Here is a 104,336-nt window from a genome sequence, read left to right on the forward strand (position 1 = left end):
ACTAGAAAAAAAACAAATCCAAATTATCATATCTGGTTTTGTTGGGACTGAACACTCTGTATTACACATCTGCGCTTAGTTGAGAAAATGAAGGTTATGTCATTAAAAATCAAATAAGAAGAAAAGTTATATTGGAACATATCTCTGGCTACCTCATCTGAACCTGGATCATTCCTACAGTTAGAGATGCATGAATAACAGGGATCATAAATTTATGTGATCAGTGATGGACTTCTATCAGTTTCCTTGATAATTTTCATTTAGCTACAAAGCTACAAAGGAACATTTCACTAAACTATAGGATTCCATATACAGCTGAGACTCAAATGCAGGTATCTTGTATAATCTTTTGGCAGGTCACTTAATCTCTCTTACTTTCCCCTCCCTCTGGAAGCAGTATTTAATTTCTCCTCATCTTTGTCTGCTTTGACTGTTGAGATGGTAGTCTACTTGGAATAGGGGCTTTTACACAGACAGTCAACTATTTACTTGTGACCTATGAAAGATACTGTTGTAGAAATAATATATATTTAAAATGCCACTCACCATATCAATGCAATGCAGAATGATTACTGGATTCTATTTAAGTTGCAGTTTTATGACACGAATAGCCCACTGCGTGCAATCATTTAGTATCTTACATTTGAAAAGAATTCTCTCTTCCTGCAAAGTTGGGTAACAGCATCAGGAACTGTAAAATATTACTTGGCTCATAAGATCTCACAAACTGCAAAGTATTGAATGGTTTGTGGGTTTTGGCAAGTGTTCCAGGACAGAAGTTCTTAAATACTGGTGATTCATGAAGCCTTATCCTATAGATCTGCAGGATAAAATATTTTGAGAATGCAACTACTACAGTGCGTTTTAGAGTGAAAAGGGGGGGAAAAAAAAGGTGGCCCAAAATAGGAACTTCCTTCCGAAGCAGAAATCTAGTCCTGTTTCAGTGGAAGTTTTTATCATGTCACCCCAGCGCTTCACAAACTTTAATGAATGAATCCTCTATGCTCTTGTGAGGAAGAAAATACTATCTTTTGTATTATAGAGGAAATCATAAAGACTGTAAAGCTGAAGTACTCCAGTACATTTAGTGATTTTTAAGGGTTTGAGTTTCTGACTGCTCAATTCTAGGTTTAGCTTCCAGGAATACTGCATTTTTTGCAGTTCCTCTTCATAAGGAGTTATCTTCTTAAGTATACCAAATACCTCATTCTTTTTTGCTGAACTAGAAATCCTGATTAAAAAAACTTACAAAAATAGAACTTTAATAACACTAGTATATTGAGAAGTAACTTACATAGTCCCTTCTACACCTGTCTGACCACAGATGAAGAAAGAGCCAACTAGTTAGTCTAATCTTGCTTGATTTTTGTAGACTAATAATCCTATTGTTCACTCACATTGTTCCTTCAGAGATGCACTCTCTCTCCAGGCTGCTGAGTTTGAGCTATAGAAGAAACAGGAACATTACCACACAGCATCCATTGTCAAGTCATAATATTTTACTCATATCTGTGGACATATTTCTCAGCTACCAGCATACCAAGGAAAAACATTAAATCTCTTTGATCTCAGAAGTGTGCCATTAAAAAATGGAAGCATTCAGTGATTAAGTTCTACATCCCCCACACTGAGAAGAGAATTAGAAGTGGCCCAGTCAAGCAGAAAACTTGTATTACTTTATGGAAAAAGTGCATTAGTTTGACTGTTACTCAGCCACAAAACTTAACAATAAGAAAATAATAATCATAAACCCAACACATATATATTGAGATGTCTATCAACATAGAACACTTTTATACATTGGGCTTTTAAAAAATTTAGTCTCAGAGTATTTTTCTCCTTTAATAACACAGGTAAGCTGCTTTGGGGAAAAAAATCCAAAACAGAACACGCTCTATCCATTAAAGAAAACAACTACTGACAATGAGACTGTCTCCGTGTGCTGGTCTTTGACAGGAATCAATCATTTTCTCCCTCTCTCACATTCCTTCAGTTACAGAAAGGGAGAAGGTGAGCACTTGCAGTCATAAACCCTGAGTCAGCGGAAGGAATGATACAGTGCAGTCTTATGGATCTGATGTGTTTGGTTTTCTGCCGTAGTGTTGCATGGGGGTACACCTTGGGGGAGACATGAAGACTGTATGTCTAAAGGGGTGAGTATCACGAATTTTGAGGCTCCTTTAGAACAAGGATATAATGGGGTTCATGATGTTTGAGAGCTTAAAATTAGACCTTTTTTTTTTTTTCTCAACAAGAACTTTTTCAGCAAGTCTGCTGAAAAATAGTCTGGCATTAAAGAACAAGGTTATAGCGAGCTTCTTTATAAAATAAAAAAGAATTAGGAATAGCAATTGTTTCACTGTTTCAGACTCTTAAGTAATCAATTCTTTATATAGCAGCTGCATGGTGACCACCTAATGCATCAGTCATACTTCCTGCACTGCTTGAGGCATCTTCTGTCCTTCTAAATACCTATGCTCAAAGCTAAATTTTATTCCTTTTCCTGATCAGGCCCTACCCTAGCCACATTCTTTTGCTCAGAGTTTCTTCCTCATAACAATTCTGTAAAACTGAAACAACTTAATATGGAAAACACCACCTGTGCTCGCAGAAGCTCTTGTTTGTCCAAGAATGAACACTGAGACACTCTTCCTTCAGATGAACAGTAAAGCTTCATGTCTGATAAGACCTGACCTCATTTCAGGCACTACCATGTGCTGTATTGCCTCTACTAGCTAGGAATTTGGAACAATACAGCAACCTCGAAAACAGTTCCAAAGGGTACTTGGGTGTCCTTAGAAGAGGTCTCCTAAGTTAACTGCAGTATTGTCTCTATGGGAATTTCTAGCAGATGGCCTGAAGGCAGGAATGACTCTTATCAGTAAGGATTAAAAACAGGATCCAGAAGGCCCTATCTGGATTCATTCCTGAGATGCAAAGATAGACAGCAATGCATGGTACAGATAACTATTGCCAGCTGGTTGTAAGCTGATGTAGTTTTGCCGCATTTGAGGTAGAAGGTAAGCTAAGGACTGGGAGCAGTCCTGGAAGATGACTCTTTCTAGTGGTTTTTTTGAAGTCCTGAGAAGAAACCACGTTTCATTTGCCTCATTACTGTAGTTAAAAACAAATTATGATCTGTCCTAAATAACTAGAACTGTTTGACAAGACTTGTTTGTTATTTGGTCAAACAAAAGAACTCTTGAATCTCTTGGACTTCACCGCGGTTTTATGTAACTGAAGATATATTCTATTTCCCAACTTGCGAAACGGAGTCCAAGAAATCAGAATAGACCTACTGAGAGAATGGTCTCCTGGTTTTCATAACCCACATGAAACAAAAGGCTCCTTCATGAAATAATTCTTCTCCTAAAAGCCTCCTATTTATGTTTATCACTTCCTTTTGAAGCCACCACTACTTCCCAGAAGCTGCTATATTTATAGCTAGACTATTCTCCGGCAGGGTCTGTAATTCTGGGCAGGCATCTGGATCCTCCCGCTGTTGCTGTGACAGCCTTTCAGAAGGCGACAACCCGCCCTCTGTCAACGCCGAGACCCGAGAGCGTTCGCAGAGCCGCAGCCCTCGGCAGGGGCAGGCCCTGGTGCGGCACGGCACCCACCCGGCCGCGCCGCCACGGCCCGCTGGCCGCAGGACACGGGCTGCTGCCGCCACCCCTATCCCTTCCTCCTTGGAAAAGGGAACGCTGCCCGAGCGCCTGCCGCGCTGCGCCGGCCGCGCTCCCCTGAGCGCCGCACCGAGGCCCCGCCAGGGCGCCCGGGGGAGGCGGGACGGTGCCCCCAGCCACAAGGCGCCCACCGCGGCGGGAGGCGCCACTTCCCCGTTACCGGGGAAGCGATCGACACGACCTCGGGGCCGTGCCGGGCGGCCGGGGAGGGGAGTCGGTGGCGCCCGGCCGCGGCAGCGCCGAGAAGAGCGGCCGGGGAAGGGCCCAGCGAGGGGAGGGGAGGGGAGGGGAGGGGAGGGGAGGGGCCGGGCCGGGCCGGGGCCGGGCCGGGCCCGTCTCGCCCCGCCCCGCCGGCGGGGCTACGGCAAGTGCGAGGAGATAAAATGCCTCGGCTGGGCGGGCGGTGCCGGCCCGCCTCCGCGCGCTCATTCAGAGCGGGTGACGTCAGGCGCGTCACGTGCGGCCGCGCGTCACGGCGCGCGCGGGGTCCCCTCCGCCAATCCGCGGGCACTGGTGCCGGCAGAGCGCGCCGCTTCGCGCGGCGTCGCTGGCCAATCCCTTCCGCCGGCGGAGGAGGGACTTCCGCCAGGAGCCGGAAGCGGGTCTCTCATGCGAGCGGGTGGTTGAGTCTCGGCTCGGAGACGTTTCGGGCCCCGGAGCCGCCGCCGCCGCCGCCGCCTCCTCCTCCTCCGCGCCCCCCCCTCCCCGCTGTGCTGCCGCCGCCTGCTCCTCCTCCCGGCCCTCGCCCCGCTCTCCGCTCTCCTCCTCCTGGCATCCGGCGGCGGCGAGGCCCCGGCGGCGGCGGCGGCGCAGCGAGAGGCTCCGGCGCTAGCGGAAAGCCCGGCAGGAGCGAGAGGCCCCGGCGCCAGCGGAGGCCCGCCCCGCGCCCGACCGTCTTCTCCCCGTCGAGGCCCGTCCCGAGGGCGGCGGCGGTTGCTGGTGACAGGTGAGTGCGAGGGGCCTCCCGGGGCCCGCGCTTTCCCGGCACCGGCGCCCGCTCGGGCCGCTCTCCCCACCCCCCGTCCCCCGGTGTGAGGGGGAATGGCGGAGCTGGACGGGGAGAGACACTCCCCCGTTCCGCCACCCGCCACCCCCCTCGCACCGGGGAGGCGGCCGGAGCCGCCATCTTCCCACCCGAGGCGGTTCCCCGGGGAGAGGTAGGAGGGAGGAGGAGGGATCCCGGCTCGGGGCCTTGATGGTGGCGGGGGGTAGGGCGAGTCGCCGGGCTGGGCCGCCGGGGCCGCTCCCGCACCGTGGCCTCCCTGAGCGGCGCTCTCTGCCCCGGCCCCGAACGGGCTTTGCGCCCCCCCCCCCCCCCCGCGCCGGTTTGGCGCTGCAGGAGATCTCCGTGGTCCGGAGGTGCGAGCGCCTTTGGAGACCGCGGGGAACGGGGCGGGTGGTGTGTGGGCTTGCCCAGGGCACTGGCTGGATAGCGCTGTCCGCCCTGGGCGGCCGGGGAGCTGCGACCCCCCTCTCCAGGAGCGCGGCTGGAGTAAGCGGTGGCGCAGGCCGTTCCAGCCCCTCGCCGATGGCCCCGGGCAGATGCAGGGCAGCGCTGACTTTGACGAGAGCTGTGTCCGGAATAGGTGAATGGATTCCGCAGGAGCCAGCGGGCCAGCTGTGCTCGCAGGTTATGAAGCACTACTTGGAAAAGCAGCCACCACACAAATGGTGTTTCGCACCGAGGATTCTGTTGTTGTTGGGCCTTCGCTAGCTGCTTCAGCCAAGTTGTTTTCACTCTCGGTTTCAGTTTGTGTAGATGCTCAAAATTACTACGTAGCTTTGTCCACAGTCTAAACAGATGTGCGCTTGCCAAACAATGTTGTACAAGATTCCTGTGTGGCAGATAAGTATAATTATTTTTATTCTGCAGGTAAGGGAATTGAGGAAAAGTGGTTAAGACTTGCCTGTGGCCACAGAGAGAGAGCTGGTTTCAAAACCACTGTTTAAACTTGAGTCACGGTTGGGGTGAAACCATGGGAATTCTGGCTTCCCAGCCTGTGTCTTGTCTCTGGCCTAGTTTTGTTGGTCTCCGTCTGAATCCTTAGTAAAATTGGAGTAGGAATCTTAAGTACTGCTTCAGGATCTCTATTGAAAGGCTTTAACCTTTCGTGTGGTTTATGTTTCATGTCAAGCTTATCAGGTTTTTACGGATTGGATACATTTTCAAAGGTCAAAGCATGTTGTGTTCTTTTTTTAAACTTGCTGGGATTTCACAACTCTAGGGTTTTGATTCTGATCTGGTAACTGTTTTTATCAGTTGAACTTTCACTTGCTTCCTGCTGACTTGTAAGCATTTCTTCAAGTTAATTCTTGAGATATGAAGCTGATCAGCTTAATCACTATTAGAACAACATTGATATTTACTAATTTTTTTATTACTGTTATTTTTTTATGGGAAGTGAAAGGGAGGAGAAAACCAGCATGAGGCCCGATAAAGCACATAGAGAAAACAGTATGTATTTTATATGTAATGTCCGGAGGAAATTTTACTCTTCTAGGTGTGTTGCCATTTATATGTGTATACCATGTATACGGAAGCTGAAATTTCTCTTATGTTTAATTGGTTTTACAATTCTGGGAAGAAAAAAAATCCTAATTGAAACTGAAATAAAAGGTTTGCGTAAATGAATTAATAGAAAACATTTGACCTTTTGGATGATCCTAAATAAGTGACTGTGTATTTTCATGGTATATAATCAGGTCCTTAAGTGCACACAATGTTCTGGGTTAGACTGAATTGTTTCCCTTGTAATTCTTTCTGTTTTTTCAAGTGTTTACACACAAGTGCCTCGAGGGAATAAAGGTGTCAGGGCAAGTGTGTTCTGCCTTGGTTGCTTTTTATGGCTTGCCCTAGTGCAAATAAACACATAGAAAGGTATGGATGACTGACATGTACATATATATTGTTTAGATATGTGGCTGGAACTTAAATCTGTTCAGTACAGAGCAAGATGGAAGATGTGGAACTGGAGGCAGCTGTGGGGGCTTTGGGATTTGGGTTTTTTTGTTTGAGACATGTGGTAACTATGTAGGCAATTTCTGGTTCTGTTTAGCCTGAAATGGAAAATAAATACAGTCAGGTTTGTCTAATCATGTTCTGTGGAGATCTGTTGCTGTGTCTCTTAAGTCTCATATCTGGCAGTGGCTTTGGCTTTAAATCAGTTGTGAGCTTAATTGGCATGGTAATATAAACTCTTTGTTAAATATTTATTACATTACCTCACAAAATGCACATGCTAGACACAGAAGAGGCATGTTTCTGGCCTTATTGCGTGACAAATCTAAAGTGACAGCTGAAAGGTAGCAAGAAAGGAATTATAAAGAACAAAGTAATTAGGTGTAGCTGTTTCATCAGTTTAATTTTTCTAAATTAGGTGGCTTTTTGGTCCTTCAGCGCCATTAATGTTTAATTCTGTGGTGCCTGTATATATTCATCAGACATTCCCATTCTCAAAAATTAATAGGTAAGGTACACAAATAAGCATGTAGAGCACTTGACTTATCTTTTCTCATGCCTGTGTTGGAAGGAGCAGGTTTTGTCAAGGGCATCGGCCTTATCGATCTTCTTGGAGAGCATTCTTGTTTTGGAGGTGTTCTGTGAAGGAAGGTGCAAAGGTGGCTGTAGAAGTAGCTAACAAATGCAGTTTCAAGAAAGCTATCACTGACACTGAGGAAAAGGCAAAAGAGACCAGATGAAGGAAGGAAAGAAACACAGTTTCAGGTCTGGAGAATATCAAGCTTTGGGAGTGTGGTTTTTTGTATGTGTATGCACACATGTGAGGAACTGTTATATGATGTAAGAAGTTGTTAAAAATGTGGTTTACATAGTGTTCTGTTCCTTTAAGCATTTACTAGCAAAATGACATTTTTAGACAAGTTTGTGTAACTCTTAGAAATAACTGTGGAAAATAATGTTTGACTGCATTTATTCTGGTATGTAATCAGTGATATTAAACTAACATGAGTATTGCAAGTTTCTTGTATTTGCATTCAAAATGGGCACACAGGTACCAGCAGGAAAGGAAGGATGTTACAAAACAGAACGTTTTAAGGAAGAAAATTAACCCCTCCCCCTACAGTTTTGAAAGAGGCAATAGTATGTGGAGAACTGTGTAGAAGATGAGAGTAAAAGCCACTCTTGTAGTAAAGGCCCTGGAAAGGTATTTGAGCAATGTGGGTTCCAAAGCAAGGCATACTAATGCTGAAACTAATACAATCGTTTTGGTCTGTACAAAACAACATCTAGACAGGTGGATTTCACCATGTAAGCCAGTCAGTTAGGAAGGGGGAAGCGATCTAAAACTTAAATTTGAAATAATGCTAGTTTTGTGTGATACCTCAAAAAAGAGAACATGTATGCATATATCCTGTTCCCCACTGAAATGGTAATGTGCTTTATCAAAGGTACCAATTGAAAATTTTGTAAATACAGTTATAAGCTAATGCTTTGGGGAAGTTCTGTGTTCTTTTCCTATGTATTAATTACTCTGTGCTAAACTCAAGACAAGCTAGTGTGTGGTAACAGTCAAACATGAAAATAGAATACCTCCGAAGCACTTTCTCTGAATATAAAACTCGATATTTCTCCTGGTCAATAAAAATAATTTGGTGCTGTAAATACTGCATAATTGAAGAAGACCCATTGCTATTTCAACAATCTGTTTCTTTCTCTTTAAGGATATGCTGTCTTTGACTGGCTCATGATAAAATATTTATTTAAAACCAGTAAGTCTGAGGAACTTGTTAGAAACAGGAGCCTAGAAGTTGATTTCTGTACCACTCATTCATTTAAATTAATCTAGCCAAGTTCCACAAAGTAGTGCAAGAGAAGCAAATTCTATTAATTGGGTCATAGCTGATATTTCTTTAGTTTTGGTCTTGTGCTGGAGCCAAAGACTTACAATTTTTTTATTGATCTTTCACATTTGTGTGTTCTGTGTGTGTTGCTGCTATGTACCCTTCCTAAAGGGGGGTGTCCCCCCTTCTATTAGGAAGCAGGTGCTACAGAGTAATACCTTCAGACAACAGAGGTACTTTGGAGTACTTAAATTAGGTGTGACTGTAATACAGCATAATTGTGCGATTAGGATAGCCATGACAGGGTTGGTTCTGTGATGTGTACTGCTGCAGGTATTTTGTGTCTGGGTATGTGTTTCAGGAACAGCAATTAACTCCAAAATTGGAAGTCTGGCAGGGGTTACTAATATGTGGCTTGCTACTTGGCCTAGAACATTGCAGGGAATTGGGGAAACGCTGTTTTGACGCCCTGATGAATCACCAATTTCTTTTGAGCCTTAATCTTTTCTAACGCTCGTTTACCATGGAGGGCTGGGCTATGCATATTCTGGATCCTGTCAGTCCAGCTCCTTAATGGGTAGTTGAATGATGTAATACAAAAGGAATCAGTCGTTCATAAGCTGAATGGATTGCCGCCTCTGCACTTCCAGCAGCTCTGTTGTTATTCGCATAAGGCTGTTGGCATGTAAGGAGCTGGTGTCCCCAAGAGTATATCCTACAGTAAAGGTTCATTCGGGATTGCTTTTATGGCCACCTAGAGTTCATGGATATCAAGTTCAGTGTACATGTATTTAAGGTGGTAGTAGTAGCTATATACGACTTCTAGTTTTGGGCTGTTGCACATATAGGTAGATGTCTGTAGGCATCTGTGTTTCTATCTGGCATGGTAGCTTACGATGAATTAGACCCAGAATGGCTTTATCTGAGGTACTCATTCCTGAAATGCCTGTATCACTTTCACTATTGAAAACAGCAAACACTGGCAACAGAGACTTTGGAAGTTACACCTTCAGATGCTATCAGGAGTTCACGTGGGACTTGTTCAGGAATATGCTGAGTTTTGAGTGTAGTTGTAGAACATACAGTTATTTTATCTTAAGCTTGTGCTGGGCATTTTGCACATCAAAATATTGTATCACTTAATTTTGCTTTTAGATTTCCTGTGTTTTCTTGCACAAGTATCAGACCAGTATTTTCCCTTCGCTTAGATTAATTCCCCCTCAACTTCATACTGGCCCTTACCTGCGAGCTTCTGGAAATAAGCAACAATGATGAAAATTAATACTTTATTGATGATATTCATAAGGTAGACTTCCATCTGTCTAGGTAATGGATTCACAAACTTACTTGAAAAAAGTATAGATTTCTGTTATTCTATTAAAAGTGTTTCTCCATATTTCTCAGCAGACCTATTCTTCTGTAAACTATTTTCAAATATTTTATAATCACAATATGTCAGTAATCTGACAGGAAATCTTGAGAAACAAAATATTAGTTAAATAGTAATTATGTCAAGGAAAATATATTTTAACTATCTGATAAATCTCATTTGTCAGAAACTTAATGAAATGCTTGAGAAGCTTTACAGTGAGGTCTCTTGGCAGCTTTATGGTTTTGGTCAGTGTTGGTATCCATAAGCATATTTTTACAGGTTGTGATGCTGTCACAGGTTGCCCCACAACAGAGTCTGACTCTGACTGTTGTTCAAACAAGGAACTGATGAATCAACAGGCCAATGTCCAAAGTAGCTTGCTTTTTTGTACCCTGGTGCTGAAGGTTTATGCTCAAATGTTTTGATGTATCCTACTGGTTTCTGATTCTTGTTCTAGGAATTTGAAAAATAGAGCAAAAGGGAAGAATGCATCAGGGCACGGTTGCTTTCAGTGCTGAGCTACCTGTATGTGCAGAATTGGCAGTCTTATCTCAAGAGTTTTGTTCCCATTCAATGTTGTTGCTGCCTGACGGATAGAGACAGAAAATGGTCAACATGTTGCTGTTTAAAAAAGCAAGGCAAACAATTTGGGCAAAATATCGTTGCCTACATTGGCATGTCTCCAAGATCTTGGATTTGTGTCCCTGTTCCTGTTTAAAGCTTGTTGTCTAATTCTTTAATAGATGTCTAAAAGATTCATATTATAAAGAAGAGGGGGATCCTTTTTTATGAACCTGTTGCAGCTTAGTTTATAATCCATTTTGTTATGATTATATTTTTTTGTTTATTAATTCACATTGTGTATTTGAACTGCCTGGATTCAAGGAATCAGTGGAATTTTTAGGAGGATCTGTGCCCAGTTATTTTGACTTGCAAGGAAGAATTTTTGTCCTTAAATCCAAGCTCAAATATTGGAAGAGTCCATCCTTTAACAGTGAGTCAAAACCTGAATTACCAGTAGTTTTGATTACAGTGATACTCTAAAAAGGTGGGGTGCTTTAACTGTGAACAAATGTGCACCCAGTAAGGTGATAGTCTTTCATACAGTGTTTTTACAGTAAGCAAGAGTTGCTTCTGATTTTGGTGAAGCCTGTAATGGAGGTTGGTGGCTTTTTTCAAAAGAGGAAGTAATACTAAAATGACTGAATTATTTGGGTTAAATTCTATTTTTGACAAAGAGGTTAATGAAATAATCATTGGCAAAAACATTAGTTTCCTTTTCTTATTACAAAACCTTAAAGTTAAATGATGCATATTTAAGTAATTTAATTTCACTTTAGATTTGGTCCTGAACAAGTTTCAAAACTTAAGTTGACATACTTTAGGTAAATGACTGTCTTTCAAGTCATCTGAAAAAAAACACCCAAACCCAGAAGCCTGAGGGGTAGTTCATCCTAGGCTTTGCAGAACAAATGTTTGTTAAAATACTCTTTGCGTAGTCGAGGATTATTGTATACATTCATGTTGGAAGAAAACTTGTGGTACCCTTTCATTTATCACTGTAATTATCAACATCTTATTTGCTTCCCTATATGCCTCTCACCTGGACTTTATGTAGATGTAGACCCTTTCCTCCCTTACTTCCCTTAGACCTGTTCTGACCAAAGATGTGTTCTAGGAGCACTGCAACAGCTGTCCCATCAGTCTGCATCAGATCTTTCTCAGAATTAGTTTTGCATGCATTTGAATTTGAGATCCTTGGTGTAAGATTTTTGCTTCCCTGAATTAGGTGTTTATTGTGTGGTCCAAGAGTGTAATGATAAAGAGATTAGCAAATCAGTTTTGAAGCTATGTGTGTGTCTTAAAGAATAATTCAAAGCACTAAAAATACTAAGTGTCCTGGAAGTTCCTAATACAGTTTTTAACCTTCTCTTGCTTAAGCACAGCACTGATTGCAGACTTGAAACGTGGAATCCAAATAGCAATATTCTAAGATAAGACCATTAAGACCTGTTAAAGAATGTCAGAATTCTAACCTCACCTTTGGAACTGCCCTAAATATTAACCTTATAGCTTCAAGGGATGCTTTTAGTCTTGTCTTTCATTATAAAATAATGCATCCTCTTCTGTCAACTCCTGAATTTTTCCGAAGAAGATAATGTCCATGAATTTCTACCCAGCAGGGCTAGATTAGTTATTTCCTTTACCTAGAGTCACAGGCAGCATCATGAGTGGGCATTGACCATTTTCTGGTTATCAGAGTAGTGAAGTGTGCAGAAAACTTAGCAATCGTATTGGTAAATCGGGAGGAGGAACACTCAGAAATCGAAACAAGGAAGTTCGTTGTTCCCAGCATTGCTAAACTGACACTCTTCATGCACTACATTTAACTTGTTCCCTCTGAGTGCTAAAGCTGATGGTACTTGGTCATCTGTCATATTTTTGAAGACCTAGTGTTTCTTTGAAGAATTAGGAAAGGCCAAATAGACCATCACTTGCTGCATCTTAGCTTTAAAAATTTGAAGTAGCTAGTAGAACATTGTAGCACTTCGCAGTTGTTTTGTGAAATAAACATAACTTGTAAAATGACAGGTCCATTTCCTGTGAGACTGGTATGCTGAGATGCTGGTGAGTCTGTTAGCCAGTCAAAGTTCGGTATCTATTCTAGTTTATACTCCAAGTCAGGAATGAGTTTCAGTCTTAAAATGACAACTGTTTCTCATGATGAAAGTACAACATTTTCTCTAAACTTTACAGCTCTGTGTAAGCTTTTAGCATACTTAATTGTTGCTTCCTTCAGCAGTGGAATAGGAAGATGGATCTTTCTGACTTCCCTTCAGTAGATACTTTAAAGACAAGGAAACCCACAAAAAACCTTGGTTAAGTGAGAGCAAGCCAGCTATGTGGGGAGGGAGGGGAAACAAGGAAAATACATTATTATGCAAGATATTATACTTGCATAATAATTCCTCATGTGTGCATGAGTTCAGAGAAGATATAACAGAATGAGACAGACTTAGTAACTGGAGTGCCAAAGTAAACTCACCTGCTGGGAATAAGATGTGTGTCAAAATGAAGAACTGTGTTTTACAGGAGAAAATATGTGAAGTTTTTCATGTGGCTTTTTCTGAGAGCCATGTTAATCATGCAGTGTCTTGATTGGCTATGGGAGGGAGTGGTATACTAAGATATGTGGAAATTTTTGAAAAGTTTCACTTTAAATCACAGTTTGTGAGTTTAAGTTACCATCTAGTGTTCTGAAAATGCCTATTTAAAAATAGTACCAAAATGAGCAGTATTTTGTAAAATCTGTAGTACAGGTATAAGCTCCTGCCCCATCCACTCCAGGGCAAGATTTAATTTTCTTTCCAATACAGCTTACTGCTTCTAGTTGATCATGTCAATGTTAGATTAATGGTTGGACTAGATGATCTTCAAGGTCATTTCCAACCTAGACGATTCTGTGTCTTGGTCTTCTGCTTTCTGGATGTGCAGAGGTGTGTGCAATTGTTAACTCATGGAACTTCAGTGCGGACAAGCAACATGGATGATGATAGTTGATGATAAATTAGAGGAGGCTTTGCATTTGATGGTGCTAAACTTCAGAAACAGATTTTTGTGATGCTTTCCTAATGTTAGCATTAAGTGAAAAAAATTAATTTCTGCATCAGTGAACAGTATTTGCCATTAAATATTGGTATTACGTTAGAAGCCTGGAATAGTCTCCCAGCTAATTTGTAAGCATAAATTTATTAAGTTTGAGAAGCTTTGGCTTTCCAAGAAAATTTAGCCTATCAAAGATCACACCAAAGCATCTCAAGTTAATATTTGTGTAGTAGATAAACAATTTTAGCGGTTAAAATTATGTATATTAGTAAAAAGACCAACCTTTTTATTTATTTGCATTACCTCCTCTTTGAGTTGTATTTACAGATCAGAATCCCGTTGCACTGGACACTGCAAGCGCAGACTGTTGCCTTGTAGCTTAGTTAAGGGTAACAGGTAAATGCAGGTCTATGGGAGCATTAGAAGAAATGAATGTGAGCAGTGGGTTAGTAAATATGATACCTGTGCCCTGAAAACCTCATCAGTTTTTAAAATATATTAATTTTTTTAAAATCTTGGGGAAGGAGGGAGCTTCCATCACATTCTACAGTTTTTGTTAACCCATGTTAGGCATAAACATTTTGGCATATGTAGTCTCTATTACATAGCTTGGAAGCAGAGGCAGGTGTGAGATGCTGTGCAGAGTCTGGGGTCTGGAACTCAAGGCTTGTCCTTCTGTAGGTACTTGAAGCATTGTTGCCCTGTGTTCAGGCTTCATTGGTTTTCTGTTTTTTATAATGCAGAAGAGCAATAGTTTGCATTGACCTGTTCTTTTCACACTTTGATTCAGTACAGGCATTCTGCTGGGATTTCTCTTGCGGGTATGTTACTGTCATCTTTTCTTTCTTTCCCTCCCTGCCCCCGCCTCTTTCTTTTGCAGTAGGAACTACCTGTGATGCTTTGTAGGCAAGAGTAATAGCAGCAGCAGTGTCATCATCTGGACTTGACAGCAAGTTTCACTCAGAACTGCAGTACTTGGTTTGCAATACTCAGCTGCTGGTGGTTTCCTAGAGAGCAGGAAGGAAGGATTAATGGCATCAGTTGTTTGACTTGGGTCTTCTCTCCTCTACTACTCTTCAGGTGGTCCCAGAAGTGTGTGCAAGCAACTACTGTGTAGTTCTCTGTTTAACTACTTGTAGAAAAGGGAATCGTTAAAATTTATTCCAATTCTGTTCTTGCTGGTGATGTTTTCTGTCCTGGAAAAAGAGATACCAGGGCTGGGAGGTAGGGAGGAGGTCAAATGCTCATGAACCGAACTGAGGGCAAGTGATGGAGTATTTTAGTGGAAAATCATCATACTTTGATGTACTTGCCTAATGTACTTGAGTGGCAAATTCTTGATCTCCTTCCTGAAAAAGATAAAAGACCTTTTTTCCTCTGGTGTGAGATCTTTTCTGCTTTTTGTAGGCCTTGGTAATGACTGTAGAATTTGTGATTCTATATTCAATGAGAAAACAGATTTTCAAGAGAGGATGGGGTTGTGGAGAATTATGGTCATAGATGCTTTATATTAAGGTGGCATCCCACCTTTTGTTTCAGAATTGTCATGGTTTAGCTGAGCTGCTAACAACTTTATGCCATTTGAGGGGTTGTTCAGACCATGTACAAATAGGGGAGTGAAAGGTTTATTTTAGTTAAGTCTGGTACTTTTTGAAATCATTATCTGATAAAAGAATATCTTATCTGACATGATAGTTATAATAGAAATTAAATATGCATCTTTATGGATAACCTTCAGGGTGTGTGCTGTTAGTCCATACAACTGAGGAAAACAAGCTTGTGGCTTTGTGATGGATGTGCTACATGAAGCAACCCCTGTTAATTAATGAGTTGGGTTTCTTAATGTTATGTGCTTCAGCCCGCAGTCAGAGTGCTGCTTCAGATTTGAAAACTGAGAACAAGCTGTAAGCAAACTGAAAACTGCTCATGACACAATCACACTTGTCTTCAAGGCACATGATACTCTTAAGGCACAAAAGTGGGTTATTCCTGTCTTGGTAGGCAGTCCTAGTATTCTTAAATGGTAAGATTTTTTTTAGGTTATATACTATTAAACATCTGGTGCATTGCATTACTGAGGAGGATATGATCCACAGGCTTATTGGTCCGTTTCTTGAGTGATGTTTGAATGCACATCAGCTAGTACCTGCCTGTAAAACTTATCATCTTGGTGTGCAAAAGGACTGTGGAAATTCTGTGTGAGAGCTTTCAATGTAGTGAAGAGATTTCCTTTTATTTTAAGCATATGTATTTAAAATACAATGCATAAAAGGCTACAGATAATCAGGATTATTTATTGGTAGGGGTCATCCTCTTATCTTCTGTGTACTGTCAAGATATTTCTTCCTGTTGTTTGAGATTAGGTGAGTGAATGAGGCTGTAACTTTACCCTCTTCCCATTTTTCTTGCTCTTGACTGAGTTTTTCATATACATCTGTATAGAGTCCTTATCATTTACCACTATCGGGTTTCTTTCATATTTTATCACCTTTGTTTAGTAACTTATTGCTTGGTATCTCTTGGACAACAGTCTGAATTTCTAGACTTGCGGAGTAATCAGTTCTGGTGTGCACTTCCATCGCAGAGGTTTTCGTGTGTGTGTGTTAGAAAGCTCAGTAAATGGAGTTGGAAATTGCTTGTGAAGCATAGCACAGAAATGTTTCATAAATCTTTAAATAAGGAAATGCAGCACTCCCTTTAAATAGCAAGGTTTACTGTTTCTCTTGAAATCTCAGCCATTCTTAGAGGAGAGACAGTGTTTGAAGAGATAATTAATAGAATTGCAGAACAGTTTTGGAGGCTGTCAACCCTATAAAGGACAGAAGGGTTTTTAAAAAACTTGTGAAGTAGGTTCAGCAGCAGCTCTAAACTGTTTTAGCTGGTGTTTTCTGTTGCAGAATGTTGAAAACATCCAGGGTTAAGGGTGCACTTCTGACAGTACATTTCTTGTTAAAATTTCGTTGCCATGTGGGTTTTAAAATGCCTTGCACCTGCGAAGTGTCCAGTTGCAGGTTTGTCCCCGGTGCTTATGTCCATGTTCCTCTCCAAGAACCAAAAAGTTGCATTATTCCGGGTGCTGCCTGGGGGGTGCCTGGGCACAAGCAATTTTCTTGGCAGGAAGGAAAACTGAAACAAATCAGATCGTACTTTTCTTGGGTGTTTTGAAATCTAACTTTCCAGCCACTGTGACACATACACTGGATGCATGTACATTTTGAAACCTTCATCTGGCAGACTGTTAAATGTCTGGGTCACACTAAGCTCCAGAGGTGGAATTTTCAGCTTTTCCCCCAACTGTTTAGCTAATTAGCAGTTAAACAATTTCAGAGCCTTGTGATGATTTTTAAAATAGTAGTGTATTCAAAATTTAACTTCTGTAGACACATGCCGTGACTAAATATTTATGTCATGTCAGCTTTTTAATTGCTGTTGTGTAATACAGAGTTTACAACCGACGTAGGCACAATGATGATTGCAGAGATCGCCACCAACAGATGTGCTTTTTGGGGTGGTTAGATTTTTTCATTCGCAGCTATTTCGTCCACTGTGGTAATGTAACCGCTTCACAGTATATTTTCTTTTAAATAATGCCATCCTTTGAATGATAGAGCGCTTGGCACATCTGCTCCGTAAAGAAACTGATTTCCTGCTTTGAAAGGAAAGATGGAAACCCCTGAGTTCTGTCACAGGCTTTCTGTATTGGAATGATACAGCTTTGTAGGGTTATTCATCTACAGAATGGTAACACGTGCCCCATGCAGCAGGATGATAGTTCAACTCTTACATGAGCAGCTGAAATCTTTCTTTGAAAGTCTTCTAAAACAGCCATCTGATTAAAATTGCAAGCTCTAGTTTGTATCACTACTCATAACACTAAGTACTCAGGGAAACTTGCAGTCTTACAGGATTAGGATTTGTCAGTTTTTCTTGATGATGCTCTATAAGCTTAACTATCCCGTATCTGAGTTAGCAGCTTTACCTGGGCTAAGAACATGATTAACTCTTGACATATTACGTATGCCTTGGGTATTCAAAACACTTGTGAAACTAATAAAAGAAGGTAAAGTTTCTTTAAACAGGAGTTAATGTATTAAATTAGTAATATACTTTTGGAAGAGGCATCTGTTATTTCTCATATCAACTATTTGATGTATTCAGCTGGTGCTAAAACTCTTTTCCTAGCTGAGGTCAGTGGTAGCTCTGATTACTTCTGCTGCGGTGTCTGATCCTCATGGATACAGAAGGGCATGAAAGATGGTGAGAAAGTATGTTATCTCTGGCAGTAGAAAGAGGGTTTCTGGCCTGCAACTGGAAGTTTGTTATGAGGCTTAAGTTAAGCAGTGCACCTCTGTTTTGAAAACATTTTAGGCTTTCTCATGTTACTGGAAGTGTATTTCTGTATTAGCCTTGTGAAAAGTTTATCTTAATCTGTGTTTAAAGTTTCTAAAATGTTTGCTAGGAAGAGTTCTGCACAAAGCCAAACTCAAATCTATTTTTGTTTGTGCTTGCTGGAAGAGCAATGAAAAGATCTTTTATTCTAGTGAGCTTTTTTGTTTTATGGTGTTGCTGTTTGCAGTATGAAAGTTAGTTGTCAGCACTTGCATTTGTAAATCTCTTTTTAAGGGCTGATTACTCTGGGCTGAAAGTTGGCAGGCAAGATCTCAGCCCTAGAGCATTGTTTGGGGTTTTGCATGTTTTTAAATAACAGATCTATCTGACTGGTTTGATTGAGAGAATGCATGCTGCTACTCATACTCTTGTAACTAGACAGCAAAAAAGACTGCGTAAAAGCACACTTTGAATATGAATTAGAAAAATTAGAGAACTACCAATGAAAGCAGGAAGATCAGAGGCTACACTTGAGGGAGGTTTGCAGGGGTTGATGGGGGCAGTAGTGGTTTTGTTGGCTATATAACAACTGAGTAGATGTCTCTTCCAAGCTGTTTGCAAGGTTGTGGTGTATGTGGATGCAGTGTGTGTATAAATATTTTCAGACAGTTGAACATTAACTCTGCCAGTACTATAAGATACCTTAACCTGAATTAAATGCAGTGTAAAGGTTAGCCTGATGTTGGCACCATAATAACACACATGTGTGGCTTTTGGCTGAGAGAGGTCTTAGCTCTGCTTGGTTTGACACCCAGACAAGCATGATCATGTGGTTGTGTGCACTTGTTGTGTATAGTCATCCTGTGGACCATTGCAGGTTTGTATCTGGCATCTTCTGAAATGATGGAATTCTTATAACAAGATGCATTTGCCAGTGAAGAACCATGTTATTCTTCAGAAGTCTTGTGCTCTTTTAACCCAAAACAAAATAACAAAACCCACAACTTTTTATTTGTGAAGGTGGTTGTGGATGTTGCAGAGGGAAACCAGTAGGCTGAAATACGTGCTCCCTGTGTTGCTCAGCCAGGTGGTCTCAGTCCTTCCTGGGAGTATTCTTGTAACTCTTCAGATCAGCCACTGCTGACAAGGACAGATCTGTACAAGTACGAGTAAAGAGTTAACCGCCCCCATCATCCTTGGTCTAATCAGAAAACAAGTGTATTAAGGTGCTCTTCCCCTTCCTGTTGCAATTACTAATTTAGCAGGTTGAGCAGTGTGTTACAGTTTTGGGGACAGTAAAGTCCTCGTGGTTGAATGTTGTGCAGTTTCTAAAGAAACATGTTTTTACCCGTGTTTTAAACTTCTGGGGGGTGTCTTGCCTGCTTACAGACAAAGTTCAAACTGCTTTTGATAAACTTCAGTAAAATCCATTCAGTTTCTCTTGGATTGGGTAGTTCTGGAAATATGTATTTGCATGTCTGAAGAGTAACTTTGCTGTTGTCATAATATATCTGAAGTTGTTGAACTTGACTAATTGCTCTGTGAGTGGCAACCCAGAAGAAAATACAAAGATCTACTATACACATTTACAGGGTTGAATCATGTATAATACTACAAAATCATAGTTGTATACTTCTAAATGAACTCCTAAATGTGGGCTGTTCTGTAGACTATGACTAGACATACTTTGTGGAAGACATGATTTTTTTGTGAATCTGCTTGCTATAGACTGGAAATATTATTTAAAAGCTTATTTAAGAGATTGTGTGCTTCTGAAGGTTTTTCTTGGGTCTTGTTTTAATAATTTGAATGAAAAAAAGATTGCAGTCTACTTGTGACAGCTCAATGTTCTGCTGTAAGTATTGTTACCTCTATCTCAAATGGGTCAGCCGACTTGTATTTTTCACTTGAATGTTTGTTGCAGCAGCATGTATTTATGCAGAGATAGGGTTTACCAATCAGCAATTCAGAGTATCTTTTAAAATGAAGGGCAAGTTAACTCTTCGATGGGATGATAATTTTTATTGCTGCATTAAAATGTCACATTTAACTTGCCAATTTGACTATTAAACTAGCATCAAAAGAGGATAACTGTCTTGCAAACTACCAATCCTGATCTATAGTTGCTAGTACTACAGGATATTGATTGTGGTTCCTGTAAATAAGCTTGTGTATGTAGATATGTATCAATACTAATGAAAAACATGCTAAAACACATCCTGTGAAGAGCCTTTAACGTTTTGTGGTTTTTATTGTTTCTCTCCCTGAAGTAACACTGCTTTTTTCACAAACACTGTATTCTCCAACATGATAGTCTTGGAAGCCTGCAGTCATACAAGTTTTATGCTTTAGGGGACTAGTAGGTGGCAACTCTGCGGCAGAAAAGTTGATAGCACTGACTTTCCAGAACAGCCCTGCACATGAAGTCACAGCAGATGGGATTTTGCAGCAGAGCACTTGATGTCCTGGGGACTTGTAGAAGTATGACATACTAAATGAAGAAAATGACAAAGGAAACTCCTGCATTTGGGGTCTTTCTGTAAGGCTTACCCATTTGCAGAAGGGCAAGAGCTGATCATTGTTAAAAGCATGGGACTTAGAAAGCAGGTTGAATATCCTCTTTAAACAGATTATAATGGTATCTCAATTGCTTTGAGAACCATTTTGATACTTAATGATCAAAATACAATTTAAATATATGGGTATATCTCTGTAACTAATAAGAATACGATTATTAGAGTAATCCAAGCAGAGTTACCTAGAGTTTCAATCTAGACCTAGCCTTTGATAAGCTTTTTGTGTAATCTCATCTAAAGGACTTCTGAAAAAGCAGTAGAATGATGTGCTGCTCTGCTGGTGGCTTGCCCAAGAAATTTGAAGTTGCAATGTCCACATTAGTTGTGTTACCTATCAGGTTGGCTAACAACTTGTCCACCCTCAGCCAAAATTAATGATTTAGGTGAATATTTTGTGCTTGATGGCCAATCAGCAAATGCTTTAAAGGACATGTGTGTGCTGGAACTTTACTCTTGCTTGTTAGACTCACATGATTTTATCTGTATTTCCTTCCAAATCCATAGATTTGCAAAGTACTGGTGCTAACACTATACACCAGAGGATGGAAGAGATTGCAGCATGACTGGGGACAGGCTGATCCTAGAAGGGAATGGGAATGTGTGAGATAAGCAGGCGACATAGGGATGCAAAGAAGTACCTCAGCATTGATACAGGGATCAAAATGCCGAGTAGATAGCATCATTGCTGACTGAAACACATTTGTCTTTCTGTAAAGTATACTTTACCTTGTGAATCTGAACTAATGTGTATGCTTAAGGTTAGTATGAACAGCAGTGGAGATTACATACAGCGAACGTGAACTGTGTAAGAAGTCTTGTGCTCTTTTAAGAAAAATATTAATCCAAATTTTTAAAAGGCTAAAACCAGTTTCTTTAAAGAATATTAGCAGAAGTGTTCTCCAAGAAGCTTAGACACCTTCTGCAGTGTTACTGTGCATACAGCTTCCCATGTGTGGGTTTGAGCAACACAGACTGTAGCTATTTAGTACTTGCTTTTAAAAAACTACTTTCATCTTGAGGATGATTTTTGGTTGTTTTATAAAATACAAACATCATGAATGAACTCAAGACTTTCTACCATGTGGACTCTGTGTATGTTCATGTGTGTATAACACTGTGAGGGGCAGTATAATTTTTTATTTCTTTTTTTTGGGTGTGGTGTTTGTCTGTCACTTCTCCCTTAAATAGTTTCTATTCCAAGATGAGAGGCAGGGTGTTAGGGGAAAAACTTCTGGAAATATAACAGTGATACAGTGCATGTGTTTCTTTCAAAAACATGTTTGTCATGCTGACTTTACATCGGTAGCATGAAGTGATAAGCAACTGTTCATCTAGCTGAGTATTTCGTCCTGTCAGGGATGTCAGTATATTTGTTTCTTCAACTGTGTGTGCAAAATATCTTCTGCATAATCCCACAGACACTTGAATCAGCTCATAGGTGAGTGTAGTAATTTTCCTTGACAGTTTTGGAATGTATTCAGTCAGTTGTATAAAAGGGTTTTTCTTATGTCCATTTCAAAATACAGTGTGGAGGAGATTCCATGGGAGGCCATAATGCCATAGTCTGAAAGAAACACTTTTTAACCAGTCTTTTGGAGTCAAGATACCCTAAAAGGAGCTTATGCTGCTGAAGAACAGATTCATACTGGTACTTTCCATGTGCTGCAAATCTTTACTTTCTTATTTGAAAAAGACTGTAGAGAATCTCACCCTGATGTTTTGGTGTCACCAGCTTGAAGGCAATAAATTTTGCACGTTGTTACAGATGGAATACTGGAATTTATGGGTGAATAACTCAAAAAGCATTATTACCATATTGTCAAAAAGCATAGTCCTTTTAGAAAAGAAAAATTTAAAAATGATGCTGACTTTTACATCCCATATTTACTTTGAGACTTCATGCTTTAAATGAGCTTGTCCTGGTTTTTTTTAAAGACCAGGTGTTTTTCAAAACAGCATTCAATAGTAGCCTCAAATTTCAAAGCAAAGACGCTGTCAGACTTTCAACTCTGCTCAGTTTTCTACTTGTCTAATCAAATAAAATAATATTTTAGGATGATGGCGCAGAACAACTTGTTGAGCATAACTAATCTAGCAGAACTGTTGTAACATGCTGCTTAAAATTTGCAGATTCAGTGACTGTCAGAGTAGTTGTAGAAGACAAGGTTTGGTTTGTGACTAAATGCTTCTTAATAAGTTAAGTCTACTAGGTGATAGGAAGAAGTCCAGTCCGAATAATTAAGGTGAGAATCAAGTGAAACTTTGCCAGTGGTGTTTCCCTGCCTGGTACAGTGGCAAGTGTTCATCTGCACTCCTGAGGCAACCAGCGACTGGGAGCTGAGTGTATCTCCAAGATCACTTTTTATCCTCGGCTTCTGCCATAACGTTTTCTCTGAACGGATAATCCTGACTGTGCTGTGGAATTTCTTTGGACCTTTGGTCTGAATCAGCATGGCATGTCTGGAATAGCTGTGGATTCTCAGGAGTTCTAACAACCACTTACAGAATCTTTTGTCTTCCTATTTCCGCAGCTTACAAAGGTGACCAGCAAAGTTCTCTCTGAGCAGCCAAAAAGCAGACAGCTCATGACTTCTGATCAGGACACTAAAGTTGTGGCTGAACCGCAGGTGCAGCAAGTACAAGAAGTTAAAGACGGTTCTCATCTAGTAAGTATTGTAATTATGTATTCCCCTGGTATGTGTTGCATGAAACGGGTTTTTTTATGATGTCTTAATCAAAATTGAATGTCACAACATTTTAGAAGACAGTCGGCTGATAGCATTGCAATATAAAATGCTAGAACAGATTTGTTGAAGGTGGCTAATTCTCCGTACCTAGTAGGAGCCTCAACTTAACTTCTCTTCAGTCGTACAGGGAATTTAAATAAACTGCAAGTTACAACAGTTTGTACTTGCTCATTTAAGGGTACAGGGCTTTTTTGGCTATTCAGGAATGGTGTTACCAATCTCAACTTAGGTTCTAGCTTACACATTAACATGTGATGAAAGTGCAGGAAAGGCACTTGGCATGTGTCTGTAATTAGAAAAAGCAGAAACCCATACAAATAGGAAATTGCATTCTGTAACAGGAATTTTGCTCAGTCAGTTCTGCCAAATGGCACGTGCTGCTGCTTCTGTGCTATTCTGCTGGATCCAGTAAGTTGCTTTATGGGATGCTTTTGGCAGATCACACAGCAGATAGTGCTGTGTGAATATGTTGCAGTAAATGTTACACACATCTTCAAAAGGATTGAATACTTGATTTGTGTGTAAGCTCTACTAATAACGTATTTTCATCTTTGATCGTTAACTGTATATTGGGAAGAATGTTTCCTCTTGGGACATCTTGAAGGGTTTGCTTTCAGTGTATGTTCTGCTGGGTACTTGGCCTGTGCTGTACTAAGCAGCAGATGCTTGCTGTTTCAACTTAACCTTGCAGCAAGCAGTAAGGAGCATTTTGAAAAATGCTCTAAACTTGTGCTTTTCTTTGCTAAGCAAGCTGGTGGGGTTTTTCTGTTGTTCCCCCCCCTCCCCCTTTTTTTTTTTATTCTGGGTTCTCTTCTGTTTTACCTCTCTCAGATGGTGAATTTTGTCTATTTGACAGTAGAGGAAAAAGTTGAACCTGCTTTTGTGCCATAGTTTTGAAAGTTGAACTTTTGTGATTCTTTTTTTTTCCTGTACTCAAGGCATTAATTCCAAGAGACCAGTGTGTAAGCTTGAGTAAGAGGCTCTTGCAAATTTGCTTCAAAAGCTTGGAACTGTCAGTACACTTTCAGCAGGTGCATTAGTATTAATTTGATTAGCCTTCACATTGATGGTAGTTCTTTTAATTTGATGTACTAGAATTTTTATAAAGCTATCTGAACTTGGATCTAATTTCTGTTCTTTCATACTTATTTGGAGAAAGGGAGTAACGGTTTCTTTCAGTTTCAGAAAATGTGTCTGCTTTTTTCCTTAGACACTAATGTCAATTTGGATATCTTGGAGTGTATCCATAGTGCTATAATGGTGCATTTCAAATAACTAATTCTTTTGAGATTAAAGCTTTTCCTTTGAATATTTTACTCCATAAACATGAGACCTGTAGCTTATTAAGCTTTTTTAAGTTATACCAGTATCATACTCCTATGTGCACAGCATCAGAAGGTTATTTTGTTGTATGAGAATCATTGCCAGTATACGCTGTTAAAAGTGTTTTTAGGATGGTCCCTTCCATAATGGCATTCTTGCATGAGTATATTTTGTCAGTGCTTCAGGACTTCACATGCAAGTTTTTGGCAACAAGGCTATAGTTCGAGGAAAACATCATGGAGTACAGGAAGACGTTGGCAAACTAAAATCATTAAGACACTTTCAACTTTCCAGAAATGTAATAGAATGAAGAAAAACTTCTGACTTGATTGCGTTTAGCCAGGACATGCTTCATGTTAACTGAAAATCACCTGCTGTTTCTTGTATGGTGTAGTTATTTTGAGATCAGAGGGCTAGACTGCATAAATGTATAGATTCACATCTGTGGTGATCCCTGCTTCAGTGTGTATTTGATATGGGGTCATACTGCCATGCTATTTATTGAGATTTCTATTGAGTCTTTTTTTATAGACTTAAAAGAAATCTGCTGAATTACACTACCTAGCTATTCTGGCTATGGTTTTATACTAGGATCTGGTGATACCTAGTCTGAGTGCTTTTGTGACAGTTCAGGAGGAAAGTTGTAGAATTTCTACTGGAAATTTTGATATGCCTCTGTAGACCCTGGGAAAATGACTCCCTATATGCTAGCCTTAATTCTGAAGTGATTATATAAAGTATTTTTGTTACACCTTTAAATATTATCAGTAAATAAAGTTTCCTAATTATGACTTTAGTCAGTCTGTTTTCTTTGGCAGGAACAAAACTTAACATGTGTTCTGCTATTAGTAATGTTGAACAGATAGTCAATAGTGACTGAATTAGTGGAAGTTTTGATGCGATGGAACCCTTCAGAAATCACTTTCCAGTGTTGTTTATTAATGATACAGAGGTCACTTGTTTGCTAACAGTTGTGGTAAGGGAGGCAAAGTAATTTCTTCTGCCTTGAAGTAGCTATAAAAGTATATGCTATTTAATGCCTCCTGTAGATTGATCACAAGCCTAGTATGGTTCACTTCCAACAACAGTTCCTCTTGAGTTTGGCTGATTTTAGTAGTATTAAACAGCAGAATTTCAGTAGTTTTGCATGCAAGTTGATTGAAGGAAGCTGGCAGCTTGAGGACCCTTGTAAATTTCTTGTTAATAGTAGCTTACTCTTACAAGTTGGAGGTAGATAATTTAGAGGATACTAGCATAATCTTAGCTTTGATAACTTTGGGAGTTAAATGTGCTGGTATTTCTGGCTTTTTTTAACCTAGAGGCAGGCTTTGTCACTTCAGGTGACAACTGTCATTGGATTTTTTTTGTATCCCGATTGACAATTATTCTTTCTGAGAAGGCACTTATCAGACTGGACCCAGGGAAGTCAGAGTTTAAGAAAGGTTTCACTACTTTTTGACTCACTTCTGTTTCCTTTTTGATCAATAACACTTTGCTGCTAGAAATATGAGGTTACTCTGAGGGAGCAGGCCAAGACCCAGATCCCATGGTGGAGGTAGTTTATATGACCTGTTGCTGCCAGACAAGACATAAGTAACATTTAGTGCTAAAGGTATGGTCTTTTTCCTTGTTCATTGGTCCTAAACTCTTCCCCTGCTGTGCCTGCATTTGAGTATGTGGCCTCTCAGAGCACCTTCTAAGGACCAAAAAATTTTCTTTCTTTGGCTGAATTGACCTGATCTAGAAATTTGAAATTAACTTCAGAAGAGATTTGTCTCATCAGGTGGCAACAGGTTCTGCACATGATGGTATATTCCAGTGGAGGATGTTACCATGGGGCCGTTTAAACTTAGTGTCTGATTGTGATATGAATGTTACCCATTCTCTCCCTAGTTGAATAGTTAGGTGAAATGAAAATGAAAAATAGGTGCTGTCATGGGCTTCTATTAATGGGAATTCAAACTGAAGTGGTGTGCTGGTTTTTGTCAATGCTTATAGGTACTGTAAATACAAGTTCAATCATATTCTTGGTTCTGAGCACAAGAAAAATAGCTAGCAAGTCAGAAAACTTAAGATGGGACTTAATTGTACTTCCTAAAATGCTTTTGCATAGGAGGTAATATGGAAGGATGTCTTGGGCTCAGAGCTGCTAGGTTAGGTTGTTCAAAAATCCTCTTGCAACCTATTCAAGAATAAGCCTCTAAAAAGAGTAAGGAAATTTGATTTACTAGTTTAATATAGGATCCTGTGTAACAGTTTAGTGGAAATTCAGTATAGCATATAATCCTCAGATCATTTGACAGTATTGCATACAGTATGTGCCAATTAAGAGTTAAGTAGCAGTTTGTATAACATGTAGGTGATATTTAATAATTCAAGAGGTCGTGAATGGCTTTAAAAGAAAGATGGGAGGATTAGACCTTAAGCTGAACATGTACAGTATCAGCATCATGAAGGATCAATACTGCAAAGCGTTCATTCTTTCTGTCACATTATTGTACATTTAGACCATTAGAGAAGTGCTGAATAGTTCTGCACCTCTAGATGACTTCTAATGCTAATGTTTGATTGCTTTAATGTGTAAAATGTGCATTTAAACTCTTAACAGTCCATTTAACCTTGATGTATTGGAGGGAAAGTTAAGCTTTCTGACCAGCTGTTTCTAAAAATCTGCAGTAGTGATGTGATGTCTGTTGTGATGCTGCTCTTTTTTCCCCGAACTGGTGGTGGGTATGACATCAGGTATGGCCTGAGAGTGCAGGATAATCACTGTTTCTTCAAGACTAGATATGGCTGCATGACTTCATTGTAGAAAAAGGATAAATGAAGTTGGGTATCAGAAGGTTGTAAGGACTGTTTTAACTTGTGCTATTGTAACTTTAAAGCTAGACTTTAAGGTCTTTAAGACTGTATATGAGAAGGAGTAGGTACGTGTAGAAATGGAAGTAGATGAGTAGGTGTGTTCCTGTTAATAAGCATGTTGACTTCTTGTCTTCTGTGTAGGTGTGTATGGGACATAGGACTAAAATACTTACTAAAAAATATAATTGTTCAGGTTATGAAAGTGCTGCTTCAGAGCAGTTTTGTTTCGTGGAGAGGGAAAACCTGCTTAGGCTTTGAGTAGATGAGAAATATACCAGAGCCAAGATATGTATGTATAAAGGAAAAAATCCAAAATAAACAAAAGCCACTCCCTCCAGCTGAGCTGGGCTCTGAAGTGGCAGAACACAAGTTCTGTTAAAATGCTTTTTGAGTCAGGTGGCAGTGTTTAGCTTAGCCAGAAGGTTTTTAAGACTTACTGAGTCTTAGAAGTTAAACAACCAACCTCAGGTGATGTAGCATAACATGTATGGCATTTTCTGCTTAAATTCTTCTTGCTGTCTTTTTTAATGGTGATCCCACAGTAAATAGTATTGAGAAATGTGGCTTAAAGGATGTACACTATAGGTGCTTAAAAATAGAAATTATCCCTGGAACTCTTAGATAAAACCAAAGGAACAAGTACAAAATGTGCCTTTGCACGTAGGGAGAAGGTTATGGGAAAACTGGAAGAAGTTTCTGCTTGCTTGAACTGCTTCACCCATTTTCTCCCCGTTAGTTGATAGCAGAAGTGCTTGTTAAGGGACTGGAAAAGTGGACTTTGCCCAGGTCCATCTCTTAAAGGCACTTCGTTCCTCTCTAGAAAGCACGTAGTTAGTAATGGTTAAATCACAGAGGGGAAAAAAATCTTGCTGTTTACCTGACAGGGGAGTTTTCTGAATAGTTGTAAACTTTGCAGCTATTACTGTGACTTTATACTGACATTAAAAACAGTTGAACTGTTTGCTCATGGCATTTCTTCAGAAAAAACTATTATAAGTAACTCCCTCTCCCTTTCCCTGTACTTGGTTCCAGGGAATACTAGAGAGTGGAGGGACTTGGCATAGTTTTAAGTCTGGATCCAAGCATGTTGAATAACTTTGTCTGACAGGAGAATTAAAAAAAATGCAGCAGATGGCAGCAATGATGCATCAGACTTCCTGTCCTTAAGAACAATCTATCTGCAGGCATTTTAAGGCTTCCTGTATTGGATAAGCTGGGGGGGGGGGGGGGGGGGCAGGGTACTCTTCTTCTTTTCTTACTTTGCAATTTCAAAGCAGACTTGCTGAGGAGGGGATGTATTCCGTAGCCAGTTCAGCAATCTTTTTTTATGGTCAGAGGATTAGTGGTGAATAGGAGGTTTCCCCTGAAAGTTAGCCAGTATGGTTCTTTCACGTATACAAATCTTAGTCTGCCTATGGCATTTAAATTTATATGGCATTTAAATATATGGTAACCTGTGTTTAAGAATCTAAAGCACATTATTTTTTTGTGATTCATTTGTCCTATGAGTAGAATACTTGCCTGGGGAGAAGAAGCTACATTGCCAGCTCTATTACAGCTTTGCACCTTTTTATGTTACACAGTATTTATAAAGAGAAGTAGGATAAGAAGTGACTCAAAATAAATATTCAAGTACCTTGGAAAAGCTTCAGAGAAGAGAATAGAAGCATTTCACACTATAAAAGATTCACCTCTAGTCTGTTTTATGCTGGTAAATGTGAACTCTACTACTGTTACTACAGGAGTGCTTCATAGTAACTGCGGGGCAGACTAAAGTGAAACATCTGAATTTCTAGAGCGCTTTGGCACTGCTCAGTACTACCTTGTACTTGCAAGTTATTATTGTAAGACTGCGAGCAGTTTGGGATACCAATGGCTTTTTTATATTCTCCCTGATTTTAATTTTCAGTGCAGCATCATTTTTTTCTCATTTTTCAGGTGACAACAGGAAACAGAAAAATGCTTGTGTCTTTTTTGGTTCATGACTAAACAGGTGTGAACTTAGTTTACCAACTAGATATGAATGCGTAAAATAGGAACTGATGCTTAATTTCTTTCTATGTTGATAGTAGTAGATTTTCTGTCAGAAGTAAAGTAAGTGAAGGAGACTGAAAGGAAAAAGTGACTGTGGGCTTCTCTGATAAAGATGAATTTTTTTTTTCTTGGAACTTTGGGAACAAAGCAGGAATCTTGCAGTGTGGCAGTGATGGGAACCATATAGAAAACATAGATAAGACTGAATCATGTCTTCTGCCTTACGCACACTTGCCATGACAGCAGCTGTAAAATAAGTCACAATGACAAGCATGCAAAAAAGATGTAATGATACTGGAATATTAGAGCATGGATCTCTTAAGCAGCTTTTACTCTACAAGTATAGTTTACAGTAGAAATTAAGTAACTCTCTTATTAGTTAGTTGAAAGACAACTGCCTTAGCCTTAGTACCCCTGTATACTGCTATATGAATACAGTGAAGGCAAGTTGCCAGTCTAACTTAAAACTCTAGTTCAAGTACTAGAGTTAAACTTGCCACAAGGTGCACAACCAATTGAAAAATAGCACTCAGTTCACTCCGCAGCTGAAAGAACATTTGAGATAGAGTTTAATAGTTTGTCTTGTCTGTCTTCTGTGTTTTCAGTATCTTCTATGTAATGGTGTAGAGTGGTGCTGTAGTGGTACATTCTGCAAGCTCTCTGAAGGAGGGGGTCCAAATTTGAAAGAATGGGTTATAGAGGAGGTCTGAGTGATGTATAGTTATGTAAAGGCAAGTAAGAACAACTCTGTTTAGAGCTGAGAAGTTGTAGGGTACTTTCAGCTTTTACTGGGCTTTTATTTCTGAAGAAACAGAACCACTTTCTTAGCAAGTAAGGGGACTTAACAGTAGTGGAAGTCTTCTAAGATGTATTTACATGTGTATAAACATGTTCTAGCTGTCATAAGATCAGAAAGAAAGAAAACTTATACTGGGGGCAGACTTTTGGAAGAACTAGCTTTTAGTCAAACTACCTTTTAAATCAGTCTGAGGGTTTTTGTAAAAGAATACAGAATTTTTTTTGGAGGTTAAGTATAATTAATCCTGCCACAGTACCATGGCTAGATGATCTTGAGGCCCCTTCCAGTGCTGTAAGTCACTGAGGGATTATGTATTCTTTTTTTATGCAGATAACAAATTAAAAAGGCTTGGAACAGAGTTAGCTTCTGATAATGTACAATGACTGTTTAATGGAATACATGAGGTCTTATCTATCTTTAGGCTGTTTCTCCTAAAGAAGTAATCTTGGTGTAGGTTCAGCTCTGGTGGAAAGGAGGAGGAGAAGAAAATGGTCCAAAATGTGTTTGATCTAGTAGCTTTCACTAGTTTAGTCTTCAAATCAGATTTAAATGTGTGAAGCCAGAATGCATTTATCCTTGTATGGAAAGCAGGAGATGTACTAAATATGAAGGCAAGCACTTCTTTGGCACACACGGAAATTGTGAAAGATGTCATTTAAATATTTTGATAATTTGGATGAAGGAAACTCTTCAGGAAATGAAACAATGGAAGTTCATAAGACTTGGTAATACTTGTAAACAGACTATAATCTCATTAGGAGAATTATTTGGCTTGAATATTACAGTGCATATGATGAAATCCTAAAACATTGCTCAGCAACTGGGATTTGGACTTTGAGTGGCAATGACATATGAACCCCTGCATGGTTTTAAAGTGTGCTATTTTTGGCAGCTGGGTGTTGGCTTGTCTCTCAGTAGCAGTAGAAAGTTAGTGCATGGAGGAAGGTGGTTTGCAATGAGAAGACTCCTCTGACACTACTTGTTAAACATGGGCTGCTGCTTCAGTAAAGAATTGAGTAACAGCACGAATGAGGAGAAAACTGGCTTGTTACAAAAATCTGTGGAAGAGGAAGCACAAGAGTCAAGGATAAGTAAAACTTTATATTCAATTTTAGGAACTGTGGAAAGTCAGGATCTGCATACAGTGGGAAGGACGGTTAATGGGGCAGCTGTGATAGTCGGCATTGAACGCGTTCATAGAGATGATTGCGCAGCGTCAAATTCTGAATCTGGGTTTTGGGATAAAAAAGCAAAATATCCATCATACAAAAGCATGGAGAATATTCCCTGTGAGAGCTCTAGGAGACCATATGACAGACCTTTTAGCTTCTTTAATTCCTTTAGTCACCTCCTGAATGTCCCTGGTGCATATGGAAATCTGCAGAAAAGTGAAGAAAAGAAAGATAGGGTTATTAAAGAAAGAGCACCTAAAAAATCTAATAGTAATGGTCAGCATATTAACAATATAGAAAATATTAATAATGAAAATGTAGCTGCAGAAGAACATTGCTTGTTTGATCATATTTCTACTTCACATGTACCAGATGTCGTAGGCAAAGGCTTACCGGGTGAAATTTCCTTAAATAGAAATTTTCTGGAGGATTGTGCAGTTATGTGTGACCATTCAAGGCAGAATGAAACAACAGTGAACCTTGAAGACAGCAAGAGTGACAGCCTACAAAAGGTTTCAAGTTCATATAGAGAGATGTCCCCAACATTTTACTATCTTGATGTAGACAACAGACAAAATACAAAAGATAGAGAATTTTACAGTATTTGTGTTGTAGATGCTGAAGATCTGAAAGGTGATGAAGAGGTGCCAGCTACTGTGCATGAAGAGACTGCAGCAGTCACAGATAACTCAGCTGTTACTGATGAAGGAATGTGCAGCATGGCACGACCTCTAGACACTGGGGAGGAATTTCCAATGCAGCAATCGGCACAAGTGGGAGCTAAGTTTAATTCACAGAAAGAACTGTTTGAGTATAAAAAAGAGGACAGGGCAAACATGCAGAAGAAAGAGACAAAGGAGTATTGTAGCACAGACATCCAATCTTCTTATGATAACTTGCTGGCTAACAGGTGTCAGGTGCATAGGTTAAACACTGACAATATGGTAACAGATGGCTTAAGAGTGAAAATATATGATGTTGTCCCTGAGAATAAACAAGTGGAGCTATATACCATAGGTAATGCTGTCAGTTGGAATGAATCACTTCACAGAGCTTATGATCATGTAAAATTTGCAGATGCTGCTGAAGAGGATCCATACAGCCCTAATTCAGAAAATGTAGAACACAGTGATAGTATTTCCAGTGCATTGTTAAACACTGGAGTATGTAATTCAGGAAAAATTGAGGGAAGTCATGATTCTGAGATTGTACCATTTGGTTTAAGTAGGCATCCTTCAAGTGTTATAACGGAAACAAATACTGAACAGGTGGCAGAGAAGGTGAGGGGTAACTTTAAATTATCAGTAGAGTTACACGAGATGGACAATGATTCTTTTTTGGTGAGTCAACATGTAGAAAAACTTGCTGAAGACTACTTCCGAAAGCCAGAAAGTGAAGTAAACTCAAATGTGGAAGAGAGAACATTTCAAAGAATGTGTGGTGAGAGCCGAAAGCTTGCATCTGACTCTAGTGAACATTACAGTGTTTTGGAAGAATTCTTGAAAGATAATGAGAAATGCACAGGTACAGTTTTGCATAGCGGTGAAGCTTTGAATATGACTGAAATAAAGGAAGACTTAGAAGAAAGTCCTGATTTCCCTACTCAAATTAAGGGTTGCACTACAAACAAGGCATCAACTGAAGGTGCAAACCATAGCGGCATGGAGGAGGATGTCTGTCTGAGTATCATTGAGCTAAAAGGTAGCATGCTTGAGCAAGCTGGTAGCTTGAGCAGAACTTGTTCATGGGTAAGTGATGGCACTTTGACAGCTCATGAACTACATAACACAAGTGCAGATGAAATGGTCCTAAAGGGAAACAGCCTAGAATCTCAGATTTCACAAGAGTCACCAGGGAATAAAGGTAAAGTAAGTAAATATTCAAAATCACATAACAAAAACAGTGTCTCTTCTGTGTCTCTGGAACACAAGGATATGAATAAAGTGGACGTGAACTGTAGACAGGATGAGCGACAGGATGTATGTTCCTTCCATGCAGTGAAAAATCAATGGAATGTGGGGACTGAGTCAGCCAAAATAGCTGGGGATGTAGTAGAATCTGTAAAACAGACAAAATTTGAAGTTCACTTAAATGAGACAATTGATAACAAGGCAGAAAATGTAGAACAGAATTTGGGTGCTAACATTGATAGTGATAAAAACATCTTAAATTGCAATAAAGGCTTGACTCACGATCAGAATACTTACTGTAACTCCACTGTACCTGTAGCTTTGGACAGCTGTATATACAAGCATGTAAAATTGATAGATGACACTAAAAATCTGGAAGATGCCAGTAATCTCTTCCATAAAGCCCCTAATGGTTTACCTTCATTGTGTCAAAATTCATATTCTCATGTGCATGATAAACCAGTGGAAGAGTTTGAGTTATGTCACTGTGCCAGTCCAGAGCCAGAGGTCAGGAACACCCACATTTCTGTTAGGCCTTATCCTGAAGTAGGATCTGAAACTCATGAAAAAAGTGTGTGTGATGTAAATGAATGTGAAGTAAAACAGTGTGTCAGCATCCACTCAGGGGAGAACCTCATTGGTTTTAATATGTCAACTGGGAATCTAGAAGCTTTTACCATGGGGAATTTAAAGCAGTTAGAAGTCAAAACTACTGAACTGAAAAACATCAGTTATATATTAAATACTCAAACGAAAGACTTGACCACAAGTTGGGAACATATGCAGTCAGATCACAAGATTTTCTCAAACAAAGAGCTTGGAGTTTTTGTTGACCCAAAGCAGGTAGACAAATATGCTGCTACTCCTTCCTACGAAATACACAGTGCCACATCTAGTACCGCAGGATTTCAGCAAAGCAGTGAGCAGTGTGTATTAGATGTGATGGAAGACATATCAAGTGACCAAGAGCGCTCCTATGAACTGGACAGACAAAATCCCCAAGTTGAAATATGGTCACACTTCATCAATCTTCAGATTGGCAATGCTGATGGGACAAATCAGCTATTTTCTGACACGGTTACTGCTGGTAATGGTGAATATCTGATGAGCTTTTTATGGAATAATACCATTTCTAACAATGCTGTGAAGAATGACAGACTGCATATAGTTAGTGAAAACTTCCAGAAGGAACCTGAAGATTTAACAGGTGCTTCATATGCAGTGGGAAAATACCCGTATCAGCTGCTAGCACCAGAAAATGTTGATACTTGGGGATGGCAAGATAAAGATGAATTTGTAAGTATTCTGCAGAAGTGATTTGATGTTAAAGCTTAAAGCTGGAGCTAGGAATTGGAATAAGCCAAGTCAAACTGTGGTTTCATTAGATAATTAAATACAGTATATGTTATTTTATCCTGAAGCTGACCACTCTCTTTCCTTTGCAAAACTGAATGCTATACAGAATGTAGTAAGTCAAAATGTTGCTGAATATTGATATATTTTTTTTTGGTTCTGTTTACCTTGTGTGAAAGTTTAAATGTTGGGCAAAGTATCTTGATTTCAATTCTAGATGAACTTGAGATGAACACCTCAGTATGTGGAAGGGAAACTTTCTACAGACTTAATAGTGCTCTTTACCTCCATATGGGAAGAAATGTTTGTGGATTTCCTGAAATCTTAAAGTTTTTGCTTGGTAGCAATTAGGAAACCTTTTGTTCACTTCTGGAGATGATCCTCCAAAGTGCTGTGGAAAGGAGTGGCTTCAGGAGGAGCGTGGGGCATGAGCTAGACTGGATCTTGGCTAGCTGGGGTAAGAAAGAAACAAAACTGACCTGCGGGAGCTGCTGCCCCTCTTCCTTCCCTGCTGAGCAGAGCCAGTGCTTAGTATTGTTCTCCACACCAACTGTGTTACAGCAGCTGCTCTGACCTTGCCCAGCAGTGGCAGTGCTGACAGTAGATTGTACTAAAGGTGAAGTTTACTATCTCCTGGGGGAACTTTTTGTATTAAAAATGGAAACTGATGGAATTTGCTGTCATCTTTGAATTCTTACTATTCAAGTAGTTATGTTGAACACTTCCACTTTAAGTGTTCCACTATAAGTCTTTTCTCTATCATGAAGTAGATCTGTTTAAGTTGAGATTCTTTAGATCTTTTTACTTTCTGGATATGTTTTCTGTGCACTATGATAATCCCTGTCTGAGTGCTTGTGTTTCAGACTAATTAAAGCTTCATGGAGTTTTGAAGTGCCTGTCTTAAACTCTGTAATGTTCCTAGCATCATTAAATCCATAAAACAAATATTAACTTTTTTTAGTGTATGTTATCATAAGCAATACTCTTTCCCAGTATAATCATCATATTAAAACAAACCAAAGATATTCTGGGTATGGAATAACTTAGTGGGTTTTGCTGAAATATTAGCAAAACAAGAGAACACTGGCATGTTACTATCAAAAAAGTATTGTAGATGTTGGCACTGCAGAGAGCAGTCTCTCTGAAGCATAAATACAGCCATTTATCTAATGGCTATATATAACCATATATGACCATTAAATGTGTCTATTTCCAATCCAGGTTAAAGGAGATTGGCTTAAGATGATTTAAATGGGTGTAGTAATTCATTCTTTTTGTCCTGGCTATGGGAAGACTAACCTAAATTTTTGTTAATGTTCTGGTTTGTTTTCTCTTGAAGTAATGATAGAAGTTGTGCACATCTCATTGCTTTCAGTTTTCTGTAATGCTTTCTTAAAACTGTTACATGTTTAAGTCCAGGAAAAAGAATCAATCCTATGCTTTTGTATTTTCTTAAGTTTTTTGTTATTTTGCAGAAACAGCTACAACAATAATATAGTCAACATTGAGTTAACATGTATATTGGAGAACTGCCCGAAGTCGAGGGCGAGTACAGGTTGAGTTAGTCTGTCAAAGGCAAAGAACAAAATGTTTGTTGTAGTTTGCTCTGCTTGGCTAGCCTTTTCTGGTGATTCTTAATCAAGGAAATGAATTCTGTGCTGCACAATTCAGTTGGTTTTGTACCTGAAGCAATTATGGGATGGCAGTTCAGTTAATATATTCAGATGTGAAAAAACTTAATACAGTCATGAGTTGTACATTTGATACTGTTATTTGAAACTGTACATGTATATGCACAGGTGCGTGCTGTGTATCCACAAAGAGCATAATCAAAGCATTTTCTTTTTGTAGGAGTCAACCAAGGTTTCTGAGTTAAACCCTAATGCAAAGGTATGGGGAAATCATATGTTACACTTGGAAGCAAGTGGTGCCACTGATGGTAGTGTGAGCAAAACGTGGGAAGAAATACCCGACCAACCTCCAGATTCTTGTAAAGAAGGTATGGATAAGAGTTTCTAGATGTTGCTCAAGCAAAAGGTAAAATTCAGTGCAGAACTTTCTCAAATTTAATTTCCTGTTAAAATAATGAATGCAAATATGTAAGCAACTTTACTTCAGATTTAGTTTTAACTATGATGTTACTGTGATTAGAAGGAATGGTTTTTGAATGTGTTTGTCATCTCTGCTGCAGGACTGGATGCCAATGGTGATGGCGACAAAAAGCATCAGAATGCAGTGCTGACAGAGCTGCAGGAGCCATCACCAGCTGTTTCGGTGTCAGATCAGACAGATATGAACCCTTTGGCTATTGATCATTCTGAGTATGAGTCTATGCATGAAACCACCCAGACAGGTAAGAGAAAGCTAATATTTTCTTGGATTTGGTTTAAAAAAAGAAAACAGATTTTGAGTTGAACAGTGAGCATCTGTTTAAAAAAAACCCAAAACCAACCACACAAAAAAACCCCAACAAAACCTCAAAAACTGAAACAAAAAGAACTACACCACTTTTGTTGTTCAATATATGTGTTCTGTAAACAGACCCCAGAAAATCCTGTCTTTTTTGCTTTCAGGTTTAGGCATATTTGGAAACCAGTCTCCTGTTTGAGTATAGGCCTTGTAAGATACTGCACAAAATCTATCATAAGTTCTGGATATAGCGGAGTATTGTTTTCTGAAATGTTATTCTCAATGCAAGTCCATAGTGTAGACATTTACATTTAGATGACTACCTAATCTGCATGTTTCTAGTTGGGTCAGGTACTGAGATGAAATTCACATACCATTTGTGTCTCAAGTAGTAATGTTAATGTGTTGAAAGATCACTCTTGTACTTAAGATGCTAAAAAAAGCAACAGTTTAGTCTAACTTGTTTGCATTCTTTTTTAATTAACTTTCATTATTTTTTCAGCGCAACTGTTAGTAGCTATAGTCTATACCAGATGGCATGTTTTAAGAAACTTACAGACACTAGAATAGAGGTTCAGCCATGCTTATATTTCACTGAAAGGGACAGAAGGTCTGCAAGATGCATGTAGGATTACTACTTGGATGGAGATGAGGGATGGGAAAGAGGAAGTTGTGCTGGGTGTTTCTTAAGATTCATGAGAGGTCTGCTCCTTGTTCATTGTGCATTTTATAACATGTATTTTTTAATAAAATATTTTTAGTTTAAAAAAATTTTAAAAATTATTTTATAACATGTATTTCAAGTGACTAGTATAGCATCCATAATAGTTTGAAATCAAGGCAACACAGTTGTGGAATCATCCTTGCTTGTGCTGAAAATTAAAAGTTGTCTTTGACCCTTCTACTTATGGCTACTGTTGGGGAACATTAAGTAATAACTGGCAAATAGGAAGTGATATTAATGGTGCCTAGCACTCTAGATGGGAACAATGTTCCTCAGCTTAGTGTTAGAGAACTTGTCAGTGTGTCCTTTATGTGCCCAAAATAGTTAACTTTCAACAAGAGTCAAATAGTGTTGTAAAGCAGCTGAACAGCAGGTTGGATCTATTCCATTTGATGAATAGTAACATAGGTGATCCCAACTCTGAAAAGATTTTAATTTTTTTAATGATTATTTTTAAAAATGCATATAATTTTGGTCTTTGCTAGATTTTGGACAAGGAGGAAAGAGGAGATAGGGAAGGGAGATAGTGGTTAGTACATGATTCTCAGGTGTTGGTATTATCCACATAGAATAGAACATGTGGAGGACAAAATGGTGGGAGGAAATCAGAAGTTGCTTTAGGAACAAGAAATGTTAAAGGAGAGCTGAAAGAAAGGATGAAAGTTACTGAAGAAAGGAAGGGTATCAAGGGTAATAGTTGGTGTGAAATCTTTTTAAAAAAACTAATTTATATTTATGTAACATGTTACTAAATGTTTTATGAATCTCTAAAAGCCATGCTAAACTTCTGATCTTTAAACAGTTCTCCCACTGACACAATTAGTTTACCCTCAATTGACTGTATATTGGGTCTAAACTAAAACGAACGTGAAATTAGTATGTTCCATGTGATAACTTTGAAACTTCCAGATATAAGAAAAAAAAATTCATTTCTCCTTAACCGAGAGATTGTTAACTGATCACGTGTCTGTTGTTAATTGATTGGATAACTACATTTTTGGAACTCTTTTCTCAATTAGTGTGTTGGGAATTTAGAGTGAGGCCAGAAGTATGAAGTGCCTCCATTACATTTCTTGCTTGCTGTATGAGTCAGAGTTCAGTCAGCTAGAAATTGGTTAGTTTCCTAAGACTGGAAGACGGATATATGAGCTAAATCAGTTCAGTATTTGAGATGTGTTTGTACCTGCTTTTCTAAAACTGCTTCAGATCTTTATTTGGAGAACAGAGGTTAACAAGTGAAGTCAGACATGGTTTTTCTTTTCTGTCTTAAAAAGTGTTCCTGTGCAATTTTGGTGGGTGGTGAATTAACACACAATGAACATTTACTGAATTTGAAAATTTGTTGCTAGTTATACATACAGCCAGTAGTAGACATGATGGCTTGATCAAAATATCTATTGTGTAATATAGCAGAACTAAATTTTAAACTTAGGTGTTATAATTTTAGGTGGAAATGAACAGTTGCAGCCAGAAGGTCAGGAAGATTTACGAGAATTACTGAAAAAAACACTGGAATTCTGTTTATCTAGGTATGTATACACCTAAATGTAGCAAACAGGAGGATAACTAACAAGATTCAGTACCTAGCTTGGGATGTATGTTAATACATTTCTCAGCTGTCACTTAAAAACTGAGTGGAAAGGATGAGAATTTGAAGTAACACAAAAATTTCAGAGTATCCTATTGATGTACCTCTTAAAGCTTACATGAAGCTTCTGGGCCTAAAATATTAACTAGCAACTATATTGTTTTGAAGTGAGAGTAGTTTCAATCAGTTACAGATCAGGTGAATTTTTATGACTCTTACTGTTTTTTCAAATTAAAACAGAGTAACTTAAACCATTTGGTAAGCTTTGTTTAAGCTAATAACTTCAAAATTTGCATTGGTACAAAGTAGAATTTTGTATGTGCATCTGTAGATCCTTTTATATAAGCTATATAAGGTTTTTTATATTTAAATATATATATTTTTAATGTAAATTAAAGATCAATTAAAAAAATTCAGGGCTCTGAATCATACACATTCCAGTATAGACTGATGCAAGATCATCAAAGCAGTTAAGTTGTACTTAATTATTCTCAGCACTTGTGTCTAGATAAAAACATCCTAAACACATGTCTTAATAGCCTAGAACAATTCCTAATCTGTATACTTCTGCATAACCAGTTAGTCAGTGGTCATTTGAACTAATAAACTCATAACAGTATTACATGTTTGTGGGGGTAATGTGCTGCCTAAACAGGAAGATACTAATACTGTTGCATGAAGGGAAAAAAAGATGTTTGAATGTTTTCTAGGAAGTGAAATACAGTCAGTGAACAGACTGGGGAGTTGATGAAAATGCCGAAAACAAAATTTAGTTTAGGAATCTTTGTGCGATGACTTTTGTCTCAAGTTTATTGGCAAAGTTACATCTGTGACATTTCCCATTCTTTTTTTCTTTCCCAACAGAGAAAATCTTGCCAGTGACATGTACCTTATATCACAGATGGACAGTGATCAGTATGTGCCAATAATGACAGTAGCAAACCTTGATCATGTCAAGAAACTCAGTACTGATATGGATTTGATTGTTGAAGTGCTGAGATGTAAGTAAAAATCCCTCAACACTAGGAAGTATTTTGGTTATTGCCATAGGACTATTAACCCATATTTTCAATCTCTTTTTTATTATCTATCTCAGTAAAATGCCATTCTTTTCTGTAAAGCATTGAATAGAGCAGGCAGCTTCCAGTTTAGACCATCACAATTATAGGATTCCAGTTTTTATCAAAGCTACTTCACATTTGAGGTATTGAGTAATGAATGATTTGTGTAAATGAGAATAATGTGAGTTTAAGCTGTGAGATGTGGTGGGACAACTCAGGGCACTGGAGGATCACGATGGATGGCTATAGGCTGTTTTGTAGAGACAGGCAGGAAAGAAGAGGAGGAGGAGTCAGGCTGTACATTAAGAGGAACTTGAATGTAAAGAAGTCAACTATGGTGATTGTGGAAGCCCTCTCTAATGCCTCTGGGTCAAGACCAGAGGGGTTGTTTCCAAGGTGGGTCTTACAGTAGGCATCTGCTACCAACCTCTGAACCAAGATATTAAGGCCAACAAAGCAATATTTGGGTCACTTAAGCAAGCTTCAGGTCAACAGAACTTGGTTCTGTATTTGTTGGAAGAACAATACAGCAGCTCACATCCATCAAGTTCCTGGAATGCATAGAGGACTGCTTCCTCATACAAGTGCTAGATGTGCTGACCAGGAATGAGACACTGCTGGACTTGCTACTCACAAACCAAGAAAACCTACGTTGATACATCTTGGTTAGTGATAGCCTTGGTTGCAATGATCACAATATTGTGGAGTTTGGGGTCTTGCTGAGCATGCTGAAGGTTAGTACTAAGACCAAGAGTTTAAATTTTAGAAGAGCAAACTTCAACTTGCTGAGAGCTTAGTTGGGAGGGATTCGGTGGAAAGCTTCCATGGAGGATGAAGGAGCTAGTGAGTGTGGTGAGTTTTTCAAGAACACTCTCCTGGAGGTACAGAACCAGTTCATCCCCTTTAAAGGTAAGGGAAGTAGGTGGAGCATAAGACCCCCTTGGCTTAACTGCAAGCTTCTGAATCTGCTCAAAACCGAGAAAGAAGCATACCAGAGATGGTAAAGCAGACGTATACCTGTTGAGAACCAAGGGCACTGTCAGGGTGTGCAGAGATGCAGTTAGAAAAACAACAGCTCAGCTTGAATTGAAATGGGCCAGAGATGTCAAAAACCACAGGAAAGGGTTCTTCAGGTATGTAAACAACAAGCAGAAACAGAAGGAAAATACTGGCCTGCTGTTAAACAGGAGATGTGAGTTAGTCACCAACAAGGCTGAAAAGGCAGAGGTTCTCAACACTTACTGCACCTCTGTCTTTACCAGCTATGTTGGGCCCCAGGTCTTGGGAACAAAAATCTGGGTTGATGGAAACAGATCCACCATCAGTGAAGGAAGGAGTTGGTATGCAAACTGTTACAGGAGCTTGACTCCTACAAATTGATGAGCCCTGACGATATCCACCTGAGGGTGTTAAGAGAGCTGGAGGATGTCATTGCAGGGCTACTTTCCATAATCTTTGAGAAGTTGTGGAGATGGGGGGATGTCCCATAAAACTGGAAGAAGGTTAATGTTGCCCCAATTTACAAGAAGGGCTTAAAGGAGAATCTAGGAAATTACAGACCCATCAGTCTTAGTTCAGTCCCTGAGAAAGTTCTGGAACAAATCCTCCTGGGGGGTATCACAAGTCAAATGAAGCACATGACTGGGAAACGCCAGCACAGATTCACCAAAGGCAAACCGTGCTTGACAAACCTGATTGCCTTCTGCGACAAAGTAACCTGCTCGGTTGATGTGGGGCGAGCAGTGGACATTGCCTACCTGGATTTCTCCAAGGCTCTCGATACGGTTCCCCACAGCCTCCCCCTAGAGAAACTGATGTATTATGGTCTAGGCAAGTGGTCTGTGCGGTGGGTGGGTAACTGGCTGACAGGCTGCACCCAGAGGATGGTGGGAAATAGCTCCTTTTCAAACTGGCAACCTGTCACAAGTGGGGTCCCTGAGGGATTGATAATGGGCCCAATGCTGTTTAATGTCTTCACAAGTGATCTGGATGATGGGATCAAGTGTACCCTGATGAAGTTTGCTGGTGATACCAAACTGAGTGGGGAAGTGGACACTTCAGAAGAGAGTCTCCCTGCGGGGAGACCTGGATAGGCTGGAAGAGTGGGCCAACAGGAACCTTATGAAGTTCAGCAAGGATGAGTGTAAGGTCTTGCACCTGGGAAAACACAATCCAGGAGTGCAGCACAGGCTGGGACCTGCCTGGCTGGGGAGCTGCTCTGTGGAAAGGGACCTGGGGGTTCTGGTGGACAAGCTCAATATGAGTGAACAGTGAGCTGCAGCAGTAAAGAAAACCAACAGGATGCTGGGCTGCATCAGCAAGGGCATCAGCAGCAGAGATAAAGAAGTCATTATCCCATTCTACTTGGTGCTTGTCAGGCCACACCTGGAATACTGTGTTCAGTTTTGGTATCTGCTATACAAAAAAGATGTGTACAGGCTGGGGAGGGTCCAGAGGAGGGCCACAGAGATGATCAAGGGACTGGGAAGCCTGCCATGTGAGGAAAGGCTGAAAGAACTGGGTTTGGTTCAGCCTTGAGAAGAGAAGGCTTAGGGGTGACCTTATCACCATGTTCCAGTATTTAAAGGGTGGCTACAAAGAAGATGGAGACTTCCTTTTTACAAGGAGTCACATGGAAATGATGATGGGTAATGGGTACAAGTTACTCCTGGGGAGATTCCGATGGGACACAAGAGGAAAATTTTTCACAATGAGAACAATCAGCCACTAGATTAATCTTGCCAGGGAAGCGGTGGACACTTAAATTCAGCTGGACAGGGTGTTGTAAGAATCAAAAAAGGACATGACTCAATGTGTGCTATAGAAGAAAAAGCTAATGAATTGGGATTTTCTAGGCTGGAAGAGTAGGAAGAGTGTGGAGATTTTAAGGAACATGTCTACTCAGTTTCATGTATCTGAAAGTATCCTCAGCCATCTTCTGCTTGTTTCTTAATGTTCAAAAAAATTTGAAGTTGAGCACAAAAAGCTTTGCATTGTACGACAGTGTCTACAGCATCTTTCAGTGTGCAAAGATATTATGATTGCTTACAGCTAAAAGACATTGTTGTTTTCTCTCTTAGCATTGCCTTTAGTCCAAGTGGATGAGAAGGGAGAAAAAGTTAGGCCAAATCAGAATCGCTGTATTGTGATTTTACGTGAAGTACCTGAGTCTACCCCCATTGAAGTAAGTGTTTAATTGTTCAGTAAAAAATGCTTTCACCTTAGGATTTAGAAGTTAATTTCTTCCAGATTTCAATAAGCATATCACATTTCTTACTACATTGTTAGTTTCTAACGAATGTTTCTAAACCTTAGTTTATTATGTGTGTTTGGATAATAATTATATTTGATAAAAGCGTGTTGCTCATAGGAAGACTGTTAAAACCTGTAGCTCTGCACAGGGTTGAAAAACTGACAATGCTGTGTTTGGTAGAGATACCATGATTTGATTTTCTTGGGCTCTGGCTTTATCCATATGTACTTAGGTCTCAGCTCCTTGGATAAATAGCAAACAAATGAGTGAAGATAAGTCTTAGAATGTAAAATGCCACTGCTGCACCTTCAAGCTTGTTAGGGTAAAGTACTTAAAGCTTTGCAAACATTTCCATAATGCTGAGGCTAGAGGTATTAACAAGTTGCTAAGGATCTCCCCTGGCTTGTGGAATGAGTATGAGAGTGGAGAACTTGATTCTTTGAGAGATATTTAATGCAACTCATATAGCTGGGACTGTGACTAATGGAAAAACTGGAAAAAAATGATTGGGCCATAGATTAAACCATCCTGAATTTTCAAGGAGGAGGTGGCAAAGATTCTTGATGATGGGTAGATATTTTAATTTCCCTTCTACTTAATTTTACAAGGAAGAATAAAGATTCTGAAAGAATTACTTCTCTTGATAGTCTTCATACAAAAAAAAGTACTGCAGTTTAAAAACTTATAATAAAGAAGTGGCCTTAAACAGGAGTATGAAACAAAATGCTAAACGGAATTGGAGGGAAGTAGTTAAAAGTGCTATGTGTGTAGCTTAGAAATATCGGCTGCTTTTAGCTTTCTAAATGAAATGTAACCTTTCAAGGACTGCCTAGCTTTTAATATTATAGGGTTTTCAGGTTTTTTTTCTGTCATCAGTTTGTCAGGTTGAGTATGTCAACACTGGGTTGTTACTTTTAAATGCTTAACAACAACAGAGTTTGGAAGGAGTCTGTTTTCAGAAGAGGTGGTCTAAAGCGAAGTGTTTTGTTATGTGTTTAAATTTGCCAGACTTAACTGACTAGATAATAACAGGATATTTAACTGGTATAGCATGGTCAGGCTTTATTTAAGCAGCAAAGTTGCAAAATGCTGTAAGGACTCCCAAGTTACATTGCTTTTTGATGCTGCTCTCCTCCACTCTGACAAAAATAAATAATATGCAAATGAATTAAACCAAGTATAATGTCCAAGGTGTGGTTTTTTCTGTAGAAACTGATTGGTTTTGAGGTAACATAAACCCTGTTTCGAATCTATTAATCTGTAGACACTTGAGTTAAAGTGTATCTCCAGGTTTCTGCTCAAAGGGCAGGACTCTGCTATCCCATACAGTATGCAGAAGCTTTTGTGCCTCCATGGTTCTGGGGACAGGGAAGAAATAGCCATTTTTCTGCACTTGATGCCAAATTTAAGTGTCTCTGGCCTAAATAGCTTATCTCCCCCAATGTAAAGGGAGCAGGCAACTTCTACTTGCAATATGGCCTTAAATGATGCTTGCTTGAATTCTTTCTAGCTAGCAGGGAGATTGTAGAAAGCTAACACTACTGCAGGTGTTCTGCAGTTTCAGGTCTGTTTTGTAAGCCTGAAAGTGGTTTTTATCTTTCTTACGTGGAGTTCCAGAGTTCTTGCACTTTAAATTGATGTTTTCTTCTGTCCATCCGTTTTTTCTCCTATCCTTTTCTCTCCCTTCTTATCAAAACCACTTTCCTTAGGAGGTTGAAGCACTTTTCAAAGGAGATAATTTGCCTAAGTTTATCAACTGTGAGTTTGCCTATAATGACAATTGGTTCATCACATTTGAATCGGAAGCTGATGCACAACAGGTAACACTTTTTTGGAAGCATTTTAGAATACAACAGTAAAAAAGGGTGGGATGAGGATAGATTGTGTGATAAACTGTATTACAAATGTGTAACAATTTAAAAAGAAGAATACCTAAATCTCTAAAACCAGTAATGCTTCCCCTTAGCTAATATCCAGTTATCAGCACTCTTAAACATAATGCTGTAAGAGTTTTATCTTCTTCATATATCCTGGCTTCCAGGCCAAAGCTACAATTTTTTGTACTAAGAACACTGATGTTTTGGATGACACATTGAAATGCTTCAATCATAAGAATTAAAATCTTGTTTTAAATTTATTGAAGCACTTCTGCAATGATAACTTAAATCTTGATGAATGCAGATTATATATGAGGGTTTTCTATAGTCTAATATTAGTAGACACTTCAAGAATCATTGTTAGGCTTAGCCTGTCAAAAATTAAGTTTCTGTTTAAATTATATTTGACAAATTTTATCATTACTTTTTTAAAGGCTTACAGATACCTTAGAGAAGAAGTGAAAACTTTCCAAGGAAAACCAATTAAGGTAAATAGAGCTGTATGGGGTTTTCTGGGGCATGTGTGTATACGTACTGTTTTTTATGGGGCTCACTGTGTTTTCTAATGTAAATTTAAGTGGTGTAATCTCAGCAGCCATTTGACCTGGAGATGGGTTTTGAAATGCAGCACATGCCATCTTACTTCTTTTCCTCCTTTCTGGCAGCTGTATACCTATCCCAGCATCAGGCCAGCAGGGAAGCATTCCGCTGTTCCTGCCTTCCTCGAAGGAGAAGGTGACTGACAAGTGTCCAGTAAAAGTTTTTAAGAGCTGCTAGTTTGAACCATCCTGATCTAATTTGAAAGGCTGCTGTAATAAATAATCTCATCTCCTTTGCAGGCAAGGATAAAAGCAAAGGCAATAGCTATAAACACATTTTTGCCAAAGAATGGATATAGACCTCTGGATATGAACCTCTACACGCAGCAGCGTTACACAACATCCTTTTACTTACCTCCAGTATACAGTCCCCACCAACAGTTTCCATTGTACAGCTTAATTGGCCCACAGACCTGGTCAGCCACGCACAGCTACCTTGACCCTTCATTGGTAAGTCTATTGATTATGAAACAGAGGCATTCTTTTCAAAGTTAGTATTATTTTCTTATGAAATCTTGAGGTGTAGGAAGCATATGTATCCCGAATAGGGGAGTTTAAGGTACTGATTCTTCTTGAAAAGTAGTTCTTCAAAATTCTTCCTGTAGTGGGCAAGATAAATTATTTGAAAATTGCATCAGGTCTCAATGCACTGTGATTCTTTTCTTAAGCTCTAAGTTTTTGAGGTAGTTCTTTACTAAAGATTATTAATTATTAATTATTATCAAAAGAAATCTTTACTAAAGATTTGTTTTTGTCATGGTTAAAAGCCTCCTTAGAAATTAGATCTTCAGAATATGTACGTGAATACCAGAAAAAGCAATTCTGATATGTACTGAATAAACTTATGGCAATCAGATAAATAAGGATAACTTAGTATCTTGATCTTCCAGCAGGAAGATAAGTTCTAGGTTAACACTCTGAATTACCCTATTCAGCATGTTCTTAAAGCAGATTTTTTTCTGTGCAAAAGTAACATCATTTTGGCAATGAAAAATAAAATTACATTTGCTAATAAAAGTAACTCACTTTTAAATTGTTTAATTTTTAAAAATTTTAAGGGGGCTATCAGTAAGCCTTAGAGCTAGGGTGGTAGCAATAAGTCCTTATATACTGTAATGGGACATCTGCTGCATCCTGCAATGCTGCTTCCATCTTCTCCACTGTAACATTCCCACCAGAATTACTTTGGCCCCTTTTAGTCTGCCTTTGTTATCCTACAAAAACTAATATGAACATAGTTTTCCATAACAACTGGGAGACTAAGGTTGTCCTGTGTGGAACCTCTTTCTTCTCCTCTGTAAATGCCTCTTTAATTGTGGCTAAAAGAAATGAGGGTAGCAATGCTCAAAATTAGAAGCTTTTTAGACCTTTTTTTGGCAGAGGATTAAAATGTCCTTGAACAAACTTCAGCAAACTTCCTGTGTACTGGACAAGGAGCTAATTAAAAAGTTGGTGTAGTAAACACTTCACACATAAGGAAGGTAGTCGGAGCTTTTGCAGGAGAAGGCTTTTTAAGGGGGATGAAGAATGTGGAGGAAACAAGGTAGCATAGTAAACAATGTTATTCCAGGAGAAGGCCACCTTATTAAGCATTAGTGAATGTGACTGTTCCCCTAGATAAACTAAGACTGACTATTGCAGAGTCTTGCTCTGGGGTAGTGAAGTAGTTGGATGGTACTGGTGTAGATGATGTAGATTAATTGGCCGCAGGTTCAAGCACAGCATAGTGTGTATCTGCATTATGTCATTTTGGAACTTTTTGTATTTCAGAAAGCTTACTAGTCCTGGCCTTTGAGGGAAGACATTACAAGTTTGTCAGCACTAAAGATCTCATTCCTTTCTTAGTAAAAACAGAATTAACTGGCAGAGCTTTGCTTCCCACTGTTTTGCAGTATAGTCATTGATTAACTGCATTCTGTGTACCTTAAAGTAATATGATGTTTCTTGAACCTGTTATAGGAAGAGCTATATTTGAATACAAATTACTTGTAAGGAGAACAGGGACCACAAGGAACAATGACACAGGAATGTTTCATGAGACAGGGTTGTAGTTTGCATGTAAAGACTTGTGTGTAAATGTAGCAAAAGTTTTTCTCCTCTTCTGTTATTGCATGAATACTAACAGATCTGTCTCATCTCTAATTTGAGATTAAATACACCCAGTAGTGTGGGCATACAGTTCTAGTTCTGAAACTAGAATATGGCAACACATGTCCTCAGAATTCTAAAACTACCTACTTCTTCATCAAGTACTTAAACTAGATCTTTCCTCAAATACTATTGTCCTGCTTGTAAAAAGAACAAGTGTACTTTGAGCTGTGTGACTTCTGTGGAGAAAACAAATTGATGCTTTTGATATTTATTGGAAAATTAAAATTACTGTTTTTCTCTTCCAAAAAGATCATCCTTACAAATAAAGAAGGGGCAAATATTGCAAGTGTCCTTTTAAGCAATGAGTTAAACTTTTTTCCTTTAGGTTCAATGTCTTCTCATTATTCAGGTTCAGTAGTTGCTTACTAGCTTTGATTGAATTTTACAGCATTCAAGTTGTAACTATTAAAGCAGAAAGCACTTCAAAGCAGTATTTTGATGAAACCTCATTCCTAAAATAGCTTTGTTAAACTCTTAATGGCCTATTTTTGGAGTCTGAGGTAGCATTTGCTGTCATGTGCTAGGTTAAGCTAACAGTAGTTTGGCATGACAGCTTTGGTGTTAAATTTTATTTTTCATTGATTGGTGATTTGCTTTACCTTTTGCAAGAAAGGTTAGACAAGTTTAAAGTTACCTTTATATGAAACAGTCTTAATCACGGCTGTTTCTCATAGTTTAATTAAGTGTAGAAAGAGTGCTATGTGGAAGTCTTACTGTTCTGCATTTTAGTTATTTTCAGGGGGAGAAGGCAAGCAACTATTTGCTGTTGCTAATAACATTTTCTAAATGAAACTCACTCATTTTAAAAAAAGTGTGCTAGTGAGGTTAGAGAAATTACTATGAACATGCTTCAGATTTTGAGATATCTTGTTAGCACAAGACATTAATATGCACCCACCCCCCAAAATCTTTTGCTAATGTTGTTTTTTTGGGCAACAAGACAGTAATTCACATGTAGAACAAGGTGGTAAGATGTGACAAGAATCAGAAGTCCAGTTAAGATCCGCTTACTCTCTAGGCTTTATTTAGGTATCACATGGAAGGTAAGGAGATTGAGGAACTAAAAAGAATTATTTTTTTTTCTTTTCAGGGAGGGATTCACATATAAATTAAGAACAACTACAGGCTGTGTAGGTTAGACTCTTTGACAAAGAAATATCTCTGTACTCTGAAGTCATGCATAGTATGGTGTGAAATAGAAGGAGCATTACTTAACTGGCAGCCAAGAATTCTGGCTTGATGTTTTTCAATCCTCTTAACAAATTACTAGAATTTGAATATGTATAGTGGCTGTGTTCTCAAAAAACCTGCATTTTTGAAGTTGGTCACAAGGCACTGGACAAATGCTCTATTGCTGTTTGAGCAAATACTGCCCTGCACAGAATGACCTAAAATACAAGGTTAAGAAAAAATAGTACTCACTTTGTTTATAATTGTGAGCATGCAATATATTCTTTAGGTAACACCATTTCCAAATACTGGATTTATCAATGGGTTCACATCTCCAACCTTCAAGCCTGCTGCTTCTCCATTGACTACACTCAGACAATATCCTCCCAGGAACAGGCAAGTTCAACTATCTTTTAACAATATACATACTGTTTTATTACCTGGCATGTGGGGTTTTAGTCTGCTTACTTTAGTGACACCAGCTAACTTGAAAATACTTGTGAAATTGAACCTGGTGCAAGGTTAAGTGAGGCCAAAGGGCAGATGGGGCTGCTATTGTTAGTGGATGTACTGTTTCTAAATGTAAATGGCCTGTCTGAAAGCTGAGAACTTTGTTCCATGATTTAGGGTATTCAGATGAAATATTCTGAATGATGGCATGTGATCAACAGGATTATTCATGTAGTATTTGCAGTTTCAAGTAGCTTCTAGTAAAACCACAGTTGAAAATAGACAACAAAAAGATTAATTCTGGTAATTCACATGACCTGTTAAAATGAATATTTATCCTTCTTATAAATGAAATATGCAATAAAGGACTAAAGATCCTGCTTCTTCTGAATTCTGTGTATAGACTTAGGCCTCAGAAGATCTCTCGTAGTACGTATGTTGAAATGACTTTTGAATTTGTAGGAATCCTAGCAAGTCTCATATACGACATACAATACCCAGTGCAGAAAGGGGACCTGGGCTTCTAGACAGTCCTACAATATTCAACTTTTCTGCTGATCGTTTAATCAATGGCGTCAGGAGTCCACAGACGCGGCAGCCAGGGCAAAACAGGACACGGATGCAGAATGCTACTACGAGCTATACCAAGAGGGAAGTAGGAACTGGACGGATGGAACAGACCAGTGTTGACTCATCTCCTGGATTAGGTAGAGGAAGGTGAGTGTACTCTGCACTTGTCCTCTGAACAACCCAGTATTGCTGCTTTTAAACTACTTCTAGTAAAGAGGTATGGTACTAGTACTGTTCTCATTACTGTTTTAAACTGACTCTCTCCTCAAAGCTCAAATCTTGGAAAGTACTTCAGAGAAAGTGCTAAATATAGAACAAATGCAGACTGGACTTACATACTTTCCTACCAAATGAAAATCATTAATAGCAACTGATGAACAATTTACAGCTGTAAAATCTAATCCTCTGTCCTTTTTCATCTGTTTTAAGAAAGTTTTTGCATATTATTTTTTTGACTTTAATGAAACAGTTCTGCCCATTCCATTGTTCATCAGTGTAGATTGTGCACCTGAACCTGTACTAGCAGTGCTCATTAATCTTTTTAGTTGAAAGATCAGAATTTTGCCCAAATTAGACATTTACAACAACAAAGATGATGGATTGGTATGGAGGGAGGAAAAAGTATTACATGCAACTAAGAAAACTATTGTTATGCAGTTTAAAAAAAAAAAACAAAACCAAATCCAAACAGAAAACAACTTGGGGAGCTGAAAATTGATGGCATCATTATTAATGTGAGAATTTAGCAGTCTTATCTCAGAATTTTTTTAAATACAGTACAGTTCTAAGGGCTTTATAAAAGTACTGTGCAGCTTTGTTTAATGATGGCTGTGTTTGTGTCTCCAAGTAAATCACATTTTGAGCAACTTACTGAATTGGAAGATAATGCAAGTCTTCTGCAGATGATCCTATATTAGACTTGTATTGTATCATTACAAAATTAACTGGGGATGTTGTGCAAGGATTGAAACACTTTTCTAAATCTAATTTGCCAAGTTGTGCTATAGCTAGTGGATGAAAATACGAGTAAGGACATAGGAAACAAGATTGTTCAAGCTATAGACTACAAATATGTACAGGAATAATCAGTACTTAGAGCTATATTCTCTTGTTTCAGTATTTAATACATTTAGAATATTAAAAGTCAAACAGAAAACTTAAACTATATTGAAACTGAGTTAGAATTCATTGCAAATTTTAAACTGCTGCTTGGAGGAGGTTTACCTGAAGAAGGGCTGCGGGAGAAGCACGAAAATGTTTTGGAGGGGCTTTACCTGAATTGAAAAGTTAGCCGTATTTCAAAAGTTACATAGGTATAAAAAAAAAAAAGGCCAAAATCTTTACTTTAGATATTGAAAGGTTTTGTCTAAGCCTTATGTAATCAGTGCTGAGATGCTTTTAATGCAGGAATTATTTGTAACCAGTGTGTTCTTATGCTGACTTGTACAAGATCTGTACCTTCAAACATTTTTTTAATAATCTGTCTAGAATGAAGATGGATGAAATAACAGTTTGAATTTCTCCTGTTCTCACTAACTGCCTTCCATTCATTTATAGGCAAGATTCTGATAACTGCTTTCTTTCCCTTAGGAAAAACTCGTATGGCTACCGAAAGAAAAGGGAGGACAAGTTTACAGTGAGTGTTCATGATCATATTAATCTCTAATAAAAGTTGGGTAACAAGGTAATAGTATGGATATTATGTGGACTAGCAGGGGAGAAGTTATTGCACAAACAATTACATGTCACAGTTGACTGAAGACAAGAGCTCATTAGAATCACATAAGTTTACTGCATTTGGGTATCAGAGAAGATTGTCCATTAATGAAGAAGTCAGGAAAAAGTAAAATTACTCTATAGTAGCAAAAAATTTCTATCCTGGTGTTACTTTGTCAGCATGCTGGTGTTCCCTCTCAGGGGAGCTAAATAGCTAAACTAAAATTCAAAACACTTGATGCTTGATTATCGTTGATGTAGACATTGAAGAACATTTTATAGATCCGTGTGTCATAGTGTATAGCTAGAATGTTAGTTGTTAAGTAGTCAGTTCTGTTTTTCTAGTACCACTTGGTAAGGGTATACTAACACTATTGAAATATTACAGTTTTGGTAAACTTAAATTCAAGGTGAATACCTAAATAGTCTTGATACTTGAAAAGGCTGAACTAGACATTGTGTAGAAGACAAAATGTAATCTTTCTCTGTAGGACTTTATTTGATAGGTTTATTTATTTGAAAACCTCTGAAGGTTTTATTTGATAGAACTAAACACTTTTCTCTAATTCATTTTTGCCACACATGGCATGTTCATGAAGTTGAACTAGATTATTTCCTTATTCATGTTCCAGTTGCAAAGTAACCCCACTGTGTGAGCCATAACACTTTCTTAAAGGTCTGGAATTGTTTGATTTTTGTATCTGTGGATCTTGTTATTGAGTAGCCTTAGGGGACTTGGCTAAAAGAGTATCAGGGTTTTGAAAGTGTAAAACAAGTGGTTCCTTCCGTTTGTTTTTAGTTTTTGTTAAACTTCTCAAAGCTCAGTGAGATCTGATTACACGTAGGATTCTAAATACTTCTTCCTTTTGCTGTTTCAAAGCTGCTTGCATTTTTAGATTTTTTTTCTATCAGTGTTTTTTTTCTGTCTTTGAAAGAACAAGGAAGGTTAGGCGTTTGAGTGCTGGAGTGAAGGGATTACCTTGGACACTCTTAAGAAGCAGAGAGGCTCTTCTGACTTAGATGACTTTAAAGTTCATTTTAATTTTGAATGTAAAACTGGTAGACATGACTCTCTTGGAAATCTACGGTTCCCTTCTCTCAGCTCCAGGCTTTACTTGCAGTTTATGCAGCCAGGTTCCTTCTAGTCTCTTCTGGCTCGTGAATCTTTTAGTCTGTACTGTCCAGTGATGCAACTTGAACAGAGGTGAGAGCTGCTGCACACCCACAACTGTGTACACTGGGAAGGAGCTTACTCTGAAGTGAGAGATTAACCCCTTTAGACTGTGGAAAGAATTGAATCCAGGATCTGATCTCTTGTGTGGTGCTGTAGTGATTAGGTAGTGTGTATAGGACATCACTACAACCAGTTGTATTTGAATGGAGTGATGACTACTTCTTTGTTTAAAGGAAAAATAGAGAGTATGCATGCTTTCATGAGGAAGAGCATGAACCTTTTTGATCAGATTGTATCTGAGACTATAGATATAAGCCAATTACTCAATTTGTTATGACAAGTTGACTTGAGAAACTTTATGCAGTTGACAGCTTAAAATCCATTGAAGTTCTCCCTGGTCTCCCTAATTTAAGATGTTAATGCTACTTGTCTCTTAATATGTTGGGTTCTTTAGGACTCATCTGTATAACTTAAAATGTTTGTAACAAATATAAAAGCATTATCTATTGCAGGACTTCAGCTCCCTTTAAGAAAACTAAGTTCTAAAAAAAAAGAAAAGTTGTTCCTCTTGCAGTTTGAGCTGGATAAGTGTAGTCTCTTAGTCTTTCTCCACAACCCTTTGATAGGTCATCTGACTTCTATTTTTGGAGGTTTGCAGCCTCCACTGCTGTAGTACTCTTAAACTGTGTTCAGGGGGTGATACTGGGTCAGTAGCAGTCCTAGGAATTGCAGTTGTTCTTGCCTCTGTATTGATTCTTTCCCTACTTCCCTCTTGACAGACACTTCTTTTGACATAGTGTAGTTTGTGAGAAGACCTCAAGGGTAGTTTTGTATCAATTGCTCTTCATGAAAAGGAAGGGCAAAAAGTCAGTAAGTAATGCAACACTTTTCTCTCCAGAAGCATTGTTCTCACTTTCAGACCATCATGGCTATATATCCATAACTATTTTCCTTTTGAAAATAGGAGTTGTCTCAAAGACTGCTTTGCATTTGGTGTTCTGCAGCAGAGGTCATTTTAGCACAGGCCTGAGCACAGTCAGAAAACAGTTACTTTGTTTACATAATGTAGATGAAGTTAATTGGTAACTTCAGTTACAGCATATTACAAAAGGAATTTTATTTTTTCAGTGTAAATAGAATGTAGCTTTACAAATCCTTGCAAGCAGTCTTCCCAACTGATCTTTAACTATGGTACACTTAACTCCTGAACTGCTGTCTGTAGTGCAAAATAGTTGCATTTAGCCTGTTGGATTTTTTGCTTGGGACACTTTTTCTTCTTAGATTTAGTTAAAAAAAACTCTTCCTGTTTCAGAAATAGTTTTGACATTTATCTTTGCATTTTTACGAACTGACCATATAAATTCGTATTACATGAAAATTGCTGTTGTCTACACTACATGTAAGTCATGCTGTCTTGCCATTTCTTAGTATATCTGAAAAGATTCTTATTGTCTCCTGTCTTTCATTTAGAATGCTACCAACTGTACATAAATGGGCTTTATATTTTCACTGTATCATGATATCTAAACCAGTCTGTTCTCCTTTCTATGTCAGTGTAAGTGTCCACCCTGAAGGAAGGGTCATCAAGAAGACTTCTCTTACTATACCAGTACCACTAAAGCTTATGCATATGAAATTTGTAAGGATGCTTATGCCATCCCATTTAAATAATAGTGAAATATTTTAAGGGCAACAGTGGAAAATGAAAGCATCTATTCCTTGGTACTGTGTGGTTTTCTCGGAAGGCAGTATGGGAGAGGCCCCTCTGGGGCTTCACAGATACAAATCAAATGCAAAAACTAGTTTAGAGTCCCATGTCTGTCTTTTCTGTCATCCAGTGCAGTAACCTCAATGTGTTATTTCTATTCCAGAGAGGCCAAACACAGTCTCCACCACCCCCAAAACCTCCATCTCCTAGCTTTGAGTTGGGTTTATCTAGCTTTCCTCCGTTACCTGGGGCTGCTGGCAATTTAAAGACCGATGACCTCTTTGAAAACAGACTGTCCAGTGTGGTAATAGGAACGTCAAAAGAAAGAGTGAGTAGCCAGTGTTCATTTTTGTTGGGAAAATGAAGAATTGCATAACCCTTGTTTTCAGATTTGGTGGCTTATATATAGAAAAAACTTGTGATTTTACATGGGTCATAAGAAATTCTTTTTTAAAACAGCTGTCAAATGATGTGCCGCTGCCACCTTCACTTACATCTTAAAATTTGTTGGGTATTCTCTTTGAAGTGATGTGGAATATGAGCACCGGTACAAGTAGATGTTAATGGCAGAGATTAGAAAATATGCTCTTTGCTGTTCATAATTGCCTTAGGCTTTCTGATACTCAGGTGAAAAATGTGTGATAAATTTTCTTTCTGTTTGATAGTCAGACTTCTGAGTTGTATATAAAACACTTAGAAGTGACAGAGGCAAACTTTTAAGCACTGAAATATAAAGAAGCTGCTTACCTAATCTCAGTACACTAGGAATCATAGCTGGAACAAAAACTGTTACCAAAACCAGCTGGGTCCCAGTGTTGTCTTGTCATATTGCTTGGAAAGATAAAAATATACCAGAATGACTTGGCAACCACTGCTTTCTAGATGTAGTAGAGATGCAGTTGAAAATCAATATTCAGTAGCCGTTCATAGATTCATTCTTAGAACTGTCTCTACCATGCTATCTGTGAGTGACAGTATGCTCTCCTCCATCAAGACTCGTATAACCCCATGCACTCTGGAACGGTCTAGGCTATGGAATTGGTGCTTTCTGCTAGCTCTAATTTAACTTGTGGTTTTCTAGCTGTACCACAACTGAGGAAGTTAACTCCTGGATTGTAGCAGTGCAAAGCAACCTGATGAAACACCAGAATCTCTCTTGTGTCTCATCTCTAAAAAGAGTCTATTGCAGAAGTGTTTTCTTTGGTGCCCACATATCAGGGGTGGGTAGGGAGGGTATGTGGTATTGTTGGTAAAAGGAAGAGGAAGCAGCAGGGCAGCCTGCACCTGAAGCAGTGGTTGAGCAGACAGGCCATCTATTCTGTCTCCTGCAAGTAGCAACAGGGACAACTACATTCCAGTGTTGTGTTCAGAGGGAATGTGCAGGACAGCGCCACGATAAGAGCAGTGTTTACCTTACTGTCAGCCAGTACTCCAGATTGCAGTCTGCTCTTGGCAAAGATCTATCTATTTTTAAAGTATTTTATCTCTATTTCTGAAGTGGTTTTTGACTATCGTATTTCAGGTTTTAAATATAATTCCATCACTTGCTATTGATATTGCAGCTGAAAACCCATTGCTCCTCCCATTACAAATCTAGTACTTGCTTTGCACTGTACTTATTGTAAAGAACTTATGCTTCTTCCCTGTAGAGGCAGTCTTAATGTCAGACCCTGAGGTTTTATGATAGTGCTATGTGCTGTCGCATTAAAAAGCTTCCTTCGATTTCCCAATTTCTTTTTCTGGCTTGCATGAGTTAGTCTGTACCATTGTGTGGAAGAAAGGGATTGTGCTGTCTTTCCTTGTTCGCGTTAATAAGGAGTAAGATAACAGCAACTGGCTTCAAAGAGCAATTGTGTTCTACTACAAAAGCGTTTGAGTTAATGTTAGAATCTTGCCAATGTATACAGGCTGCTTTTCACCTTGATCTTAATGGTTTTTATGTCACCTGATGTAGAGTTATGAAGTGCTGAAGTAGAGTTACACAGTGCTACTCTTGTTTTATAGATGGGCAAGTCTGGTGTACAGAAGCTGAGTGAACTTAGGTTGTATAATTTCCAACAATTGTTATCCAAGCATCATATATTTATGCTCTTTGCTTTGTGGTGCTGTTCCTGATGTAGCTCTGGGAAATAGCAGGTGTTAATCATCCCACATTTCCTAACTAGGAAATTGTAGTGTTTCTGGATCAGGGGCTGAGTGGTTTGGCTTAGGAACAGCACTTGCATTTCTGCTTGACTTGAAGCTATTCACTCTTAACCATGTACCTACAAGTTTTGATAAACTTGGGTCAGAATGCTGAGCAACGTGCAATTTCAAGCTTTTGCACACACTATTACAGTGAGTAAAACTACAGAAGCTGTTCTTTTATTTCTAAACATCCACTTTTTATGGTTTTACTTTTACTTTGAGTAAAACTAGGCTTGGATCTACTGCAGTAATCTGTGCTGCCTGATTTAAGACAATGTCATCAAATGCCATTTTCCTTTCTAACAATGACCACAGTAATCTCATATTTTATGGCCTTTGAATGGTGGCTGTGCTGGGGGAAAGGGCTGGCTATCTTGTTCCTTCTGTGCTTGTGTTGTCCCATTGCTCTCCCTTCTGCTTACCAGAATCTGTTCTTGTTCTAGAGTCAGACAGGTCAGAAGCAATACAAAAAACGTAGCACACTTGAAAATGAAGTCGTTATGAATGTCAGAAATATGTATTTTAAAGATACAAAGTCATCTTTCTCTTTTGTGACAATTTAAATTCATGCGTGCATCTTGAACCTATTTGGCCTTTATCTGGAAGCACAGTATCACTTGGCACTAGCAGAATCTTTTGAGGGCTATGGAAAAAGCCTCTCTTGCTTGGTGGCAAATCACACTATACATAAGAAAGGGAGTTTTAAATGGTGGTCATATCCTAGTTCACAAAAACTTTAGTGTTGTGGAGGGTTTTTTAAGGTTATGGGTTTTTTTAGCACCACCTATTGGGAAGATGCAGAGTTAAAGCTTTAAGATGACAGTTCTCGGATGCGTAACTCTAGGAGACTTTTGTCCTAATAGGCTTGAGTTGGAAGGGACCTTTAAAGACCATCTAGTTCCAATCCCCCTGCCATGGGCAGGGACACCTTCCACTAGACCAGGTTGCTCAAAGCCCGGTCCAACCTGGCCTTGAACACTGCCAGGGAGGGGGCAGCTACAACTTCTCTGGGCAACCTGTGCCAGTGTCTCACCACCCCCACAGTGAAGAATTTCTTCCTTATATCTCATCTAATCTAAATCTACCCTCCTTCAGTTTAAAGCCACTACCCCTCATCCTATCCCTACACTCCCTGATAAAGAGTCCCTCCCGAACTTTCCTGTAGGCCCCCTTCAAGTACTAGAAGGCCATTAGAAGTTCTCCCCGGAGCCTTCTCTTCTCCCGGCTGAACAACCCCAACTCTCTCAGCCTGTCCTCACAGGGAGGTGCTCCAGTCCCCTGATCATCTTCGTGGCCTCCTCTGGACCCGCTCAAGCAGGTCCATGTCCTTATGTTGGGGGCCCTAGAGCTGAAAGCAGTATGTGTTTGTGAACAGGTCCAAAGCCTATTTTGTCACCAGCAGGTGCAAAATTCCCAGGTTGAAAGAAGTGGTTTTTGTCATCCAGATATATTCCAAAGGGAACTAAGCTTCCAACTTTTTGGGAAAGAGCCACAGTGTGTGATTTATTTGTCTGTTTCTAAATAATTGTAAAGGAAAAAACCTATTTGTTACGATACATATGTTGGATCGTCCTGTATTTTCCTGTAGTTAACTTACCCTTGTAAATCAACTTGTAAATTGTTTGCTGGTTGTGTTAATTTTCAGGCAAACCGTATTAATTGAATATTATGATTGCCCTGTGCCTTTTTTCCTCCTTCAGAACATTAATGTGGATGCAAGTACAAACACTATTCCATCGGGTATTCCTCGAGAGCCATTGTTGCCAGTTTCTTCTACGTTGCCCAGGACATTTGAAAGGTCTCCTTCGCCATCCCAGTCTTCTGAGTAAGCACTTAATTACATGGCTGTAATTATTCTACTGTGAATCACGTTTGCATTTTCTGTCATCAGAAGGCTAGGTGGAACACTGTAAATAGCTATTAAAATTTTAATTAGTGAAACAAATAATATTTTGTTGTAATTGTAGTAAATGCAATAAAGCTTAATTTCTGAACAATATCATAACAGTGATTCAGTCATAATAGTCATTCAGCAGACAAAAGTTTAGTGTTGTGTTTTAGTCTCTGCAAGTATTTAAAAGTCTAATGAATGACTTACTGTCTTGTATTTAGATAGCTTTGAAGCATAGAGAGTAAACCCACGATCCTGTGGACAGTACCGTTGTCCATACAATAAAGTTTTCAGTAAGACTTTATTTGGAACCTACAAATCAAATTGAGGTGTTTGAGTAACAGGAGTAAGATAACTGAAGAAACAACTGCTATCAGAATGTCACAAATTACGGGTAGTGTCAAGTTCCACAGGAATACATATTTTTTTTTAATATTTGATAGCATTTGTAAATGCAATCCTAGTCATAATGTGCTAGGCAAATTATAGCTATAACTTCTTATAGTTAAATATAGTTTTAGACCCATTATTACATCATTCATCTATCTTGAAGTTTCACTTTTCATGAGCCTTGCTTCCTGCTGGATGCTTACAGGGACTCCAAGGTTGTGGATAAACCGCAGAGAGAGACACAGAGTACAGAAAGGCTTTCTTCTTCCACACTCAGTACTGCATGTAAATCGGTACAAGTCAATGGGGCTGCCATAGTAAGTGACCTTATTACTTCGCTTTTCACTTAATGATCCAGTTTGATGCATTTAACAGAATATTGCTTCTGTTGTTACCCAGTGTTGCTTAATCATGTGAGCTCAGCATCCTTAAATTTGCATATTGGTGGCTTCATGATTACTTGTGTGATACAATTATGCAATTAACAGTGCACAGGTGTTTGAGAACTTGGTGAATGATAGCTCTTTATCTGAATTCTTTTCTTGGTAGTATCCTTGAGGTAGAAGCATTAATGCATACGTTGATATTCATCATCTTTCAGCTGCTACAGAGTTCGCTTGAATTGAAGTATTTTGCCCTATCATAGTATCCTGTTTTTCTGGCCTACTGTTTTGCATTTCACGTTGTCTTGAACCTTGTTGTCTGTACAGCTTTTGTAAACTTCATACTCAAGTCATCATCTGCATATTTTAGAGCAGTAGTCTTTTGAGACAAAGACTTTACCTTTTTTGTTCATACAAGTAACTGATTTTTCCTCAGGATGCTTTGTTTAACTCTGCTTTCCTGTTTGCTTTCGATTTCACAGGAACTGCGAAAGCCTAGTTACGCAGAAATTTGCCAGAGAACAACTAAGGATCCTCCTACATTGCAACCCCAGAAAGAACAGAAGCCAAACACTGTAGCATGTGGGAAAGAAGAAAGAAAGCCCACAGAAACAATAGAGAAAAACAGAGAACCTCCTCCTGCAAAGTCACATCCTGGACAACCCAAAGACCAGAGGAGACAGTCAGGACGCAGATCGTCCCCTCCAGCCATTGGCAAACGCTTAAATAAAGAACAGAATACTCCTCCAAAATCTCCTCAGTGAACCTAACACCTAGGAGGGATTCCAAAAGAGGTCTGCTTCCCACAAATTAAACCCATGTTCCCACTAAGATATCTGAGAATGAGTTGCTGGTTAGGAGCTTGCAGTGATACAAGGCATATAATAATGCCTGCAAGTTATTTTTCTGTGAAGTACTTTTTCCCCTCTTGAACAAACATTCTATTTTTTCTGGATATTTCTGGATAGTTGTTCTAAACCTTACATTTAGGTTGGTGCTTAATTGGAGGTGAAGCTTAGTGTGATTATTTTTTTTCAAGATGTAAAATATTTGTCTTTAAGAAAATCAACTTTTTATTAAGCCTCTCTGTGGCTGTGTGAGTGCAAGCTCTGTATAGTGAGTTTTTTCTAAACTGTTAAGCAGAAACGTGCTGCTGCAATATTTTTAATAAACTGGTCTGCAAGTACATATCTAAAGTGTCCAAAAGACTGATAACGGCAGCTAGTGTGTAGAGTGCAAGGAAGTAGATATATTTTACAAATTAGTATGTGACCTTGAAGATTTTTTTATTGGGCTGCTGTACTAAGTGTCAGCAAATGAACTTGCACTTTTAGGTTAAAAGAGTAGTTGTTTCTAGCATTTTAAAGAATTTAATTTTTTTTGATGTTTTTGCACACACAAAATGAACCCTATGGAGCACCGTAGTGGTCTTTCTGAAATACTTCCTTTCTTGACTTACTGCAAGCAAGTAACCATCTTCTCACTCCAGAATAAAAATGATGTTATAATTTGCAAATACAAAGCACATTGTGAATAGAAAGAATTAAGTCTGTGAGCTTCTATGGTGGTGAAGCCTGTTAGTGGATGTTATCAGGAGAAAGCACTGTAGCCTTCTTGTGATAACCTTAGCTTCCCTGTACTTGTAAGGGAGTTAACTGAGTCAGCGCTGTATGTTCTGGTTACCCCTGTGCTCTCTGTAGACTTTTTTTTAAACTCTGCCCCAAGTGCTCTTTGAAAGAGTTCATATCTTGGTCAGCCTTGTGTTGACATCTTCCTGTAACTACAAGCATTGGCATACGGATTTAAATTTTTTCAAGACGTGAGATAATGGTGTTTGTTTTGTGTGGTGGAGGAAGAGATCCCTGATATTTACCTCTGGGATGAGGTTTCTCACACTTATTTACTTTAGAAGTGATGCGCTTTCTGAAGGACAAGGATGCACTAAATTAGCGAGTTTCTTATAAAGTTGAATATAAATTATTTTTGTTTTAAAATGCCTAAAGTTTTTCTTTAAGTGTTTAAACTGCAGGAAGTTCAGACAAAACTCATTCCTGCTGACTATGACAGTACAGTTTATTCCACAAAAATGTTTATTTAAACAACTGATTTTTTTAAAGAATTATTTCCATCCAATATTTAAAGACTTGAATTTTATTTAAACTTGAAAATGACTTTGCCTTAACTTTTGTACAAGACAGCTTAGAGTTAATGAGGTCTGACCCCGTGGAGGGTTAGCGTGAGTGGAATACAGAATTACTCAGTTACAGTATGTATCTATTGTCACTGGTCTTACTGGGTAAACATACTGTAGTACAGGAACTAGCAGCAGTTTTTGTAATATACCTTAAAGATCTTAAACAGTTGATCTTTTTCAGATTGTTGAAAAACCTGTAAATGCAAATAGTCAATACTGTATTAAATATGTGCACTTGGAAGTGTGTGCTTTGCTTGTACAGTTGTAAATAATCAGAACATATAAAAAGGTACCCTAAAGAAAAAATCTGATAAAAATTATTGATATTATAAATGTTGCTGTTGAGCTGGATGTAGATAAACTAAATGTTGTGGTTTGAATATTACTTTAATTTGTTGTTTTCTTTTTCTTATTTTATTCTGGTGTGCTGAACTGACTCTGCCTCTTCACTGCAAAAGGGAAATGAAACGAAAGTCTTATTTGAAAGCCCTCAAATGTTTTCCTAAGTCCCTCTAAAAACAAGTGATTTAACCAATTCAGAAGTGTTCTGCAGTGTAAATAGTGAATTTCAGCAGTCAAACTATAATTTCAAGACCTTAATAAAATCAAAACTAATTGGAAAAACTTTAGACTGCTACAGAAATACACACTGAAGCTTACTTGTCTGCTTTCAAGAATATCAGTGCTTTCCTTAGTGTATGATTCATAGAACTGTAAAGTAACTGTAGAAATTGACTCCTGCTAAATTTCCTATTACAAGCATCAATTGGTAACTAGTTGACCTTTTAAATCCAGCCCATTGTATGCTGCAGAATTGGTCAAAATAGGGCATGTTGGAATCTGTTGATTTTTCTTGTTTAAAAAGCGAACTTTGTGAATGCTGTGGGAGGAGATAGGACTCTGACATTACCAAAACTGCTCAACTAGTTCTGTCATTGGATTTTTAATATGCTTCTCCTTTCCCCAGTGGCAGTGAAAATGGTGGCTAGATCTGTGTATGGTTTAGGCCAGCTGTATGATTCATTTTGTTTGTCTGCTGCAAGTGAAAGGCTTACCAGCTGCAAACAATCACAAGTGGTTCCTTACAGCGACTGTGTACAGCTAGTCATAATACTCAACTGGTACCTAAGGTAATATATTGAGACCAGCGGGATGTGTTGTGCTGTTCTAATGTATTCTGCTGCCATTTGTGCTAGGTCAATACACTGTAATTACTGCTTACCCAGCAACAGTCTGTTGCATCGAAAGTTTAAACCTTCCTCTGATGTGGTTTTTATAGCTTTTTTTAAAAACAAAAAAAGTGACACGCCAAATAGCTGTGTAATATACAACTTATCCTTACTGCATTTTACTTCTAGATTATTTTTTTCCACTCAGTGACAAAATGGAGTTTTCAGAGTAGAATTGTGAAGTTGCATGCAGACTGTTGCTATGATACAGAGAGATTAGAATGTGGCTTTTAAAATGAAAAACCTCCCAAAAGCAGTAGCTGAGTTAAAGGTTCAGGGATACAGTAATTAAAATTGGCATTTTACCCTGTAGGACTGTGTGGTGATGTTTTTCATTTTGAAAACAAGTCAAAATAGGATCTGAGACTCTTCTTCCAGGAATTTAAGAAAAACAGAGGTTGCTTTTAAAACTTAACGTTGTTTCAGATCAGTCCCCCACCATGACGCTGTCACTTGCCACTTAGAAATCTGTGAACAGTGGCAAATTTTTTACGTTGCTGCGTTATCCTTCAAAGACTTCAGCAGTTGGCATAGAAAGGCCCTTGTCTGAGTGTGCTGCAGTGTATCACGAGCAACAGCTGACTGTAATAGTGCATACCTATCTCTGTATCTCCTTCAGCTAGCTACAGTTAGGGATTTTTATGTGCTTTGTAACCTATTACACTAATAGCAGCAGACAATCGAAGATTTCTAAGGAGACCTAACAGCTGCCAATTCACGAAACAGAAGTGTAATATGGGAGCCTTCTTGAGGGTTTTTGTTTTTGTTCTTCTTCCATTAAGACTGGAATCAAACTTACATGTAAACTATCAGTAATTTAAGTTTCCTTTTGTGTCATAAAATGTAAAACTGTCTAATTTGAAAAAAAATATGTAGGTTATGAAAAATAAAGATTTAGGCACTCTTGAATTCCTGATTTTTTTAATTAAACCTCTCTTCAGCAGTATTTTTCATTACCCTTGGTCTTTTGCTCCCATTTTTGGAAATTGTCTATTTCTAATTTTGGGAAAAAAAATATTTGCTTGCTTGACTGTTCAGCGCAGCTGTTGTAACCATCACCTAAGGCTATGTAGCAGCAGCAAGAACACCTATAATACAACTCTGAAGGCAGCAATATCTCTATTAGGTAACTCTGGTTAACGTTTTTAAAACAAAAAAAGCTGATGTGATGTTTTGTTTACTAGAGATTATCATCATTAGTGATTTACTCAAATTATTAGATAAGGTGTTGACTTGGTCTTAAATGTGGATTTTAACATTTAGGTTAGTGCTTTGGTTGCACGGGTCTTGAATCTGGAGATGTCCTGGGATTATTTTTGGCTTTGCTGGCTTTAGAGGTTATTCTGGTCATGCCTCTAGGAAGGAACAACTTCTGGGATATCCTCCTTCTGAGTAAAAGATCTATGTTGGAAATACTTTTAACCTTTTTTCCTTTTTTTAGGTTTGTTTCTCATTCAGCTATATCTGATCAAGTTTAACAATGGATGTCAGCATGGAAGTGTTAACGGTTACTGTGTTTTTAAGCATCTTGAAGTATTGCAGTATTATTCTTCAGGCTGGATGTTCTGTAAGCTTCTGGACAGGTTAGGGTGCTTGCTGCTTTATTCCCCCTCTACTGTCTGCTCAACAGAGTAGAGCAACACAGGAATACCAGTGTACACCGGGCACTGCAAGTTTCTCCATGTTAGAAAAGTCAGTTAAACATTAGGTTTTGGCAGTGACGTGGAATACAAGTAGTTGAAGACGACCGGTTTTCACTTCAGCATGGAGTATCCTGTTCTGCCCTTGGAACTTGGTTTTCTATTACTTCACATGTAAAAATGCATGGAAATTTGTCAGCAATATTGCCATAATGCTAGTGTGGCTCTTCAGGACCACCCCAGCTTTGGCAGAAATCAAGGATTTACTTGTTCACACAACAAAATTGAGCAGTGTTCCCTTTGTGCTAGTTTTCCCCAATACAAAGTGATATTTGATGGCTGCACCAATGCTCATGTTGAACAAATTGTTTTGTTTCCTCTTGGGCATGAGGAGAAAGAATGAATATGGAAGATTACACGCAATTGAGTATCCAGAAATTACGTATTATGACAGAAACTGTGACTCATTGCATTTTGATTGTAGGGCTTCTTCAGAAAAAAAATTTCTGAAGTTTTAGGTTTTTCAATATGCTTTCACTTTACAAACCTCTGGAAGTTAAAACCTCCTATTCTGTTGATTATTATACACAGGCTTGTGAGTGCAACCGCTTAAGTCAGGGAAGTGGTTGAATTTCAAATTTTGCTGGTTTATAGGTGGGAGTAATGTTACCCACTTCATCTTTGCTTTCAAGAGAATAAACTGTGTAGCAGTATAGACCCCTGGTGCCATCTGGTTACAGTAGCTCAGTTACTGCAACATCCACTCCCAGCATGGGTATACATCTTTCATATATTTCAGTGTTCAACTGAAGTTGATCAGGTAGAAATTTGCTCTTACTGAAGTGGTGTGTGGAATACTGTTACTGAACTGTTATGCCAAATAAGCACAAAAATGCTGTGAAGAGGCTGGCCTACCTGAGCTGTGCCATGTCCTTCCTGTCTGTTGGCTCAGCAAGCTGGCCTGTCTGAAAAGTAGCTGAGAAAAGAGGATTTTTTGGAATAGGTCAGAAGCTGTTGTACCATCAGTGGACTGGAGGAGGGGACAGGAATACGCAATCAGTGCCCAGAGGAGACTGGTGTGGTAATGGTCCTGGCAGGGACAGTGTCTCAACATCAGCTGAATCAAACTGAGTATTTATACAATTAACATATGATGAATGGAAGGTAAAAGGTCTTGGCTTGCTTTCTCAGGTGAACATGGCTCAACTCATAAACCCTTATTTTCACAATGGGGAGAAGGGGTCTGGGTTTTGCTTTAGCCTTTTTGATTATTCTTATGTACGAGCTGTAGATGTGTTAAATCTTAAATCTATCTCATGGTGATAAACTACTAGAAGTCTTTGTGCATCATCTTGTCACAACTGGTTTGGGAGCACTTCATTGTCTCACAAAACGGAGGGCAAAGCGTGTATGTGCAGGGGGAAGGGAGTCTAAGATAAAATCACCCACTAATCTCTCTTAAATTCTCATCAGTTTGAAGAGCAAATTGCTTTGTGTGCTTGTGTTACGCACGTACGGTGCGGAAACCACCCTGCAGTCTGATAGCTTTACATCCCATTTACTGTAGGCAGATGGTGTCTGCAGAGTAGTAAATCTACCATGGCTAAGGATGCTCTGAGGAAGGAGGGATAAACTGATGAATTTAGAATTGTAAAACATACCAAAGCTGGAAAGATGTATGAAATGTACGTGGATGGAATTATTGATACCTAATGAAATGTGTCTAATGCCTTCCAAAACTGGAGCCAAAGGCATACGTATGCTTGCTATGCAGCTTGAGATGTCAGTCCAGGCAGAGGAAGTGAGTGAGTTTCAGCAGGTCTAGTCTGTCTGTCTCATCTCCAAGGCTGGGAGTGTTTTCCAGGAACCTACAGTTCATAGGCACACATGAGAAACCTTTGTTGTTCTTGCTTTTTTGTCTCTGATTTCAACTTACTTATCTTGGGGTTAGGATGTCAGCATGCAGCTCGTTCAGCAGAGCCAGCTGTGCGCTGCGGTGCCTCGCACTCCCACCAGCTAGCCCTGCATCGTGTGGGAGGCAGCTGGGACCTTACTGGGCAGGAGGGCGGGAGGATGCACTCTGTGGGGCGAACAGAGGTTTGGAGATGGGCAGTTAAATAGGATCTCTGAGGGAGAAGGCCTGGTTGCTAAATGACACTTCTCAGGGATCCACAGTGTCTGGGCCTAGCCTTGCCTATGCAGTCTCTTACTCCTCTGCAAGGAGGAATGTGATTTCTATCTTGTTTCCCTTTAGAAGTAGGATGTGTAAGATTTTTTTATTTTAGTCACTTTCCCTCTCATGGTATATTACTCTCTTTTCTGGTGATTTCAGTGTTCTCATTCTGGAGAGCTGCATCACTTGTGGAAGATGGCAGCTGTTCCCTGCTCCTAAGAATTACACCTATTTTCAGAAATACAATAGGCTCAGCATTTTGTAACATTTCAGTCTGGAGTTTTTATTTTTTTGTCCCAGTTGTTAAAACAAATTTGCTACTTCGAGGATTGTCTTGATATGTGTTGATTCTTAGGCCCTAGGTTCCCCAACTATAATGTATACAGTAAATTAAAAAAAAAAATATGCTCTTTGAATATTTATAGCTGTTGCTGGGTTTATGGTGTTTGTCTAATACCAAGTTCTTCATTTCTATGTTTGCTGGAATCTGTAGCCTTCTTACATTCTGGCAAATGCTAGTTTCATCTTCTCTAGTGTGACTCATGGTGGTACTGAGGGAAGATGCCTGCCTTGAAGCACTTGGAGAGACCTGTTGATTCAGACAGTAGACCCTGGAGTGACCAATTTGCTAGAATCATTTTCTAGGGGATTTGATTGCTTAGACTGGCAATCAGATGCTTCCTTGGGAGCAAATCCTGTTTCATATCAAGCTTTGTACTTTACTTTTCATTTGAATTAGCTCTTTCCATGGAGACCTAAGCTCAGCCATGCTGGCTGCCATCCTGTGTCCTGATGCGTGCTTTCATCCTAGGCTAGAAAATCTGAAGGCAGCTGCACTGGGTTGGATACGTGGAAATTAGGTGCCAGGTTTGATGTACCTTGAGTTTGAAAATCAAAGAAACAAGAGATGCTCTTTAGAACTGTTTTTTAGTTCTGATATGGAAAAGGGGATATAGGTACCACAAGTGGTTCCAGAATAGGAAGGTAGGGAAGTTCAGCAGAGCTGGACTTAGCAGGCCACACAAACAGCGCACTGTGTGCTTCCCTGTTCAGCCATAGCAAGTGCTGTTGTGGCAGCGGTTCTGATATCCCAGGATGTAGCAGACGTTAGTATTGTTTTGGTGTGAAAAGCCTCTACTTTGTTTCTGCCTCAAATGATATAGAATTGTCTGAAACCTGATCTACTAACCCTTTTTCCTGTAACTTCAAGCTATAGCTTCTATTGAGGGTTGCTCTTTAACTCTTAAGAGAGTGGGTTACTCATGTTTATCTGTTGTATTGTTGGCCACAATATATCAAAGACTCATTTTGTTCACCTGAATGTTGTAGTCTCAGTGATCTTAACAGACTGGAGAAATGGGACAACAGAAATGTTAAGAAGTTTGACAAAGGGATGTGCAAAGTCCTGCCCCTAGTGAGGAATAACCCCATGCACCTGGGGGGTAACCAGCTGGAAAGCAGCTTTGCAGAAAAGGCCCTGGGGGGTCCAGGTGGTCAACAAGTTGGACATGAGCCAGGACTGTGCCCTTACAGGACAGAAGATCTATGGCATCCTGGGCTGCTCTAGGAGGAACGCTGCCAGCGGGTCAAGGGAGGTAATCCTTCCCCTCTGCTGAGCGCTGATGAGGCCACACCTGGGGTACCAGGTCCAGTGTTGGGCTCCCCAGTCCAAAAGGAGTCACGGACATACTGGAGTGAGTCAGTGAAGGGTTGTAAATATGATTAAGGCATTTGGAGCACCTGTCACACAATGAGTCTTGAAAGCTGGGACTGTTCAACCTGGGGGAGACAGCACAGAGACCTTACCCATGTGTACAAATACCTGATGGGGGAAGTAAAGATGATGGAGACAGAATCTTCCCAGTGGTGCCCAGTGATGGGATAAGAGACAGTGGGCACAAACTGAAACATGGATTCTGTTCAGGCAGAAGATACCCCTTTTTTTGCTCTAAGGGTGATTGAACACTGGTGCAGGTTGCCCAGAGAGGTTGTAGGGTCTCCATCCATGGAGATACTCAAATTGTCACCAGCTTTGAGCAGGAGTTCAGACTGGATGATCTCCAGAGGTCCCTGCCAACCTCAACCAGTCTGGGATTTTGAGACCCAGCTGCTAGCTGGGAAGGGAGACAGTCTTGCTTTGACTTAGTTATTGATAGAAAAATTCAGATCATACTGTTCGTTGTGTAATCTAATCCCCAGTGAGAGCTACTCTTAATCCTGCATGCAGAGCCCTTCAGACATGAAGTTTGGCTCCTTTGTTCTGGCTTATCAGCAGATAGTTTTCAATGTGGGTTGTTTTTTTTTGTGCCATATTGTGAATTAACAGTTCATAATTTGATGCATTTTAACTGTTTCAAAGCTATCAACAAGTGTATGATAAAGGTGGAATCTTCTAAGGAACATATTATTAAATAGCTTGTTTTAAAGCATCGAAATTGAATGACCAAATTTGAGTGAAAACTTACATTTCTACAGAAAATGGTAACATTTCCAATAATTTCCCCAAATCCCATCTAGCTGTTCCACTCGCATGTCAAAATGGAAGCTGAGTTACTTGGGTAGCTAGTTCTGACTATTGACCATTTTACATTTTCTATTATTGCCCTTTTAGAAGCAAAGGTAACATGAAACAATGCCTTGGATAGGTAGGGCCAAGGACTGACATAGATGCTGGTGTTTTACGGCAGCACATGGGACCTGCCACTGTCACTACTGAGTAAATACCAAGCAGTCAGAAAGTCTTGCTAGTGTGATATGGTGCTTGCATGCAGATGGGGATCTCCTTGTGCCTTCGAAGTTCTCTGAGTGTGTTCTGAGTCAGGACCTGCTTGTCTGTGAGACCTCAGTTCATGGTCAATCTTGGTGATTCACTAACGGTGTACTCCACAACCACCTTCAGGTGTTTGGCAGCATTTCCAGGAACATCTAAATGTTTTCTGGCTTGATTCCATTTCTCTAAGAACTGGTGCCTTAAAAATAAATAAAAGGTAGTGTCTGGTAAACAGAAACAAAGCAGAGTGTGGGGAAATGATGTGCTTAGCACCAGGAAGAGAATGGCAGACTTAGCCATGTGACTAGGAGCTTCTCACACTCTACGGAGACATGAGCACTGTGACTACAAGACACTTCTCCATTGAGATGTATAAGAAGTTTTGTTGGTCTCAGCTTCTAACAATGTCTTCCCATCCCTTACCCACAGCTGCCAAGTCAGACTGAGCACAGCATGGTAAAAGCTCCCAAGCAAATGACACTAAGAACTGCCTTGTAAGCAGTTAAATGGGAGACTGTGTTAGGCTGTTGCCTGCTAACACAACATAAAAGAGCAAGGAATGTGTATAAAATACGCAGACACTAAGTTATAAACTACTCGGCGGTGGTTGGCACTCAGCTTACAGATGTACATGAATTGCCTGTTTAGTCTGTGGGGATCTGATCAATAGGCAATGGAGCTTAGAGAGCTGTTCATCTGCACCTTCATCAGCTTGAGTAGCTCTTCAGGCTCCACTGAAATATGAGGACATGCAGCTTGTATAGCCACCTATAGCTGGATGTCTTGATCTGTGCACTCAATTTCATACATGAAAATAGCCAAGTGATACAATTCTTTATTAATATAAAAATATATAGCACATTTTTATTGCTCTGAGTGACAGTTAATTGATAGTCTTTGGAAGTGACTGCAACTCATAACATATTTTTGGATTTGCTATTAAATCTTTCCGAGATGCAGATTCAGTAAAAACTGTAGGAACACAGTAATTCTGGTCTGAAGGGATCTCATGAGGTCTTTGGTCCAACACCTTGATCAAAAGAGGATCAGAGCAGGCTTCTTGGGGCATTATCCAGTTGGGCCTTGAAAACCTCCAAGGATGGTGACTGCACAACCTCTCTGGGCAATCTGCTCCAATGTTTCACTGTCCTTACACCCTTAAACCCTTGCGCCTGTTCCCTCTCATCCTCCCTCTACCCTGCTGTACAGAGTCCAGCTCTGTTTCCTTCATGGCTCCCCACAGGTATGGGGGCCTGCAGGTGAGTATCCCCAAAGCCATCCCATCTCCAGGCTGACTAGGCCCAGCTCCCTCAGCCTCTCTGCCCAGGGCCAGTGCTCCAGCCCCAACCACCTCGGTCATCTCCTCTGCACTGGCTCCAGTTTGAACTGCCTCCAGTTTGCTGATGTTTTGCTTTGGTCAGGGGCCCAAAACTGGACCCAATACTCTAGCTGCAGTCTACCTTCCAGCATTTTTCCATACAAAGGAGAATAATTCTAGTTGTCTTTTGCCTTTGCATAACTGGAGACTTAGAAATGTCCACTTCTTTTAAGAGGTTGTGTAACACTTGACAAAGTCTAAAGTGAGTTATAGTGGCTGCTTATAATCCTGATCACTGCTTCTCAGGATTGAGGAGTACTTGTTGTTTGGGTTTTTCTTGTGCCCAGTGGCTGCTATTATGAGACAGTAAATTTTTGAAAGTATGGATTGCTGTCTCAGTGTAATAGGGGAAAAAGTCTAGAAGGGCTTTCAGGAAATGAGTCTATTGCCTTGCTTTTGTTCCCTCCATGCCAGACAGATTGTTATGTTTATTTCATTTCTACAGTGGAAACTACCTTCCCAAGCAATCTAGTCCAGTGTTGTCCTGTCCTTACCCTGCTCTCAGTCTCCTCCCCTCTCCCCCTTCAGCCATCCACCCTGACTCTTCTCCCTGCTCCTGTGGGACACAAGGAAGGACCCTGAACCAGGCATGAGCAGGGGCCAAGGAAAGGGCAGACAGGGAAAAGCTGAAGAAAATTGTAGTCCCAAAGAATAAGGTTTTTTGCTCCTCTTGCTGCGAGAAGGGTTTCAATACACTATACACCCCTGTGTGCCAGCAGCAGCAGAGTGCTGTGGCCAGTGATGGAGGGAGGTCACAGAGGCTGGCCCGTCATCCTGACCTGTTGCCCCACCAGCCCATCCCTGCTGGCCATGCCATCGACAAAAATGGGTGCATTTTTTTAATGTCTCTCCCAGACAGAGCTCAGGTGGCTCAGATGAGATCCTTTGACATTGAAGTAAGAGGATCATTCCCTGTTGGAATTTTAAAATCCAGTTCATAAAAAATAATGTAGTAGTTGTGCTGGTTTGCATTTCAGCTGCTATTTAAACTGGTCAAAGAGAAGAAGCAGAGAACTTGTACAACATGATTTATCTTGTCTTCAGTGTTCTGGCACTTATTTCACCTCTCTGTTATAAAAGCCAAAGACTGTATCTCTTCAACCTTAAGAGTCACTCTTGGTCAAAGATGTATCATAGTAAACTAATGCTTCAAATGCCTGTTTGACTGCATCTGAGACAACTTGCTAGATGGAGCAGTTGCTTTCTTAAAGTGTTCTTCTTCAAGGACTAGGAAATTAGCCCTGTCTTATAAATACACTTCTAGTGCATTAAACCATTGACAAATGCAGTGTAGCCATTCTAAACTGATTTGTCTTAAGTGGGCATCTGATGACTCAATTTATCTGAACTTAGTCATTTGGATGTGGCTCAGCTGCTCTGTTCAAAGGAAATCATTGGGATGGATCTGCTGTTTCTTGCTCTCAGCACTGGTGCAGGACTGCATGAAAGAGGGCTGAGCTAACTCAAGCTTGTATTTGATAGAGACAAAGAGCACACATGGGGTCAATTACTGCACATTGTCTGTTCCCTGGTGGTAACTGAGTCTAAGCCCAGAGGTCTGGAGAAAAAGCAGTATTCTTTTAGGAGAGTGTCTTTCAAAAGAAATAGCCACCAATGTTGCTAAATCAACTAAGTGTCTCTCAACCATCCTACATTTACTTAAGCCCATCCTCAAAAATAGGGATTTGCCAGAGCTAGCAAATTGCCATGCTATTTAGAGTATATTGATTCTTAACATTACTAAAACGTGGCATAAATTATCAGTGTCAATTCTCTTTGACCATGGGCAATGTGTTTTTTTACTAAGCAAGAAATCTGCAGATAAAGATTTGTAGGATCCTTTTTATATTTCACAGTATTTAAGAGCTTGTCCAATTAGACAAATATTCTTGGACATAAATTGCATAGCAGCCTGGCACACCAGCCTTGTCCCACCAGCTTGCAGTGGAGAGCTTTATGTGTTACTTCTCAATGTTCTTCTCCGTGGGAGGCCCAAGTGAACTATCAGCAAGATGTCAGCTTCTACCCAGAGAGGTGCTGAAGCCATTTGTTGTTAGTGATACAAAAAGTCATTTTATGAAGCACTTCACAGATGCCTGCAGTATGTTCTCATGTGTAGATATCTAAACGAACACCATGTATCACACTGTCTTTTGTTAGAGACCTAGCCTGTACTAGGGAAGCTTTAGTGATATTTTAAGAAGAAAGCACCAATTCTTTGACTAAAAGACTGTTTTTACAAATGCAAAGAGTTAATACTTTCATGCATGTTTTTAATGAGTTTGCATCTATTAGCTTCTCTTGCCCTTTATGTAGGGATATGACCAGCTGATTAATCACCTCCCCAACCCCACCTCAAGCTCTAGAGTAGAGGTTAGACCCATGCTGGTGGGCTTCAGCTTTGGATATTTTATGACACCAAGGAGGGAATTCTCAGACCTCTCCAGGCTAATGTTATTTTTGGTGATCTGGGCTAAAATTAGGCCTTTGCTAGGAGGACTTGCTAGGAGGTCTGACTTGAGCTAGAAAGAGCTAGTTTATGGCTGGGACTAAATCAGAGTCTACTGGTTATGGCTGTGGGGTGAGGAAGCTTTAGTCTTCCCCATGGCTGGCAATGTTACTGGAAGGCAGAATTAAAATGGAGACATGTAGTACACCTAGTAGAGCTAGGACTAGGCAAATACCCCTGTGTTGTCATGTACCCCTTAACTGGGAATAAAGCATAGCAGACTTCCATCTAGGTTAGGGTTTTTAACGTTCTTCAGTCTCCTAAGGCTAAGGAATGGTGATCGTGTTTCCAGGTTTGGTGAGCTGAAATGGCATGTTTTGGGTGGCTGGGAGCAGAGCTAGATTTGTGGGGGTGCAGCTACCCAGGATCGGTAGTTGCAGAGAGCTCTTTGGGGTAACTTTAGTAACAGGGCCTGAAGGGCTTGTGAGCTATGGGCCGGATGGCATTTGTTCCTGCTGCAACAGGTATTGTTAGGGTTTCTCCCAACAGTGTTGGAGCTGGCATGAATGGGAGGTTCCCATTACACTGCTTTGAGTTTATGCAAGGGATTAGCTTGAGCATAGCACCAGCTCCTGGCCACTGTAACTCTCCCTGAAGAGACAGATCATTATTTGCTGGAACAAAACATTTAGGAATTTCAACATGTTTTATGGGATAGGATTATTTTCTAATTAAACCATGCAAGCTTAAAATGCTAGATCTGTATGTACCATGTACCTGAATAACTGCTGCTCTCCCAAGGCTTTACAGTCTTCCCAAATCTTTTCCTCTCCTGGTAAAGTTACATATTTTCATAGTACAAAAAATATTTTAATTAATGTCATTTTAAAAAAGTGGCAGGAAGGCTGACTCTTCACTGGTTAGGGATAGTGCACTGAGTGATGAAGGACTTGCTGTGGGAACTGCTGCCTGGTTGGCTATGGCATTTAGTATGCAGCTGATCTAGATCATGCTGGTTCCTTCTGGTCTTCAGTCTACAAATCTCTGCAGAAACACCCCCTGCCCTGCGCTCTCTCAAGCAGATGGTTAGGCAGATGAAGAGCAGAGATGTGCTACTTCAGCAAGTGCCTTGTTGGTGCCAGAAATTTTAAAAAGCAAGTTGGAGGAAGGAAAATGTGCAAGAAAAGTGCAACAGAATGGGCTGAAACTTCCTGGTGAGGAGCTCTTTGCTGGAAGGACACACAGGGTGGTGACTGGGGAGGAGCGAGGTCTGTGGATCAGTGAATTGGGTCTAACTGAAGGAAAAATAGGAAAGGAGGGAAAAATGTGACCCTGAGGTGTGGAGGGCTGGGACAGTCTGCTGTGTTGAGCACGTTTCTCATCTATCACTGGCATGCGGGATGGGGAGTTTGCACTGTTTCCCTGCTGGATGAGGATAACAACATCAGTTGAGTCCTTTTAAATACCGTGGCACAAAGGACACATAAGCGTCTCAGACAAGTGTGACTTCTAGCATGTCAGGTGGGAAAATTAAAATGACAGAGAAGGCAGCTGAGAAGGGGGATAGTAGCTGGGATCACAGTGATTTTTAGCGATGTCTAGCAGAGAGGAAAGGATACTGACAGGTCAGGAAAAAATCCAGGATCCAGGAAGTGGTTTATTGGCCCAGACAGAGGAAAGCCCTCTGTAAGTGCTGTAGCTCTGCGGTTTGTTATGGATTTGAGAGGATGGTGACTTATAGCTGGTCCCCGAGCTCTGAGCAGCAGGAGAGATGATGTCTTGCGCAAGACACCTTCAGCACTTTAAACCAAAGTCCATTAATAAATACCACAGTGCTGAATGTATTCTGCTGTTTATTGGCACGAGGAGAGAAGTGACCTTTTTGCTTTCTTCCCCTCTCCCTGGGAGCCTGATGGGCTGTGCTAACCCACTTAGCCGGTGCGTGGGCAGTGGGTGATGGCGTCAGAGTGACGAGAGGGAAGTGGTTCATGCCATATCCTTAGTGCTATGGCACTCTAAAAATAAATGCCATCTCACATCGGGAGCCTCTGGCTGTGCCTTGGCTCTTCTCAGCTGTTCCTCTCCCCGGTGTGTCTGTCAGTGCTGCTCTGCAGCAGCTGATGCACTGCGCTGCCTCTGAAGCATCTGAGTCACCAGGGACCACGCTACAGGGAATTGGCTGGTTTTATAAGGCAGGAGCCATAGAGGAGCTGTGGAGCCGTCATCAGGCCCCGCTGCTGAAATTTCAGGGAAGCAGAGATTCGGCCTCATCCCAAATCCATACCAGTGGCAACGAACTGTAGTTTAATTCAACACATCTGACAGAGGTCAGCAAAACTGTGCTGGATGAAGGTACCATCTTTGCTGCAGAGCTGGGGCCAGCATGCCCAGCTAGCTGAGGTAGGAGGAGGTCACAGGCGGGGCCTGGCTAAGGGTGGTATGAGAGAGGGTGGAAGCAGTGGGAGGTGGCTACCTCCATGGGCCAGGTCAAGACCCTGCTGTACTCACCTCTCAGTGCTCCCAGCATGTGCAAACAGCAGCTGTGGCAGTGTGGTCCCTGCTCTGCAGCTCTAACTGGCAGCACATTTAAGCACCGCACTATGGGCTGCAGCAGCAGAAGGCATGACATGGGCCTTGTGGGCATCTGGCATGTCAGTTTGGCTCAGGAAGGATTTTCTGGAGAGGCAACACTTCAGCAGGTGATTTATTTACACATAGAAACTGTAGGATGGTTTCTGTGAACATAAACATGAGAAGTGAAAGAAGAAAACAGAAAATAAAACCCAGGAGGACAATGTTGCTCTAAAAAACACGTATGCCGTCGCTGTAAGAAAAACACACAATTGTCTCCCTTTCTCCCTTGTCTTCCTTGCATGTCAACGATGGGCCCAGCGCATCCCTCTGGGGGACCCCTGGGGCAGGCTGGGCTGGGCTGGAAACAGGCTCCATTTGTGCTGCAGTGTTTGCGCCGTCAGTGAGATGAGCAGCGCTCAGTGGGACCTGCTGTTGCTGAGATCCTCATCACCCTGCCCATGGAGTTGTCACTGGCTCTTTACCCATCACTTACATGGTTCCTGCTGCATCTTTTCTCCAGTCCTGAGCTGGGACTGTTCAGCCTGGAGAAGAGAAACTGAAGGGCAATCTTATGTGTGTATAAATACCTGCTGGGAGGAATAAAGAAGACAGAGCCAGGATCTCCTCAGGATATCCAGAGAACAGATGAGAAGCAACAGGCAGAAACTGAAACATGGGAAATTATATTAAAACATAAGAAAAATCTTTTTTTTATGGTGCTGGTGGTCAAGCACTGGAGCAGCTTCCCCAGAGAGTTTGTGGAGGCTCCATTCCTGGAGATATTCAAACTTTTCGCATGCAGCCCTGAGCAACCTGCTCTGGCTGACCCTGCTTGAGCAGGGATTGGACTGGATGATCTCAAGAAGTCCCTGATGTTCCCAGCCAATGTGTGGTTGTGTGGTCCTGCTCTCTCATCCCTCCCCCAGCTCCTGCTGGCGTCTGACCTACTGGCACAGCCACGCATAGTTTTCAGCAAGCTGTTTCTGGTGTTGTCCTTTTCCCCATGAAGCCCCTGGGTCCTCCCCATATTGAGCAGTGTCAGGTGAGATGGATGCCTCAGCTTCACTAAAGCGCAATAAAGTGGCACATTATCTTTGGACTGAGGGATGTTGAGTGGTAGGTGAGGGAGAAAGGAGCTTCTCTTCTCTTCTTTAGTTGCTTGTGTGACATGAAGGCAAAGCCTGTGACTTCCAGCACTGCTCTCCCTGAGCTGCCATATCTCAGAGTTTGTCCCTAAGAAGATAACCAGAAGAGGCTTGCATTGTTTTTTAAATAAAATTTTAAAAGGCTTTAACTGGCAGCAGGGCAGAGATTTTTCACACCATTTCAGGCTGAGATGCCATTAGAATATACCAACTTGCTGAGGAGAAAAATATCAGTCTCAGGTAGGAAACTACCCCTGGCTGCTGTGGCACTTATTTGGCCAGGCAGGTTAATGATGGATGGGAACTGGCACTGCAGGGCTGGCCACTGTGGGCAGGCTGTCGTGCCTGTTGATCTGGTACAGCACTGGTAGAGTTGGGAGTCCACCTCACGGGGCAGGGATCCGGACACTGACTTAACCCTCAGTACCATCCACCATGCTCTTGTGACTTGTTGTTCCTGGTGAAGGTAGCCGCATGTCACCTGAACCATGTCTGAAATATTCTTATGTGGGTACGAGCATAAGGAGCACACATGTGTGTGTACATGTATTACTCTCTATGTGAGAGTTGTTTGACCATCCTGAGAACTGTTTCCATAAAGAGAAGAAAATTATGTCAGAAAGCTCATTTTCTATGATGCTACCCTGTTTATTCACAAAGAGCATGCAACACTTTCCTGCATCACAGGACTAACCGAAGTGAAGGTAAGCTTCGACCTCTGACAAGCAAAGATGAACCTCAGAAGTCATCTTCCTCAGCCTTTTCATCCAAGCTTGCTTGTACAAGATGCCTTTTCTGTGTCCTCTTCCAGTTTTTTCCCCATGTTTCACAACCTTCAGAGAACCCCCTGTACCTTGCCTGTGCAGTGGTTTTGGGTGAGTTCAGGTCTTGGAATTTTGCTGTGGAATTGTGACTATTTCCACAACTTGATACTGTAAGAGAAGGCTGGGGCTCCCCACAACTAGCTGGAAAAAGGAACAATGAGCATGTACTGTGCTTACAGCATGGCTTGTGGGGGCTGGCATTTGAAGGCATCACTAACTTCCCTGAAATGTCCTCCTGTACCAGCCTGGAGAAGCAGCTGCTATAAGAAGTTCTCATATTTCGTAGTTTCTTCCCACAGACTGTATGTCAGATTGTAAGTCCCTGAGAACAGTAGGGAGCAGAAGAAAAAAAAGGCAGAAAATAAGAGTCCTCCCAAAACCCCAATTTCAGTGTTGGAGGAAAGACCTCAGCAGACCCCTGACTAAACTGGAGGGTTTGTCCTGTTATTTTTTTCTTCAGTAGCAATATCATAGCCAACTCCTTGCAGCTCAGCTGAAGCTGCACTGTTGTGTCCTCTCCTGCATCCCCTCAGTTGTAGGACCCTGTGGATCCTGGTTTTGTCAGGGCTGTAGGCATCCCAAAATGGCAGTGGCTTCCCTGGGGACCTTGCCCGGCCTCTTGCACTGCCTGTGACCTGTGCAGGCAGAAGTTCTGTTTGTAGGAGGATATGAGGAACTAATTGAACAAATAAACAGATAGAGAGAAGCAGAAATTTAAACCTGAACTTCTCACTGTGTGACACTTGTCACCTTGTAGGGCTTGGAGTCGAGAGGGTAACACATTAGAAAATTCATGCCAGAGTTTAGAAACATCCTGATTAGGATACACAAGAGAAATAGATCAAAACCAGGAATAGTGTTTTGAAATTGAAATTGAGTAGTTAGGCAAAAGGTACATGATCACAACTTGGTTTTTCAAAGGAAGGATGTGGCTTAAAGCTCTTATATTGTCAACAAAGACAAGAGGGAAGACTTGGTTCTGGTCACTCCTAATTGCTTCCTCTGACTGCAAGATGTACACAGAGGAGGAAAAGGGGGAGGATGGGAAAAGACTGGGGGCACACAGCATTTTTGGGGTGTTGTTGGTGCCCATGGCAGCTCCAAGAGAGCCATTGGTAGCAGCCAGGCCCCTGGGCTGGACAGGATGGGTCAAGGTCTCACCTTGCTAGCCCAGGTGAAAGGCAAAACAGCAGGCGAGGAAGGCAGGAGAAAAATAGCGGGGTGTGGAAGAAACACAAGGAAGAAGAGTCCCAGGGCAGTGCCCTTTTGGAGGGAGCAGTGATTGGTTGGGAAACCCCATCTGGTGTGTTACCTTGATCATCGGAAGGATGTTAGAACTTTAAAACTGCAGCCGGATGAGAGTCAAGGGCAGTGCGACAGTGCTCTGTGGCCTGGGGAGTGCTGCCAGTCCTCCCATGGGCCCCTTGTCCATTTGGTGGCCAAGCCTCCTCAGCTACGTTAATCCTCATTAGGCTTACCTGGCATCAGTCACCTTGGGGCAATTGATTTCCAGCCCCATGCACTGGCTTACCAGGTCCTCAGCATCATCCTGCATCAGACAACCCTGTTGTTAAGACTGAGTCAGTCCTTTATCTCCCTTTCACATCTTCTCCTGTTGATGTTTGTGCCTGGGATGTCCTGGAGCTCTCATCTATTTTTGGCAGCTGAATATGCAGGTGACAGCTCCCCTGTTTTATAAAAGCTGATGAAATTATAGCAGTGTGGCTTTTTCCTTACACCTTTGGTGAGCAAAAAGATGTCAGGTACAGAAGCATACAAAAGCAAATGCTGGCACTGAGAGTGCTCCCCCAGCGCAGCCGCCTTTCCCACCACATTTTTGGAAGAGAGCAGTCAGGGTAACAGGTCTGACTCAGCCCGATGAGGTGGTGTTCAGAGGCAGAGATTAAGAACAAGTGTGAATTAAATGAGGTTCAAAGTGTTAAACAGCAGGCACTTCCCTAGTGTAAATATTTTGGCACGAAGTTTTGTCAGAGTTTTAATCTAAATGAGGCAGTAAGACTGGAACAGACGGATCTTCGAGCGGTTATGAAGATACACCTGTCCCGACCTGTGGCACAAAGCGGTGAGCACTGGCCTTGCTTGGGAGTCTCCATCGCTTCTGGCAGGCTTGGGTCCAGTTCAACAGGAGGAGCAATACCATCAAGTCCTGTCCCCAGCGTGCCCTTTGCAGTGGCATGGCTGGCTCCCAAATGGCACCATAAACCCTGCCTGACAGTGGCCCCTGTGACATTACTTTTTCTGGCATGTTTTAACTTAACTGGTACCAAAGCATGAAGCTACAAATAATGTTTTCTCCCTCCTCTTTATCTAGTGTATTGCAAGAAGAAAATTGCAGTCTCCTTTCTTTACATTTCATTTTTCTATCTGGCACTAGAGGGCAGAAGGAAGGATGGTGGAGCCTTGCAACTTAGACCTGTCTCTTCTCAGCAGCTCTCCGAGGGTGCAGAAATAAATCTGGCTTGAAAGGCTTCTCCTTCGTCCATTATGAACTTGCATCAAGAGTTTCATGCCCCAGCCTCTTTAGTGCTATTAAAGTTTAATAGTTCAGTGTTGCATTTCAGAGGTAACACAATGTGAAGCAACCCTACATGTTCCTCGTCAGGCACCCTGCTGAAACAACATCCCTGTTTGCTCTGTACATAAAGTGGACATTTGTGGTTTCTGCAATTTGGGAAATTACTTTATGTGGTGGAGATCTTGCTTTCTCCCTTGCAGCAAGGCTGCCTGCCTGTCCTTACTATCCCTTTACTTTGAAAGCTTTGTCCCCCCAGCCCAGCAGCTGTGTGAGGGTGTTTCGCACCTCCACAGCAGGGCAGGGGGGAGGCAAGCGGGATGGACAGGGTGCAATCTGCCCAGAGGTGGTCACGGTGCCAGGTTATGAGCCAGAAAATACCAGCTCCTCACGAGCTCGAGGGATTTTGCATTAAAATCAATGAAGACAGGGGCATTTTCATGGTGCGCACAGCCAGATGCCTCATCACATGTTTCTTCTCTCTGCCAGAGAAACACTGCCTGGGAGCCACCAGGGCTGTGGCACGAGGATTAAACCCTGCCGCAATGCCCCGGTTCCCAGACCGCTTTTGTCAGGAGGAGAAAAGAGCATGTGAGCCCGGGAGGCTGAGCACCGTGTGCCCTGGTCAGGAGGCCCCACGGCCGCTGGGATGTTTGTTGCTGTCTGTAGATAAGGAGGGGTCACCGTGGGAAAGCCATGGCAGGTTTAACGCCGGTTCTGCTCTGGGATGAGGAGAACCAGAAACAACTGAACCAGCTCCTTCTGTGTGTTCAGCTGCCGCTATTTGATGGCTGAAGTGTGAGGGGCAGATGGCAATGGATAGCAACTCACTGGTTTTACACCCCTGTTGAACTAATTAATTTTATTTTTCTTCTGATTTTTACAACGTCTGTAATTAACACGCATAATATAAGTAGTTATTTAATCAACAAATAAGACTAAAACTATTATTCTTTTTTATTTTTCATTTGGTTCATCTCTTCAGTGTATCACTAGGATGAAATGATCTGACAGTTGTGGGTAGTGGAGAGAAACTAAATTTCTTAAATGCAAATGGAACTGCACTGAAAAGGGTTTTCACAGACTGCCACACTTTTTGAGATTATGAAGTTTATTCTGTTTTCCACAGAGGAAAAAGAATCTTTCATATGCTGACAGTAAAAAGGACACCAAAAGAGCTAGTGAATAGTACACTGGTCAGGACACTTAATTTGGGGAAGCGCTGACATTGGGTTTATTGTCCACTCATTTCGACCTCTTATGCACAGTTTTTCAAGAAAAGCACTATTTTTTCAAGCAAAATTTTGGTTTCAACTGATCAGCATTTCCTGAGTGGAGAAAACGACTGTCAGAATTCCTGACCACATCCTACCACAGGAGCACCAAATGCTGAGAAAAGCTGGGACCAAATCCAGCACTCCTTTGTCTCCCCAGGCACTGCAACAGCACCTGGGAGAGAGTGATGTCCCAGGTCACAGCTGTGCTAAAGCTCTGTACAGACCCACCACAACAGTGGTCTTTTCCTGAACTATCTTGCAATGTCAGTAGACGATATTAGCATCCTGAAGCTTAATTTAGCAGCTCAGTTTTGTTTATGGTCTAACGTGTAGTTCTTTGTTCCTCGGCTGGAAGGGCCCATGCTGCTGGCCTGTAGGAGCCACTGCAATGTCCAGCTCCTTCTCCTGGCCCTAGGGGAGATGAATGGAAGGACAGTATCAAGGAAGAGTTGTGTGTTGTACCTGAACTCTTCCTTATGTTTGGACAGCTGACGCTTCTGCAGTGAGGTCTGATTGCTGAATTAGACTTTGCTTAACTCAAAGACTATCATCTTTCTGAACGAAAACCTCAGAAAGTGGTTAACAATTGATATACACTCATACACAGATTTTCAGATGAACAAGTAATCCATTGGCTGAAATGGATTTGTAAGAGTTGTTCAGCGAATAACTCATACCTTGGTGGGAATTGGGATTATTTCTCAAATAACATGTAAAAGAAAAAAAAAAAAAAAGTTTGTCATAAATTGTGAATAAAGAGTAATTGAACAATCCAAAGCATAATGTGTGCAAGCGGCATCCAGGCTGGGGTTTCTGTGTAATGTCAGCAAACATTCAGGAGGTTGAATAGGTCATTGAGTGTTTTACCCAGAATAATATTTGGAGGATGTCAGGAATATGTGAACATAAACCAAGAGATGTGGGATAAGCATAGGAAATGATCTTCACTCACAGGGAATGAGACTTATTCCTTCTCCAGTGGAAATAACCAGTTTTGGGCAGAAGGTGTTTGTGTTCAGTCCTGTTGGCCTCAAACAGTCACTGAAGGCTCTATGTGTGCTCTATTCCTTAGCAAATGTGTTAGACCTATGGGTTCCATTTACAAGAAACTTCAATTTTACCTCTGATATTATTTATATATAGCATAAAAAGTACCAACTAACTCAAAATAACTGCAGGGAAACAGGTAACGGCGTGACTGTCTTGTGAGGTCACTCCATGGGACAGATGCACATCCTTCCTAAAATCCCTAGAGTCCAAGATTCACCAGGTCCTCTTGCTGTTTGTCAGAATAAACCAATTCTTGGCTAATCATAAACTGCTCCATGAAACATTTTGGTTAATAGAACATTTGCGCATTTCTGTCCTACCTTTTTCCTTTAGCTGGAAGCTCTTTAGGACAAAGACTTTATGTGCTTTACTCCTTCCTCCTCAGCTCAGGGGAGTCCTAATAAGGTGGAAACATGAAGGAGGATGGCATAGGCTGCTTTGATTTGTATTGCCTATGGAACTGGTAGCTCCCCAAATTGTTTTGTGGTGCAGTGCAAGTGTTTCACAGGAACCGTGCCAAAGGATGAGCATAGCCCTGGCTAACCAGGGCTTCCTCCAGCCCTATGTGTTAGCCTAGGGCTCCATCTAACCCAGCTGCAGCACCTCTAGCACATAAAAACCATCATTGTGGTTTGTAGTACAAGAGTGCACTCAAGACAGCTAGAGAAATGCAAGCTGAATAACTAGTGTATGTTTGCTGGGGAAAGAGAAAAAGAGGAGAGTAAAGGGGATTTCTGTGAGTTTCCCTCATGTGGGGTGTGATACTACAGCTCTGTTGTTCTGACAGACTTTTAGGAAGTGAGAGGAACATTTCCAGTGTCGTTCACAATGGCAACCGGGGGCACAGAGTGTCTGTTGGCCTGGCTGCAGCTACCCCAGGGCACAGGAGGCCCTCCCAGCCTGTCCCACCACCTCTCTCATGCTGTTGCAGCAGATGGTCACCTCCACAGACCTGTACATGCCACTGCTCCACCTGCCCATTCTGCTCCCAAAGCCCACCTGTTAAAGCCTCTGCTGAAAATATTCAAGTCAAAAAAGTGCTTAAATTAAATGGACTGATGAGACTTAGGGATCAGTTACAGTCCCTGCCGTCCCAGTGGTGGTTCTCCCCAGAGAGGAGATGTAGCTCTCGACAGCCCAACCCAGCCTGGCCCCGTCACAGCTGGCAGCTTGGTCATATAGGCCTGAGGAGATGCTAAGAAACCTTTCCGGGTGTTTATCACCTTCATGCATTTCCAAGACAGGCATGGGTGTTGGTGGAGCAGCTGGGTGCTGACAGGCCAAATGGGCTCCTCTTCACGATGTAGCTCAACACCGTTATGTTGGGGGCTCCTTCTGTGCAAGACAGCAAGGGGAGGAAAATCTGTATCTCTGAGCAACCGTCACTGTTTCTTTTTTTTTAAAGGCTAAAGATAGACTCCATATGGGCTGCGCGCAGTGCTGTTTGACCATAAATACTGTGGATCTTTTCTCTCGGCTTTTTTTCAGGCAGCAGTAGACCTGTAGTGAGAGGTATCCTTGTGGTGGCACTACTCCTCCAACAGCCTTGACAATGAGTGCATCGGATGGCTTTTCAGTCAGGACAATAAATATGCTTTTATTTTATCAACTATACCTTACAATATGACCTGATACAGCAAATTGCTCTCACCAGTCTAGAGAGGAGAGATGCACACAGGAAGGGAAGGTGGTAAGGGTTCGTTTCCCACAGCACCTGGGATGGATGCAGGGAAGGATGTCAAAACCGGTCCTGCTGCCTGGCAGGATGTGGCCAGACTCACTGAGACCCCAGTCTCTTGCACAACACAGCAGCACAGCTAGCTTCTTTCCTCTTCTTTTTCTTCTTCTTCAGGAGGAGACAGCCAAAGGTGAGGAAGGTAGGGGGCTCATGGGTGGGGAAGGGGAACGTAAGGTCTGATTGCAGTTACACCTATGTGGGAAAGATATGAGAAGGTGATGCTGGTGCTCAGCACCACTGCCCTGCCTCTCCTGCAGTGCCATGCCACAGCCACCCATGCAAGCACAATCCTCCAGATTTGTGTTCTGGAAATTTGCAGCACACAGCATCCCTGTGCGGGAGAGGAACCACGCTGCTGCTGAGGGCTATGGTATCCAGCGGGGTGGCTTGTGTCTGATGTGTTCATTAGCCACAGCCCCTGCCTCATCCATTTTTGGGGTTGCTCACCCAAAACCACACAGTGATAGAAGTGCAGGGCTTCCTCTGCCGGGAGATAAAAGTGGGGATTGCTGAGTAACTCTCATCCCAGTTTGAAAAGCCAGAAGAGAAAAACAAAAAGATCATTTTCATGTGTTTTCGCTGACGTGGTTCTGTTAGCAGGGCTTGTATCATTGGTACTGTCTGGTTACAGAAAATAAACAATTCCCACCTGACTATTACCATTTCTACTTAAATTTTTTCAACAGTCTTTGGCATCTTCAGTCTCCTGCTGAAATTACATCTGTAGTGATGGAGAGAAGAAGACTGATCCAGGGAATGACAGACACTGGACCAGGAATGAGACAGCTTTGCTTCTGTTTTGACTTGGTTTACCTTGACATTTCTGTGCCTCTGATAGGCAGCCAGCAAGCAGACCTACAGAAAGGTGCTCTCCAGCGTCTGAGTCCCATTAACAACCAGGGACCCAACGCCTTGAAGGTTTTTGCATGTTCCAGGCATGGAAGTTAGGAGCAAACACAGGGGCTGAAACAGGCAGCTTTGCCTGCGAACAGTGTTTGTTTTCTGTTCGCTGTGCTCCCTGCTCAGCACAGAGCTGCTCTCCTGCATGTGTGGGTGCAGGGCAGAAGGGGGAAACCTAGTTCCCAGGGGAAAAACACAGGACAAACATGCAAGGCAGTGAGAAATTGCAAGATTCAAAATCCAAGCATGAAGACTTCCTCCTCTGATCATGCATGGCATGACATGGCAATTTTTAGGGAAATAACTGGTCATGGCTTACATGTACCTGGAGACATGGCAGTTCCAAGACCTAATTTTGCTTTTCCTTGTGTATCTGTAGTAGCTGCCTGTGGTTTTGGATCTCAAAGAGCCTCTTCTAGTGGGAACCACCACTCAGTACAGGAGAGTTTCTCAGTGGCTGCAGTGTATAAGCAGGATGTTTCCTCCCATTGCACGTCTGATGTGCATATAAAGGTACGTGTTCTGGAGACAGCCACTTGCATGCAGCCATTTTCCACTTCTCATTTTCTTTTCTCTTACCTACTGAGCTGTGAATTCCCTTATGCACTGGTGGAGCTACTGCTCATTAAAACTAATCAGCTGAGCAGATGCTGAAGGAAATAATGGGCTGGGAATAAAGAGGACGATGGTCATATGTCGCCAAAAATCTCTGCAACGGGCTTTTGTAGTTCACTGAGTTTTCATTCTATCCCAAATCAACTTGCAAACCAGCTCCACTGAGAGGAGAGCAGTTCAGTGAGGAAAGGAAACTTCAAATTATGAAGCACTGATTGCCAAATGACACAGAAGGAACCAATTATATAAAATATTCTGCACTGAACAAAACTTGCAACACAGTGATGGATGTAAGTGCAAGTCAATCTCATCCTACTGCCACCACAGCCATAACTGGCAAAATGAAAACTCTCTCCCTGCCCATGCTCTGAATGTGTACCTGTGGTACGGGAAGCTAAGAAGGATGCTCTTGCTTTCAGTAAATTGATATACATTGCAGAGAGAAAGCAAGCTCAGAAAATGGCCTACATTAAGTTAATATCTGAGTATACAAATAACTTAGGGCCAAAATTAGCCTTCAGTTGCATTAGTGTAAATGTAGCATAGCATGGCTGGGTAGCTAGGACTTTTTGGAGTGTAAGTGGAGGGAGGATTTGGCCTTTAGAAGACTGTAACAGGAAGAGGGGAGAGTGAATCCCATTACCTGGCTTTGCAGGGGAATTGATAGTGGTTTCTGTATAAGCACGCTGTTCCAGATGGCACACTGGTGAGAGCCCTAACACACAGCAAAGGCAAGGCTCCGCTATCAGCCTGCAGTGCAGGAGCACGCTGATGAGACTGGAAAAACTACAGCAACAAAAGGTAGGGAGGTAAAGCTGTGTTTGCTAAGGTCATTTTTTCTAACAGTTCCAATTGAAAGTCAACATAACAGTAGGTACATTTTTAGCATGTCAAACATACCCACTGTTTTCTGACAGGGAGGTAGAAGGGGCCTTCATATTTCACCTGTTTACCTTGGTGATGCTGCCTGATGCTCTCTCGCATTAGTTGCCCAGACAAACACATTTTCACTTCTAACAAAAATGTGTCCTTTTGCTTTATAACTTTAATTTTTAATAAAAAACATGGGGTCTCTTTTGCTTGTGATTCACATCGGCAACTTTTTGAAATGTTCTATTTCTGTATCTATTTAAGTATTTGATTTAGTTACAAAACAAAGAATTTTGGTGAGGTTTTATTTGAATACAGCAAAAATTTCTGGTGACCTTTTTATCTAACTAGCTCAAACAGCTTCAGGAATGAATTTCCTCTTTCTTTCTTTTCTTGGTTCTTTGCTTGTTCCATGTTCCTGATTTTTTATTTCTCTTTGTTCTTTTTTGCATATTTTTAAATTCATTTTTATAGCCAAGAACACAAATGATTCACAACGAGAGCTGTGTAAACAGCAAGTTTTCCAGTTTAGTGGCCAAGCTGGAAAAGGAAGGGTCAGTGAGCTAGATGCATTTGGAGTTGATTTGATACACAATATTTCATTGAGAGCTAATTTTTACCCCCTTTAAGAAATCAGCTCACCATCAAATGAGACCAAACATTTCATTTTGCAAGGTCATGAATCCATCTTTCCTGATCTTTTTTGTTGTCTGAAACACTTTTCCCCAAAACTGCACTCCGTGGAGGTGAATGTAAGACTGCTGCGAGGAGAGATGATAATAGCACAGCATAAAGAAGACAACACTTTCTTGGTAACAGATTTCCTGGGGCTGTAAATTAGGAGTGAAGCCAGACTGGAGGATTAAGGTCTGAGTGTCCTCGTGAGCTTTGTGAGTTCATGCAGATTTCCATGTTGGGGATCTGTCCTTCTGTAATTAATGGGCCTGAAGCTCAAGTCTGAATGGGAAGCTTCTGAACAACCCTTCCTGGAGCCAAACTTTCTTAACCCCAGGGCTCAACTCTACTCAGTCTCTGTGTTGCTAAAAGCAAGTTGTTCTTTTTGTGGAGCTGCCAAGAGGAAGCACTCAGGACTGCTGGGAGAACTGGGTCCCCAGTGCAATCTTTGAACAAAGACTTTGAATCCCCATATCCCCAAATTCCCTGAATTCCATGTGTCCTCTCCTTTCTGCTTCCCATCTCCCTCTACACTTTCCTCTCTCTGGCTCTTCTTGTTTCCTTCTTTTGCCCGTGAGAGGCTTTGTTTACTCCCTCAAGCTTGGTGTGAATGGAGCAGCCATCCTTCCCTCCTCTGTAGTCAGCAACAGGGGGTGGCATGAGCCCCCTTTCCTTTTTATATGGGTAGTACAAGGGTCACATAGGAACATCTGTTTCCCAGATAATTATTATTCCCACAAGGCTCAAATGTACAAGGACTTTTTGCATATGTGCTGCAGGTCTTAGTGGCTTCCTGGTGGCTTCTGAAGCAGACCACAGTGAGGGCAGGTGACCAGCACACGGATGGCTTAAGAAGACAGGACCTGATTCTCATACCTACAGAAGTCACTGACTGATCCCTTTTCCTCATTCATAATACCACACCTGGGCTTTTCTTCACCACTCCATTCACTGTCATATCCCGTGTCTACAGCATCTCTCTTTCTCCCATGAGCAACTCTTTTTTCTTTTCTAAGCCTATTTTTTTCTCTTTACTTCACTCCATCATACCTGATTCCCTTTACATTTTTTTTTTTAATGTTTTGCCACCTTTTCTCTGTTTGTATTTTCGGTAACCTCAATCTTGGGGTGGGGGAGAAGGAATAAAAATAACAACAAAATCCCTTACTCTTTTCATTTTTTAGATCAAAGATGACTGAGTAACTGAGGGGGAGAATTCAGGGCAGCCTTTGATGCACAGTATTGATGTTGGCTTAGCATGAAAATCTCCTTGTGCTATATTTGGGCCAATTACCAGAGGTCCACACAATTAACCTGAGACACACTAGCCCAATGTGAAGCAATGAAATTTAAGGCCTAGGGAGGTTAATTCAAATCTTAGATGTTTCTATGATAGGAGATTACCTGCCCTGTTGCTTTGTATTTGCTAGGAATCTTTGTGCTGAAGGTTTTGATATCCTGTCGAAGTTGTGCTCTGGCAGCATGCCTCTCACTGTGCTATGTGATTGCCTGCCTGCACTGTTGGACTCTGAGCACTGTAACTGAGTTTTTTCTACACTAGAGGTGCTTTTGCTCTCACACCTTCCAGCTTCCCATGACAAGTACTTCCCAGACTCCTGAAATGGCACCTGAGCTTCTGCATCACTCTTCACAGCAATGAAACGCCACCTAACATCTTCATCATCCTGGTTCTGTTGGATTTTTGCTTTTTCTTCTTTGTACAGAGTTTCTGCTGACCGAGTTTCGGTCAAGACAAGATATCACAAAGCAGAGATGGGAACCTCTGAGGCCCACATTCAGACTGGCACAGCTTCATTTCCAATGGGTGCTGTGGTTTTCTGACTCCAGCCACTCCTCAGAAAACTCAGTATTCGCTGTAGATATGAATATAATTCCTCTGTAAATGAAAATGGCCTTTATTTCTCACCTGCCCTATAATGAAGTAACACCAGCCCTGGCACCCCCTGCACTACATGATCTGTATGAAAGGAAGAGCTTCTGGTTTGGACAGGAACTCCTGACTGAGTTCCAAAGCAGCAAGGGACTGCAAAGAAGGTGGAAACAGGGACAGGTTGATATTATGGGGTTGTGTTTGGGTTGCATTACTGAGACTGCCGCCAGCAGGTTGAGGGAGGTGGTTTTCACAAGTCCTCCATGTAGGACTTGTGAAACTACACCAGTGTCCAGTTTGGGGCTCCCAGTATAAGAGCAGCAGACTGGAGTGGAAAGCTATGAAGACAGTCAGGGACACTTTTTTTTAATTCTCAGGCCTCAGTGTGTAATTTGATTCTGTAGGACATCATGGCTCAGATCCACAAAATAATGTATCCATCTACCTGGGTCTCTTTGTGACCCTTGATTCAGAGCTGCCATGAGAAAAGATCCCTCTGGGGCTTGTCTCCTTGGAGCTGGCTGGTGTTTCCACAAGATCAGGTATGTGAACATCTGGAAGATGGCTCCCCCTCGCTCATACCATCCTCTATTGGTACTTACTTCCTTACAGCTAGCTCTTCCCGTGCTTGGAGGCCAGACAGCCAACCTCTTGCCTCTCCCTCACCTTGTCTTTGAGAGCAGAGCTGGCCACGTTCATCTGTGTTCTGGCACTAGCTCAGTGCTAAAAGCCAGCCCGAAGTACACTAGCCAGTCTCCAGAGGAGGGGTCTGAAGTTACAGTCCAGCAAGATTCCTTGCCTTTGCACGTGTCCTGAGACTCCTCCTGGAAGAGCACAGACAAGGTCTGGACTGCATCAGAGCCAGATCCTATACATATTCCCTCTCCAAGGGCTGAAGAAACTCTTTTTATTGCTTGTAGTCTAAGATGGAGCCTTCTGGCACACACAACTCTCCTTCTCTTTTGTGGGCTCTGAGATAACTGGCAATGCTTTTATCTCCATCTGACAGGTCTATGGTCAGACCTCACTGGATAGCTGATGTGATTTCCTACGAGGACCTTCTCAGGACCTGACACTTTTTCCTGCAATTAGGTTTCTTCTGCTGGAGAAGGAAACATTCCTCTCGAGCCCCTGGGGCATAATCCCCTATATCAGTCAGGGACACACCTTTTGTGGGTTGAAGACTCCTTATCTCTTATTCCTTTCATATACTACTAAACTATGATGAGAGCTTTGACAGCATTTTTACTTTTTGTCCTTCTTTTTTCCTATTGGTACAGTCAATTGTTTAATGGGTGGCATGATCCCACTCTGGCTTGAAGAGAGCAACCTTTGTCTTAGGTGGACTCAGACCACTTTTGAGATTTCAGATTGCCATTTGCATCAGTGAATTAAGCAGCGGTGATATGTTATCCTTAGTCCCTGCACTAAGGATAGTCACACTTCAGACTTTTGCTGCACCTATGCTAAGGAACTCAGCTCAAATTGAACAGGTTTGCCTTCTGTCATGGTCCTGTTTAAAAAAATGCATAAAGAAATTTTTTACCTGTTTGTGCCTTGGCATATGGCAGCCATGGATTTCCCTAGCCCTCCTCTTATTTACTGTATCATATTTTGTTATATGTTTGACTTTGGCCATAGGGACAGAGATTCATCAACTTATTTAGCTGCAAAGCACTATACATAAACAGAATCACAGAATCACAGAATCATCTAGGTTGGAAAAGACCTTGAAGATCATCCAGTCCAACCATTAGCCTAACATTGACAGTTCTCAACTATACCATATCCCTAAGCGCTGTGTCAACCCGACTCTTAAATACCTCCCGTTCTGTAAAGAAATGCTTCCTAATATCCAGTCTAAACCTCCCCTGGCACAACTTGAGGCCATTACTTCTTGTCCTATCACTCATTACTTGGTTGAAGAGACTCATCCCCAGCTCTCTGCAACCTCCTTTCAGGTAGTTGTAGAGGGCGATGAGGTCTCCCCTCAGCCTCCTCTTCTCCAGACTAAACAACCCCAGTTCCCTCAGCCGCTCCTCGTATGACATGTGCTCCAGACCCTTCACCAGCTTTGTTGCCCTTCTCTGGACACGCTCAAGTCATTCAATGTCCTTTTTGCAGTGAGGGGCCCAAAACTGAACACAGTAATTGAGGTGCAGCCTCTCCAGTGCCGAGTACAGGGGTAAGATCACTTTCCTGTCCCTGCTGGCCACGCTATTTCTGATACAAGCCAGGATGCCACTGGCCTTCTTGGCCACCTGGGCACACTTACAAATCTGAAGTGTTTCAGAAGACTGGATGGCTCATTACTTACAGGATCATTAAAGCCAAGAGACAGAAAATAAATAGCCCATTAAATCAACCAGCCCCACCCCCGGCAATAGGTGATCTCTTTTTTCACTCATCACTGGACATTTCACCTTGTTGAACCAATTCAAACCCAAGGCTGATCCACCATTAGGTTTATCAACAACCTGGCAGCAGAACATGCAAAGGACAAACAAGCATCATCCCTTCTGCTGGTGGAGAGCTGGGTATCTCACACCACATATTGCCCTCATCATGTGTTGCAGCAGGAAAACCCAGGACTGCATGGGCAGGGTGGCAAAGCAAACCCTTCCCCCCATGCGAGCAAGAACTTCAGGTCAGGGCTCAGGCAGCCACAGGATCTGCCTGTAAAATGAGCTCAGTAAATTTGTCACTTTTTATTCCATGGAAATTTTGCAGATAAAAAGAAGAATTGAGTCCCCAAGGCTCTCCATCTGGCACCTTTCATGAGCACTAAATAATTTAGTAAAGAAAGTCTTTACATCTTCAGTGGTTCCTTCGTATATCTGACACAGCTCACCCAAAGCCCTCTTGAAAATATAAATACCTGAAAACAATGTTTTCGCAAAATAGTTTGAACCCCAAATATTTTTAGAGTTAACATCTTTTGACCTTTGGTCACTCTTCTTTATTAATGCTAAATCTATACAGTATTAAAACCAGAATTACACCTGTTGTAATAACCTTGTCTTTGTTAATTGCCTGTGCAGCAATTTGGATGTCTTAGCAGGTACAGTGAAAGTGCTTTTCTTCATGAAGTTCTTTATTTCTTTTTATATTCTGCAATTTTCTTAAACATAGTTGCTAACTGCCATTTTTCTATGAAAAATAGTTTCTTTTTTCCCTCTATTCCTCATGTTCTTTCAGTTTTATATAGAGAAGGAACAGGCTGCCTGAGTCTCACATCCTAAATACTCAAAAAAATGATTGGTATGTCTGGACAGCCAATTTGAGAAGTCTTCAGAGGAACCTGATTTGAAAACTGGGAGTGCTCAGTACTTTCCAAAAAAAACCCTGAAAACCAGAAAACAAAAGACATGTCACTGTCAAGGTATTTCAGGCAGGGAATCTATCACCACTGGTGTTTCTGAAAGCTTTTATCCACTTTCCTTCTGTCTTCTCCAGACACAAAGGATGCAAAGAAAATAATAATATGACTGTTACTTTTAAATACTCATAAATTTTCAGTGTCCCTGTGATGGTGTCTGGATTGTATGAACCAGTGATGGGATGTCTGATTTTTAGGGCGGGCCAAGAGGTGTGAGGCCATTCATCCTGGAAGCCAGAGGAGGGTCCATTCTCTGAGGAGGGAGATTGCCAAGGAGGGATGTGAAGCCCTGCTGAGAGGGGGCCTCCATGGTGAAGTGGACCTTCTCCCAGATAAGAACACATTTATATTCAAGGAAAGGATTTGAACAGACTGTACTGAGTTTTTGTGGGAGAAAGGGACAGCATTGACTGCAGATGTTCAGAGGACCCTCATGGAAAACCATTTTTAATGAGCCACAAGAACCTGAAAGAGCTTGTTATTTCTCTGTCCAGGTTTAATCTGAGTGTATTCCAGTCGAAGCCCAGTTCAGCAAGTTCTTACAGACCACTGAAATCCATAGGAGTTGAACGCATGCTTCAATGCTTTCAAAGCCGTATTCTTTCCTTACATTTTTTTTTCCAGTTTCTGTCTTCCTCACACACTGGTCCATGCATGTACCAAAGCAACACTAACAAGTCAGTAGAGCTACCCACAAATCATAGCGCTTCATCCCTCACTTGTTTGAAACCTGCGGCCCATGCCAACTCAAATCTCACCAAAAGTCAGGAGGAAATATTATGCAACACACTTCGCCTGTGACAGACACACAAAAGGGGTCTTGAAAGGTTTGGTGGTGTGTTAAGTCAGCAGACACTCACTCAAAATGTGTTTGGGGAAGGTCACAGGCTGGGAGAACCAGGCAGAAAGAGTGCCACAGGAACAGATACACATGCTGAGGTGCATGGGAAAAGCTTCAAGGGGCCACGTGCCCAGTTGTTGTGACCCTACACAAGGCTGGTGGGAGCAGTCACCTCATGTGTGACCTGGTTTCACATACAAATTCTGACCTTCTGAGTTGCCCTTCTTGTCTCACAAGTGTTAACTGCTCTCCAGGAATTGTCCTCGTCCCCAAGGCAAAAATTTTAAGGAGGCATCACTTTGTCCCTCCATCCACCTATGCATTTCATGGCAAAAGTGGTTTATCTACAGCCTAAAGATTTGGGTCTGTTGGAAATCATCTGCCCAGTCTCTTTGATAGGGGACGTGCTGGATAAATCCTGCCATGTCCTAGTCTGGGTTAGAAAATTGTGTGTGTTTGGAGCAGGAACTGCTTCTTCATTGAACTCACTGCCCCACCATGAGCAGTTACATTTAGAAACCAAGAAGCACGTACAGTGCTACAGTCATCAGAGCATAATGTGGGTGAACTAGGCTGCACAGTGAATGAGAGGTATATTTATATGGCTCACCTCCACACAGTTCAGATTCCATCTTGGAAGGAGAAGCTCCAGCTTTCTGGCACACAGACCATTTTGGAGACATTGATAGGAATATTGTAGGCTTACCAAGCCCTTCCCAAGATCATCAGAGAGCAAATGAAAAACAACTTCTGGAAATGTACCTTCTGGGAGCAGCATAGCAGCGTAGCTAAAATTTAGGAACTTTGCAGGGGCTTGCAGGAGCCTAGGTAAAAGCTGGGATATCGCAAGGTGGCCTGAAACAGAAGGCTCTTGTAAATTATCATAATTTAACATAATTACACCTTTGATCTTGTCCATATTTACAAAATAGTGAATGTGGAACCCTGAAGGATTTCAAGGAAGAACTGACTTTATGTGAACCCTCCCTGTAAACTGAAGTCCATTGTAAATCACCTTTCTCAGCTGCCAGTACCTCACCAGAAGGGCTGAACTTGCTCTCAGTGCTCCCAGCCCCATTAATGTCAGCTCTGCAGTGAGCTCTGCCAGGCCAGTGCTGGCCAGGCTACATTTTGAAAAATCACAGGAAAAGCAGCATAAAATGACTATTTAGACTGCACGGGTCTGGGAACAGGGGCTAAATTTTTCTTGTGTCTCAGCACCCCACAGTGCCATGATACTAATCTCTGACTATCATCTACCTAGGATCCCAGACACTGTTCTATTAGCTATTCTTGGAATTATAACTATAAAAATTAAGAGGAACCCACATCATTCAAGTATTTAAAAATAAGGCCTTTTAATTTTGACCTTAATTTCCTTGAGAGCTGGAAGGTTATGTCTATATGCTTGTATAACCTTCTTACTGCAGTGCAAAATGTTTGTTATTCTGATATGTGTTTTGAGAACATCAGGGGTAGTTTTGCTACACAAATAAACAAGCAGAGAAATGAATGGAAATACTGTTCATTCAGGAGTCCCTCACTGATAAAATACCTGTCACATACCTCTGCCTAAAGAACACAGACACACTCGTATAGCAATGTGGCAAGTGGCCCACTAATCATATTCCAAGTAAGTCCTAAAAAGGAAAATTTCCACAGTCTTCAAATCTATAGAGGAGCAGATGGATGATGGTAAACTCTAAGTGCTTTACTGGCTGCCTGCCTGCCATCCTCTGAACAAGGGCTAATAATAATATCACTTAAAAGAGCCGCTGAAAGGTTAGATTAGTTTCACTGCTGCAATTTGCAAATAATCCAATATCTGAGTTTACTACATCCTTTTCTATGACCATGGTCAACACATTCCTAGGTGCAGTATGCTTACCCACTGATACAGGCTTGTGCTTACCTTTCAGGAGGAAGAAATCAATACAGTGGATCTGGGTCCTAGTGAAGTCACTGGCAAAATACAGCCAAAGTTTCACCAACCATTTATTTTTACAGCAACTCCCAGTCTCTTCAGTCAGGGGGCAGGGAGGATAGCTTGCTCCCACTCACCTTCTGGCTTTTTCTGCAGCTTTTTAAGCCTTTCTTGATGGGAGTTTGGAGCCTCTGTTGTTGCATGTGAATCAAGTCTCAACCTGAACTCGGAATCAGGCATGGGGTTAATCCTGGAGTGGTTTGCACACCTCTGCCACTGATGCACAGCTCTGTCATGGCCAGGGGCTACCGGGACCTGCTCTACAACCCTCATCCACCCATGTGGCTTTGGGGCTTGATGGTGGTGCTGGCCCAGTGCTGTGCACAGCCTGGTCAGTGCACAGCAAAAATGTTGTAGCCACTTTCGTCCCCAGCAGAAAGTCCTGCTCTGAAGGAGGCAAGCATGTTGTCAGCAATGAATGCGATGAACTCCTCTCTCATCAGGCACCAAGCTGAGACAGGGCTCAGAAATGCTACTGAAGTGAAATAGCTGACAAATAACTTTGAATATATGGGTTCCCAAATTAAGAAGTTTGATTCTCCTATTTTTTCTCCTCATTCATTTCTTACGTGATGAGGTCTGTGGATGTTTGATCTCAGAGCCATGAGCCACCACTTTCCCTCCCTCCCTCCCTCCCTCTCTCCCAGGGTTAATAAACTCAGGTTTGGATTTTACTAACTGGGTGAAACGTGGAAGGCCATGTTTTTACATGAAATGGTCATCGTAGAAGATACATCAGGGAATAAAATGATCTTGGAATGACATAATTCCAAATATCTTCAGAAAACATCTGAACAAAAGAATAAAGAGGCTTGGCACCTAGAAAAACAACCATGGTTTTTGCATCTGTTTGATTGACTAGTGTAATATGGAAAATACTTGTTCTGTGTTTCCTGAACCTGAGATCTGAATGAGGCTAAAGGGTCCATCCTGCTCATTCTCTTTATTTCTTTACTTGTTTTCCTTCCTCTAATCAGCTCTTTAGAAATGGTTATTGCTTCCATTTTAATTGTGAATAAACAGGAGCCATCCCAGCTGCACCCTCCTTATTGGTTTCTGCTCAGACCATTGACTTTCTTGGTGAGAGGACCAGGTTTGGTCCATTTGCTGAGAGTTTGGTCACTCTATGTATGATTCCTGCAATCTCCTGGGCAGGACAGGCAGGCTACGATGCTCTCGTCACCAGATGATGTTACCAGCAGGCTTTCAGTCCTCTAGATCATCTTACTTTTTGATACTGATATGACATCTCTGCCTGTTGCCAAGCAATCCAAACAACACAGGCAGGGTAGGCATTTGCTGTACAAGGGCTTTCTTATACTATTGTTTAATAACAAATGGAAACAAAATAAATCACAAAACATAACACTACACTGACCCACATTTTGCAGTGTCAATGAATATTTTCTTTCCCCCTGCAGCAAGAGCTGCCAGCATTCCCTAGGGAAGAGCATCAGACCGACACACTTAACCACATCCAGGTTTCCACAGCAGACCAGGCTGATGCAGAGGGGACACACACACCAGCACACAGGCAGCACCCAGTGACACCCACACACACACAGCACAAGGAACCCCAGCAATCTCACGCTAGCCAAGGGTGCAGGACTGTGTTGTTACCACTACTGTCAATACTAACCCATCTATTTTGATCATTTAATACTTCCTGTTACTGAGAGGTTCTGCATTGCTGTTGTTTGCAGCCAGCCTTTGAAATGTTGCAGAAGGAATCCCTGGAGCTATGGAAATGCATTTTCTTCTTCCATAAAAATTCATCTAGATTTTGCTGAGTTATGAACTTTGAAAACAGCAATTTCTCTTCTGTCCTTTCATGTTTCCCCTACAAAAAGTTAGTAGTGGATTTTCAAACTAATTGATCATGACTGTTCTTGTGCCCCAAAGCATGTCTATGTCTACACAGCAGGGCTGGGAGCGCTGAGGAGGGCCAGCTCCAGACCCACTGACAGAACATGCTCCTCCAGTGAGAGCATTGCCGGGGCCTCCAAGTTAGCAGAGCAACGGTGCTTTGGAGTGGCCTTAGCTGCCATGTGAGGCCCTTACGTGTCTGATAACCAGCTCTGGCTGGATCAGATGTTGTGGAAATGGAAAGAAAGAGAGACCGGTGTTCTTCAATCCTTCCCTCTCCTCCTATCTCCTGGTGGGCCACCCCTCAGCTGGTCAGCAGTACCCTACATGGTAGCTTTGCACAAGCATCACCTGGTGTGGCTGGACATCAGCACAAGTGGTAGCAATGCCGAGTCGTCACCATGCCCTCTCTAGTAATACTGTATAATGAATGCATACAAAAAAAGACATCACAGTTAGACACAAAATAATTGAGGTTTTACCTCTTTATTTAAAATTACCTAAAAGGTGATGTTTAGCAATACGTTAAAAGAATGCTATTTAGGCTTCAAAGTCAAGCACTGTAAATGAAGGAAAGGGGTGATTAGTGTGCAACCTTAATTCTGTCCTCTATCTGCATTGTGTTACAGAATTTAATTGTCGAATCACTTGTGCCTCAGGGAGAGTCCAAAGTGGAAGTTTAAGAGGCAGAATCACGACAATTTTAATGCAGCATTAATTTCCCAACTTTGCAATGCACATTTTTGCATCCTGAGTAGTTTTTTTTTGAATAGAATATATACAACAAGAAAAAAAAAATGTGCAGGAAAGGAAGTACTATTCTTTATGAATGGGAAACTGAGACATGGAGCAATTAAGGAACCTGTTCAGCATCACACAAAACAAAAGGCAATGGAGAGGGAAGTGAACCTAGTTTCCCAGCAGAGTTTTTGATCACAGGAAGCTGACCCATGGTAGAATACTTCTGTGCAATTGTTGTTTAAATTAAGACTATTTTTATAAACAACTTTTATCTATAATGCCTGTATTTTTGGAGTGTCAGACTGTCACTTGCACTTTCTCTTGTACTTAAAAAGAAAAAAAGGCCATGTCCTAATTCAACAGTAACAATGACTAGACTCATAAAGGAATCTCATTTCTATATTTTCTATTATCTGATTTATTGCCCATCCAGGATTTTGCTTGCATTAATTTTCTTTACTGAAAGATGAGTTAAGAAAATGATGGCACTGGGACCACCTGAAGGCCACCTTTTCCTCCACGTCGCCCTCGTGATTGTGGGGGCCCTGCATAATGTGGAGGCTTTCTGTGCTTCTGGTAAGTGATGCTCAGCACCATTTTCCAGGATAAGTAATTGCCCATTAGTTTTCCAACTTTGCACGTGTGTACACAGAGAAGGAGAGCCTGGCAGGCATATGATGGCCTTGGTGAAGAACAAGGTGCTGCAATTCAGCTACTTGCAGCCCATACCAGGACCCCACTGGCCCCCTGTCTGGCATGGATGGACATGACCAACAAAACAAGTGTGTCTAGAAAGCTGTTGTGAGGTCTGGTTGTCTAAAAAATCCTGCTCAGTAGATAAAGGCTTTTGTGGTGTGCTGGGTGTCCTCACTGAGACCTTTCTGGGGCCAGGAGCTGCTGTGAAGCTGCTTTGACCACTGAGATGAAGCTTTGGCCTTGCTTGAGAGGAGATTCAATGGTGGGGTCTCAGCAGCTTCAGCAGAAATGCTGTGGCTACATCCCTCTTTGGTCCTTCTCCTATTCATTTCCAAAATGCCCCATCCAGGTATCCCATGGCCAACACAGCGCCTGCAGCCTCCGCAGAAGGACAGGGTAGGACAGCCAACAAAATATGGCTTTTCCCTCTGTCAGTATTGGAAGGGACATAAGAGGCATATTGTTCCCATCACTATTCCCCCACCTTGTGTTCTCAGCCTGCAGAGGGACCATAACTGCCGTCCTCTGAGTTCAAGAGCATCTTCTCCTTCCCTCCTCCCACTGAGTGCCCAGCCCTGACTTCTTCATGTATGGCAGCACCTGGCTAATCCTGCCCCTATAAGCACCACATACGTGTGCCCCCTCCAGTGATGAGACCCCTCATGCACATAGCTGGGAGCCAGGGCAGGGCAGCACTGAGGGGACCCCCTCAAGCAACAGGAACCTCCTTGCCATTAAATCCAACCTCCTCCAGGACCTCAGCCCCATGTTTCCTTCCAGCTTTCTCTAGGAAATGCTGTGAGCTTTGGGGATTTTGCTCCATCCTGGGATACAGTTATGCAGCCTCTGTTTGTTTGCCCAGATTTGTTCTGCCTTTAGCTTTATGCTTTGTACAAACAGCCGGGAAGCACAGCTGATGGCAGACGCGGAGGTTTCTGGTGCTTGGGCAGAGATACTACACTGTGCTCATGAGGGCTAACGCTAAAAGGGTTAAGATGTATGCCTGAGCCAGCAGGGATAAATCAAAAAAACTTCTCTCTTCAGCCTCTCTTTATCTACATATATGGCCTTCAGCTCTGTCTCCCACCAGAGTACAATGTAACCCTGCAGCTCCCTGTGAAAGAGCCAGGGCTTGACTGAACCTCTCAGAATACTTTAGGTACAAGATCATCCTCTCCTTAGCCTGAACCCTGAATGAAACTGTCCTGATGCTCGAAAAGCATTACTTAATCAGTGCTTTTATTTTCTGTGTGCCTCAGTTCTGCCATTGGGACACCTGGTACACACAAAATCCTTTATTTACTACAAGGGATTTATGACACAGCCAGAAATGGAAAGGAAATGCTACTTGATGTCTAGAGATCACTTTGCAGCTCCCATCCCACACAGCCACCTTGGAAACTGTGAGCTGCTTTGTGGGGTTTTTTGCAGAAAAAATTAATCTTTCCCAGTCTTCCAAGATTACCCCTCTCTTCCTCAGCATCCTTGAGGATGCAGCTATATTTCCTTTACATGCACAGATGGGTAACTGCAGAAAGCTGGAGAACCAGCTCAGTACTATTGGGTAATTGAGAAGTGAGAAAAGCTGGGTGATCATTTTGTGAAGATCTCAGCTGTGGCATGGCTGTTTTCCTGGACAAGCTCACTGAAGTGACTGGGATGCTTACCAGCAAAAGAGGATCAGCCCTTTTATTTACTCCTAGAGTTGCTGTTTCTCCCTTTTGGTGAGGTGCTGACCATGGCTTTTCCTCCATGACAGGCAAAGGGTTAGAGGGCCAATGCAACCTGCTGTGAGACCAGACACAGAGCTTTGAAGTTTCCAATACTGAGAGCAACCTAATTCAGGCTTTTATTTTGCAGCTCATCCCAAGGGGAGCCAAGGGCTCTATGTGTATGGTGAGGATGAGCCATGTGTTCACACCTAGAACAAGAAGCTGGACTCACTCACTCCAACATGGATCCCGTTGGAATGGACGGCTGTATGGACCCAAGCCAACTAGGACACGAGGAAGATGGAGGTTTCAGCTATCTCTGTTTGACACTGTGCATGCTTGTCCCAATGACTCCATGCGAAAACAGTAGCAAAGGCACTGCTGAACTCCCTTGTGTCTTTTATGTTGCTACCTTTTCATGACCAAATGAAAACTGGACATTTTGGCCATAAACTCCTGGGAATGTGTGGATATTGATGACAAATTCCAGCCAGTTCATAACATAATTAATGAGCAGTTAATTATCTTGGATGGGAAAGCCTAGCTACAGGATCACAGCATGGAGAGACACTGTGCACTGTAAAAATAGAAAAAAGATAAAACTGTGATATTAAAAAAAGCTAGTTTTCAATGAAACAGATGCTAAAATATTACAAATACCGTGACAGACTAAGCAAAGCTACAAGCTAAAAAGGAATCACATTTACTAAAAAGAGGCGTTGACACATCTTTCTGGACTGTCTCTTCACCAACTTTCTTTCCCCAGCAGTAGGGTGTCTGAGTTGGGCTACAGTCTCTCTAAGGATGTAGAGTAGCCTGTGACACAGGCAAAATTAATTCCTACCCAACACTGAGCCCAGACAGTATTTTCTGCTTTTGCAACAGTGTCCCACACTGACTGCAGCAGGGCACCAGTGCAGCCCCAGGCTGGAAACCCATCACCTGCACTCACCCAGGTTGATGCTCCATGTCCAGTACCAATCCAGGGGCATCTCTGCCCTCATCCCAGGGTTGAACTCAACCCTTGGACTAAGTCATCTTGGGATTTATAATGCAGTGCCTGGGTTGGAGGATGAAGGTTGGAGGGGGTACCCTGAGGCATGGTGGTACCTCCTTCTGGTCATGCTGCTCTGTGGGCACAACCTGCTGTTCTTATTTGCATAACCCCCGTGGCAGGGCCCTCTGTGATTTGCATGTGTGAAATAGCTGCTGAAGCACAGCTTGGTGTTGTTGTCTGTCTCCTGGGCCTTCCTCAAGGGCTGGATGTGGTGGCATTTCCATGTTATCTGTATAAGACCCAACCTCATCAGACCTCGACTGCTTCCAAGAAAGTGTGGCATCATGTCTGTTCCCTGCAATCTCCTGGGCACACACCACTGGAGGAGTTTCTTCTTTACCATGGCTTACAAGGTCTGAGTCTCACTGCAGTTATTCCCAAGCATGTTTACTGTTTTATTTTCTCCCTGGCTTTAAACGTCTCCTCACCTTACAGTCTGTATTTATGACTGGCTCATAGGAGTGATTGCTGGGCATGCCATCATACATCTTCCTCAACTGTGAGATGCAGGTAGCTTCACTTTTCCCATTGTTTCATTGTTAAATCACTAATTCATTATACATTAAAATGTCAGACAAGATTTTGAAAGCCTTACTCACAGACATGAGCATTCACTCATATGAATAAGCTTTCCTATGTTATGGGTGTGCTTCTATGCCCATTGAATGAATAAAAGAGTATGACCTCTTAATCATGTTATTAGGAGGCAGATCTAGCTATAATTTTGCTTTTACCCATTCCTTATTCTCCCAAGACCTCCAGAAAGTTATGTCTACAGGTGGTTCTTCCTGAAACAGGCTGGAGGCATGTAGAAACACAGACAAGAAGCTCAGCACCAAGCTACAAACCTCTTGTGCAATCAATGCCAGTATACACATAGGAAAAAGAGAACGTGGTAGGCTGTTGGGCTAAACCTGTCCTTCACATCAGCTATGGGATAGATTTAACTGTAACCACTTACCGCTTCTGAGTGCCGTGCAGAGCACAATTCATGCTCCTTGACTCTAATTTGAAGAGAGGACATAATCTTTTTTTTAGGACTTTCTCAAAGTCTGAGGAAGCTTAGAATAACTCTAAGGTTAAAAACAGGGGCAAAGCAATTATGGCTAACTTGCAGTCTCATAATTCTATGGAAGATCAAAGTAACTTATGTATTCCAGGAAAGAGTAATTCCCAGCGTAATGTTTATTACCATTTCTGCAAATGTTACTCTGTCCTTGATTTAAATTGGATTTTTCTATGGGAATTATTGTTCCAGCATCTTATATTTGCATGTATTTCTATCTCCCATATATATATATATATATGTTTTAATTCCAGCTGCATCAGTCCCATCTCCTCTTCATTTTTTGGAAGTTGCTCTTGCTTACACAGAAGTAACTGCATCTTTGGGAAAGTCCTATCTTGGCAGGTATTTTATTAGAAACATGGTGGGTTTTGACCATCTGAAGAGACATTACTAATAATGAACTCTATTGCTCTAACTCATTCAAGATGATTCTTGACATTTAAGAAGCTAAGAAGCATCATCTTAGAGTAAAAAAAATCTCAAGATTTAAACCAGTGCTTGATTAATTTCAAAGATGTAATATGCTACCCCTAAGAGCAGGAAACAACTAAATTTAGTAACCCAAGTAGACCTGCCTATCCATCTCAGGTGGACTATAAAACATTTCTCCTTCATAGCCAGGCAACCAATAGCTGTGACAAAGGCTGAGACTGCACACGACGAAGAAATTACTAAAGAAATCTGGTTTTTGGGGTAGAGATGATGGCTATGGATCCACAGCATTGAGGAACAAGTCAGTAGCACTCTGTATTTAATACTGATCTTAGTTTATGAACTTGGGTAATTTGCAAGAGGACTATAGCTTGTAGCTCTGAGCTTCTTGTTTTGATTTTAAGGTCACAAGAAACTGAACTAAAATTTCTTTAAAGGATTGTTTCAGTCATTAAAAAGATAGTACTTCTTTACACAGCACATTTTGCTAGCCATGAGATTTACATATTGTACAAGCATATATGTCACATTCAGATTTATTAGTGAGGGATGCTAAATAAATTTACTCTAGGAACTAAGCTGGAAAGTGGGCAGACTTCAGCCTTAATGCATATAAACTCTTAAGTCTGACACTCCTCTTTTCTATGTTTGAACAACTTGAACAACTTTATTTTAATACAGTTCGCACAGACAGCACATATTCACATGTTGTCATTTTAAGTACAGTTACATTTTGGCAGCAGGGTGATACAGCAAATGAGATG

The 104,336-nt window shown here is 41.0% G+C and overlaps 1 protein-coding gene across 3 annotated transcripts; it reads left to right on the top strand.

The window, feature by feature from the left end:
• The first annotated feature begins 4,268 nt into the window (after positions 1 to 4,268).
• Positions 4,269 to 64,202, top strand: LARP4B (La ribonucleoprotein 4B). Of its 3 annotated transcripts, XM_074868267.1 has the most exons (17): positions 4,269 to 4,632; positions 22,901 to 23,035; positions 36,421 to 36,568; positions 36,761 to 36,922; positions 39,150 to 39,231; positions 40,155 to 40,291; positions 43,432 to 43,535; positions 45,314 to 45,424; positions 45,916 to 45,969; positions 46,321 to 46,530; positions 49,691 to 49,797; positions 50,314 to 50,568; positions 52,012 to 52,057; positions 55,183 to 55,347; positions 58,907 to 59,031; positions 59,693 to 59,804; positions 60,353 to 64,202. In XM_074868267.1, exons 2-17 carry the CDS (start codon positions 22,955 to 22,957, stop codon positions 60,632 to 60,634), a joined length of 2,181 nt encoding a protein of 726 aa, XP_074724368.1. In that variant the 5' UTR covers positions 4,269 to 4,632; positions 22,901 to 22,954; the 3' UTR covers positions 60,635 to 64,202. The 3 variants fall into 3 exon arrangements, with proteins under 3 accessions (XP_074724368.1, XP_074724350.1, XP_074724359.1); XM_074868249.1 differs by lacking the exons at positions 4,269 to 4,632; positions 22,901 to 23,035 and adding an exon at positions 31,811 to 34,512; XM_074868258.1 differs by lacking the exons at positions 4,269 to 4,632; positions 22,901 to 23,035 and adding an exon at positions 31,811 to 34,512 and having other exon boundaries at positions 50,431 to 50,568.
• The last annotated feature ends 40,134 nt before the right edge of the window (positions 64,203 to 104,336 follow it).

Source organism: Strix uralensis, chromosome 1, assembly GCF_047716275.1.
Source record: "Strix uralensis isolate ZFMK-TIS-50842 chromosome 1, bStrUra1, whole genome shotgun sequence".
In the NCBI taxonomy this organism is placed as follows: Eukaryota; Metazoa; Chordata; class Aves; order Strigiformes; family Strigidae; genus Strix; species Strix uralensis.

Excerpts from the sequence above, each read along its gene's own strand:
- LARP4B (XM_074868249.1), top strand. The coding sequence starts at position 31,840 with ATGTCCCCAACATTTTACTATCTTGATGTAGACAACAGACAAAATACA. Across the intron at positions 36,569-36,760 it reads TCCAGATTCTTGTAAAGAAG|GACTGGATGCCAATGGTGAT; the intron begins GTATGGATAAGA and ends TCTCTGCTGCAG. Across the intron at positions 39,232-40,154 it reads CTGGAATTCTGTTTATCTAG|AGAAAATCTTGCCAGTGACA; the intron begins GTATGTATACAC and ends CTTTCCCAACAG.